Below are 127,682 nucleotides of genomic sequence, written 5' to 3' on the forward strand. Positions count from 1 at the left end.
ACTAGCGGTATTTTTTTGACAAAAGTATTTGGCATATTGAGGCCTACTTCCTGATATAAACAAGATCATTTCTTCGTCCTGACAGGACCTTTTTTTATTGGGTCTCCTGAGAAAAATGCCTATTCTGAAAATCAGAATTAATACCCAAGTAGCGTGTTTTGTCTGTGTGGGGAAGGGAGGTCATGAGAGAAAATTACCTGATGGAATGAACCACAAGGCAGGTAGGAAGTGAGTTTATTTTTTGTTACTGAGGTGTAACCCTGGGTTCATTGTTGCTTTCTCTGATCTGAAATGTATTTTCTTTTTATATTAAATAAAATAATGTTATCGTCTGTTTAAAGTTATTGTGACTTCCACAGATTAGACTCACTCAGGGCCTGGTTTTGATGCTTTCAAAGCAAATCACTGACAGGTTCTTTTGGCCATTTTTACATGCCACAGTAAATACATACAGCAATTATTTTCAGCCAGTAGTCTAATTTCCTAACATTTCTGCTTGTTAAAGCTACCATTGCTCCTTTCCTACATTGTATTATTTAGTTTTACCACAACCCGAATGAGTAGCAGAGTAGAGAAAACAGACTTTGGAGTCAGGCCTGAGTCAGGTAAGAGTTCAACCCCCTAACTGCTTTAAACTTGGGTGGGATACTTAACCCTGGCAGAGCCTCAGTTTCCTCATTAGTAAAATGTAGGAAACTACCTACTTATTAAGGTTAGGAGTGTTAAATTAGATCGCTTAGAAGCGCCTCACATCACACCAGGCGGATAATAGACCTCCACTATATAAGAGCTGTTACTGGCTGGCTGTACACAGCCGGTGAGGCGCCAGGTGTTTGCGCGCTGTAGGTACTGTTTAAAAACTAGCTGGAAAGGATCTCAGTATCTCCAAGGCGAGGACAACACTTAGAGTGGCTGCAGAGTCTTATTTACTTGCTCAAGTTGATGCGAAGTTTAATTTAGATGAGAAAACACATAACATGCTTATTATAATCACCACCACCCATTATGCCAAGCATTTTACATAGTCATTACAGACGCTATCTTACTTAATCTTTCTAACAACCCAATAAAGTGGTTACAATTATTACCTCCATTTTTTTTTTCTTTTAAGATTTTATTTATTTGACAGAGACCCAGCGAGAGAGGGAACACAGCAGGGGGAGTGGGAGAGGGAGAAGCAGGCTTCCCACCAAGCAGGAGCCCGATGTCGGGCTCAATCCCAGGACCCTGGGATCATGACCCGAGCTGAAGGCAGACGCTTAACGACTGAGCCACCCAGGCGCCCCTATTACCTCCATTTTGCAGGAGAGAAAACCAAGTTATGACTAGTCCACTCAATCACCCTTCCAGTTCACAGATGAAGCTGAGACCAAAAGTGCAACTGACTGGTGTGAGTTCCAGTTAAAGACAGGGACAGCCTAGAAAGGCTAGGAAGTACTCAGATGTCCACATATTAAATGCAGAATATTCAAACCTAAAATCCAAATTCATTTCCCCTTGTACATGAGCAAAACCTACTCATTTCCCTAAGGCTTAGAAGTAAAGAGATTGGGGGCACCTGGGTGGCTCAGCCAGTTAAACATCCGACTCTTGATCTCAGCTCAGGTCTTGATCTCAGGGTCGTCAGTTCAAGCCCTACATTGGGTTCCACACTGAGTGTGGAGCTGACTTAAAAAAAAAAAAAAGGTTGACTAGGGGGAAAATATCTAAAAAATAAAAGGTGTAAATCTGTATGAATAAAGGCAAGAAGCATAATATACAGTGCAAACCCTGTGGTCTCAGGGCTGACACTGGTCCTAAGTGTCCGAGGGTGCAACAGGAGAGTTGAGGCTTCAGCAAGGGAGTCCCACTGGGTCACAAGAACAATTGGCGTGGAGATGATTTACAGTAGGCCTTCAGGCCAGGCCTGTCCAGGGCTCGGCGGACTCTGGCTTGTAGCTCTCAAACATTACTCCTGGAACCAGGCTTACGGCTGACCGCCTGCAATCCCCAGGGTTCTCTGCAAATCCCTGCTCAATTCCTAACCCTGCCCTCCTTAAATCGTTGCTATTGTTACTCACTTCCAGCTATCATTTCTCTGTATGGCTCCTAATCCTCTTTAAAATGGTATATTTATACCTCAACAGCTCAGCAGTATTTAAGGGCAGGTCATGGACGACTGACCCAAACGAAAGAAGCCAATTGAATTTTAGATTCCTTGACCAGAGGCTAAATCAAGTTAATTTCATTCATAGTTTTTTGGTTTTTTTTAAGATTTTATTTATTTGTTTGAGAAAGAGAGCACAAGCAGGGAGGAGAGGGAGAATCAGGCTCCCCGAGCAGGGAGCCCCATGTGGAGCTCGATCCCAGGACCCTGAGATCATGACCTGAGCCGAAGGCAGATGCTTAACCGACTGAGCCACCCAGGCGACCCTCGCTCATATAGTTTCTTAACTTGAGCATGGCTGCTGTGCTTTAGTCACTCCTCAATGTTGCTTGAATATCGATAAACACAAAGAGACGGGGTGACACCCCTTCACACCCAGCCAGTTCAGGTGCTGTTGGTGCAGAGCCTCAGCAGCTGCTGGGCACATGTCTTCAGGTGTGAGGAGATGGGGAAAAGGTTAGAAATCACTGGGCCATATGATCTTCAAGGCCTCTTCCAGTTCCAAAATACCACTGCCTTTTCACATCAGCAGCTACCTGCGAACCCAGCCACTCTCAAAGGAATCAAGGGAGTTCTATCAAATTAAGGAGTAAGAGCTCACATTCATTCAGCACCGGCTGTGTGCTGAGCACTTTGCTCAGTGACTAAATAAGTATTTGAGTTTCTTTTATGTGCCAAGCACTGTTCTGGACACCGGGAATTCCGTGTATAGAATGAAGTCCTCTCCTCAAGGATCTTGGACTTGGTGGAGAAGACATAATAAGGGGGGGAAAAGAATAAGATTCAGTTAAGCATGATGAAGCAAATAAAATAGGATAGTGTCAGAGTGACTTGAGTGGCTACGTGAGGTGGGCTTGGGAAATCTCTCTCTGAGGAGGGAAGAGTGTCAAGAAGACAGCCATGGGAAGCCAGAGGGGAAGAGCAGTCTGGGCAGCAGGAGCAATCAATGGTAAGGCCCCATGAGTTTAGTGTGTCTGGGGACAAGGGCCGAGGAACATGAAGACCAAGTAGGCAAGGGCTAGATTGTGTCAGGCGTCATGGCTGTAGGAAGGAGCGTGGATTTAGTTCTGAGTGTGAATGGGAAGCCATTGGAAGGTTGGCAGCAGGAGAATGACAGATGAGGTTGATGCTGTAGAACACATTATTCTGGCTGCTGGGTAGGGACTGTGAAAGGGGGCAGAAACACCAGTTAGGACCTACTGTAGGGGACCAGGTGTGAGGACATGGCCTGGACGAGAGATGCAGTAATGGAGGTGATGAGAAGTGGTTGGATTCAGAATATGGTTTGGAGGCAGAGCGGACGGAACGGCCTACTGGTAGATTGAGATCTAAGAGAAAGAAAAGATTGAAGAAGGACTCAGCCTACCAGTAGTATGTGGGGGTGAATGAGCTCACCTGGGGGGCGCTGTGGGGAGGTGAGAAGGGTACCGACCAGGAGCGTGGGAGCCCCAAGCAGGAAGAGATTTGTTAAACAGGAGGAAGTGCAAGCAAAGGAGATGAGTGGTCAGTGAGGTTGGAGTGAAATCAGAGGAGTGTGGGTTCTTGAAACCTGGAGTGTTTGAGGAAAGAATTCATTGGTTGAACCGGGATGAATCTGTTGGCAGATTGAGTAAGAAAAGTAGGTCATTGGTGACCACTTCTCCATGGAGCAACAAGGATGAGAGCATCCAACTGGAGTAAGCTGAATTAATAAGAAAGAAGAGGATGCAAAACAGTTTTGAGAATGTTCGGTTATCTATTGCTACCTGAAAAACACCCAACCCCTAGTAGCTTCAGTGACACTTACTTCGCGCATGAATTACAGCTTGGTCACGGCTCTGTGGGGACAATGCCCCATTTGGTATCAGCTGCAGTGGCTGGAAGACAGGGGCTGGAGTCATCTGCAGAGTCACTCACCCGACACTCCTGGTGGTTGAGGCAGGCTGCCAGCCGGAACCCCCGCAGGTGCTCTGGGCTTCCCACAATACGGGGCTGAGCTCCAAGGGTGAGTCCCGAGGGAGAGCCAGGCAGAAGGCTTATCGCCTTTGATGGAAGTCACCCAGTGTCCCTTTTGCCTCTTCTCTCCAATGAGTAGCCACAAAGTCCCATCCAGGTTGAAGAGAAGGAGAAATAGACTCTTCCCTTGATGGGAGGAATGAGTGAGACCAGATCTGTTGCTGTGCAATTTTTGGAAAATAGCATCTTCCACAAGGGGTTTTGTTAGAAGAGGAGCTAAAATTAAGACAGTAGCTGGAGGGCCAAGGGGATGCAGTAGGCACAGTGCCTGGGGCCCCCAGGATTTTTAATTTCTTTTAAATGTTTCATTTCTTTCAAAATCAGAAGAAAGAATGAGAAAGAAGTATAGTCTGGACTGGATTGTGTTCATCTTTATACCAATGAGTGATAAAATATTTTCAACATTTATTTAATATTTATTTACCCAATATTTATCTTATGACCCATGAAGGCAAAAGCGTATGGACCCATTGCAAGTCCCATAATGGGACCCTGAATGTGGAGTCAAAGAAGGATTTTTGTTTGGTTTTGTTTTAATAAAGGTGATATTACGGCAGTTCGCAGACAGGAATGATCCATTAGAGAAGGATAAGCTGAGGATGCAGCAGAGAAAGAGAATAATTTTGGGAGTGAAGTGCTTGGGTAGCCGGAGAGATGAGACCTAGCAGAGGAGCCGACAGGTGGAGAAGGGAAGGATCACCACCTCCAGGGACCCAGGAAGAGGGCGAGAGCATGGGCACAGATGCAGAGAAGTCTCGTGGGAAGTTGTGCTCATGTGATGATGCATCTACTCCTCTCTGCAGTGAAGTTTGTGACAAGGTCATCAGAGGGACATGGGAGTGAGTGGAAGGTCTGAGGGCAGGCAGCTTGTGCAGAAGTCACCTCAGGAGGGGGAGAGTGACATCAGCAGGGACGAGCGTGTACTAGTGCCTCGTGGGCGCAGGTGAGGTGTTAGCCAACGGTTAGTGGCTTTAGCCGGGGTCAGGTTCTGCCAACTGAGTAGTTAGAGGGAGAGAGGGTCACGAAGGTCAAGGTCATGGCAAGGAAATGGCAAGAGTGTTGGGCTGTGGATAAGGATAAAGAGGAAAGCCAGGGTATGAACGAGGTGATGGGTGTTACAAAACGAGATCAGCAGGTTGCAGCAGGTCAGGCTGGTGCCTTATTGGGTGAAGGTGTTAGAGAGTGAGCTGGAAGTGAATGTCTCAGAGGGGTTCAGAAATGTGTGATTGCAAGGCCTACAGTAGTGGGGCCCGAACTTCAGTGTGCTTCGGAAGCATGCGGAGGGCTTGTTCAAACACGGATCACTGCGCCCATCCGCAGGGTTCTGGATTCAGTAGGAGAGGTGGGGCCTGAGAATCAGCATTTCTAATGAGCTCCCAGATGCTGCAGCTGCTGGTCCAAGGGACCACAGCAAATGGGAGGCCAAGGCGGGGTGGAAGAAAAGCTCTTTGGAACGAAGGAGATCAGGGACCTGTGAGGCCGGAGTGGGGGAGGGATCCGCTCTCCATCTGGACGTGGGAGTCACCAAGCTGGTGCCTTGAGACAAAGTGGTGAAGTCGCCAGTGAGTGATGGCAAGTGGGTTGAGTCGGACGTGGCTTCAAAGGGACTAGTGTTTTTGAGGCAGAAAAGAGAAAAAGTGGAGGCAACAAGTAGGAGCGGGGAAGCGAGCCCTACTCTCCTGACCCCAAGGGATGTGGGAGAAAAATCCATGAGCGCTTGCAAGGATGACAGGAAGTGGGGTTCCAACCTCAGGAAGGGCAAGAACTTAGAAGAACGTCAAGAGATTAGGGACATATGGAGGTGGGGCGTTATGTGAGAGAGGGGGTCAGGCCTGGAGGTGTACAGAACGATTCAGGAACGGACAGCCAGTGGGAGACAGGCAGTGTTACCCCTGAGATTAGAAGACTCACTGGAACAGCTGCTCCTAGAATCTAGAAAAGTGCATCAGATCTTCTGGTTTCTTGAAGGTATCATTTTAATATTACATTAAAATAAGCACAAATATATAATTGATTCAAAAACAAATTTGCAGGTCATTTAATATAAAAGCAAGAGGCTTAGAGGTATTTTAAGCCATGCTCCCAGATCCTTCTCATGTACTCACTCACACTTGGGAGAGAAAGTAGGAGAAGCCCTGTCCCTAGGTCTTGCGTGAAGGGTGTTGGAAGGAAGCATTTGTCCTTTAAATTGGAAAATGGAAAATTTCCAAGACTCAAGGATGTGACTTGCTGAGACTGAGCTTGGGGACCTTCGCGTCACCGATTCTGCTGCTTCTCACTGGGCCGTGGGGAGGAGTGAGCCCCAGCTCGCCAGTGGGTTCTATTTCGTGGGCTAGGAGTTGGTCTTGCGCCCCTCTCTGGACTTCAGAGTCTCCTGTGTCTCCAAGTCGGGCCTCTCTGGAGCAGTGCGGTGCCCAACTAAAGGAACGGGGAGCGTGTGTGAGATGGTGGGGTGTCAGTGTCCTGCCTTTCTCCCCCTTCCCAATCTGCCGGGGAGGCTGAGTTGCGTGGTTGGTGAGACTGAAGGGAGGGGTGAGGCTGGGGGAGCTCAGCTGCCTGGAGGTCAGACCTCCCAGAGGAATCTTCTAATGATCTTAGGGTGCTGAGCTGGGCTGGTGCCACCCCCCCCCCCCCGCCACCTGCTCCTACACGGCCCATCGTGTTCAGTCGCCAGGAGATGATGAAGAGGCTGGCTGAGCGGAAGAGAGGCAGGAAGAGGGCCCTCGCCTAAGGCACGGATCCGCAGGAGCCCCCGAGGCGGCACACACCCTGGCTCCCTGACATCCCCCCCAGGCCAGGATGGGGCAGCAGTTCAGCTGGGAGGAGGCGGAGGCGGCCGGCGAAATGGACTTGGCCGAGCTCCAGGAGTGGTACAAGAAGTTCGTAGTGGAGTGCCCCAGCGGCTCTCTCTTCCTGCACGAGTTTAAGCGCTTCTTCAAGGTCACAGGCAACGAGGAGGCCACCCAGTATGTAGAGGGCATGTTCCAGGCCTTCGACAAGAATGGGGTAAGTAGGCACCGAAGGGAGGACGGCGGCCAGCCCGCCTGGCTCACATCCGTTGAGCCAAGGGAGCATCCCTGGTGGGAGGGAGCTCCCCATCCCCAGTCCTCCTGCTTTCTTCTCTCCATTCCCTGCTCCCCTTTTCTGTCTCTCTCTTTCGCCCACACTCTTCTCTCTTCCCATCATCCTGTCCCTTCCCATCTTTCCTTCCCTCCTCTCTGTCTCACCTTCTCTCCCTCCGTCTCTCTGCTCTTCCTGACTCTGCCTCTCCTCCTGCTGAGAGCTGAAGGTAGGCTGGGCAGAAGGGCACACAGGTCAGTCCACAGTCTGTGTATTTTGGGCCAAGGCTCTACAACCTAAAGGCTTGGTTTTTCACACCCACCAGAGCCCCTGTCACTCTAAAGATAAGGAGCTAAAGAGCTGCCCCAAAGGGCTGAGCTCCCCCTCGTTGGGGTCCTTGGAGTTGAGACCAGTCTTCCCACCCACATGCTGGAGGGGCCTCCTGTGCTGATGGGGCAACTGGACAGACGATGCAAACGCCCCTTACAAGTCTCCTAGTCATGGAAGATTCCATGAAATCATTCAACCACAGGATTTCTTTAAGCCCTCCAATGGTACCTGCAGCTGAGAAGATGCTATATTTTGTTAAGTGCGAACCTGGAGGTTGAATTTAGAAATGGAAACCCCTTCATTCTTTAAGGTCATCCATCCAGTGCCTCCATGATCCTTCAGATCATTAGATTTGCCTCAAGTACTATTTCCGCCCCCCAAATTGAGGGGAGGGTGTTGGGCCTAGATAACTGATCTGGAGAAAGCCTCCATACCCCACTTCTCCATGCGTGGAGAGCTTCACTCTCTAGGCTGAATCACTGGGAATGCCCTTCAGGGCTGACCTTGGCCTGAGTACCAGTCAGTGCACATCTCCTCAGCACCTGTCAGGGGGGATGGGAGGGTGGGGTCAGCGCCCTCAGGGCAGCAGAAACCTCCCTGGAGATGAACCGTATGAACTCCCTCAAAGGGCACAGACTGAGCTTCAGACTTCTCCAAGCTCCTTCTCCAAGCCCACCGCAGCCCACTTCATTACCCAAATGAAATGACGAAACAACCAGGACAAGAGGAAGTGAACTGATTGGCCAAGATCATATACTGAAGGGTCCTGACTCCCAGTCAAGTGTGCCTGCTGAGAAGGCAGTTTGTTTCTGGTTTTGTTGTTTTATTTGGTTTTTGAGAAAGAGAAAATGATTTTTAACAAAACATGTCATACGTCACACAAGGCTTACTATCATAAATATGTCAGTCTTCCCCATATTCGTCTAAAAATTCAGTATGATAACAACTCAAGATCCCAAAGGGATTGTCAAGCTACTGGGCATAATATAGCTGAAGCCCTTATACCTCCCTCATCTCTTCTTACAAATTAGCATGTGATAGGCATCGACTGCTTTCTTCCTTTCTTCATAACTTTTTAAAAAGATTTTATTGATTTATCTTAGAGACAGAGAGAGAGCACAAGCAGGGGGAGGGGCAGGCAGAGGGAGAAGCAGACTCACAGCGGAGCTGGCAGCCCGACTTGGGGCTCCCTCCCAGGACCCTGAGATCATGACCTGAGCCGAAGGCAGACACTTAACTGACTGAGCCACGCAGGTGCCCCTATAACTTTTATTTTGATAGGATTTCAAACCTATACCAAGTTGAAAGAATAAGTGACTCCCATGTACACTTTATCCAGCTATTTACATTTTCCCTCATTTGCTCTGTGTGTGTGTGTGTGTGTGTGTCCCTCTCTTTTGGAGAAAGTTGGAGACGTCATGCCCTTTTACCACCATGTATTTCAGTGTGTTTTTCCTAAGAACAAGGAGGTTCTCTTAAATAACCTAATACAAAGATCAAAGTCAGGAAATTCAGGGGCACCTGGGTGGTGCAGTCAGTTAAGCACCCAACTCTTGGTTTCTGCTCAGGTTGTGATCTCAGGGTTATGAGATCGAGCCCTGTTTCAGGCTCCATGCTGGGAGCTGCTTCAGTTTCTCTCTCCCTCTCCCTCTGCTCATGCTCTCTCTCTCAAATAAATAAATAAACCTTTTTTTAAAAAATCAGGAAATTCAACACTGACCCAATTCCATTACCTAATCCATATTCAAGTTTTGTCAAATTGACATGTAATGTGTTCTTTATAGCTTGCTTGCTTGCTTTCCTTTCTTTCTTTTTTTGGTCTGATCACACATTGCATTTACTTGTCCTGTCTTTTTAGCCTTTAATTCGGAATCTTTAATCTCAGCTTTTCTTTGTCTTATTTGACCCTGACATTTTTGAAAATTGCAGGCCAATTAATTTTGTAGAACGTCTCACAGTTTGGGTTTGTTCAGTGTAGCTTTGTGATTAGTTTTCAGGTTTTCCGTTTCTGGCACAGATGCCCCAGAGGTGATGTCATGTCCTTCTCAGGGCCTCCTGTCGGGGGCACATCATGTTGGTCTGTCCCATTGCTGAGTGGTTAACTTCCATCACTTGGTTCCATGGTGTTTGCCGGTTTCCTCCACTTACTGTAAAGTCACCGTTTTTCCTTTGTAATTAACAAGCATCTTATGGGGAGATACTTTGAGACTAAGTAAATATCCTCTTGCTCCTCAGATTTTCATTTGCTAGGTTTGACATCCATTGATAATTTTCTAATTCTACCATCCCTTCTTTGTTTATTAATTGGAATTCTACTACGAAGGAAGAGCTTTCCTAGAGGTGTGTTAAGTTCCTCTTTTGGGGACTGAGCCCCTCCTCCTTTCCTTTGCCCACTTAGTTTCTCTCTCCAAACCCACGCCCATCTCCACTCCCCACGTCGGCACAATCCTTACATTAGTGAATCTCATTTCTGGGCAATTGGTCTGAACTTTCTGAGGCAAATAAGATCAAGAGGTCATAGATCTAGCTCACACGTCAATTCTGGGGGGATAGGAATGGGGGTTTGGAGGAGGCGAGGAGGTCGGAGTGCCCGTCTCTGCCACTCCTCTCCCTTCTAACACTCTGCTCTCCAGCGGTTGCCCTGTGATGCACTGGGATGGAAGAAAAGGGAGGGTGAAATCAAATGTTGTCTGGGATCCTTATGTAACCTGAGGTAGGGTCAGGGCTGGTGCAGAAACGCAGCCAATTCAGAGAGAAATGGGGCAGATAATCCAACAGAGCGGATCCCACGCCTGTCACTTCCACTCCTGCTCTTGAGTCGACAGAAGCATTTCCATCATCTTCCCGTTGCCCCCGTGGGTAATTGAAGCTGATGAGGGCCGGGCACAGAGGATGAGATTAGTCCCAGCTGGGAGCTTCCAGGACTCGTCCTGGGGTTGAACAACCTTACAGGTGAGGTCACTCCTCAGGAAGGGCTACTCTACAGTGTGCCTCTTGGGAGGCAAGGGCTCATTGTGGTGACCGTATCATGCTGAGGGAGGATGTTGTGAGAACAGAAGGTTCTAGACAAAGAATGTGGGAGAATCTATAGGTCTGGAGAGTAAGGATTTGTCAGTGGTTTTGTTTTTTTGTTTTTCTCTCTGTGGTGCTAGATACGAGGCTCATTTTTCAGACAGTGATAGACCTTGAGAGGAGAAGGAAAGTTCTCCAACTTGAACTAGAGAAGACATGTAGCTTGAAAGGCTCTGCCACTTCCTGGGTGGGTTTTCCTTGGGCAACTTATTTAACCTCTGAGCCTCAGCTTCCTCATCCATAAAGTGGGTATAACAAACCCGAGGGAGATGGCATATGTGACATAGATGGTTCCTACCAACCATTTAGCATACATTTTTCTACTCTTGTTAAAAAAGAAACATAAGATTGATTTTTAGTAAGCTTAATAAACAATTACTAATGAAAATAGCCTTTTAAAGAACAACCAACCAATCATCACATTGTACACCTTAAACTCACACAATGTTCTTTAAAAGGCTAGTCTGCAATTATACCTCAGTAAAGCTCGGGGAGGGTGGTTGGAAACAAGCCAGATAAACTTCAGTGAGTGAGGAGAACAGGGAGGGGCTATTCGTGCAGTGGAGGACCACTCAGCAATAGCAAGGAAGGAAGTGTTGATACACTCAGCAGCTTGGATGGGTCTCCAGGGCATCGTGCTGAGTGAAACCAGCCTATCTTAAAGCGACACACTGTGTGATCCCATGTGTATACCATTCTCCAAGTGGATATACTATAGTCCTGGAGAACAGATCAGTGGCTGCCGAGGGTTATGGTCAGAAGAGGGATGTGACTATTAACACAAGAGAATGTCCTTGCATTGAGATTTACTCCCATCTACACATGTAACAAAATTTCTCAGAACGGTAGACTTACACAGTGCATTAAAGACTAGGGAAAAAAGAGAGAAAAAAAACAACCATTGCAAAGAACCTACCCTAAAAAAATTACCAGAGATATAAGAAAACATATCTATACATAAAGATATTCCCTGTGTAACATAAAATATTAAAACCATGTTCAGCAAGAAGGACTGCAGAGTACCCCCTCAAAAAAATAAAATGATTTCAAATAATTTTAAAGACATGGGGCATTCTAAGATAAAAATCCAGGAGATAAAACCATAGCTACAGTCTGACCTCAATTAGATGAATTCACGGTGGGGGGTGTGGAGGACCAGAAGTAATCACATAAAAGGTGTTGAATAAGACACTTTGGGTGTTGAGGTGGGCTTGTTTTGTTTCCTTCTTGGTTTGTCCATAGGCTTTTTGCTATTTGCTTCATTGTCTGTCCTGTTCCGTGGCTCACACCTTGCTCACCAGCCCTTGATCTGGGGGTGGGACTCCCGAGCAGCATGACCCAGGGGGCCAGAGATGCTCTGGGCCTGCAATGTCATTTCCGGCTACAAAGCCCCATGCATGACAGCCACTCTGGGGAGAGTGATGACTCGGGTTCTGGCTTTGGAGAGCTGAGGTCCCCGCCCTCAGAAGCAGGAGCTCCTAGAAGTGGGAGCAGAGGAGCAGAAGTGGGAGCAGTTCTAGGAGCTCCTTGTGAGGCTCAGCCTGACCAGCCCACTGCAGACACCACCAGCAGCCTCTCACCTCCAACTCAACTGGTGTGGAAGGACAAGAAGCAAGGGCTCCCTCTGCCTCTCATGTACTGCTTTTGGATCATTGCCGTCACATTCTGGTTACTTGGTCAGAGTCACCACAGAGGCGGACTGCGCCTCCCTCCTCCCCCTGGGCGGTTAGCCCCTGAGTTCGGTCTCCCCAGCCCCTTCCTGGGTGGGGGTGGAGGAGGCCTGTCCTTCGGGGAAGGTGATGCCCACCTGAGCCTAGATGTGAGCCGTGAGCCGGGCTGGAGCCACGGCCTGTCTGCCTTCCCTCGGGCTCAGAGTGAATGAGAGGGCAAAGGACATTTTTAGTGTGAGTGCGGCTTTCCAATCTTCCAGAACTGCCTTAGTGCCAAATTCAAATGAAGTCAATCACGGATTCATGGATTCATACATATTTATGAGACCTGACACACAGCAGCAGCGCTGTGCGAAGCACAAAGGAGAGACAAAGGCAGTGGAAGCCCCTCGTTTCTCGGGGAGCATATGATACAGGTAGAGAATGAGACATAGGCACGGAACGGCTAAGCGAGGCCCCCAGAGTAAGACCCAAACTGCGCGGAACAGAGTATAGGGGCCCTGAATGCTAGGAGAGGGAGCGAGAGAGACCACTGTAAGCTGAAGTGGTTGGAGAAGGAAGGCTTCCTGGAGGAGGCGATCCTTGAGCTGGGCCTGGAAGGGCAGGTAGGATGGGGTGATCCCAGACTGGGTAAGGATGCTGGGCTGAAGCCCAGCCGTGAGAGAAGCTGTAGAGGCCACGAGGATGGCCGGAGGGGAAGCCCCGGGGCGTGCAGGGATGGATGGGCCAGAATCCGCTCACCTCTGCGCCCCGGGGAAGGCGGGGCGGGCCTCACAGCTCGCGTCCCCACCGCAGGACAACACCATCGACTTCCTGGAGTATGTGGCAGCTCTGAACCTCGTGCTGAGGGGCACCCTGGAGCACAAGCTCAAGTGGACCTTCAAGATCTACGACAAGGACCGCAACGGCTGCATCGACCGCGGGGAGCTGTTGGACATCGTGGGGGTGAGCGGCTGCCGGGGGCCCCTTGCGGCTGGGGGCGGCATTGGAATCATTCAGAGGGTGCTTTCCGACCCCAGTCAGAATTAGGCTAGAAAGTGATCACAAAAAGATACCTAAAAAATCCCCATCAGTTTGGAAATAAGGCAACACACTCCTAAATATTCCAGACATCATAGAAATTATACCACACACATAGGCGCACCAAGTATTTTGAACTGGATATTAATGCACGCGGAACATAACAAAACGGGGGAACGTAGCCAACGCTGGGCTGGCAGAGGCTTTTTAGCCCTAAAATGTATATGCTAGAAAATGAGAGACTGAAGACCAACGATCTTACAAGTCATCTCAAGAAATTAGAAAAAAACAGGGGCGCCTGGGGGCTGAGTCGTTAGGCGGTTAAGCGCCTGCCTTCCGCTCAGGTCATGATCGCGGGGTCCTGGGATCCAGCCCCGAGTCTGGCTCCCTGCTCAGTGGGGAGTCTGCTTCTCCCCCCTCCCCGCCCCTCCCCCTGCTTGTGCTCTCTCTCTCTCTGACAAATGAATAAATAAAATCTAAAAAAAAAAAGAAAAAAAAGAAGAGTAAATTAAACCCAGAGAGTAGAAGAAGGGAAATACTAAAGAGCAGAAATTAATGAAGTAGAAAACAAGCGCACAGAGAAGAAAAGTCAACAAAACCGAAAGCTGGTTCTTTGCAGGACTAACCACGCTGATAGACGATTAGCAAGAATGAGCAAGGAGGAAAACGTCCCTAGTATAGCTCGGACTGACACCTGCCCCGCATCAGCCTGTTCCTCCCCAGAACTGTACTTCCAAGTGGGGGTTGTCCACCAGGTCACAGATAAAGAAGTCGCCTCGGGGCAGTTCTGTGGTCTGCCCAAGTTGATCCATCCCAGGAGGTGCCAGGGCTGTAGCCCCAGGGCTCCCAGCCCCTGTCAGTGGGGCCCACCGTGTCCCAGGCCCCGCGCTAGGCCATCAGGCCCTGGGATTGACAAGAGAGGCCTCTGTCCGCAGAGCGCCTCGTCGAGAAACTAGGGAAAACCCTCACAGTTCTCTGCCTCTTCCCCACTGCCCTTCACCAACAGTGCCTCACAGGGAGGGGACACGGGGCAAAGGAGAAACCTGTTTTTTCCTCCAGTCCAAATCCCAGTGTCTCCCATCATCCAACGTTACACATACGCCCATAAGTACACTTCATGCTCTCCTCTCTGGATCTCCATCTCTCCCTGCGTAAAGTGGAGTTGAGACCACCACAGAGCCGGGTACCTCCCTCACTGAAGGCTTTGGGGCTCACTCTGAAGCTCACAGGGGAAAAGCCACTAGCTAGCATCAGGGTGGGGTGGCCTGTGAGGCCTGACATGCAGTTGGACCCTGAGAGAACAGCCTTAGGACGGGTCACTTTTTATTAGGGTCTGGGTCCTGTGGTCCTAAGACGCACCCTGGCAGTGCTGGGGATGCAGGGCTGAGGGCCTGGGGTCCTGGCAGCGGGAGGAGGGAGGGAGCGCGCAAGCTCTCCCTGAGGGCCCTCGCTCGGGGTTTTATCCCATAGGCGATCTACAAGCTGAAGAAAGCCTGCAGGATGGAGATGGAGTCTGAGCAGCACGGACAGCTGCTCACACCCGAGGAGGTGGTGGACAGGATCTTCCTTCTGGTGGATGAGAATGGAGATGGTAATGGGGGCCAGCGATGGGGGGTGGCCCACTCCACAGCAGCCCCAGGCCCTCCATCTCCCAGCCACTGTTCCCCTCAGCTGGGTGCTGGGGGCGGAGAGGAGGACATAACCTAACCAGGGTGTCGCTGGCACGTGATGTTGGCCAGAGCGAATTAAGCTCCCACTGGAGCTGCCGAGGGCAAGCGCAGTGAAAGAGTAGGAGCGTTAGAGTCAGGCAGACCGTTTCACCGCTCTGCCTGGACTCAGTTTCCTCATCTGGAAAAAGGGATAATAGTAATTCCGAGGAATCAGTGGGGTGAGGTATTGGAGAGACGGGCATAGGGTAGGCCCCCATTCAGGCTACTGAGGCCTTCTGCCCTGTAGCTTGGCGCAGCAGCCCCAAGGCTGCGGAGGGAGGGAGCTGGCTGGGAACACACCCAGAAGAGCCCTCAGGAACATTTTGAAGGTACCATGGGCCAAAGTAAACTTAAATCCATTTACAAGTCCCTTTAAGAAACTCTGGAAGCCTCCAGGAGACTCCTGGAGAACGGGGAGAATTGACCAGCCCCCAGGCTTGGGCCCCGGGACTGCAGATTCCTTTGTGTAAGAAGTGTAGGCTTGTCTAAGAGGATGTCCCCTGGGAGAGGAGGCCTCTCCTCTTGCCCCCAGCCCCATGTCTTCATGCTCCCGCGCGACCATCGCTCCTACCCCTTGCTCAGGCCAGCTGTCTCTGAATGAGCTCATCGAAGGGGCCCGCCGTGACAAGTGGGTGATGAAGATGCTGCAGATGGACGGGAATCCCGGCAGCTGGATCTCTCAGCAGAGGCGGAAAAGTGCCATGTTCTGAGGGGTCTGGGGTCCTGGGAGCCCAGTTCGAGTCCACAGGCCCCTCCAAGACTCCAGGCTCTCCAGGTTTCCAGAATAGTGAGAGGGTCCCTGGCTCAGCCTGCTTGTGCCCACTCTTCTCTGGCACCCCCTATGAAAGGGGTTGGGGCTGAGGGGGGTGGATCGGGGCTGTCGGTCTCGAGTGGCCAACAGGACACAGTCCACTGGGAGGATTTACTGGGGTGGTGAAGGGAACTGGCTTCCTCTCTCCTTTCAGCTGCTTCTGAGAAAAGTATGCTTCGGCTGGGTGGGTGTGGGGCACCCACAGTTTCCTACCTGGTTCTTAGCTGGAAGCAGGGGAATACTGAGGGATTGGGGGGGTCCCATAGACCACAATAGCAATGAGACTGCCCACACACTGTGAAGGCCAGGGGCTGGAAGGTGTCGAGACTGAAGAAAAAATAGAAGTTGGGGGGTGAATGTGATCATAATTTCATCCTCCCAGGATCCTGAAGAGTTCATGGGGAGGAGTCTTGCCTCCCCCTCCCCAACTTGTCTTCACCAGGGGTGTCCACAAGGGAAAATTGCAGCCAGTAAAGCTCTGGTCTTCTGGCCCTCGGCTGTGCTTAAAGGAGCTGTTTCAGCTCTGCCCTGGTGCTGCTCCCCCAGCCCCTGCTGCCAACCCACATCCCCACACAACCCTCCTCTCCCCCTCCCTACCCCTCATCCCACACCGGCCTCTCCACCCCCCCCCCCCCCGCCCCCCATGGACCTGCCCGATTCCCAACCACAAGCCGGAGGAGTCTCCTTGAAGGATGGGGAAACCTCTGTCTCCGGGGAGAATTGGTTCGAGGCCCGGCTTTGCCTCCAGCTGCCAAGTGACCCAAGGTGGCCATTTCTCTCTTCCTAACCTCAGGTATCTTCCCTGCGCACTGAGCAAGTTGGAGAAAGCAGGGGGTTTTCTGATTATTATTTTTTTAGATGTGGAATTATTTTGTCATACAAACTCTATGTGCAGCCCCAGCGTACAAACTAGATTTAAATAAAGGGAGTCGTTCGAAGAGATGTCTTTACGTTGATGGATGAAAAATAAAACTCACCTACTGAACTGCAATTTCACAGGCATGATATTCATATAAAGTTTCCTTTAGAAATAAATTTTAGGTAAAAAACGGTCGATTTAAAAAGACTAGTAATCCAGGTGAGACACAGATCCGCCCCCGAGTCAGGAAGGTGGTGTGTGCTTGACCATGGGGAAATGTCCTAACTCCGTTCAAATACCCTCCCACCTCCCACCTTCAGGATTTCCCAAGAGGCAGTCACCAAGAGAAGGTGCAGAAATGTCAATTCCCTTTTGTCCCAGGCTACCCCTGGCACTGATCTCCACCTTCCTGCCAGGTCTGTGCAGAGGCCCTGGCTGACTTCCCAGGCTGGGGTGGTCCTGGTGATCTGTAGGGCCCTCTCTTCCCCGCCCCCCCCCCCGGGGTGGGGGCTTCATTCCTCTTGCCCCTTGTTTTCTCTCTCCTCCCCTTATATTTTTATTCACTCCTTGTCCTTTCCCCACACCCAGCTGAAGTGAAGACTCAAAGCCCAGAAGAAGAAGCATCTTTGCAAAAATGATCACAACTGCTCCAGCCTGTGTCTCTCCCCAGGTTCTCAGACAGGTCTTCCTAAAGCTGGCGTGTGCAAAGAATGGGAATGGGGCCCACCTGTAACAGCCTGGCCCACTTCCCAACTGGTGTCAGGTGTCACTGCAGCAAGAGGGATTTAGGTTAGACCAGGGATGGATAGTCAGGACACTTGCCACAGGCAATGAGTCGCAGAGCTGTGGGAAACCCCAGGGCACCACAGGCCACTGCAGGGCCAGCAGGGAAAGTCAGGGTGCTTTGCCGTCACTTCTAACTGAAGACGGATTTCCTCGGGATAAATGAGGACTTTCTACAGTACCATAGCTTCTCTTCCCATATTTTATTATAATGATGCTTAGCCGGTTAGTTCCTTAGGGATGAGCTCTATCCTCTTCTTGGCGTGTCCAATTTCCTGCGTTCATACGAAGGAGGTGTGCAATAAATGCTTCTGGGAGGGAGGAACAAACCAACGCACCACACAAGTAGGCTCGTCATGCTGGGGTGCAGGTTGGGTGTGTGATGGCAGCACCTGAGCTGTAGGATTCCATCGGCGTCCGGGAAAGCCCAGCCCTGCGGCGGAGCTCCCTGGACTGGGAAAGAGGGGGACTGGAGCAGTTCAGTGGGAAAAGCTCGGGGAGGGCCCTGAGGGCCCCCCAGCAGGAGGCAGTCACCACGTGCTGAGTCATGCACAGGGTTCAGGAACCATCCTCTGTACTCCCACCCCTGCCCTTCTGACCCGGCCCTGCACCCCAAAGAGGCGAGCTGAGCCTTTGAGTTCAGTAGACTGCATCTAGTATTACAATGAAGACCCCAGGCACCAACACACATCCCCTCCCCAGTGCAGAAGCAGCCCGGGTGGGCTCAGCTGGCTGCCTCAGTCTCCCTGCCGCTGGCCCCCTCCCCGCCCTCCTCCTCTTGCTCGCTGCTCTGGAGCCTGCGCACAATGCGGGTGAGGTCCAGGCTCCGTGTCAGTGTGTCCAGGAGCATCTGGTCCTTCTGGACGCCCTCGATGAACTCCTCCAGGGAGAGTTCCCCTGGGACAGAGAGAAAGGGAGTCAGGGGGAGGAGGGTGCCCCGTCTCCCCGGGAGCATCGTACTGGGGCCCAGAGCCAGAGTCTTGCAAAGGGGACAGAGCCAGCGCTGGGGAAAGTGAGGCTGTGGGGGGAGCAGGCAAAGGAGCCAGAGCCCAAAGTCTGGTCCAGGGGTCCCTAAAATCCAACTCTTGTGGCTGGGGCAGGGGCAGATGGAGAATGTGGCCAGCAGAGGCCCCTCTTTACCTGCCCCCCCCTCCCCTGGCGGCCCCCATCCCGCCCTCCTTACCGTCCCCATTGACATCAATCTTGGAGAACACTGTATTGGTGAACTCTTCGGCACTCATGGTCGAGTCGCTGCAGGGGTTAATGGCCCGAATGGCCTGGGGAGAAGAAGGGAAGGACCCATCCTAGCTCGGCCTCAGTGGTGCCCAAACAACATACTGGGCACTAGAGGCCGCGCTGAGGTTTAAGAGCTTGTCTCGGTACAGATGGAAAAACAGAGGCCCAGAGAGTGGACGGCCCGTGGCCTGGGTCACGTAGCTGCCCCCCACCCCCACCCCGCGCCGGACCCTCAGTCCCAATCGTGTCCCCTTCTGACACTGCAATTCTGCCGGCTGAAGAGCCACCCCGCCCGGCCGCCCTCGGGCTGTCAGCTCCGGGTCCGCCTGGGCCGCTGCCCCCGCCCCGGCCCGGCCCTCGGCACCTGGAGTTACCCGGATGATGGTGAGCAGCTCGTCGCGGTCGATACATCCATTGCCATCGACGTCGTAGAGCTTGAAATACCAGCGCAGTTTCTGTTCCACCTTCCCTTTGAGGACCAGGCTGAGCGCAGCCACGTACTCCATGAAATCGATGTAGCCGTCCTGGGCGAGAGGCACAGCCGCCTTGAGCCCGCTCCCCAGAGGCCCCAGGAGAGGCTGAGCCGCGCCCCGCGCTCTTCCTGCAGGGGTCCCTCCGCTTCTGTCCCCGCCTCCAGGCAGCCCGCCTGGCCTGCCCCAGAGGCTGCCAGCATCTCTGGTAAACCACCCCCCCCGCCCCCAGGGTGTGCTCTCTCTTCACTGGCATTTTGGTGCTAACGGTCACTGGCTTCTCCCATGTGAGTCTCCAGCTGGAGCCCTTCCAGTTGCAAGAAGGTGTGTGTAGGTGGAGGAAGAGGAACGGAACCCCTGGGGAAAGGCGTGGTTTTTCGAGCTGGGGAGAGGGCAGGGGGTAGAAAGGGAGGAAGGAACACCAGTCTTATTCTTCCCGTTATTCTTCGAACTTTACTGAGCACCTTGTTCGGTCGGGGATAGACAGAGGCTTCAGAACTCAGTAAGATATGAGCCCCGTCCTGATGCACCCTGCTGGGATGCAGGGTTGAATCCTGCCTTCACCCTCTCAAAGCTGTGGGATCTGGGACAAAGGACTCAATGTCTCTGGCCCTCGATTTCCTCATCTATAACTGTCATAGTAGTACCTACCTCTGTGGGATTGTGGTGGGATTAAGCGAGTTTATGTATCTAAAGTACTCAACACTGCCTGACATCTAGTAAACACTGAGGAAATGTTAACTCTTACTGTTACTACACTTACTATGATCGTTTCTATAAAGAGATCACTAGGGCGCCTGGGTGGCTCAGTCGTTAAGCGTCTGCCTTCAGCTCAGATCATGATCCCGGAGTCCTGGGATTGAGCCCCGCATCGGACTCCCTGCTCAGCGGGGAGCCTGCTTTTCCCTCTCCCTCTGCCTGCAGCTCTGCCTACTTGGGCTCTCTCTCTGTCAAATAAATAAAATAAAAATCTTAAAAAAGAGAGAGAGAGAGATCAGTATGCCATCACGATGTAATGCAGTGACAGCACGTCTGGACAGGACATTATGGAATCACAGAACAAGATCGCACAACTCTGCCAGGACAGAGGCCAGAGGAGAGGCTCAGGGAGGCTCCCTGGGAAAGGTGATGGCCTCTTGAGTCTGGGAGGGATTGACCATGCGAGGGGGTGGCACAAGACATGCTTAGGGGGTATTTCTCCAGGGTCCCCCAAATTTCACAGGCTGACCCGCTGTCCGCCCCTGCCAGCCCCACCAGTGGGGTCAGGGAAGTGGGGAACATAGGCCTGCCTCTGCCCATCTCGCCCCCAAGCTGAGTGAGGCTGGAGGAGGGAAGCCTGTGTTTTGCAGAAAAGCTGAGCACTCTAAAGGAGCCCTGCGCTCAGAGCGTGTGAACTTGGGAGTCCAGCCCCTGTTCCTCCACTTACTCACAACCCCGGCTCCGGAACTGGGAAGTTACCCAGAGGCACATTTGGGGTCAGAAGGAAGACCTCTAACGGGCAGATTTGCCGCTGGTGGATGGGCCAGCCTCGTGCAGTAATGAGCTGCCTGTCACTGAAAGCATACAAGCAGAGGCTGGAGAACTGTCATTAAAGATGTGGCAGAGGCTGGGCAGGATAGCCTCTGAGATCTGGCTCTGTGCCCGCCCTAGGCCTCAGGTGAGGCCTCGATGAGCTGGAACCCCACACTGGGTGTCGTATCATACTGAACATTTGTGTGGTGCTTCCCTGTGCTCATAGGCTTTCACATACACCTTAGCTCATTCGATCCTTGCCCGACCCCTGCCCGAGGTTGTCCTCAGAACAGAGCAAAGCCCCCCGTGCCACAATGCTCAGAGAAGCAAGAAAAACAGCAAGGAGGTTTCTCCTGGGCAAGAGGACACAGAGCGAGGACACTTTTGTTTTTCATTTTTTCTCTCTATTGTGGGAAATGTTTACAGTGAGCTGTACAAAATTACTTTCATGATTTTTTTTTTTAAATGGCTAAAAGGGGGCAATGGAAAAGTACGGGCTTTTGTGCCAGAAAGAGCTAATTGACATCTTAGGAGAATGTGGCCTTGAACAAGTCAGCCTCTCTGAGCCTCGCTCCCTCAGCTGGACACTGGGAATGATAGTGCCCGCTTTTCAAGACTGTGGTTTGGGTGAAATTCAGTAAGGATACACAGCGATACTCACTTCTTTCTAGTGCCTCCTGCTGAGTGTGTTATTTGCTTTCCTCATTTAATCTCACGACCCCCCAGGAGGGGGGATTTTTCGTCCTCATTTTCAGATGAAAGCTGAAGCTGAGAGGAGTTAGACGCCGTAACCAATGAATGAGCAAGCCTTGGCTGGAAACTAGGTGGCCCAAATCCTACCCGGCGCTCAGAGGCAGGGCTGAAGATTTACATCGATTTGTGTGCACTTGTGTGAGTGCCGGGCACGGCCAAGCCCAGGCAAAACCTTGAAGTAAGCAAAGTACGTGCTTATCCCCTGGGGCACACTCCCCGATCACGCTGCTGCACCCCCCAACCTTGCCCTCCCGGCACAGTCCACCAGGATGCAACTGTCCGCTAACTCAGGGGCGGGCTGGCCAACGTCTTCTGAAAAGGGCCAGATAGCAAATATTTCCGTTTGGGTGATGTGCAAACAAGTGCGCGTGGTGTGTTCTAATAAAGCTTCATTCATAAAAATGGGCCCACGGGCCATCGTTTGCACAGCCCCGCTTAACTTCCCGCTCCGGTGTCCCATCTCTCTGCCGATCTGCTGCGCTGCTCTCTGCTCGGGACAATGGGTAGAAGGCAATATTGCCCAAAGGGGACTGACACCGTTGGTGTATGTGAGGCCTTTTAGAGTTACAAAGACACTCTTCATTTTAATAATTATGTATTTAAATTAATGTGCATTATAAAACACAGAACTCGCCCATAGAACTCATGATTTCTCATATAACAAATACTTGTTAAGCACCTGCCGTGGTCCAGGCATCGTTCTAGGTCCTGGGGATACAGCACTGAACCAGACAGACAAAAATCTCTGTCCTCGTGGAGCTCACATTCCAGCAGGGGAGACAGACAACAAACATAGTGGCTAAGTGTAATTCAGCACGTCTTGGAAGATGAGACGTGCTCTGGTTGGGGGAAGGTAGGACAGGAAATGCAGGGGCAGGGGCTAGCCCCAGTTAAACAAGGTTTCAACCAGGAAATCAGGACAGGTGTCAGCGGGAAGGAGAATTTGGGGCAGAGACTTGTAGGGGGGGAAGGTGTGAGCCAAGCAGAATTCTGGAGGAAGAGGGTCCCAAGCATCACAAAGGCCATAAGGTGAAGGTGTGCATGGTGTAATCAAGGAACTTTGGGGCAGTGGAGGTGATGCTTGCAAATACAGGGTTTTTGGGTTGTCCCTCCCTGCTGTCATACATGTGATTTTAGGGGGTCCTTCTGGAGTTGTGTCTTGATCCCAAGGGTTTCCTTAGCAGGTGAGAAGCTGCGTGTTTGGGTATAAAGGCATTGAGGCTCAACCATTACTTTCCTCCCTGCTGTTCAGGAATTATTCCTTCTTGTGGAGCACTTGGAGGGCCCAGCATGCTGATGCCAACCCTTCTGGTCTCCAAGCCGTGGGCACCAGTACTCTCCTCCCCAGCAACCCCCCCCCCCCAAGGAAAGCCACTGGGCACCAGAATGCTGCCCTTGAGGTTGGGACTCAAAGCCCATAATCTGTCTTGGCCCCTTGACCCTAAATATTAGTGAGTTTTAAATAGCCTCTGAGCCCCAGCTGTCCTTAGAAGCCCTGCCCACAGTGGTGTTTGGACCCTCTGGGCAGTGAAGGGGGCCGAGAAAGCTCTGGGCAGCCTGTCCCCAGCTTGAAGTGGATGCATGGTAGAGCATCATCACATCCTGAGTGGGGCCCAGTGGGGTGGGGAGACAGGTTTGTAGATTTGGGTCCTTCTGCCACTGCATCTTGACTGAATTGCTCCAAATAAATGGAAGATTTGCTCCTGAAACCAACAAACATCTTGACTCATGCTCTCAACATCCATGGCAGATGCGGGTACTGAGCTGAGGATGGTGGGGTGGGAAATGCTGGGTGAACGGCCACCCAGCTGATGAAAACTAAAGGCCCTAACTCACTGTGCCCAGCCCCTGCCCCAGTACCCCTCTAGCTGATCAGGAAGTCCTCAACCCGTGTCCCAGTGATGACTCAGGGAGAGTACCATTTGACCACCGTGCAGACCTTCATTCAGACCCACTTGAGAGAAGGTGAGCTGAGGTCATTGGGCACTTTGGAGTCGGGAGTAGCCCGGAGGTCCCAGCAACCAGGCAGCCTAGCCTGTCCCCAGAGCATCACGGGTGACCACAGAGCATCAGGGACGACCCACGTAACATGGGCCTGCCTGAGCCAGGCCAGCCGGGGCCAGAGGCTTATCACCCTGCTCTTATCAACACTGTCCTCTCCACTCCCTCTCCTCCTGTACCCTGTGAGCCTCTAAGGGCCTGGGCAAAAGCTCCAGGCATAGCACCCAGCACTTAGTAGGTGCTCAACGACTGTCTTCTAAGTGTTCACACTTGTTCTTGGAGTGAACCGAGACGTGTGTGTGGACGAGGCAGAGGAAGCCATTAGATTGGGTCTGTGGGCTGTGTACACTAACCTATGGACCCCTCTGTCTTCCCCTGGAAGGTGAGGGCACAGATGGGGCCTGGTTTGTTTCTGAACCCCCAGTGCCTGACTCACAGTAGGTGCTCAATGAACATGAGATCAGTTGACTCCCTAACGTCGCCCCGGACACACAGAGAAGCACACCCCCTCCTGTGGCAGACGCCATGTTCCGGCACCTGGCGCCCCCCAGCCCTGCACTGCCCAGGCCTCCAGCGCCCCCCACCCAGGCCTCCGCTCACTTTGTTGAAGTCAAAAGTCTCAAACATCTGCTCCACATACTGGCTGGCGGACGGGCTCAGGTTCTTGAGGCCGAAGAACTGACGGAACTCGTAGAGGGTGAGCTGGCCAGAGGGGCACTCGGTCATGAACTTCTTATACCACTGGTGGCACTCGGTGCTGCTCAGCTCCTCCACCGACTTCCCGTCCATCACATTGCCCATCTCCCAGGCCTGTGCGGGGCCGGCGCCCGAGGTGGATGGATCCTGCCCCCCGCGGCCCCTGCCTCAGGGCGGCTTGGCTTTCTAACCCTGGGCCCTCCTCGCTCACAGGCCTGAGTCCTCCCAAGCTGAGCAAAGAGGGTCTGATGAATCAGACAGCGCAGGGAAGTGTCAGGAGGTGGTGAGCAGAGGGACGAAGGTAATGGGGGGCTGCGCAAGCCCACGGCCAAATCCAGGAGATGCCGGAGAACCGGCGTTAAGTCCCCACTAAACCCTTGCAGCCAATGGGGACTGCTCCCAGGAAAGAGGAGTGAAAATAGAACAAAGCTTAGGGAAGCAGAGGCCCAGGATTATGGCCTTGAGCTGATAGGTGAGAGGATTTTCTTACCCATTTTGCAATCTCCTTATCCCTTCTTACCAGGACAGAATGGGTGGCCAGCCAGTCAGCCAGTGACTGTTCTGATCCCGTTACCTCCATTCCCCTCTCCTGCTTTGAGTGGGTTCTCAATGTTTTTGGTTCCTGCCCTCAGACATGGAATTGAGGTACATATGAGATAGAGCTGGTTCCTTTTCCACAGCTGGGCCAAGTGTGGGCTCCTGACAGGGCTGCTGTGTCCAGTTATCCAGGCTGTGCACTGCACCTGGCCAGCACAAGTAAGGGGTTCTGGTCACACCACAGATAGTTAATATATGAGAGCACCTGACTGATGCAGAGTTTGTGGACTTCCAAGACGAGTCCCGAGCAGCTAGGGGGAATCTCCTACATAACACTATACAGGTACTCACAGCCATGGACACGCACACTCACCGGTCCTCTTCTGACCACACTCTTACATTCCCCGAGACTCATCCCAGGAGGCCTGAATTCAACCTTCCATTTGATCCACACTTGATACCATCCCCGCCCAGGGCCATGGGGATGGGGGACATTGAGTGTGTGCCTAGTGGCCTGGGGAACGTGTGTGTGTGTGTGTGTGTGTGTGTGTGTGTGAATGAGGGCACCAGCACACAGGTGCATGGTGAGCTGCTACTGCTCGTCCTGGAATGTTCCCAGGCTAAGCCTAGGGGCCCGCCTAGGATGAGGGTTGTCCCTCCCACACAACACTGTTGTGTTCATGAGACCTGTAACTAGAAGGAAGCAGCCAAAACGTTAACAAGGCTCAAATCTGGGTCATGACATCATCAGTGAAATTTTAATCTTGGCTTTTGAAAAATTACCTGTATTTTTTAAGTGGTTTATAATGAACACATATTGCTCACAAGAACAGAGGACAGCTGTTTTTGAAAAAGATACCCAATAAGACTGCTTTGCTTCTCCTCTGCCTAAAGTGATGAACACGGGGCATGCTGGGCCAGGGTGGGAGGGGGCTGGGGACTGCCTGCTTCCATCGAGCTGTCTGGTGAGTGTCTTGGGTCTGGGGCCGGGGCGGGGCAGCACAACTCCAGTGAAGCCGGGCGGGGGGGCTCTCCTCCAGGCTAACATCCTTGTCCTTGGAGTCTTCTCGGCTTTGGGGTTTGGGCTGAAGGGCTCGAGGATGAGGTAACAGCTCATCTTTCCATTGCTCCCAGTTTACATCCTCCCCCCACCCTTCCTGTGTGAACACAGACACACCCTCCCCTGTGAGCCCTTCCGAATCTTGGCAGAATTCATTTTTCTTGCCTCAGCACACTGTTTGCTTACGTGTTATATTAGCTTCCTACACTGCTTAACCATTACCACAAAGTCAGTAGCTGCCAACTCTACACCTTCATTATCCCGCGGTTGCTGTGGGCCAGGAGTCTGGGCATAGCTTCCCTGGGTCCTCTGCCCCGCGTCTCAAAGGGCTGTGATCAAGGTGTCATCTGGGCCGTGTGTGCATCTGGAGGCTTGACTGGGGAAGAATCCACATCCACCTCCTTTAGGTGGTTGGGAGAATTCATTTCCTGGCTATCGGATTGAGGGCCCTGGCTTCTTGCTAGATACTGTCTGGAGGCCACTCTCGGGTCCTAGAGGCTGCCCACAGTTTCTAGAAGCTGTCCAAAGTTCTTTGTTACAGGGGCTCCTCAATGTGGTTACTTATTTCATCAAGCCAGCAAGGAGAATCTCTCTCCAATCTGCTACAATGGAAGTTTATAGGGTCACTAACCAAGGCAATATGCCATCCCGTTATCTTTGCCACGTTCTGTGAGTGAGGTGCAAGTCATGGGTCTCCCTGAGCCTCAGAGGAAGAGGATTGTACCAAGGCAGGAACAGCAGGAGATGGAAGTCCCGGGGATCACCTTCACATCTATGACAATGTCCACACTTCTATGATAACATACATAATGTTCATTTTTTTCTTGCATTATAAGCAGCTGTGTATTGTCAGCCTGTCCTCAGGAACTCAGGGTAGAGGCCACTGTGTTATTCACCTCTTGTACCCAAACTGTACCCAGTACCAGGAATTCCACACGGTCGTGTTGCTGGTTATCCTGTTGGCCCCCTCCCTACTCATTCTCCAGCTTTCTCTGTGTGCTCTGAGCTCCAGGAGGCTGACCCCTGCGGACTGGATCACTCGGGCTCCCCTGCCCTCTGGCTCCCAGTGGTTCATCCACTGGGAAGCAGTGGAAGGAGACTGGCTGGGAGTAGGACAGAGAAGGCTGGGTACCTGTTCCCTGCCCTCCCTACTGGGTCCCAGTTGGGGCCCTCATTGGTTTCTTCTACCTTCAACCATAGCTCCTAGGAAAACTCTCCCTGGCCTCCTGTGGCAAAGCCACCTCCCTTTACTGCTCAGGCTTGGAAGCAAGACGGGCTGCCCTCCGTGGCCTGGGCATGTCACCAGTCCCTCAGCGATACCCCCTTCTCTGCAAACACTCCCCTCATTAAACACTCTTCAATTAACTTTCTGAGGGTAACACCTGGCTGACAGAGGCTTGAGCGCAGTAAAATGGTGAGTGAGTGCATGCGCGTGGGCTTGATTGCAGGAAGAATTAAAGAAGGCTAGAGTAGGATGGATCTACCATCCAACATCTCCTGTGTTCAGGGCACCATGCTAAGCTTGCAGAAGAGGCTTACAATGGCCCCGTGGGGTGGGATTATTTCCACGTGACACAGAGGAACTGGGAACAGAAAAATCATTCTGAGGTTCAAAGAAATTCAAAGTGGCGGAACCAAAGTTTTCCACCTCAATACCATGCTTTTAGGCTAAGCCTTTAAATCTCTGAGGAAGGCCCCGGGTGGAGGTGGAGGGGGGCCCTCCAGCCCCGACTCCAGCATCTTCCCCGGGGCCCTTCTGCATGGACAATTCTAGTGACAGGGGTCTCAGTACGTTTGGGTGTGGGGCCCCCATCCTTTTTCTCGGACCCAGGGTGGGAATGAAATCCGCCAGCTTCCCCATTCCAGAGCCCAGTGTCTCCCCCTTCTGGGGCTTCTCTCAGTCCCATTGTCCATTCTTCTCCCAGACATGGATGCCAAGTCAGGAGGGCTGGGGTCCACACCGGGGCCTCCAAGAAAAGGTGACCACACAAGAGAGGTATGGCGGGGCAGAGGGCAGCTGATGTGGTGTCACGTCAGAGGGAGGCCCTGTGGCTTCCCCGGGCTGGTTTGTAACTGCAGGAACCCCTCCTGGAGCAGGTTCCAGAGCAGCGTGAGAGGATCCACCTGGCTGAACGGTGCCAAGGAGAAGGAGCAAGTGGGGCAGGTGTGCGGAGGCAGAAGCTGGGCTGGGAAGAGATGGGAGGGGCAGCCATCCCAGGCCTGACTGATCCCCCTGCAAGGCTGCCCGTCCCCCACTCTCCACCTCCACAGAAACAGATCAGAGCTCTGAGCACCCGGTCTTTGCCTTCTGGAACTATCCCGCCCACACCCATGTGCGACCTGGGCCAGCTTCTTTTAAAAAGTTCCTTGGAGGGCGCCTGGGTGGCTCAGTCGTCAAACATCTGCCTTCAGCTCCGGTCATGATCCCAGGGTCCTGGGATCGAGCCCCGCATCGGGCTCCCTGCTCAGCGGGGAGCCTGCTTCTCCCTCTCCCACTCCCCCTGCTTGTGTTCCCTCTTCCGCTGTGTCTCTCTCTGTCAAATAAACAAAATCTTTTTAAAAAATAAATAAATAAAATAAATAAATAAAAATAAAAATAAAAAGTCCCTTGGAAGCTTCCATCAAGGCTGCTCTACCAAGGTGAACCTCAAGGGGGAGACCATTCTCCAGGGGAGAGGAAAAGGCGTCAGTTGAGGGAGTGAAAATGCTGGGCCCCTACCTCCCCCCCCACAACGCCGTCCCCTACTACACCCCACCTGGTTCTCAGGTTTTGGGGGGCAGAGATGGTTCTCAGACATTTTTGCAGCCTACGGACCCAGCCTTCGGGTGTTCAGCAAGGGTCCGTTGGATGATTGGGTGGATGTATAACTTTTATTTACACCTAGACTGAAAATTTTATCTCTGCTTTTCAAAATCCAACGAAAATGGCAATAACGTTTTTAAACCTACCAACCTACAGAGACAAAGAGAAAGAAGACAGCAGGTGAGAGGTTCTAATAAAACTCTGGACAACAGAAGGCAGATGGACAAGGGGTAACTGTCTCAGTGCAGAAAGTTGAAACCCAAACACTTTGAAAGAGCAGGGTGGGAATGCAGAGGATGGTACAGACATGGGGCCTATACCTGCCACCGAACTCGGCAGGCTCAGAGGTGGGTGTAGAAAGTGCCCTAGAAGCTGGGGTGCAGGACGGGGCGGGGGCCGAAATAGGAGGACAGGTGGAAAGCTCCCCAGATGCCCTCCACAAGGCAGCAGGATGGACATCTCTGGGCATCCATCCCCTGCCCCTGGCTGGAGGTTATTCTGGAACCTTGGACCCGAGAGGCTGGAGAAGAGAAAAGGGCCGCTCTAGAAACTGGGAGTTAAGGAAGAATCTGCATACGAAGAGACCCCCAGCTCTTTCTCATGCTGACTCCTCAAATACCGACAGACAATCAGGCAGGAGCGACCTGGCACAGAGGCCAAATGGCCGGCTTCCAGCCAAGGATCACCAGGCGCTTGAGGAAAGCCTCTGGCTTTTGAGAGAGAGCGTACCACAAACAAACAAAAACTCTATACTGTGAGGTACCTTCAGGAGGGCTCACGTCCTTCTTCCCTACCCACCAACTTCTTTTCAGAGAAGGGCCTCCAGAGAGGCCTGGCCAATGCCTCAGTGGCGTGCTGGGTCTCCAGAATCCTGTCCCTCCATCCCACACCCACCCCACACTCTTATGCTCCAAAGGGATGTTCCATGGGCTGCACTGCCCCACCTGGAAGGAGCGGTGACTCCTAGAAATGAAGCCAACTGGATTCACCCAGTGGGGTGCTGCCAGATACTTGACAACTGGCTCTCTGGAAAGAAGAAACCCCAGTTTGCAGGCGTTTGCTGGTTTCCAACGTGGTTGCCAACGTGAAGTCACCGGCGTGGAGTCGGGAGGGGAGGCCCACAGCCGGCCCCCTCAGGCCCATCTGAGCTGGTTCCAGCACACCGCTGGGGCCCGCAGCGGCCAGGGACTCCCTCAGGTCACTGCACGGGGTCAAGCGCCCTCTGCCTTCATTGCTCTTCCTCATGAAACACGGCCTGTGAGCCTGACTAACCTCAGGGTCAGCTCCTCCGGAGCAGAGGAGAGACAAGATGGCAAATCCATCTGTCCATCAACAAACTACCAGTCAGGAGGGGCGCTTTGTTATAAAACTAGGGCTGCAGAGGAGGCCCCCCCAGAGACTGGGTTTCCCCCTGAATTGCTCCCCCATTTTCCAGTGGCTGCTCCAATCTGGGGGCGCAGTCAGCTGACTTTTCTCTTTGTTGACTTTGGAGGGGTTGCCAAGCTTGGACTACGGGGACGGTGTGACCAGCACCAGCTTTGCTTGGCACTCAGGCTCTGCCGGGGGTGTTGAGGCCACTCTTGGGGAGAGGGGGCCGAGAATCAGGTCCTTCCAAGTCTTCAGGCACCTCGGGACTTGCCCTGTTATACAGCACCCCTATGGCCTCAGTTTACCCACCCACAGCCCCCCCGTTCAGATGCCAGGGAAAGGAAGGACGAACTTTAATTGCTGCCAAGAACAGAGACCTCCCTTTGTCATCACTGACACCGGGCATGGCACAGCTGTCTCAGCCCAGGCTCGGTCCGCCCGTCCTGGAGCAAGCAGCCCTCCCCGCCGCCTGGGACCCGGGATTGCGGGGGGCAGGGTGCAGGCGGGGGCTTCTGCCTGGCAGGGCCTAGGAGCGCCACAAGGCCAGGTTGGCAGGAGGCACGTCGACGCGCTTGCGGGTGTGATCAGTGTCCCTTTGGTATAGGTAGCCACAGGTCAGCTTCTGCAAGGTGGAGAAGGGGCTCAGGGAGTTGGAGTACTGGGAGGTGTAGAAGTTGAACCTGAGCTTGTCCAGGTTCTGCCCCCTCGGGTCTACCACCACCGGCACGTAGGCTGCCACCAGCGTCTGCTCGCGGGCCTGCTTCCACGACCGGGACAGGGCAGGGTGTGGAGACTTCACTTTTTTGCCCGATGGTGTCTTTGGCTCCTGGTTGGGTACGGAAGGTTTCTTTGAGTCCTGGGGGGAAGGAGAGAAGGGGAGAGCTAAGGCATCAGACACTGGGGCTTCCACTGCTAAGGCCAAGGGTGGGAGGGGGGAAGGTGCCACCAATCAGAAGCTTCCAGAGCCACCCCGGAGACAGCTCTGCTGGCCATAGAGCCAGACAGCTCCAGGTAAGGGGATGTCCTTCAGGGCCCCCTGACCTGCCCCCAGCTTGTGCAGACCCCAGCTTGCTTCTCAGAGGCCTCTGCCAGCTCAGAGGCTAGGAGCAGCGTTACCCCTCACCCCTCTCCCGCACGTCCGGCCGTCTGTCAGTGTCCTCCACCTGGCTCCCATCTGGGTCCTCTGCCACTGTTCCCACCAGGCCTCCATCCTGTCTCCTGCAGGGTTACTCCAGCTTGCCACCAAGTTCTCCTGCCTGCCCGCCTCGGGCCTCTCGGCCTGGGCTTCACACTCACACCAAATGAATCTTTCCATATCAATGGCCAGATCATAGAGCTCCCCTCCTCATAGCATCTTTCGCTCTCTACTGCCCAGAACAGACATCTCAAGGCCCCCAGCCTGGAAGGCAAGGACGTTAAGGACGGGGCTCCCGTAACCTTGTGCTCTAGCCAGACCGCCTGTGCATCACCCCTGGTGGCACCTGGTCCTTCCAGGCCTCCGGGCCTTTGCTCGGGTGGTTCCCCCAGCCCAGCATGCCCTCCTCCGCATCCATAAGGGAGAGTCTCTTTCCTGTCTGGCTGTGAGCTCCTCAAGGGCAATGCTCTCTCACCCTTACCCTTGACATAACAGCCTCCCAAATCCTATTCCTTGTTTCACTGCAGAACAAGGCATTTGGTGAGCACTCAATAAATGTTGGTTCGGTTGAACTGGATTCTAGCAAGAGGTAGTCCCCCTTCCGACCAGCCAGCGCATTCTATTTTAGAACGCCTCTCATCGTTATGAGGGGACAATGCCGGGTCTTGATAATCACCACTCTTGGTTGATGGGGCATGGAGGTCTACTCCTCAAGGAGGCCCCCACTGCCACACCGATCACGTCTAGTGACATTTATTTCCTCCTCCGTTGCTACTCTCATGACCCAAGTGTTTGGTTCATCTTTGACCCCCACACCATCTCCTAGGCACCGGATGCCCATTTCACTAGGGACCTTCACAGACACGACAGCACAACCCAGAGGACGAGAGGCGTGTGTGTCGGGTTGGCTCTCCCCTACTCTTCCAGGTACAGCGGTGAGGGGGACCCACTTCCGCTCTGCCCGGGCTCACAGCCCTCTTGCCCACAAGGACCTGGGAGGGAACCGCTAGCTACAGAGCTTCTGGAACTTGAAGCCCTGCCATCTTACAGAGGAAATCCCTGGTACTCGAGAGATATTGCATGCTCTTTTGCATTTAGTCTACAAACTACTTGCCCAGCTCACACTTGCCCAAGGCTTTCCTCCCAAGCAGGCTTTGGTGCTAAAATTTCCTCCTCAGGAATGTGTGTGTTGTCAGCCTTGCCTTTCGAAATCCTTCCTCTCCTTCCAAGCCAGAAGCCCTCTTGACACCTCCTCCAGGAAGCCTCTGGTACTGCAGCCCCTGCCCCGATCTCACCCTCCTCTGTGCCTTCAGGCCCTCCTCTTGGGATGTAGTCCTTTGCTAGGCTGGGACAAGGGGGAGGCAAGTGCACATTTTGAGGAGGAGCTAAGTCTGAGTCTGCAAGGGCCCAGAATGTTTCTGTACCTCTCTCGCTGCCCTGATTGCTGTGCTGGCCTCATCCCAATCCCAAATCCCGGTGCTTCCAGGCTCCTGCCAATGTTCCAACAGCCTGTAAACCGCTCCCAGTGTTCAGGACCGCATCCTAGTTGCCTTTGTATCCCTGGGGCTTACCCCATAGACGGCACACGGCAGAGCTGGAGAGAAGGGCGGCCAAGTGTTCAGCAATCTTCCCACTTCCCAGAATCTTCTGGGTTCAGCGACTAGCGCCGGGGGCGGGGTGGGGGTGGGGCTGTTACCAGCAGAGGGGCAACACCGGAAATGGGCTCTGACGCCAGTAATCAACAATCGCTCTGTGAGCACAGTGCCAAACTCTTTACGTGGATCATCTCTTCTAGCCCTCACATTACCCTTTAAGGAAGATATTATTCTTAGGCCTATTTATAGTGGAGCAAACTGTAGTAAGGAGGGTAGTTCCCCATTTAGGGGCAGATAGCTGGTAAGGAACCAGGCTAGCACCGAACCCAGGCCTGGTTGACCCCACGGGCCACACGCCATACTCCACTACGCCTACTATGTCCACTCCACGGGGGGCCGTGGTCTGCCAAGTCATCTCTGCCCACATTTGGTCAAGGGCAGCGGGGGAGCAGGGAAGGGAAGGGCAGCCAGATCTCCCAGTTCGGCAGGAATGCTGTGGGGTTTTGAAGGCCGGATTTTGGCGTTACCCTCTCTTAGCAGAGCTGACCATACAGCATCATTGGCTTCATTCAGTCACTCCATTCATTCAAAATGATTCCTCTTATAGGCCAGGCTCTGAGTGTGCAAATAATGCACACAGAAACACACACATAAAGCCCTGTAGAGCCGGGCTTCCTGCCCTCAGCACCACAGACACTGGGTGCTGAGAATTCTTTGTTGTGGGGCAGTGCCGGACCCTGCAGGAAGTTTAGTGTATTAAGTGTCCTTCTGAGGATGTGGGGTTCTGGTCCTCTTGACATTGCAGAAGGGCTCAGCCCATGGCCGTGGAGAGGAGGACCCACAGAGCCCCCCACCTTCAGTCTTGGCCTCAGGCTCAGGAGGTTGGTGTCAGGAGTGACAGAGGCATGTGCTTTCAGAATGGCCGGGGGGGGGGGGTGCGGGAGGGGTTCTGACCAGAGACCCACAGAGGGAAGGGCGACAGTTTCTAATTGGGACTGAGCATCTACCGAGCGCCAGGCACTAGCCACTCGGCTCCGCAAAAGCTCCTAAGAGCCATTGGAGATGTTCCTCCCATTTCTCAAATGTGGAAAATAAGGCTCGGAGACATGGAGGCATTTGTCTGAGTTCACGTCGTTGGTGAGGTGGCAGAAGTCCCACAGCTGAGACTAGTTAGTGCGGGAACCAGGGCTGGAACGGTCCCCTCTCTCTCTGGTCCAGCCAGGCCCTGCCTCAGGGGCCCTCCTGCCCTGGGTCCACCTGTCATCTCTGCTCTAGTGGCTGCTACCACAACATTTGGGGCCCTGGGGTGGGGGGCACCCAGCGCCTTCAGCACATCCAGGGATGAGGCCCCCACAGAAACTGGGGCAGAGGGACAGTCCCCGGAAGGAGGAAGAAGAGGAAAGGGAGGAGCAAGAGAAGACACTGGGGAGGAGGGGGGAGAGGGAGGAGGCGGGACAGAAGGAGGGGGGAGGGGGGAGGGGAAGCCCAGGCAGCCCAGCCTTGCCCTGCCCCTTCCAAGGGCCCAGCCAGGCTCCAGGTGACTAACCTCAGAGGGCTGAGAACACCCCATCGCCGGCCCAGGGCCCAGCACTGGCCAGCTCTGGGGGGAGGGTGGGGCCAGAATGCATACTTCCCTGGTTAACATCTGGTTTCATTTAACCTTCTCCTCCCATCCCCTCGGGTTCTCCTGTCAGTGCACTGGGTGGGGGGCGGGGAGCAGGGGGCGTGGGGAGGATGCATATGTGTGTGACTTTAGAGAAGTGGTTCACAACCGGGACTGTTTTTCTCCCCGGGAAAACATTTGGCCATGGCCGGAGACATTTTTGCTTGTCACAGGGGGGATGCTCCTGGCACCCAGTGGGGAGAGGTCGGGGGTGCCACTCAATATTCTACAGTGCCAGCACAGCCCCCCAATACAGAATATCAGCACCAACGGCAGCAGTGCCAAGGCTGAGGAGCCTGCTTGAGAGCTTTGAGGGAGACCCCTAACTCCCCACCTGCTTCCCTCAGCCCGCACTTAAGCCTCCCATTCCAGCGCCTGGGTGGCTCAGTCGTTAAGCGTCTGCCTTCGGCTCAGGTCATGGTCCCAGGGTCCCGGGATCGAGCCCCACATCGGGCTCCCTGCTCAGCTGGGAGTCTGCTTCTCCCTCTCCCTCTCCCCCTGCTTGGCTTCCCTCTTTCGCTGTGTCTCTCTCTGTCAAAGAAATAAATAAAATCTCTAAAAAAAAAAAAAAAAAAGCCTCCCATTCCAGGGGGCAAGGAAGTCTAGAGGTCAAGTAGAGGGTCTCACCAGGCCCTCCCCTCCCACTACCCTATGTTTATTTGCATTTCCAGTTGGAGTCAAAAGAAGGAAGCTGAATAGACCTCTCCCTCGCTGAGCCCCATCCCCAGAGGCAGACCCTACCAAGGCCTTTTATATACCCACATCTCTGTGTGTGTCCCTTCTACCAGGATTTACAATGGGGAAGAGCGTGAGTCAAGAGTGGGGCTTTCTGAGTAAGACCTGAAGACCTCATATGGGGTATTTCTGCAGGTCTGGGAAGACCCTATCCTCTCAAATACTTCAGGCCCCTGGCACATCCGCTAGGCTAGCCTGAGCCTGATGTTTCCACCATTAGCACCTCACTCATGGGGGGAAGGCCTGGTGCCCTCTTGAAATGCAAATGGCACTGGGTGAGACAGCGGGTGAGGCCTCCCAGGGCACCTGGTCCTGTGGAATGTGCCTGGGCTCTGGAGTGCGAAGGTCTGAGCTCAGGGCCTCACTCTGCCCTTATAGGTCAGGCAACCTTGGGCGAGTCTCCAAACCTCCTTGAGCTTCGGTTGCCTTGTTGGCAACATGAGGTTAATAAGGCTCTCTCCTTCACCAGCATGCTGTGGGGGAGCAGTGAGTGTGGGAACTGTGGGAGCATAATGCAAAGAGTAATTATGATCAGTCTCCTCCCGCAGTTAACCTGGAGGTTTCGAACATGCTCATCTTTGCGAGAGCAGGTTGGTCTGCTGTGGGGCAGAGGGGCTGGGAAGGGAGCCTATGAGGAGGCCCAGCCTGGGCCTTAGCATCCTCGTGAGGCTGTCTAGCACGGTGGCTTGGGGTTCAAATTCCAACTTCACCACTCACACTGGGTAGCCGATCCTTTGGGACTTTATAATACTCTGTGCCTCAGTTTTCCCACCTATAAAGTGGGAACAACTAAAGTATCTGCCTCATAGGGTTACCATGAAGATTTCATGAGACATTCAACATAAAGTGCCTAGACCTCTTGAGCGCTCAGTAAACTTTGGCTATCACTGCTACTTGTTACAAAGGAGGCTCCCAGCTCTCAGCCACACGGGTGGGCCAGGCTGGGGTCTTCATACGCTCTCCTGTCAGTCAAACTTCTTAATGCCCTTGGGCAGCCCTGTGATGTCATCCCACCTGGCACATCCTTGACCAGGGCCTTTCTTGTCGGTGAGATGGATTTCTGGTGGTCGGGGGCTCCAGAGTCACCCAGGGACCCTTGGGAAATACTAGGAGTGCCCAGGGGTGGGGGGGGCAAATTTGCATAGGCAGGGGCATTGTGACACCTCTTTGACAGCACAATTCCTTTTGTCTTCCTAAGGAGACACAGGGGCAGGGCTGGGGGCTGAAGTTTCGAGGCCTGGAAGGGTCTTTTCACCTTGCACTGACCCACTGTGCAATGCTCTCTTCCCACAATCTCTCAGGACCTGTGAATTGTGGGTACTGAGGTGAACAGAGAGAGGAGGAAATTCTCCCAGTTATTCAGGTACCTCTAGAAAACCTAATGTTTCCCCCAGGCCCCCAACAGGTCATAAGAAATTACTGGCAGGGAGGAAATGCACCCAGCCAACTCTCCCTTCTCTTTCTGTCTCCCTCTCTCTCTCTGCCTTCCAAATTACCGAGATGATGGCTGGAGGGAGGCGGGGAGGGGTGGATGGAGGCCTGGACAGACAGAGGAGTGAGAGAGTGGATGGGCAGGAGGATGAGTGTTGATAGGTAGATAGGCGGTGGATGGGCAGACGCCCCTGATTTGAGCCCTGCTCACCTCTTGAGCCTCATCTCTTGCTATGTTGCCCCTCACTCTATGCAGTAGCTAATTTCTTAAACATGCCCTGCTCTTCCCACCCCAAGCCTTTGCGTGTGCTGTTCCATAGACAGGTGGCTGAGCAGGGTGGCCGCAGATAAAAGGATAGACAGGTGGTCAGTAAATGGCTACATGGGTGGATGCTTGTGCTGTAGAGGATGGGATAGCAGAGGCCCAAGAGTCAGGCTCCTTGAGCTTGAATCTGGCTCTACCATTTTCCTGTTGTTGACCTTGGGCAAGTAGTTGACTTTCTCTGTAGTTCTATTCGTTCATCTGGAAAACGGAAGGACTACAGGTCTCTACCTACTAGGGATGGGCAGAGCACTCAGGATGGTGCCTGGCACAGAGTAAGCACTCAGTAACTCTGAGCTATTATTATGTGCGGGCAGGTAACTGGATTGATGAGTAGGCGGCTGAATGGGCCATTCTGTCCCCGTCTTCGAACACCAGACCCTCCCAACACCAGACTCGGGAGGCACCTTCCAGGAACGTGTCTGAAATCCCACATGAAGGAAGGGGCCTGGGCTTCTCCCTGGGGCCAGAGGGGAGGGAGATAGAACAAGCCAGCAACTTCCTGCCTTTTGCCACACTGGCTTGGGCTGGGCCCGGGACTGGTTTCCTTCCTGGTACTGTGTCAGCACTGACTGCTAGTTACAGGGTGGACTTTGGGGCCCTATGGCAGATCAGGAGCTGGGGTGTTGATGACATGTGCACTGCTCAGATCTCACACCCTGATGGTAATGACCCCTAATTTCTGAGAGGCTGGGAGGGCCCAGGAGGGGAGGCGGGTGGGGAAGAGGGAGCAGGAGGAGTGGCAACAGGGCTTACCCTCTCGGAGCCTCTGATCAGGGATTTCCAAGGCTCTGGGGCAATGATAGCTTGCTTGAGAGAGGGCGGGAAGGTGGGAACATGGCGTTCTGGATGGTGTGGCTGGCTCGGTGGCTCTGGGGAAAGTGGCCTGGCTCCCAGCCCAGGGCCGGAGGCAGCCGTCAGGAAGGAGCCCAGGAGGCAGGCAGGGTTTCGGGGGAGCAGGGCACCACAGCGTAGCACACTCTACACCTTGTCTCAGCCCAAGGGGGGGTGCTGGGCTGGATGCTGGGTGGCCTGAAATGAGTCCCATGGCCTCTCTGGGCCTCAGTTTCTGTATGTGCACAATGAGAATGTCCGGTCTCTCCATCTTGGACATTTGAAGGAAGGTGAATTGAATCTCATCCTGAGGACTTCAGATAGGGGCCTCTCCCCCACGACTGAACATAGGCCTGGACCCTGCCAGGAGTGTCCCCGGCCCAGGCTGGTTTCCGCTCACTTCACGATCTCAGGGTGGTGAGATCGAGCCCCGAATCGGGCTCCATGCTTAGGGGGGAGTCTGCTTCTCCTTCTCCCTCTGCCCGTCCTCTCTCAAATAAATAAATAAATCTTAAAAAAAAAAAAATCATGGCCTCTGGACCCACTGCCTGGGTTCAAATCCCAGCACGTGCTATTGCTCAGCTATGTGACTTGCCTGAATCACTTAGCCTGTCTCTGCCTGATCTGCAAAGTGAAGCTGATAATAGAATCCACCTAGAAGGCTTGTTGTGCACCCCCCAACCACCTCCACGTGAGCTTAGAGCAGTGCCTGCTGCAAGGTAGGTGCGGGGAATTATTATTATTTCTAAACCCCAGACCACACCGATTCACTCTTGCCTCCTGGAAAACCACCTTTCTCTGACTTCTCTGCCACACTCCAAGCATCATCTCATTTTATTCATCATCAAATTTCCTGGAGGGTAAAGACTGACCTGTACTCCTCAGTGGGCACTTGAGAAGATGGGGAGCGCTGGTGAAGTCCATGGCTGACCTGGAGCACAGGAAACTCACCCAGCACCCACACACCTTGCCACACACAGCCACCCCCTGCCCCGCCCTGCCTCCCTGCTGCCTCAGTGTCCTCCCACTGCCTTCCTCTACGTAGGCCTGGTTATTTGGACATTCTTTTTTTTTTTTTTTGGACATTCTTTCCACCCCCCCTTGCCTGCTGTGTGATTTGGACAAATTACTTAACCTCTCTGATCCTTCCTTGTTTTTCCTTTGTTGGACTTCAAGTACAGAGGGCTGAGTTATTCATACGCCTTGTTCATGGTGCGTTATCATCCCTGGTCTCCAGAGGCCTCCTCTCTCACATTAATTTTCCCCCTTCATCTCTAGGTTCTAACCACATTCCCCACCCGCCCCGGCCAGAGGCAACCATCCTAATGTACTTAATGAGCATCTTCTTGTTCATATATTCTTACAAAATATATGTATTATTGTTTTGAGTGCAGGTTATTTTCATTTACATAAATGGCATGGTGTGTTTTAGATCTCATTCTGTTTACCTTGGATGGCTCCCTACTGTTTTTAAGATCCAGCATCTGGTTGCTCACTTCCCACCGAGATGTAGCCCACGCAATGCATGTTTTATGTCTCTGCTCTCCCCCAGGACCCCCAGGGGCCTCCCACTCCCCATCCCCGCAGACAACACCACAATGCGATCACATCCTTGGCCCTCTGTGGACCTGGGTGGCTACTCTGGGGCATATTCCTAAGAGCAGAATTGATTGGTCATAGACTAGGGGTAAACATCACTTAAAGTCTTTTCTCCATCAACAAAGTGAGTGTATTGTCCCACCCCCTGTGGCGCTGATGATAGTAGTGGGTTAACAGTGCAATCCACTCGGCCCCATGCCTGACACAGAAGAGATGCTCAGTGGCTTCCAGACCTCAGGGAGAGCTGGAGGTAAGCGGGACCCAGGTGAGCTCCCAGAGAAAAGCACCCAGGGCTCCAAGTCCCAGCTCAAGGGTTGGTCTGCAGAGCCCGTGAGAAGTATGTGGGGCTGTGCTGACTCCTGGAGGTATGAACTGATCTGGAATGTTTTTGAAGCTCCTGCAGCCCAGGCGCAGGTCCTGGTGTGCCCGGGAAATGCTTACTAAATGCCCTTTCTCACTCTCTCCTCGGAGCCAGAGTAACCTTGTCACACTGGAGGTGCCAGACAGCCTTATTTGTTGTTCTGCCCCGACTCTGCCAGCCAACGAGCATTTTAACTGGATGTGAAACCACCCCTGAGTACCGGATCCCATCCTCCCATTGTACAGACAGAGAGACTGAGGCTCAGGATAGCTCCATGGTCTCACAAAAGGTTAGTGGCGGAAGTGGCTCTAAAATAGGAATCTCCAGGTTCTCCCCTCTAGGACTCTTTAAAAGAAAATGCTTTCCATATTAAATTGTGTTCTTTATTATCTATGGAATTTTCAGTTAAAACAAATGACCTACCAGCAGAGCACAGTACCAAAAAGTAAAAAAACAAAACAAAACAAAAACCCACATGTAGTCCTGGCATTCCAGCTGAATCTTCTCCATGGTTCTGCTCCCTTCTAATCCCTGGACATTTGCAAATTCACTTTCTATATCTATGGTCATAATCTACATGGATTGCTTTTTGTACTTAGCAACTTTTTTTTTTTTTAAGATTTTATTTATTTTTTGACAGAGAGAGACACAGCGAGAGAGGGAACACAAGCAGGGGGAGTGGGAGAGGGGGAAGCAGACTTTCTGATGAGCAGGGAGCCCGATGCGGGGCTCGATCCCAGGACCCTGGGATCATGACCTGAGCTGAAGGCAGACGCTTAACGACTGAGCCACCCAGGTGCCCCAGCAACTTTTTTTTTTAACACGTGCGTGTGCACGCACACACACGTTATTTCAGATCGTGGGGTTGTGTTTTACAATGGGATGTTTTTGCCTGGCCTTCAAGGTGATCTTGCAGACACCTGACCCACCCCGTCTCCTGTGCTCCAGTGGAATTTTCCTTCTTGAGGTTCTTTTGTTGAATTGTCACTGTCCTCTTCCAGCCTGGCAGGGCCTCTGTTCTGCCTTTGCTGTTCTCTGGTTAGCCCCTCTGTGCCCAGAGTCAGGGTAGGGAGCATGCGGCTGCTAAGTACCTACGGTAAGTCAGCCTCCCAGATACCTGAACCCACTATCTTGTTGAATCTCATAATAACCTGACATTAATAGCCCCTGTTTGACAGATGAACAAACTGACACTCAGAGAGATGGGAGCTCAGCCGTGGCCACACCCTGGCTAAACAGCAGAGTCAGGATTCAAACCTATTCCCCAGCACGGATCCTTCCCACTCTGGCACGGTCCTCTCTTCAGGGCCCATGGTTACCAAGGGAAATGAGTATCTCCCCAGCACCCCGCAACATACCACCCCCTAGGGCTGAACTTGGATCTCCACACTCTCGGGGAAACAGGTAACGACTTTCTCTGAGCCCCCTCTCAGGATGTGGGAGTCCATCCCCACTCCCCCTGACTTCATCTTAGCCTGATCTCATCTCCTGGCTTGTGCCCAGTCCAGAGGAATGCCAAGGTCAGGGGATTGGAGCCCACCCTCCCCTGCAGGCAGAAGGAAACAGTTTCAGGAGCTGGTCCAGCATAAGGTGTCTCCAGCCTGGAACAAGAGGATCTGTAGCTCAGTAGCATGCGGGAGTTGGGAGCGGTGACCTTTGCCCCTGCAGACACCTGGCTGGGGGTGCAGGGGACCTCAGCACGCACCTCCCCGGCTCCGAGTGCACTCTCCCAGCCTGGAGTGCGTGGCTTTGTTGGATGTAGGGAAAGCCACAAACCAGACAGAGTCCTGGCTGGGTCTCTGGGAAGAGCACAGCTTCTGGGCCCCAATCTCATCCCACAGTCCGGAAGTGGCCGGGAGAGTCGGCTTTTGGAGGTTCCTAAGTCATTGTGGAGCCAAGATTTAATTATAGGATCGGGCTTTGGCTGTTTCGAGGAGAGCCTGTTTTTCTTTTACTGGGGGAGCAGGCTGAGGTGTTGTTATGAACAGGAGGGGGGGACTCTGTCGCAGCAGTACCGGGCACAGAGTGGGACCCTGTCCCCGGGGACTCGGCCCCCAAAGCTGCCTGGGCCGCCAGGCAGGACTGATGGAGAGGGAGTACCCACCGTTGAACCCAGGCCTTCCACAGACTGCCCCCCCCGACCAGCCCCCGCCAACGTGGGACTGCAATCCGGGTGAAATGGGTGGGGAAAGGGCAAAAAGAACCCTGACGGTCAGACTCGGCAGCCTGCCAGGCTTCTGGTGTTCAAGATCACACCAGTTCTCTCTCTCCCTCCATTTGTGGCCCAAACGCACGCAGAAAGCAGGGGGCCAGCTGGGCACAGAAACGAACAAACACTTCAGGAGCGCCCCTGGGCACCAGGCCCTGTGCTGTATTGCACATCCACGATCTTACTGAATCTTCCTGACAGTCCTAGGAGGGGCACTATTACTCCCATGCTACAGATGAGGAAACCAGGGGCGTCTGGGTGGCTCAGTCGGTTAAGCGTCTGCCTTCGGCTCAGGTCATGATCTTAGGGTCCTGGGATCGAGCCCTGTGTTGGGCAACCTGCTCAGTGGAGACCCTGCTTCTCCTTCTCCTTCTCCCCTTCACCCTGCTTGTGCTCGCGCTCTCCTTCTCTATCTCAAATAAATAAAATCTTTTTTTTTTAAAGATTTTATTTATTTATTTGACAGAGAGACACAGCAAGAAAGGGAACACAAGCAGGGGGAGTGGGAGAGGGAGAAGCAGGCTTCCCGCCGAGCAGGGAGCCCGATGTGGGACTCGATCCCAGGACCCTGGGATCATGACCTGAGCCAAAGGCAGCCGCTTAACGACTGAGCCACCCAGGCGCCCCTAAATAAAATCTTTTAAAAAAAGATGAGGAAACCAGCTCAGAGCATTTTTTACTTCCCCTATATGCAAACTGTCCATCAAGACCTCCCTTGCTTCCTAAGAAATGTCCCATAGACTAAAAACTTTGCTGTGTTTCTACCACCGGCATACAAGTCCTGCCCCCACTTCCCTCCTGCTTGTATTAACTCACTCATTAGCCAATTAACTGACCAACTGAGCAGCTCCCCTTAGCCTCCACTTTCTTCTTCCCATCGTCCTTCATCCTGCTGCTAGATGAGCATCCTCAAAACATAGCTGTTGACGGGCGCCTGGGTGGCTCAGTTGGTTAAGCGACTGCCTTCGGCTCAGGTCATGATCCTGGAGTCCTGGGATCGAGTCCCGCATCGGGCTCCCTGCTCGGCAGAGAGCCTGCTTCTCCCTCCGACCCTCCCCCCTCTCATGTGCTCTCTCTCTCTCTCTCTCTCTCTCTCTCTCTCTCTCTCTCTCATTCTCTCTGGCTCAAATAAATAAATAAAATCTTTAAAAAAAAACAAAACAAAAAAAAAACATAGCTGTTGGGGAGCCTGGCTGGCTCAGTCAGTGGAGCGGGCGACTCTTGATCTCTGGGTCATGAGTTCGAGCCCCATGTTGGGTGTTGAGATTACTTAAAAAACAAACAAATAAACAAAACCCCACAGCTGTTACCAGTCACCAGCGCCTGCTCCTGGTAACCACTGATTCTAGGCCAGAGCTCCTCAAACCTTAACATGTTCCTGAGTCACCTGGGGACCTTGTTAAAACATAGATCCTCTGCTGGGTACCTTAATCCATCAGCTCACTGCATCTCATAACAACCTTAAATTAATAGCCTGTTTAACAGACAAACTGAGGCCCAGAGAGGTTGCCCAATGTCTGGGATGGGGTTTCTCCAGTTCTAGTAGATTTCTACAGTTCTAGTAAGATCCCAGGTGATACAGATGCTGCTTGCTCATGGACCATACTTCTAGACTCTCCTGCCTACTTATTTTTCTTTAATTTTTTTATTCTTCTTTGTTTTTATTTTTTTAAGATTTTATTTATTTCTTTGAGAAAGAGAGTGAGTGATCAAGAGCACAAGCCGGGGGAGGGGCAGAGGGAGAGGGAGAAGCAGACTCCCTGCTGAGCAGGGAGCCCGATGCGGGGCTCGATCTCAGGACCCGGGGATCATGACCTGAGCCGAAGGCAGACTCTTCACGACTGAGCTACCCAGGCGCCCCTCACACTTTCTATTTTTGAACAGCAAATACATTTACATGGTTAGAAAATGAAAAAGTATAAAAAGGCAGTCAAAATTCTCCCTCCCACTTCTATCCCCCAACTGCCCAGTTCCCCCCCATCTCCACCCCCAGTAACCACTTCTATTAGTTTCTTATGTATCCAAAGTTTTTCTGTGCCAATATAAACAATAAGATCATACTTATCTTGCCCCAAATAGTAGCAAACTATACACACCATTTTGTCAACAGTTTATCAGTTTATCTCAGAGATAACTGGACACAGTCGGCTGACTCATTCTTCTTTAGAGTTGCATTATTCCATTGTGTTGATGTGCCATAATTTACTTAACTAGTCATCTCCAAATGGACAATTTAGGTGGCTTCCAATCTTACCAACTGGTCTTTTTAAGCCAATGATACCCTGGCCAACCTTGCCGTGACCTGCCTCTCACCCCCCACTTCCCAGCTTCCACCACGCTGAGCTCCTGCTGAGTCCCTCACGCCTCCTGCATGCCCTCCCCAGATGCTTCAGCCACCCCCCCCCACTGCTGCTGATCTGAACCTCTGCCCCCTTAGTCTCCTCCTCCTCCTCTACTTCCCCTCTTCCTCTCTCCACGTGTCTCTCTCCGTCTCCCCAGATAGACTACAGCAACTTGAACTTTGATGCCGGGTCTTGACTTCTCAGGACCCTTGACAGCCCACAGCTGCCACAGAGCAGTTCTCTAGAATACCCGGTCTGTCGGTCTGTCATGGAGGGCTGCATATGAATGCAGCCACTCCCTGGTAGCTCTGCTGCGGCTGGTTCAGGGTAGAAGAGCCCAGGAGCTACCCTAGGTGGGAGAACTTCATGGCTCCAAGGTCTCCAAGAAAGAAGCCTCTACTCATGCCTGAGTGTCTGGAGCACTTGGGCAGTGTATGATGATGTCCAGGGCAGGCTGGGGCATCTGGGTTTCCCTTGTGCTCTCCCTGTGTGGACGGTGGGAGGAACCATGATGCGGAGATAGGAGGATGGATGGATGGATGGTATGGGTATGTGTGCATATGGGTATGTGTGTCCTTCCCTTCCCTATTAACATCCTTGTCATCTTTCACGGGCCAGCTCAAGTCTCAATTCTTCCAAGAAGTCTTCCTGGACTTCTCCAGCCCGTGCTGACTTCTCGTCCTCTGAATTCCTGCTATGTGTATGAGTGACACCAATCATTGTTCTGAACTTAAGTCATCATGGTCTACTACCTTGGATCATGTAAGCCTCATCTCCCTGATGAGGCCTCAAGATCCTCCATGGTAGAAATAAGGCTTCTCTAATTCTCTTATATTCCCATGTACCCCCAAACCCTCAGCCAGAACCAGACAGTTGGGAGAGCCCCCATAACTGCTCCTTGAATGAACAGCAGTGGGTCTCAGGACTGCCACGGTAGTGGGTGGGGTGAGACAGGGTTGACCACAGGCGTGTCTCCAACCAAAAACATTTGGGGAACACAAGTGTTTCTAAAGATGCTCCTGTCCCTCCCTCCCCCCACCCCAAGCCCATCTGTTCCTCAGTCTCTTCCCTCCTGCTGGGAAAACAATGACCTCATAGCCACAAGCCCTAAAAGCCCAACTCATCCTGTCCCTTAACCTGGAGCAAGTAAAGGGGACTTTAAAAAAATGTCACAGTCATGAAAAACAAAACCAGGGGATGGTACTAAATCAGAGTTTAAAGGCACATGACAAGCAAATGCAATGTGTGACTCTTGACTGGACTGTGGATTGGGAAAAAAATAAACAAAACTGGCATTTAGGGGATAACGGGGAAATGTTTAATACTTCAGTGTGATAACTATTGCAGTCACTTCGAAGAATGTCCTGATTCTTAGGCAAGGGATATTGAAGTATGGGTATGCGTGGGGAGATGGGCCCAGATATCTACACGTTTCCACCTTCAGCAAAATGAAAATGAAAACATAAAGTATGTGTGTTTGTGTGTGTAGAGAGAGGGCATGTGTGCAAATGCGGTGACATGTTGACAATCCAGGAGAAATGTGCACAGGTGGTCATTTTACGAGTCTGCCAAATTTTTCAGAATGAAAAGTTAAGGGGGAACCACCTTTGACACAAATTGCTGGACAATTGCAACTGTCTGGGGGCGCTGGCGGGGGGGTACAGGCTCTGTGACTGGTCATCCCCACCCAGCCGTCCACACCCGCTGCCAGGAAGCACCGGAATCCAACCCCTGGGCCTGGCTCATCCCCTACTCTCAGCACCTTGCACGCAGTCTCCCAGTCATCAACTTCCAGGACCCCCCTAGGGCTGTGGCCATGGCACAGCCTAGCTCCGACTGTCCTCCCCAGCTCCCCAGGTCTGACTGTCCTCCCTAGCTCCCCAGGTCTGACTGTCCTCCCCAGCTCCCCAGCTCCGACTGTCCTCCCCAGCTCCCCAGGTCTGACTGTCCTCCCCAGCTATGGCTGTCCTCCCCCTCCCTAGCTATGACTGTCCTCCCCAGCTACCACTGTCCTCCAGAGCACCGTAAAGGGCCACAGCTCCTCTCTCTGGGGGAGGAAACCGAACCCTAAGTGGGCTCGACCCACCCTGAGTTTTTAAAAAATTACATTTACTTAACCCACCTTGAGTTTCTAAAAATTATATCCACTTCACTTCCCAGAAAAGGGAATTTGATGTACAAAAAATTGCCAAGATTTAGTCGTCCTGCATTCTCTTTGGAGCTCGGTCACTGTGGCGATTTTCCACCTTTGTCATCAGATAGGGATCCTCCTTTATTGCTTTTCTTCCTTTATTTTATTTTATTTTTTCTGATGGGCACTTCCTTATAATCCACTGAAGGCTCGTGGGCCTCATTTTTGAGGGCCCGCAGAACCCTGCAACGTGCCCGCTTTGGCCAGCCACTGCCCCCAGCGTCGGGCCCCAGAGTCGTTTCCGAAGCGCCCATACTGACCTGGTCATGAACCTCCTTAGACGTAGGGGACTAGCCCGCCTCCTCCCTCGCCCAGGGAGGAAAGGGCTGGAGGAGGAGGGCCAGGAGGGGACCTCGGGGAGGCCGGCCGCTCGTCTTCCAGGCTGGGCGTGGGCTGGGCGAGGTCCCCAGCCCACCGGGCCGTGCCAACAATGGCCTGTTGTCGAGGGAGGCGGGCAGGAATGCGGCCGGGGGAGTCGGGCGGCGGGGCGGGGCGGGGCCGGGCGGCAGCCTCCTACCTGGCCAGGTGGCTCGCATTTCCAGGCGAGCGGCGGCGCCCGCAGCACCTGTCGCCGGTGCGCGCGGGCGGGGAGCCGGGCGGCGAGGGGGGCATGGCCTGTTAGGGGCCTCTGGGGAGCCGGTGCCGAGTTGGGTCCGGGGCAGGGCAAGGCCGAGGGAGGGAAGGTCCTTCCCCGGGTGCCGCGCGGCCGGCGGCAGCATGAAAAAGAACCAGACGGTGCAGGGCACGTTCAGCAAACTCTTCGGCAAGAAGCACGCCAACCCCCCCAGCACCTCCCTCTACGCCACCAACCCCCCCTGGATCTTCACCCAGGAGGCCCCGGAAGAGGGGAGCCGGGACTTCGGTAAGCGCGCGCGCGGGGTGGCGGGCCCGGGGGGCGGCGGGGAGCGCGGGAGGCGCGGGAGGCGCGGCCGGGAAGGAACACGTTGCAACCTGCGCGCCGGGGCGCGGAGGCGCTGCCGGGAAGGGGAGGCGGCCCGGCTCGGCTGTCCCGGGAAAGGGCCGACCGGGCAGAGGTGCGGGGAAGGAGGGAGGCCCCTGCCGCTCGCCGCTGACCCCGGCCGCTCGTCCGAGGTGATTATTTTCCCTCCCCGGTGAAACTTATGTCTGAGTTATTGTTGTCAGAAAGGCTTCCTGGGGCATGTTCCCCCCTGCCGAGGACCAGGGCACCCCCTTCTGCCCCCCTCTCTTCCTGTCTGGGTGCTGACACGCTTGGCTCTCTGCACAGGGGAGGCCCAGGAAAAATCGACAGAAGCCACTGCTGGCGAGATTACCAGTCGCTGCAAGACACCAGGGTCGCTTCCTGGGGTCACAGGCTCTCACAAGCTGAGCCTGGGGCCCGGGTCGTCTATGGGCTCAGCCCCAGGAGACCAAGATGGGACAGTGGAGACCAGGGAAGCCCCTCCCGACGGGCAGCTGCCCCTGGCCCCTTGAGTCAGGGTGGTATGCCTCTGCACGTGTCTGGAATCACCAAGCCAGCCCGGCCCTGGAGCTCTGGCTGTGGGTCATCTGGTCACTGCATCTTTGTGCAATTTGTACCCTCTATAACAGGGGAAACCAGTGCGATGGGGACAGGAGTTCCCTTCTTGTGTATGAGTTGAGGATCTGGGCCCAAAGACAATCACCCTGCACAGCTTTCGCTCACCTGCCTTCATTGTCACCCCACTGTCTTCCCTGACCTTTATGGCCACTGTACCACGGCCCACAAGAGGGTGGTAAAGCCTCAGCCCCTGCTGTTGGATTCAGTTCAGCACCCGGGTTGTCATAGTGGGGACACGAGGCACCTGGACAGGAGCAGGACAAACAAGGTATCACCTCTTCCTGGCCCAAAGATCTCAGACCAGTGGGTGAACAGAGCTAACCATATGCCGATTAGACCATTCTGAGCCTTTGTGATAAAAAATGAAGTGCATAAGGGGCCCCTGGGTGGCTCAGTCGGTTAAGCGTCTGCCTTCGGCTCAGGTCATGATCTCTGGGTCCTGAGATGGAGCCCGGCATGGGGAATTCCTGCTCAGCAGGGAGTCTGCCTCTCTCTCTCTCTCTCTCCCCCTCTGCCCCTCCCCACCGCTCTCTCTCTCTCTCTCTCATAAATAAATAAAAATCTTTAAAAAATGAAGTGCATAAGGAGCAGAGAAGAGAGATGACCTCAGCTTGGAACTAGGGTTTGAGCTGAGAGGGAAGGCCATCCAGCATTATGTAGAGCAAACAGCAGGAGCAAAGCCTAGGAGGGGCAGAACAGTTTGGAGGCACAGTTTAGGAACTTACTAATACCTGTGTTCTGCCAAGCATAACAACTCTGTGAGACCCGAACACCTTTCCTCGCCTGTGTAGCAAACACTTACTGACCCCTTGTCAGGTGCAAGGTACCATTCTAAAGTCCATATGTTGTTGACTCATTGGACCCTCATCTAGCAATCACCATGTAGTCAGTGATGCAGGTACTATAATTCCTGTTTGTCAGATGGGGAGACTGAGGCACAAGGAGGTTAAGTAACACGCCCAAGATCACAGCTTTACATGGCCGCGCCAGGGTTTTCTTAAGTATACGATTCAATGATTATTAGGAGACTTACTGAGTTGTGCAACCATCACCACAATTTGGTTTGAGAACCCTTCCGTTACCCCAAAACTTCCCTCATGAGGCAGAGCCGATATTTGAACCCCGAAGCCGGGCTCCAGAGACCACACTCTTAGCCAGCTTGCTGAATTAACTTAGTGGGAGGTGATTCAAGGGTGAATATGACTTGAGGGGCACCTGCTGGAGGACACGTTTCCTGCCACCCCTCCCCCAACACACACACATGCACACACTCCTTTCCTAAGGGGAGACCTCAGAAATGCCTTAGACCCTTCTCTGTATTTTTGCCTGAACTAATCGGTCCCTCTGGTGAGGGAAGCGGAGGCATCATGCCCTGTCACCTCCGGCCAGCGGCAGCCTTCACCAGCCTGGGCAGGGCTGAAGCCCAGGGGGCAGTTCCTCGCATTCCCAGGGCAGGGCTGGGCCTCCAGCTGACTCAGCCTGGTTGCACCCTGCACATGGAGGGGTGGAAAACAATATGCACCCAGCAGGATGGCTCCCAGTATTTCCGGGGTGTTCCCTAGGGTGCCAGTGGGTGTGACCCAGCGCCTCTTCCCTGCTGAACAGGACATGTGCTTGGAGTTGGGACAGGAGGGACCAGAGTTGGAGATTCTGTGATGGGATGGAGATACCAGACCTGCCTCTGTCTATAAAGTGAAGGCTAGCCACTCCCTGGGCCTTGTTTTTTTCTTCTGTGAAATGGGGATGGTGTCTAGATGGTCTACAGAATGGCTGCTTGAGGTTTGTACATGGCAGTGGTTTGAAGACTCTTAAAAAGAAAAGCCCTAAAAGCAAGAATTGGCAAATTATGGCCCTGGCTCAAATCTGGCCCCTGGCCTGTTTTCACAAAGAAAGTTTTATTAAAACAGCCAGTCATGCCCATCATTTACATACTGTCTGTGGCTGCCTGCACGCTACAGTGGCATTGTTGCAAGCCGCGACAGAGACCGTATGGTTCACAAAGCCCCAAATATTTACTAGCTGGGCCTTTACAGAAAAAAAAAAAAAAAGGATGACTATGATTTATTATGTTCAGGTCATTTTGACTCTGAGCATTTCCTGCCCTTGCCTGCTTCAGCATCTCTTCCTAACACTTCTGTAGACCAGAGGAAGCTGAGGCCATCTTAAGGTCTCAAAAAGGTTGAGATTAGTATTCCATAGGGTCCCTGAGTCCGTAACCTTCTCTGAGATGCTGGTGGTATTAGGCCCTAGAGAACAGGCGGAGGAACGGGGCGGGGAAAATCAATGCGGAGGTGTGTACGGGAATTAAGGGGTAACTGGTGGCTCTGTGCTACAGCCATGTAAAAATCTGTTTGCATAAGGGTAGGCTGGGTGCAGTGGGTAAAATGCAAACAGTCATGTGAAGGTGGTGACGGCTATGTTTTCCTTTAAACAAGTTCCTTGACATATATTCTAATGACTATTAGGAGAGCTTCACTTAATGCAAATGCAATCCTAATGCAGCCTCGTGCCTCCCCCCACCAGCCCATGGAGGGGTCTTAAAAGGCCACACGATTGTTTTCGAAATGCTTGAGAAAGCAGAGATGTGGATCTTCGCAAATTCCTTGATCAGGGACAGGGTGCTGCAGCCAGAAACAAGGCTGTCTGTCCTTCTGGACTCCTCCCTTACTTCTTGGATGAATCAGCCCACCTTCTTTATCCCCCGTGCCACCCCACCCCACCCCACCCCAGCAATGGGTCGTCCTCTATTTCTTGCCTTGTTCCTCCAAATGTAAATTGCTTTTGTCACAACCACATAGGACATTTATTACAAACACAGATTCCTGGGGTCCCACTCAGAATCACTGGGCTAGGACTTCCTGCAGGTCTGTATAAATGTGCAGGAACTGTAGCCAGCTCCTGGCCAGGGAACCCCCATGCTCCCTAGGGTTGGCTGTTGGTTCTGGCCTCCCCGCTCCCGGGGGCCCCTGACCTTGTGTTTCAGGCCAGACTGAAAGGTAGGAAGCCGTGAACCCCTGGAGCTGAGCGTACATTCCCTGCCTGGGGCAGGCTGGCACCAGCCTCCCGAAAGCTGACCTGGGCCTTGCAGGGGTGTGAAGGAGACTGTTGTTTACTCCTGTCCCCTGGAGGTGCCCTGCAGTTTGCCAGCAGGTCAGTGCACACATACACACCCATTATCCAAGCTCCTCTCGTCCCTGTGGTTCAACTCCAGAGGGCCAGGCTCTTCCTTGACCACAGCAGACCAGCTCCGGGGTGCCCCTTCTCTCCCAGCCAATACATTAGAAACAGTAACAATAATATTATCATTATTATTATCAGTTATTTACTGACCCAGGCACCATCCTAAAAACTACATATGTTAACAGAGTCAAAAGGCTCAGGTAGGTGAAAAGACTCAGGGCAGCTCAAATGTTGACGGGCATCCAGTCGCCTGGGGCCTTGTTAAGATCAGATTCTGACGCGGCAGGTTCTGGACAGGGGGACCTGAGAGTCCCCAGGCTCCCCAGGCGAAGTCCTCGGGCGGGTCTGCAGACCAAACTCTGAGCAGCGCACCGTAACTAGGAAGCTGAGGGCCGGTCTGAGGAGCAGCCTCCTCCAGGCCCCGCCCCCAAGGCCCCGCCCCTCCATCCCTCCCCACTCCTCTACCTGTGGCTTCCTGCTCAGGCCCAGCCCAAACTTCAGCGTCCCCTCTGCCCTTGGACAAAGGCCTCTCTCTGGTACCTGGGTCAGGCCTGCTGGGGCTTGCTGGGACAGACTGGCCTTTTCAGGTTCCTGTCATGTGGACCTGTTAATTAGCAAGGAAGGGCCTCATTAACGTCATTTGTGGGTTACATTTGTGGGGCCCACCTGCTGCTTCCCTGAAAGGCTGGGGCTCCTTAGTGACCAAGGATTGGATGTTTCATCTCCATGGGGTGGAGGTGGGGGGTCAATTTGGGGGTTCTGGGTTATTCTGTGTCAAGGCAACAAACTCCCTCGGCTACAGCCTCACCCCTTCTAAGCCCCTGGGATTAGACCCTGGGGTCAGTGCTCTTGCGGCCATTTGGGGGCTTCTGGAAATTTGGGGCTCCACACCATCACCCCAGCCCTCCTCTTGTCCCTGCCAGCTGCTCTCCTACCTCTGATTTTGGGAGGCTTCCTGCAACATAGGAGTAATGATCCCCATTGGACAGGTGGAGAAACAAAGCCTGAGAAAGTGCTCAGAAATCCTCAGGCAACACATTGAAGAGCCACCGTGTGACCCCCAGAGCTGATTCCTAGGTCCATTTGTTTCCTCTAGGCAGCATCCCGTTTTGAGTTTCTGGAAAAACAGGAGACGGCGGGTCTAGATGCCAGACCCCTGCATTATTCTCCTGCTGTGCTGGGTGTGGCCAGAGCGTTCTAGAGTCAGGTTGCCTGGGCTTGAATCCTGGCCCCTTTCCTTCACCGGCTGTGGGACCTCGGGCAGGGGACCTAACCTCTCTGAACCTCAGTTTCTTCATCTGCAAAATGGGGATAATAAGAGTGCCTCCCCCAAGGTTTGTGAATGGGAATATACAGAGCACTTCGAATCGCGCCAAGCTCATAATACATGCTTTTAATAGATGTTAGACGTTTGCATTTTTATTATTGATTTTCTCTCTAGCTCAGACCTGTCTAGGATTTGGAGAAAGAGCTAAAGGACGGTCCCAAGCCTCAGCCTCCATGGAGATCTGTGGCCGCTTTGGGGCTGGGCAAGGAAGAGCATTTTACCAGGCTTTCAACCCTGAACTTTGGGAGAAAAGAAATGCCAAAGACCAAGTGAGACGCTATTCCTTTTGGCAAGAAGGGGAGAAAGGGAGGGCTGGGAGGGAGGCAGCAACTGTGTCCAGGCTTCAGCTTCCCCAAAGCAGGCCGCCGCACCCATTCCACTGCACTCACACTCACACACACACACACACACACAGGAACGAGTAGGGGGAGAGGCGGCGGGCCATGTGCCGTAGGTAAGGCACTGCGTCATTTGTGCCTGCAGCCCAGCACTACAAGTCAGGCACCCTGTTTGGGTCCCAGCACGCGGCTGCTCTGCGACCTTGAAGCAGCCCCGCCCACACTGTGCTTCTGTCTTCCCATCTGCCAAGAGCAGCCCCAAATGTCCGCATTCAGAGTTCTCCCTGACAAGAGAACAAAGGGCCACTCGCCTCCCCGTGGCTCACACCCAGGGGTACAGCTATTTACCCTTAATTTGCTGTGATTCAAGCTCACAGCCAAACCCTTGCTGCAGCAAGCTAAGGTGGGGCAGAGGGAACGCAATGACGAGAATGGTGATGATGATGATAAGCAGCCCTCCTGATTACTGAGCAGAAATTATCTGCTGGGCGCTGTGCTCACCTGTTATACACTGTGTCTCTCACTCAGCCTCACCCAGCGCCCCCAGTCAGGATCACCACCCACAGTTACAAAGATGAGGAACAGCCTCCAAGAGACCTAGAAACATGCCCAGGACCCCACAGTGAATAAGTGATGGAGCCGGGACTGGAACCAGGCTCAGCAGGGCGCTGAACCCGCAGCCTGGCCCCCGCACCATCCTGCCTCCCCTCCCGGCTGGGGGGCTGTGGCCTGCCTGGGTGTCTCCTGGCCTTGCTTTGGCCTCCTCAGAGCCCACACAGCCTCAGCCTCAACGTAAATACCCCTCAAGCCAACGGCAGGGTGGGGTTCTCCCCCAAAAGGAGGCCGTGGAGGAGGGAGCTGCCATCCCCAGGTTGAGGTCTGAGGGGATGCCTTCCTGCTGAAACACATGTGGCCACCAAGAGTTATTTTTGAACCAGGTTTCTGGATATTAGATGGCATTTATGTGAGCTCAGATCCTTGAGGAAGCGTGAATGAGAAGCTGCCTTTGTTTCCTGTCAATCTATGAGAGACAAATGTAACCAAACGCAAAGGGATCCTGCACAGAATCCTGTCAGAAAGAGGATTTCATTTGGGGGGAAGCTGGGATTGTTTTAATGATCAGGTTTGGGTACGTGGAGGCAGATCCGAATTTCCTCCTCCATTATCACTGCGCTTGTTTGAGATGAGTTTGCCAGGCAGAGAGGCTTGTTTGTATCTTGACAGGGCTGTGGCCCACCTGGGGCTGGGGCTGTGCTCAGACCCCGCTCCCAGGGCCTCCCAAGGCTTCCTGGCTGCTGGAATTGCCCCCCGAAGACACCCCCTTTCTCTGAAGCTTCTGGGTCCATGGTGGCTCTCTCCACTTCCCTGCCTTCTGAATCCCGCTGGGATGTTCCTCAGGTGTCCCTCTGGGCCGTGTGGCAAGCTCAAGACCTCCGAGATCCCCAAGGACTCTTCGGGTGGGCAAGGGGCCGAGTAAAAAGACAGGCACAGAGGGAGTTTCTAGGTTTCAGGGTGGATAAGACACTAGGACAGCATCTTTTCTTACTGAGCATTCTCATCGTATCCTCAGAGGGCAAACTGTGCAGGCTCCTCTTTGTCACTCCCTCCACCTCCTCACTTCCCCTTCCATCCTCAAGAGGTGGCCTGGCCCTCCTTTACCTCATCAATTGAGGAGGGGGCTGCTTCTCAGGAAGGCCCATTCTAGCATCCCTGAGACTGTGATCGGAGCCGAGTTCATTTACTTCCATGGGAAAATCCACAAGTTGGACTCTATTGTCTTTCTGTTTAGTTTGGACCTTGATCTTGAGGCTTAGAAAGCCCCAGCCCTGACCTTGAACCTGTGGAGGACCCAGCTCATGGTGGTGGCCCCTCTTGCGTCGCCTGCTGGTGTGCCTTTACCAGTCAGGAACTGAGCCCAGGGACGTCTGGGTGGCTTAGTTGGTTAAGCGTCTGCCTTCAGCTCAGGTCATGATCCCAGGGTCCTGGGATCGAGCCCCGCATCGGGCTCCTTGCTCAGCGGGGAGCCTGCTTCTCCCTCTCCCTCTACCACTCCCCCTGTTCGTGCTCTCTCTGTCAAATAAATAAATAAAATATTTAAAAAAAAAAGGAACTGAGCCCAGGCATGAGGGGCCCAGGGAAAGTCTGGCAGGTTCTAGCCACATGTCTTTTGTGTTTTGGTTTTTCCTTTTTTTTCTTTCCTTTTTTTTTTTTTAAGATATTACTTATTTATTTGATAGAGAGAGACACAGCGAGAGAGGAAACACAGGCAGGAGGAGTGGGAGAGGGAGAAGCAGGCTTCCCGCCGAGCAGGGAGCCCCACACGGGCTCTATCCCAGGACCCCGGGATCATGACCTGAGCCGAAGGCAGATGCTTAACGACTAAGCGACCCAGGCGCCCCTGTTTTGGTTTCTTCTTAAAGCAACATACATTTATTATCTGAAGTTCTGTCGGTCAGGAGTCTGACACCGGTCTTATAGGGCTAACATTAACGCGTCTGTAAGACTCTGTTCCCTCCTGGAGGTTGTAGAGGAGAGTCTGTTTTCTTAGCTTCTGCAGCTTCTAAAGGCCACCTGCATTCCTTGGCTCGTGGCCCCTGCCGTCTTCAGAGCCAGCAGTGGCCAGTGGAGCCTTTCTGACATCACACTCCAACTCTGTCACCACACTTCCTGCCCTGACCCCTAGGCACACCTCTTAGAACTGGGGAACCAAACTGGATTTCCAAGAAGCACCCGAGTGGGGAGGAACCACTGGGGCCTTCCACCCCTGCCTCAGGCACAGCCTCTCGCCTCCGATGGGTTTCCCAGAGATTGCCTGTATTTTTAGAAAGGGTTCCCCTGCTGGGGCACCTGGGTGGCTCAGTCGTTAAGCGTGGGCCTTCAGCTCAGGTCATGATCCCAGGGTCCTGGGATTGAGCCTCGCATCGGGCTCCCTGCTTCTCCCTCTCCCACTCCCCTTGCTTGTGTTCCTGCTCTCGCTAACTCTCTCTGTCAAATAAATAAATAAAATCTTAAAAAAAAAAAGGGGGGGGGGGAGTTATCCCCTGCTGAAAACAACCACAAACCAAGACAACAGTGCCTCCCAGTCAGGGCTGAGTCATGGAATCTGTGAGGTGGTTAGAACCCTTGCACCTGCGTGGGGGTCAGATTCGGCTCGGCCCCAGCCTGAGCGTGCCCCCGGGCAAGCTTCACCTCCCGCCCCTCCCCAGAGCTGCTCCAGGGTCACAGCCAAGACTCTCTTACCCCCAAATAGCCACCCCCACCCCTCGCACCCCGTCCTCCCATCCACACCATGTATGTGGCGGGATTAGAATTCCCTACTCTGGAAGCAGGGCAGGTAATGGTTCAGATATCAACCCTGCAGCAGAAACCCCAGCTTCACCACTTACTCTGAGGCTTTGGGCAAGTTCTTAGACCTCTCTGTGCCCCAATTTCCTCATCTGTAAAATGGGGATAAGGACTGTCCCAATTGCATGGAACTGTTTTAAAAATTAAGTGAATGAATAATGTGCAAGTTGCCTAGAACAGTGCCTGGTCCATTAAAATTGCTCAATAAGTTTTACCTATTATTATATTATTACTACTATTACAGTGATCTCCTTGCCAGGGTGCTCCCTTCCAGAGCTTCTAGGCACACATCAATGTCATGACAATTCAGCTGTAGAAAGGAGTCTTCATAGACCCCAACACTAGTGCAAAGATGAGATGATTAGAGAAAAGGTCAGCCTTTCTCTGGGAGCCTGCCTTTCTTGCTATCTCTGTGTTAATCCCACCCCACCCCCAGTCCTAGGAAGGGCCCAGCAGCCATATCACGCACGTCGGATTTAGACCTTTGGTGTCCACACAGCACTATCTAGGCAATGTCCCGGGGGATCCTGGTGTCAACAGGCAAACTCTTAGAAGCCAGAGAGAATCAGGTGGGCCTTAGGGGTAGCCGTCGTCGGGTTTTCCCGTTATCTCTACTTTAGTGGTTTCTGATGGGGCCAGATCTGCTCTCTTATGTTTCCCCTCTCCTCCCCCACCTGCCCCCTGGCATCTTGATCTCCAGGCTCAGGTGCGGAGCCTGGTAGGGACTGGGCAACCATGTCTTCCTGGAGGGCACTGGGCAGGCCACTGCTGGGAACTGGAGTTACTGGAGACTGTGGCGCACACAGAAAACTTGTCATTTTGGCCCCTTTTCAGAGGTGGAGAATCGGGAATGTTCCAGCTGCTCTCTGCCTGGTGGGGCAGCACACAAAGGGCTCTGCATCCCGTTGCTGGGACGTTCTCAAGAGCCTTTGTGGCACATTCAAAACCCAGATTCTCACACAGAGAGGGGGCTGTGGCTGCAGGTGTGGGCATTTGGGGTGAATGTATTCGGATCTCAGGACTTCCCTGACAAGCCCAGTCTCTCTTGAATAAATCTTTTGGCTTTCTTTTTTTTTTAAAGATTTTATTTATTTATTTTGAGAGAGAGAGAATGAGAGACAGAGAGCATGAGAGGGAGGAGGGTCAGAGGGAGAAGCAGACTCCCTGCCGAGCAGGGAGCCCGATGCGGGACTCGATCCCGGGACTCCAGGATCATGACCTGAGCCCTAGGCAGTCGCTTAACCGACTGAGCCACCCAGGCGCCCAATCTTTTGGCTTTCTTGCAATTTGCTCCTGGAGTCAGGTGCAAAGGGAAAAGTAATCATGATTTGTTCAGTGTTCCAGTTACAGGATTCTGGTTCATTGAGATTTTGACCTTTCTTCTCTTTCCCCTTTGGCTATAGAGGAACCAAAGGTCCCTCATGCCCTGTTAAATGGGTGAAAGCCCTTGCTCATGACCAACATAGGAGGTCCACAGTGACCCTTGCTTCTAGGAGGTGACAGTATGAACCTGGGACAGACTATGAAACCCTATCAATGAGCATTAAGGGTCATGAGGAAGATTGGTTGAGGAAGTGTGAATGGCTTCTCACACCCTCCCCACTACTGTAGAAACAGCCTAGAACACAGACCCAGTAACTAGAGAAAGAGAAAGGTCTTTGTATCATCTTCCTACAGGGGAAGGGACCACATTTGTTGAGCACTTACTAAGTGTAGGCCACACTAACTCCTCATAACAGTCCTATAAGGTCAGCACTAACATCACTCCCATTGTACAGATAGGAAAACTGAGGCCCAGAGAAGTTACACAACACTGCCAGTAAGTAGCCGAGCTGGGATTTGTACTAGGTACAGGGACCCTACTGTCCCACTCCTTCTGCTCTGCCCCCACGGGTGAAATGCATGGAGCCATGCTCGCAACCATTGATGGTTTGGGGGATTAAGGAAGTCTTGAGTTAGAAGAGTCCAGAAGGTGGGTGCTGGGCCACTGGGAGCAGCAGGTGACCTCATCTGCTCTGCTTGTTCCAGATTAGAAATTCAAACACTTGAGAAAAAAAGCCACCTTGCGTTCCGCCCTCGCTCAGAGATAAGCTGTAGTTGGGGCATTGGCCACACTCTCAGGGCTCCTAAAGGAGGGACGACTTGTCGAAGTGTAGACCCAGGAGCTGTACAGGGGGTCAGGAGGAACATGCTTCTGGGGCAAGCTGAGGCCCCAAGAAACAGCCCCCTGGAGTCCCTCCCAACCCCACTGCAGTGGGCCCTGTGAGCACCCACGCCATTGACAGGATCTTGTTGTGTAAGAGGCGCTGAGCTGAGTCAGATGGGCCAACCACGGGGCCTGGCTCTCCTCCCTCGGAACTGCAGGGCAGATTAACTCAGTCGTCCCACATGCCTTTGATCTCCAGCTCATGGTCTCCTGCACTTGTCTCCTCCAGGTGGCATCTATTATGGAGACCATCGGTTTAACTCTGTGAGTGAGTCAGGAACAGCCACGCTGAAAGCTCGGCCAAGAGTCCGGCCCCTACTGACCTTCCTTCCGCTGGTGAGTGTGGTTCTGGGCTGGGGTCTGAGGGTCTGCTCTGGATGGGCCACCTCGGCTGCCGGAGGAGGCAGCCCCTCCTGCCCTAGCCCAAGTGGACATCAGCCTCACCCCCTGTTCATTCCCTTCCTTCCTGATGCCAACCCAGGGTGGCTCCTGGGAGGAGACGTGGCTGAGACTCATGGCAGGAAGGCTGAGACTAGGGGTGTCAGCTCCTCCGCGTTGAAACCCGAGGAGAGGTTATGGGGAACTTGTGTGCAGTGTCAGCACAGCGATGGGTACCTCTAGCTAAGCAGGATTCACATCCATGTTCCGCAAGCATGGACCACAGCCTGCTCTGTGCCAGGCCTTGCGTTGGATGCGGGCACGCAGAGATGACTGAGCCAGCATTGCTGCTCTCAAGGAAGGACAGGAGTGAGTAAACAGACTGTTGGAACATAGCTCAGAGCACCGGCAGCCAATCCAGGGTGGCCAGGAGGGCTTCCTGGAAGAGGGTAACACCTGAGCTGTCTGAAAGGACAAATAACAGTGACCCCTGGGAGAAGGGCATTTGGGACAGCATTGTTCATGGGTCTGAAGCTGCAGGAAACCAAAAACTCCCTTCTGGAGCCGTGGTTGGGCTTTTGTTTTTTGGGGAGGGAGAAAGACTCAAAATACCTGCTCTCTGACAGGTTCTATTGACTGAGACGAGTTCCTGGGTTTTCTGGGACAGTGTAGACTAGGCATGTCCAATAGAAATACAATGCAAGCCTCGTATGTCATTTTAAATTTTCTAGTAGCTACACTGAAAGTAAATAGAAATAGGCAGGATTAATTTTAATAATATATGTTACTTAATTCAATATATTCGAAAGATTATCATTTCAACATTAAATCGATGTTAAAAAATACTACTGAGATGTTTTACATTCAGATTAGAAATTCAGATTAGAAAGTCCGGAAATGGAATTTTTCATGCTAAGTCTTTGAAATCTGATGGACTGTACTTACACATACATCCCTGATGAGTGACATTTCACCATGGCCTGTGGCTACTGGACTGCACAGCTCGAGTCTAGAGCCTAAATTCTAGGTTCAGTCCTGCCTGTCAGGCCTGGCTCCTGGTTGGAACAATATTATGACCAGTGTCCATGAGGATTTGTGCCACCCAGACTGAGGAGGGATCTGGTCTCTAGCGCTGTCTGGCACAACCACCTCCGTCTCCGTCACCTGAGTTTTTGTGGTTTATCCAGCCTCACCAACCAGACCCTGAGATTCTAGATGGGAGACACTGAGTCTTATATTCTCCTGGCTGCATCCCCAAGGCCCGTAGGTGGAGGGCGGAGCACACAGACCTCTGGGAATGCAACTTTAACTTGTTTTCTACTTATAAAAGCAACTTGTGGTGGCTCAGTCAGTTAAGCGTCCGACTCTTGATTTTGGCTCAGGTCATGATCTCAGGGTCATGGGATCAAGCCCCACGTCAGGCTCCGTGCTGGGCGTGAAGCCTGCTTAAGATTCTCTCTTTCCCTCTGCCCCTCCCCTCCCCCTTTACACACAGTCTCTCTCTCAAAAACAAATAAAAATAAATAAATAAAAGCAACTTGTGGAAATTATAGGTAAATACAGAAAGTACAACACCACCAACAAAAAGGTATAAAGCAAAAGAGTCAGCCCCTGACTCTGTTTCTAGAGATGCATAAAAGTGTTACAGGGGTCATTGCCCCCATAAATGCAGGTGAAATAATTCTGAGATTTTTCTATTGCTGAAGGTGAATTAGATTCTCTCCCCTCACCTGGACCCAGGGCTGACCCACCCGCACCTGTTCTGGTTGCTAAAATATTGAAATAAAGGGATGTTGCCCCTGGAGTGGCTCCAGCCCCTAAAGGGGTAGTTAATGGCGGTGCGGCTGAGTTTGTTCTGATTGGCCGAAATCCTCTACCTAACCCCCCCACTTGGGGCCCTGCAGTAATTAGGGCCTGTCCCAGCCTTTCTGCCCTATCCCTTCTGGTTTGGGCAGAGCACAGGCAGGCAAGGCAGAAGGCTGTGGGGTGGGGTGGGGGTGGGGGTCGGCGGAGGGTGGGGGGAAGATAGTGGAGTGGGCTTGGCTGGCTGATCCGGCCTAGAGATCCAAGACTGCCTTCTGGGGGCCAGTCCTCCAGGCAAGCCTCTGAGCCAGTCAGGAGATGGGGGCTTTGCCCCAACAAATCCACCTTGCAGCTTGCAAGGTCCCATAAGGTGGCCTGGCCTTGGGATCGTGGCTTACACATACGGAGCCCTTATTGTGTGTCGGGCACCCTTCCAAGTGCCTTCAATGTGTTAACAGAGTCAACAGAGACACCGTATCAGGAAGGTGCTGTTATTAATTCCCATTTTGCAGATGGAGAAATTGGAGCACAAAATGGGAAAATAACTTGCTTAAGGTCACACAGCTCCTAAGTGGCAGAGCTGGGACTTGGAGCCCCACAGCCAGGCTCCAAGGTCCAAGTCCTATTCAGGCCATCCTATGCTCCCTTCCACCCACAATCTAGAAGCTTTTTTTTCTCTTCCGGCACCAGTTTGCAGAACCACCTGCATCTCTCTTGTCTGCCTCTATGAACCCCTGTCCAATAGCTGAGGCCTGCTGGACACCAGGGTCTCTTGCCTCTTTGGGGTCATAGACCCCTTTGAGATCTTGATGAGGCTATGGGCCACATCTATGCAATTTTGCTTACAATTTCAGCGGAGGCCCCTCTTACACCCCCAGAAGTCCACCTGTGATGCACCTCTAGATCAGGAACCCTTGGCCTGATGGCTCGTATCCTGGGGACATCCCTGGGCTCCCGATTCAGGTCACAAGATACACAGCAGCCCCAATATCCTTCATCACCTGCTCCTGGGTTGAGGGGAATCCAACTCCTCTCTAGGCTCTGGGCCAGGTCTTTTGCTTTCTTCCAGCTGGGGCAGGAGGCTGGGAGAATAAGCAGGAGGACAGAAGCTCCGTGTGGGTGTGGGTCCACACACAGATACACACTCGTGCACAGCCCGCCCCCACAGCCCCGCCAAGTTAAGGTGGGTGGGGAGCTGGGCCAGCGCCCAAGCCCTGCCTGACATTGTCCTGGCCGGGCCGGCCTCGCCCCTCCCTGTCCTCCCTTCCCATACTCAGAGTGCATTTCCCAGGCCAGGCTTCCCTGGGGCAGGGGAGGCGCAAGGCAGCAGTGCCCAAGAAACCAGGTGACAGGCCCGCTCTTCCTTGAGCTTTGCATGCACCTGAGCCACCTTCTGAACGCACCCTCAGCCCTTCACACGGGCCTGCGAAGGGATGGGTACAGGAGGGGAGGGCGAGGAGGAGGGCAAGGCAAGGGCAAATGCTTCTGACTGCTTCCTGGAGCCTCCTCACTTGATTTGACGTAGAAGGGCAGAGAACTAAGAAATACTTTCTCAGGCAGCCGGGGCCAGGAATGAAAAGTACCTCCGGATCCCTCCGTGACTGGGATGGGACCCAAGTGATCCTCAAGGAGCTGGCACCAGTCTGGGCGCTGTGGGTGGCTGAGGGCCAAGCCCTTCCTCTCCCCGGGCCCCTGGCTCCTCACCCATCCATGGGGGTTACACCAGATGGTCCTTCAGGGTCTCCCCAGCTGTGACTTTCTTTCTTTCTTTCTTTCTTTAAAGATTTTATTTATTTATTTGAGAGAGAGACTGAGAGAGAGAGAGCATGAGAGGGGGAGGGTCGGGAGGGTCAGAGGGAGAAGCAGACTCCCCGCCGAGCAGGGAGCCCGATGCGGGACTCCATCCAGGGACTCCAGGATCATGACCTGAGCCGAAGGCAGTCGCTCAACCGACTGAGCCACCCAGGCGCCCAGCTGTGACTTTCTATGTTAAGTAACTCCTAATGGAGAGGCAGGAGGCCCCCACAAGAAGCCAAGCCCCTCACAACACCCGGATCACTGCTTGAGCTGTTTCCTGCTGAAACAAAGGGCAACGTTCCAGCCACCCTCCTTCCTGCTCCGAGAGCTCAGAGGAACTGGATCAGAATCACCGTACTTCAGAACTGGGGAGGACCCTGGCGCTCATTAGGATGAGAAAACCCGGGCCTGGGGAGGGTCGGGTCCAGGTTACCCTGCTCAGTAGAGGCAGAGATGGGACCAGAGCCCGGGTTTCCTCCCAATCCAGTCCAGTCCACACCACTGGGGGCCTGGGCTGAGCGGAGGAAGGATCCTTTCTCTCCACTTACTGCTACCCCTGAGGGGAGGCCGGGCCCAGGGCTTGTACTTCTCTCTGGGGCTCCCTCTTGCCCTCCTCTGGTCTGAATCAAACCACATCCAGGGTGACGCATGTGAGGAATTAACAATTAAATGCCAATGTGGCAAATATATGGAAACTGGCTGGACAGGTCCCTAGGGGTGCCCCAAGCGGTGAGAGCTCCCTGGGTCACCCCACCCTATGAGTCAGGCAGGCCTGGCTGTGCCTGGGGAGGTGTCAGGCTGGGCCGGGGGCAGGAAGCTCCATCTGCTCTGGATCCCTCCCCCTATTCCTCTGCACCTGGAAGCTCGAAGTCAGCTGAATTTCTGCTTTCCACTCAACCCCCTTTCAGCTCATCTCTGAACTCAAGGTCCACACTTCCTTTGGGGTTGGGGTTTGAGCTCCTTAGGATGAACCAAGCAGGGCAATCATTGTTGGTTCTTGACTGATTCATGTGGCTGACATTAGCTGGAAGGGTTGCAGGGTGAGGGAGCACTGTGTGTTTGTGTGGGGGGGGTGGCAGAGGCCTGTAACAAGATGGCATACACGTGGAGCCTCCAATCCCCGTGGTAGCCCACCGCCTCCTCTAGCCACCTGGCTCCTTCCCTCACAGTGAGGGCCTCACCCTGAACGTCTACACCCTCATGCTACCCACAAACAGCACCCCCTCGGCCACACTATGGGCTCAGAGATATGCATACCCCCAGCTTGGGCTGCACTCAGGAAGACTAACTGGGGAAGAAGCTCTATAAGTGGACTCGGGGCCATTGAAGAAGGGGATTCTAGGGACCTTGGTGCCTGGAGCAAGGTCAAGAAGGGGGTGGTATGGGCTCTAAGGGCATGGCCCCTTGATCCCATAGACTCTTCACCCCGTAGGGAACCGGAGCAAGGCCCTCATGGCACAGAGCCAGGGGCAGGGCCCTGCGTTCAAGAGCGGTTTGGGATAGCAGGTAGGTTCAGAGGAAGATGGCCTCATTAGTGGAGATTCTTCTCTGACCCCCAGGAGGGAGTTAGAGCTGTGACAAAGGGTAGAGGCCAGGGTGGAGAAAGAAATCAAGGTCTTTTATAAAATGCTCACTGACTCTCCACTTCAGAGAAGCTGCTCTGTGGAGAACACACAGTTGCTTTTCTGGACCCTGTACCTCCTGCCCCTGGACAGCACCCCCTACCTCACACTGCTCTTCAAAGCCAAGCAACACCTAGCTGGGCGTCACGCAGCTTGGGACTTTGGAAGGGTTTCCTTGTGGCTCTCACTCTGGGGTTCCATCGCTCTGCTCCCCCAGCCTACAGTGGTTTCCCCCAATCATGGCCAACTCTAAATCTGACTCAGGGTCATTTCCTTTACCCCATGCAGCTCCATGCCCATCCTGTGGTGCCCCAGGAGCAATCTGGTGAGGAGGCTTGCATTCCACAATGTATGGCTAAGACTCAGAGTTGGCACACACCCAAGGTCAACCATGTGTTGCCCGTTGGCCCAGCCCCTGGTGACCCAGCCTTGGGGTTTGGCTGGAATCCCAGGCATGAGGATGTGTGTGTCGAAGGCAAGAGGAGGCCAAGAGGGTAGGGCTGGAGCCATCCGTGGAGTGAGTCCTGTCCCCCTGAGCGCTTGGTGGGACTCTGACCCTCTAAAACTTTAAGGGGAAGATAACCTACCCTCAAATAGTGAGCGTTTTCCACCTTTCCTCCTCAACTCTGAAATGTTTGTAGTCAAAGGGCAGGGATTTCCGGTGACCTAACTATGACCATAGGGAAGCATCTGTCTCTTCAGCTTCAACCAGAGGCAACAAGCTAGAGGCTGTACATGGAGCAGGTCTTGGAGACTTGGAGACACTGCTGACCACTGCGCTGTGTTAGGGCCTGAGGAAGGAAAGCCCGGGGGAAGGTGACGTTTCTGGAGTGCTAACTCTGCAGGATCTCTTTAGGTATGTGGTGGCCTCCGGCGTCCTAACAAACCTAAGGGAAGTGAAGTGAGATCATCCCCATTTTACAAATGAGAAAACTGAGCCTCAGAAGGCAAGACAAGGGCACACTTCTTGAGCACTGACCATGTGTCAGATATGGTCTTTGATTCCTTTGAGACAATGGAGTTAAATAAAGACCACCAGTCTGGTTTGTCTGACTCCAAAGTCATGAAAGAAAATGACAGAGCCCCGTTCCAGTTTTGACCCTGCACTTACCCCGTTTCTTTCATGTTATATTGTTTGTTTTGTTTTGTTAAGTAGGCCCAACGTGGGGCTTCAACTCATGACCCTGAGATCAAGAGTCTCACACTCTACCAAGTGAGCCAGCCAAGTGCCCCAAGTTCATTTTTTTAAAAAATAACTATTGTATTGGGTTTTTTGTTTTTTTTTTTTCCAATTATGAAAGACACAGACGTTCGTTGTTAAGAACTGAGAACTAGAGACACGTATAAGGAAGAAAATAAATATGAATAGTCTTGGAATTGCTTCCACCCCCATCCTCCCCAGCAACTAATCATTGCTGGATAACTTTCCAATATACCAGGCTGGGATGGTTTGTAAAAAGCTGCTTAGACTGAGCCAGGGAGCTGGGAGTGAGGTGGGATCAGCGATCTTAGGCTTCTAGGCGTTGTCCCGGTTTGGGGACAGGGAGGGCCTGAGGCCCAGTTTCAGGTGGAGGGCCCCACCCGACAGGGCTGGGGCTGGACTCTGCCCCAGGGGTCCACGCTCGGAGGCTCGGAGGCGGCGGAGCAGGGAGGGGCGTGGTCGTGGCCGGCCGCCCGCGGGCGGGGTGGGGGCGGTGCTCAGAGGCTCGTTGGCCTGTTCTCGGTTGGTTTCTCCGCGCACGGGGCGGTGTGGCCCTCTGTGGACGTGGGCTGCCATCCTCGAAGGGCCACACACCCCTCTCCCCTGAGTCTGTTTGAGGCTCATGCCAGCCCCTGTGGGCAGCGCACTGGGACACGGGGCTCTGTCATTTTCTCAGCGCGACGAGGGTCCAGCTCCTGGACTGACTGCGGCAGTCAGAGCCCCTTGTCTGAGGTCAGCAGTGACCTCAAGCCCAGCCCCGCCTTCTTGGCCTCACCCTGTGGCTGCTGGGAAAGCAGCTTCAGGAGCTCCTCCTTCATTCCACTTGCCTCTTCCCCTCCCCGGAGACACAGAATGATCCCGAGATCTGGAGGCAAGGGCGGACTTCTGTCCTAATCCCCTGTCATGGAGGCCTGGCCCCGAGTGCCCAGGCCACCGCATAAGGCACAGGGTGAGCGGAGTCACTGGCAGGACACCTTATGGGCCTGGACTCACAGAGCACCATGGTTGAAGTGATCCTTGGCAAGCGGTTACAGACGAGGCAGGGAGGCCCAGAGAGACAAGCGACTTTGCTCCGAGTTCGTTGGTGGTAGGGCTGGCTCCAGAACACAGACAGGCTTTCCACCTCTCCTGTATTCTTTCTTCCCCTCATTCACTCATCCAGGAGTTCATGCACTTAACAAACTTGTTGCGTTGTCCCTTCTGTGCCAAGCATGAACAAAGAATTAGCTGACACCTGACCCAGAAGGAGGCTGGGCTAGGGCAGCAGAGACGACACTCACCTATGATAGGTTCCATCTGTGCTCGAGGAGAAGCATGAGGGCAGGCTCCGAAGTTCCAGTTTTGACCCTGCACTTACTAGCTGTGTGACCTTGAGCAATGTTCCTCGCCTCTCCATACCTCAGAGTCCTCTTCTATAAAATACAAACAACCTACCTCTAAGGCTTACCTGAGGACTTACTAGGTTGCTACATGTCAAGTACTCACAATGGTGCCCAGAGGCACATAGTAGGGACCTACTAAGTGCCAGCTGTGGTAACGTGCACACAGGGTGCGGAACACACAGGGTAGAGAGATTAACTCAGGCTGGAGTTGCCAAGGAGGGCTTCATGGACCAGGGGCATTTACTCTGGGGTTTAAAGGATAACTAGGAGTTTCCCAGGCAAAGAAGAGCATCCCAGGCAGAGTCAGAGCAAGAGCAAGGCTGTGGAGACCTGAGAAGAATCAGGAATGAATCCCAAGCCCCCGCAGTGGTTCTTAACAGGTGGAGGAGGGAGGTGTGGCCGATCACCTAGGGGCTTTTTCAAGCTACTCACCCACCCACAGAGCCTCCAAATAGCCTCTTCAGAGTGTGGTCTCTGGTTTGCTGAGGATCCCTGCTGCAGGGAGCCCACTTGCTCATGACTGAGTCAGGTCCCCATGGACACTGGAGTGGGAAAAAGATGAGAACCCCTAGTTGGAGCCCTGGGTTTGTGGAGAGGGTAGGGAGAAGATGGCAGGAGCTGCAGAGGGGACAGCTTGTGAAAGTTCTCGAATGCCATGTGAAGGTGCTTCAGTTTTATCCTCTAGACCAGTGGCAGGTTTCTGAGCAGGGAAGTGACCTGCTTTGAGATGCATTTCAGAAAGACCATCCTGGCATGTGGTTTAAAGAATGCAGTGAGGCAGATGCCAGGCAAGTATCTGGAGACAATGATGGTAGTCTATCTATCTGTCTGTCTGGGTAAGAGACAGTGAAGACTGAAGAAGGGGCGAACTGGAGGGGTGGCAAGAAGAGAGGGACCTAGGAAATGCCTGGCAGAATCGGGTGACAAGTTGGGTGTGTGCATGATGACCGGGTGCCTGGAAAGACAGGGATATATAACTAGTTGTAGATCCTTGGGCAAGTCACCTAACCTCTCGGTGCCTGGGTGTCCTTTTCTGTAAAAGTCAGGTGGCAACAACAGCACCAATCTCATCAGGTTGTTGTGGAAAGTAAATGAGTTAAGAGATAGAAAACACAGAAAGAGCGCCTGATAAAGAGCAAGTGCCAGGGAATCAGCAACTGCCATTATTACTGCTGAGACTGGGAGTACTGGAGACGGTGGGAGAAAGATGGTGTGAGGTGCTGACATCGAACAGATGGGAAGCTCTGAGGCTCTCTCAGCACCTTCTCTTTCCATGGCCTTATCTTTTGTTTTAACCTTTTTTTTTTTAATTGTAAGATACATATAACATAAAAGTAACCATTGCAACCATTTAAAAATGTATAGTTCAGTGGCATTAAGTAACTTTTTCTTTCAACCAATCCTAATGGGCAGAAAAGTTACAGGAATAGTACAAAGAACTCTCTAGAGCCTTCACTCACATTCAGCACATTTGCTTTATTTGCTCCCTCCATCCTTGATATATATATACAATATTTCTTCCTGAACCATTGAGACATTGTATCCCTATACTCCTAAATACCTCACTGTGTGTAACCTAAGAACAGAGACATTTTCTGCACAATTACCAAATTCAGGAATTTAATATTGATATGATACTTCTATCTAATGCATGTTTATATTTTTATTGCCAATTGCCCCTTTAATGTTCTTCATGGCACACATCCCAGGATTGAGTTCAGGATCACACATTGCATTTAGGGGTCATGTGCAAGCCCTCTTCTTAAGGAGGCTTTCCCTCCGTTCTTTGAGGCTCAAGGAGGCAGGTCAGGGAATTCAGCACTCATGGAGGTAGCTGCTGTCTACACCAGTGCATTTGCCCACCGAAACATGGCACTGTCCCAGCCAGCTCCCTGGATCTCCCTGATGAGTGAAGGGAGTTCACCTTCTGGGTCTGTTTTTCTAGGACTAAGGTGAAAATCAGTATGTCTTTGCCTTGCCTGGAGACACAGCAGTGGAAGGGATGGCTAAGTGAGCTGCTGGGACTGTGTGGGAGTGAACAGAGGAGAACCACAGCAGCTCAAGCAGAGCAGTGAGGTGATGGGCATGTGCTGGGCCCCCCATGTCTGTGGGGAGAACCTGAGAAGCCTGACCTCTGCCTGCATTGTTGCTCCAAGGCTGCTCATGAGAGACTTCCATCCTGTGGTCTGGGGAGTCTACTGTGTTTCCAGAGTTCTTGAAGTTCCAAGGGTGGGATGGGCAGTAGGACCTGCGGCCCATAAAATCTGTCCATCTCCCTCTTCCACGCATAATTATACTGGAGCACCACGGGTGACCCAGAAGATGCTTCTAGGATTCCAGGCAGCTTAGCTTTGATTATTCACAATTTTTTCCCCTTTGTAGGAGAGAGGATTGGAAGAAATAAGCCTTCAGCTAACACTGGTTTCCTGGGTTAGGGATATTATCTCATTTTATCCTCATAACGCAAAGTAGGAAATATTATCTCCATTTTGTAAGTGAAGAAAATGGGTGATTTGTAGAAAAGGTGAGTCGCAGGGTCTAGGTTTGCACCCCGGCTCTGTGAAGGGACTTGAGATAATGTAGGTAAAGCTCTTAGTGTTGGCACACAGTAGGTATGTAAGCGATGGTTTATTTTTTTTATTTTTTATTTTAAAGATTTTATTTATTTGAGAGAGAATGAGAGAGAGAGAGAGAGAGCACATGAGAAGGGGAAGGGTCAGAGGGCGAAGCAGACTCCCCGCCGAGCAGGGAGCCTGACGCGGGACTCGATCCCGGGACTCCAGGATCATGACCTGAGCCGAAGGCAGTCGCTTAACCAACTGAGCCACCCCGGTGCCCTAAGTGATGGTTTAATATCACTGCCACCACTGCTCATCCAAGGTCACACTCCTGGCAAAATTCAGAGCACGAATGGAATCCAAGACTTTCTACGCTGAGTCCTCATGTCTTTTTATTTTCCAATTATGTTCAAAAGAGTAAACAGAAGTCTCAGCCGTGAGTGGCTTTTGAAAATCTGGTTTCCACCTCATCAAAATCTACCTCATCAAAAGAGGGTACATACTTGATGAAGGTTTATTAGACAGTGGTGTGTGTGTGTGTGTGTGTGTGTGTGTGTGTGTGTGTGTGTATGGCATCTCAGAATGTCTTGGGAGACACTCCTCCGATTGCCTGGCCCCTGGCCCTCCCCCTGGCCCAGATCGCTGGGTTTGAGAGCTGTGAAGAACGGGTATGTGTTGGCCGTGTGAATTAAGTAGGCGCAGGAAAAAATTACTGAGAGGCAGGAGAAAGATGATGCCTCATGGCTATTCCAGCGTCAGAATTTTTTGAGAATGAGAAGATGAGTGGTTTGTTGCCCCCAAATGGCCAAAGAGTAATTCCGAGATTGCCCTTGGAAACGCAGAGCCTCATGGATATTTTTGAAACGCCTGTCTTGAATCCCCCATCTTATATATGAACCCATGAGGCCATTAAGCCCAGAGAGTTAGCACCATCAGCCTATCAGTGAATAACAACACAGCTTACTGTGTGTCCAGCTTTGGGGGACTCACATAGGACCTAGTCCCTGGGCTCCAAGGTCAACCACATCTCATTGGAGGAACTAGGGGAATATCGAGCGAGCAAACAAAAATCTTCCTTTGAGGGGCTTTGCTATGGGTTCCTCTGAAGAGCATCAGGTCAGGGGCGCCTGGGTGGCTCACTCAGTCAAGCGTCTGCCTTCAGCTCAGGTCATGATCCCAGGGTCCTGGGATTGCGCCCCGCATCGGGCTCCCTGCGGGGAGTCTACTTCTCCCTCTCCCTCTGTCTGCCGCTCTGCCTACTTGTGCTCTTTCCCCCTCTGTCAAATAAATAAATAAAATCTTAAAAAAAAAAAAAAGCATCAGGTCAGTAAGGGCTCCTGCTAATAATGTTTATTGGGCTCACACTCAACGGGTATTCACCACACACTAGGAGTAAAGTGCTTTTTGTGTACTGTGTCATTTATCCTCATGACTGCCCTAGAATAGGTAAATTCTGTTTTTATTACCACCTCACAGGCAGGGAAGCTGAGACACAGAGAGCTTAAGCAACCAGCACAGTCCTACAGCTAGGAGGTGGCAGATCTGGAATTCAAATCCAGGCAGTCTGGCTCCAAAGACAGTGCCCTTAGCCCCTTCACCTCTACCGTCCTCCTGGAGGGGCTCAGCTAATCCTTGAAGGATGAGAGATTTCAGAGAGGCAAAATACTGAGAAACGTGAGCACCACAGACCCGGGGGGTGGTAATACTGGTTGTGTGGCTAGAGACAACTTACCAAATATTTCTGAGCCTCAGCGTCCTCATCTGGTAAATGGGGATAACATCTTCATAGAGTGGTGTGACGGAGATCTTGTGTTTAGAGCATAGAGCAAGGGGTATTATTGTTAGAGGGTGGGAAGAGGGGCACAGCCTGACCAACACGCAGCCTCAGGGATGAACATGAACTCCATGTATGGGTTGGAAGGATAGTGGAGAGGGGGATGGTCAAGCTAGAATGCGGGATGGGTCTATCAGGTTGAGTAGGAAATAAAAGCTGGCTGGGACGTATGAGGCCAGAGTGTTGAGGACCTTGAAAGCTACCATAAAATGCACCACAGCGCTTCAAAACACAGGTGTGTGGACTTTGTTGATGTATGGAAATGTGTGTTTGGGAAAAAAAAAAATAGAATGCAAAATAATATGTACAAACCGACAGCTGTATAAACACATTATGGTTTGTGAGGCTTAAGATCAGAAGGGCACCTGCAGTGCCCCAAATCTATTCCAGTTCACCACTTCTAATTTATTTATTTCTCTGTAAATACTTAATGAAAACCAGGAGCGAACAGGAGGTCAGGCTGAAGGAATTTGGCTTTTAACTTGTGGACATGCACGGGGGAGCAAGCCGCTTTTGTTGTTTTATTTTAATTGAGATATAATTCATAGGCAGTCGACTCTCATTATTTGCGGATTTTGTATTTGCAGATTCACCTACTCGCTAAAATTTATTTGTAACCCCCCAAAGCAATACTCCAGACACTTTGGACATATGCAGAGCTGTGAAAAATTTGAGTCCCCTGATGCACACGGTCCCAGCTGAGATCAAACAAGACACTTTGCCTTCTTGCTTCAGTTCTCAGACTGTAAATAAGTGTTCTTTGCTCTTTAGTGCCATGTTTGTTTTTTTTTTAATTTCTTTGCTTTTTGTTGGTGATTTCACTGTTTAAAATGGCCCCCAAGCATAGTGCTGATGTGCTAACATCCCTAAGTGCGAGAAGGCTGTGATGTGCCTTACAGAAAAAAATATGTATGTTAGATAAGCTTCGTTCAGGCTTGAGATATAGTGCTGTTGGCCATGAGTTCAATGTCAGCATGTCAAGAATATGTTAAATAAGGTGTCTTTAAACAGAAACATGCATAAAATAAAGTTCTGTATTGACCAGTTGATGAAAATGCTTTGACTGAAGTTTGCAGGAACCTAATCCTGTACTTCCCTTGGTGCATTGATTGCACATTTTCTAATTCAGTGTTCGAAGCAACTTTACAGACCATAACTACTGCAAATAACAAGACTCACCTGTACATAAAATTCACCCTTTGAAGGATTTATTTATTTATTTGTGGGGGGAGGGGCAGAGGGACAGGGAGAAAGAGAACCCCAGGCAGGCTCCATGCCCAGCCTGGAGCCCAACACAGGGCTTGATCCCAAGACCCTGAGATCATGACCTGAGCCGAAATCAAGAGTCGGACACTCAACCTACTAAGCCACCCAGGCGCCCCAAAATTCACCCTTTTAAATTAGCCCTTTTGTATTTTAGTATATTCATAAGGTTATACAAACCCTCACCATCACTGCTGATTTTTGAGCAGTAAACTGACCTCCTAGAGCAGCAATCTAAGAATTGTCTGTCTTTCCCTGTTCCCTGCTCTCTCTGCCCTCTTTCAGAATGCCCAGGAGAACCATGGACTGGCTGTGCCCACCCCCTCTGTGCCAGGAGACTTTGTGGACAAAGAAGTGACAGGTAAGAGGGCCCTGGGCTTGGGGCTTGTCCATCTTTCTTTCCTCCTCCTTTCTTTCCTTCCTCCTCTTTCCTCACAAGCATCCAGCCCACTGCCGCAGCTGGTGATAAAGCGGGAGTCCCCGGGCCTTTTGGCTACTGGCTGCAGTGGGTGGGAGTTGAAGAGAGTCAAGGCTGGCTAAGGCCCACTTCCAGTGGGGGAAGGATGGTGAGGGCCAAGGCCAGAGCAGGGACAAGGGCAGCATGAAGCAGTGGAAAGAACCCTGGAGTCAGACAGACCTGGCTTTCAGTCCCAGCTCCCCTACAGATTAGCTTTGCTCCCTTGGGCAAATCACTTAACCCCTGGCACCTCCGTATCTGCAAATGAGCTGGGGCCAACACAGTTCCAGTTCTGGGGGAGTAAATGAAATACGGGATGGGACGTTAGTCACTTCTTGTCATACCTCTCAAAAGGTGCCAGTGACTTCCTGTGTCACTCATAGCAAAGGCTCTTGCCAGGACTGCCAGAATCTGGCCTCACCTGGGCTCACGTCCTGCTTTCTCTCCCTGTCTCACACTGCCCCGGCCATCCTGGTAACCTTGTTGCCCTTCAATACCAGGCACACTTCCACCCCAGGGTCTTTGCATTGCTGTTCGCCCTGCCTCAGCTGCTCTTGCCCTATACGTAGGTACAGCTCTCTCCCTCCCTCACTCCCTCTTTGCTCAGCTGTCACCTTCTCAGTGATGTCTTCTCTAACCACCCTGTTCAGATCGTACCCCCAGCACTCCTCCTGGCTGTATTCCACATATTACTCATCAGCTAATGTGGTACTAGTTTACGGATGTACTATGTTCATTGTTTGTCTCATTGTCCCTTTAAAACATAAGCTCCAGGAGGGCCAGCATTTTGACTATTTTTGTTTCGTTTTCACTGCTGTATTACAGCTCCTAACACTTGGGTGCTTTTTTCTTTTTAAAGATATTTTATTTGTTTGAGAGAGAGAGAGAGAGAGAAAGCATGAGAGTGAACACAAGCAGGGGGAGTGGGAGAGGGAGAGGGAGAAGCAGGCTCTCCGCTGAGCAAGGAGCCCGATGTGGGACTCGATGCCAGGACCCCGGGATCATGACCTGAGCCAAAGGCAGACGCTTAACGACTGAGCCACCCAGATGCCCCAACATTTGGGTGCTTAATGAATGTTAGTTTTTTCTCCTCCCCACCCCCCGTATGTTTTTTGTCTTGAAGTCAGACAGCTGGGAGGAGCCTTCAGAGCTCGCATTCCCCGGGTTTGTTATGCTCTGTGCTAGAAACTGAGAGGCAGGGAAGCAGAGGATGGGTGCCCCTAAGAGAGAAATAACAGGGCATCCTGGCAGTCTGCAGACTCTGCGGAGTGGGGGGACTGGGGTCCAGGTCCAAGAAGGGAGGGGTGTGAGCTGCTGGGGCCAGAGGTGCTCAGCATCTCTTAGCGCCTGGGTCTTCAGGTCACCTTCTTTCTACACACCCCGCCCCCATTCCATCCCACAGTCCAGCATCTGTTCCAGAAGCTCTGTGAGGTGGGAGCCTGGGTTCTTGGTAGATTGGGGGGCTTTGGAAAGCAGGAGCTGCTCGTGCATCCTGCTCCCTCCTACGGGTCTTTCACCTGAACTTCCTACTGAGAAGGTCTCCAGGCCCCTGGCCCTGATCCCTGACTTCCCGTTCTTCTCCCACTTTCTCTGTCTCACAATCTGAAAGGTTAAGTGCAGTTGGTAACAATCAAAGGGGTCACCGGTCCTTAAGTGCCTACTATGGGCCTAGCACCATGATCAGCCCTTTACGTGTCTTTACGTGAATTCTCTCACGAATCCTCACAACAGCTTTATGTGGTAAGCACTGGCGTTATGCCCACTTTATAGATGATGAAACAGAGGCTCAGCAAGGTTAACTAGTGTGTCTGAGGTCACACATCTGAGTAAGTGGTAGAGCTGGGATTTGAACCCTGGCCTTCCTGGCTTTGTATCAGCCAAGGCCCCCATGAGAAACAGATGGCAACTCAAAGGGGATAACCAAAGCATTTAATAAAGGGATGACATGACATACAGGTGTGTGAGCAGGGTTCGGGGACTGAAGTGGATGGTGATGCCCCAGAGGCCAAAGGAGCAGTGGGGAGCTACTCCTATCTCTGAGCTGTCAGACAGGGGTTAACCTGACAGAAAAGCAGCCCTTGCTGACTGTGGCCCATCAAGAAGGGAGAGGGGGGTTCAATGCCCTGGCCTCTCTGTCCCCACCCTCTGATCTGCCAGCAGCGTCCATCAGCTCAACCCACCTGTAGGCAGAGGATAAGGGAGTCCCCGCACACAGCAGGGCAGAGAAGAGTGAGGCAGACAGAGAATATTCAGTCCGGGCTCCAGGGGCTGTGCCCAGGATAAGCAGGGGCCCCTCCCTAAAAAGGAGAGGCTCCCTCCCAGGACAGCTCAGGAGACTGGAGACATTGCTGCTCCCTCACCTGGTGTTCAGGAGGAAAGGCATGAAACTGGCCAGTTACTCTCTTGGGTGCCGCCCCGAAGAGATGGGCAAGGCTGGTTGGCTTCATTGCCCCCCTTTTCTTTGCTTCTCCCTTCTTTTCAGGTACCAGCTCACTAGTCAACGGCAACCTCCGACTGTACAGCTCTGTGGGTGACCTGAGGCCTAGGCACTATGGGCAGGACCTACTCATCCCTCCACCACCCCCAGGCCCAGCCCCGGGGCCACCCCTGGACACTTCACAACCTCGAGAGGAGTCCCCACCGCCTCCACCTTCCATGGCACCCCCACCGCCTCCCCTGCTGCTGGAACCCCCATCCCCACCCAGCACGGCCCCACCTCCGCCCCCAGTACTGGGGGCTCCAGCCCCTGTCTCCACCCGTTCCTCCCCATCGACGCCCACCCCTCCTGACTTCATTCCTCCTGCCCCACCCTTGGCCTCTCTAGCCCCACCCCCACCCCCTCTGCCAGCCCCAGCACTCCCAGCATCTCCTCAGACAACAGGGACTCGCCTCTTTCCCCCTGGGGGTGTCACCAAGTGGAAATCGGAAGTAGCACTGAATAGCAGGCAGCCAGAGACCCCCAGAGCCAGCCCCCCCCAGAGCCCAGCTGAGCCAAAGGGGAGTCTTCTGGGACCTAAGCCAGACCCCCACCTCACTTTCCCGCGCTCATTCAAGGTGCCTCCCCCGACCCCAGTCAGGACTTCATCCATCCCAGCTCAGGAAGCACAGGGGACTCCTCTAGAGGAAGAAGGGGCCACCAAGAAAGCTCCCAATCTACTCCCACTGCCTCCCAGCTTCCACATCCGCCCTGCGTCCCAGGTCTACCCGGACAGGGCCCCTGAGCCAGACCACCCAGGGGAGCTCAGGGCTGCAGCACCAGCCAGGCCCACGCTGGGCAAGTCCCAGTCCTGGACTAAGGAACATGCTGAGACGCCACCGCCAGCCCCTCCCCTGGCCCCTCCCGCACCCCCGCAACCCCCCCCCGCACCGCCCCTCCCCCCAGCTGCCCCTCCTTTACCTTCTGCTGAGAAGGTAGCTCCTCCACCTTCTGGGTTTGCAAAACGCCGCAAATCCAGCTCCCCTGCTCCCAAACCCAAACCGACCCCCCCCAGCCCAGAGGACACAGCCTCTTCAGCGCCTGTGGACTGGAGGGATCCCAGCCAGATGGAAAAGCTGCGGAGTGAGCTGGCAGCCTATCTCTGTGGCTCCAGGAGGGAGGACCGATTCCTCAGTCACAGGGCAGGCTCAACGGCGGCCTCTGAGGAAAAGGAGGGCAAGAAGGACCCCAGCCTGCCAGAGGAAGAGGCTCCTCCAAGCCTGCCAGAGCAGGAGACCCTTCCAAGCATTCCTGAGAAGAGTTCCTGCAGCCTGCCCGACAAGGGGGCTGCCACCAGCCTGACCCTCCCTCCTGTGGACTACCTCCCCCAAGATGCCCCAACTCCCAGTGTCCAGCAGATCCGCAGTGAGCTGGAGGCCCGGTTCTCCTCGTCAGCAGAGAAGGAAGCCAAGCCCAGCGTAGGGTTTCTGCCTCCCAAACCTCGGCTAGAAGGGGGAAGAATCTTTGAAAACAGGGGGGATAATGGCAACTTCTCTAAGCCTGTGGCCAAGAATCTGCCCCCTCTATCCACCACCCCTCTGCCAACCACACCACTTCAGTCCAAGGCCGTGCCTGGGCCAGCCACACCACCCAAGGCCACTCCTGGGCCAGCCCTACCACCCAAGGCCACACCGGGGCCAGCCCTACCACCCAAGCCCACGCCTGGGCCAGCCACACCACCTAATGCTGTGCCCGGGCCCGCCATACCATCTGCAGCCATAACTGCGCCCACCACATCATCCCCGCTGATAGAGAAGAACCCAGTCCCAGCTGGGCAGTGGGAGAAGCCCAAACCTCAAGAACTTACAGTGCCCCGCCAGATAGAGGCAGAAGGGCGCCCCACAGAGCCCAGTAAGCCGCCTACCCTGGGATCCGTCTCAGCTCCAGCCCTCCCACCAAAGAGATCTCCTGGCGGAGAAGAGGTGACATTTCTCTACACGCTCTGTCGCAGCCAGAAAAGCCCCAGCCAAGAGGTTGCTGCTGGGACGGCACCGCGGGCCACAGGTTCAGCCGCAGGGTCAAGGGAACCTGCGGAGGTGAAGGAGCCCCAGGCGCAGCCAGCCAAGCCCCCCACCTCAGCCCAGCCTGCCGATGAACTCCTCAGGCATCCGGTGACTGGGGAGGTGGTGCAGCCAGGCTCTCCGATGGCCCTGCTCCTTGCAGCCAGGCAGAGGGCCCAGAAGGGAAGGCCAGGAGGGCTGGCCCTGGGCGGGTCCTCCCTGCCAGGGAGCCTCTGTGGCCACAGCAGCCAGCCCCAAGCAGGCTCTGACAGCATCTTCCACAATGAGGGCCGGCCCAACTCCTTCACTGTGGTCCCCAAGTTACCCAAGGAGGCTGAGAAGGACGCCCAGCTGGCCTCGTCGGCACAGCCCACCATACCCAGTCAGTGGAAGCCCCAGCCCCTCGGAGACCGGGAGGGCACAGAGCCAAGCCTCAGGCACAACGGGACAAAGGCGGAGCCTCAGGCCCCTGTGGCCTGGGAAAGGCCGGCATCCTCCAACCTCCCCCGGGGCCGCCTGTTGCCCAAATCCTTCTCGTCCCCTCCTTCTCCTTCCTGCAAGAGGGACGACGACGACGACGACGACGACGACGAGGGGGGGTTCCACTTTGAGGTCATCCCGCCGCCGCCAGAGTTCAGCAACGACCCTGAGCCCCCCGCCCCGACGCTCCAGTATCTGGGGCGCCGGGGATCCCCTCCCCGGAACAACTTCCCAGACTTGGGGCAGCCCTCAGCGCCTCGTGGCTTCTCGCGCTTTCCGGCCGGCGCGCTCCACGCCAGGGCCGGGGGCCTGGAGCACTTCTCGGGCGGGGGCCGCTCGCTCATCAAGAAGCGCCTGTACGTCGGGGAGCCCCACCGCAGCCCCGGGCAGGCCCGCGGCGGCACCGGCCACAGCCTGAGTTCCCCCAACTGCTTTGGGCCGCCGCCGGGAGGCCCGGAAATGCGGCGCGTCAACTCGGCGGGCCGCGCGCTCCCCGGAGGCCTGCACGCGCGGAGGCTGCCCATGGAGGGCGCCGCCCGCGGGGAGGCCAAGTTCAAGGCGCCCGGCGGCGACTATGGCTTCGCCCCCGCGGCCGGCAGGTGAGCTGGGGGCGGGGCGAGGAACGCAGCCCGGGGTGGGAAGCCAGGTGAGTGGAGGCCCTGCCCTCGGGGCCCCAGAGGAGCCCACCAGGCCTTGGCCACCAGTCCGGGGACATTGGGTTTTCGCTCCTCTGGCTCTCTGGGCAGAGAAAGGGACGCGGGAGGCGCACTTAACCTGGAAAGAGCGCTGTTGGCGGTTGCCTGACCTGCTTATTTCCCACCATCTCCCTTGTTCTCTCTTTCCCTGCCCTCCTGCTTTCCCCCACCAGCTTCCCCTCTTCTACCTCCTCTTTCCCACTCTCTAGAGACTCAGGGCTTCAGGCTAAGAGTGGTGTGGAGGGGAGACCTGAGTGGCCCTTGTGTGCCTATGGTGATTTCCCAGCGACACAGAGAAGGATCCAGACCCAGGCTAGGAGTGAAGAGTTCCAAACAGAAGGGTATTAGGCACTATTCTGTGGCCAGCCAAGCCTAGCTGGGAGGAGGAGCCCTGTGTCTTGAATCAGTACTGGTCCACCCAGGTCCCACCCTGTCCACCGGGGCTTCTGTGGGCAGATACCACAGCACTGAGCTACACATCTTTTCCTCTTGTGCCCTGAGGGAGATGGGAGGGCTGTTGGTTAACTAGCTGCAAATATTAACCACCCTCTCTCCTGCTCCCCCATCCCAGGTCTCCCCACAGCACCCCCCACTATGGAAGCCCCATCAACACATTCACCGTGAGGCCTGGGACCCGCCATCCCATCTCCTATGCCTACTCGGGGAACCACCGGAAAGCCCCGTCCTGAACCCCGGGTGCTCTCAGTTCTACTCCAAGGGGTCAGATCTGGACACTTGTTTTTGTGGGGGTGGGAGGGATGCGGCAGGTGTTAGGCGTCCTGACTTAAACATGGAAGAGTCTTTGTTACCCAAACACAGACAGATGACGAGTGAGAAGTGGTGGAAAGATTAAGAGTGGGCTTCTGTTTCCCAAAGCACTGGGGTGGCTGTGGACAAGGGGAGGGGGAAATAGGGAGGAGAGGAGGAGCCTTTAAGGGCCTGGAGCCTGAGTTTCCCCTAGCTGGTACTGTTTGCTTTAGCAAGACTTACTTAAAGCAGTTTTACAAGCATGGCCTGAGCAGGTTCTAAAAGCAAGGGGCGGGGTGCTACCTCTGAGTCCATCTCCATGGCTATGATCGGCTGTCTGGTGCTCCCAAAGGCCTGAGGCCCAGCTCCATCTGGGTAGGGGTGCAGGGAACTAGAGGTTGATCTCTTTAGCCTCCACCAATCCACCATTTGCCAACCTAAGAGCTGATTCCTGGGGTACCTAGCATAGAAGGCACATTGAGGTGGGACCAGGACATAGGCATGGACAACGTGTGGAGAAGGTGCTGGAACAGAGTTCTTTGCATCGGCCAAAGGTGGGGATAGGGAGGGTCGATGGTTCAGTTGCCCTGGCCCTGGCCCTTAGCTACCTCAGCTGCCGGGAAGCCTAGGGAGAGAAGACTTGGCAAGTACGGGATGGGAGACAGAGGATAAAGTCATGTTTTCCTACTCAGACCCAGGCAGCCATGATTTGGGAGATTGGGCCCAAGGAGCCAGAAGGCCTGGGGGTTTGACACCAAAGGCCTAATACAGCCAGAACCCATTTGGGATTTGGTGGGGGCATCCGACCCAACCACCCTTCCCAATCCCAACACTATAGGTCCCCAGTATTATGGAGGCTTTAAAATGCATAGTGAAGATGCTAGAAGACGCAGAGTGGGAGGTAGCAGAGATGGGCACTGGGATCTGAGAGGTGTTTGCTGCGTTTTGGAAGGTCTAGAGTGGTAGGACTGGGCCAGTTCCGAGCAGGGGAGACCTATCAGTAGGGCCCTTTGCCTGCGCAATGTGGGTTTATGCCTGTTGGCCAGTGAATTAGACCCCCATCCACTTCCAAAAGAAGTTCTGATTTGGATGACATATGTTCCCCACACATATCAGGAAACAGTATTCCTCGGTCTGTCTTCCCCGTCCCCTCCCCAGGCCGGATTCCTGGGACCAGGCCAAGGCAGGCTGCCTCGGTAGGAGGAAGGGCAGGGGGTGGCCCACCGCAGGAGCAGGCCTGCAGGGGCAGCCAGAAAGCAGGGCCCTTTGGGGGCAAGATGTTGGACCTTTATGACTTGAGGTAACCAGCCAGGTGCCAGGTTGTGGGGCCGGCAGGTGAGCCCCTTCAGGGAAGGAGAGTGCCGGCACCCTGATGGGGCAGGATCTGGTTACCTGTGTTCAAGAAGCAAACCCCACCCAACACCAGCACTGGCCCTATATATATGTATGTATTTTCCCTGTACAATGTTTTATAAAAGACTTCACTAATTTATCTGCTGTGTCAGGTTTGAAGAGTGGGGCATGGGCTCCCAGCTGTATATTGCTCTGGAGGGAGGGGAAGGGCTGGCTGTCACTTGGCTTGGGAAATAAACAGGCCAGTTTGGGCTGGCCTCAGCTCTGTGGCTGTGGGTTGATGACTCGAAGCTACTTCAGTGTGATGAGAGGTTGGAAGAACTCAGCTGGGGAAGGCTGAGCACGGGGTGGCGGCTGAACCGGGGAGCCATTTTGCTGGGCCCACACTTTCTCTTCTGACCCTCTTGTTCTTGAAATCCTTCAAGGGGAAGAAGCAGAGCTAAAGTCTGGTGAAAAACAAACTTCATCCTTAAGCGAGTCTCTTTGACTCGCTGAACCTCAGTTTCTTCTTCTGTATAATGGGCATGATAATAATGCCTCCCTGGGGCTGCCGTGAAGATCAGAGACAGTCACGTGCTCATTAACAAGTATTTGAGGGACTACTGGCGGCGGGCACTGTGCTTAGCGTGGATATCCGTGGCTCCTGCTCATGGCAAGTCTAGTGGAGGAGAGAGGCGAAAACATCACACATTATAATAAGTGGTGGGAAGGAAAGGCACAGGAAGCATGAGAATAACTGGCGGGTGGGGGAGAGGAGTGGATTTACCTTAACCAGGCGGTCAGGGCGGGCCTCTTGAAGTGTTGACATTCATGCCAATTTCGTCAAAGCATCCAGCAAGTGTCTGGCAGTCAGTAGTTGCTCAATAAATTTTGCATTTTTGGCTGGTGACTACCTTACATTTGTGTGGGGCCTTTCACAGTTTTCCGTAAAGCTTTGATGTGGTATCTTCAACTTTTCCAGAAGAGGAAACTGAGAACCAGAGTGTTTATCTCAAGACAGTGTCAGAGAGAGAGTTGTGTTTCCTCCTCTGAGTCTTCTGAGTGGGGGTGGGGGTGGGGGTGGGGGTGGGGGTAGGAAGGGAGACCAGGATGACTCATTTATTCAGCAGCTCGTGCTTCCAGGAGGGACTTCCCAGGCCTCCCTTAGCCTGGGGCTTCATCCTTCTCCTGTCCTTCCACCGTGAGGCCCTCATCCTGGTAACACAGAGGACAGGGGCCCCAATTCCCTGTAGGACTTGGGGCTCTGCCTCCTCACCCCTCCCTGATCTTCCTAACTTTTGTCCCCCCTCACCTGACATGAGAGGGGCAGAGGGGAGTAGTGGAGGATGGGGGACCAGGGCCTCACCCATGGTGCTGCCATCAGACAAGCTGTGCCACCATGGGTCTCCGCTGACTCCTCTGAAACACAACAGGGACAGACTTGCGCCGTGAGTGGGTCTTACACTTTGTAGGGTCCCAGACCGCTTTAAAAAGCTGCTGATGGGGGAGAGAAAAAAAAATTAAAAAGCTGCTGAGAACTATGGATCCTCACCTACAGAGATGCCCCGGCACATGCATTTTTACCCATTATTTCAGGCAGTTCATAGATTCCCTCCAACTAGGGCTCCATGCACTTCACACTGAAAATTCCCAATGCGACGTTGGTTGGTCATGGAAACCAGCAACATCTGACCTTGACGGTTTGGAAAGTTCACTGGTTCTCTGTTTATTCGTGACAATCCTCTGAAACGTGTTGACCTTGTAATACTCCCAATTCCATTTTGTCGGTGAGAAAATCCAGGCTCTAAGAAGAAAAGTGAGTTGCTCAGAATAACCCACCTGCCTCCAAACTGCGAACTTCGTTACAGCTGCCTCCCTTCCCGCTGTATCCCCTCACCCATTCAGCCCTCGCCCCATCACGCCACCTCCCAAACTTCCTTTCTAGCTGAGCAGGGGTCGGGAGGGCTTAAGGAGGGTACAGGTGTTCTGGTGCCAGAAAACGCTAATTGGCATGGGTGGCACAGATGTTCCTGGATCAGGTTGGCTGCACCTTGGTTTCTGGAACCTCCCAGCGGCTCCCTGGGCATGGCCCAAGCCCCAGTGGCCAGAATCCTGCTTCTGGTGTGAGGCGGCCGCTGAGGCAGGTCCCAGGGCAGGCTGTGCTAGAAGCCCTTGCCTCCCCGATGGAGCCCAGCTTTTCCCAGGGCCCCCTTACTTAAGGGGGTAAGCTTTTCTTGCTCCAAGTGAGCCTCGCCCTCCCTTCTGTGGGAAGCTGGAGGATAGAAGTAACTTGGGACCGGCAGGTGTGGGAGAGAGGTGACCTCAGTGCCGAGCTGTCAGGCAGGTCTGCCCCTGCCTGCTCACCTCACCTGCCTACCCACAGCAGCCCATGGCCACTTTCATGTCCTCCGCTCAGAGGCAATGCTGGTGTCCCATCATTAGCTGTCCAGGATGGGTGGCCACTGATACCAGGCAGAGGACCTGGGCCTCCTTGCTCTGAAGCCCCAGGGATGGCCAACTGCTGTAGACCTGGGGTTGGGGCCTCCGGGGATATTTTTAGCAGGAAGGTGAGAGAAGGGGCAGTACTGGGAGAGGGGTAGAGACGACAATGCATTAGGAATGCTCACTCATTTATGTGAATAATCCTGTGCCCCCCTGCCAATTCCTGGAGCTATAGAAGCTTCGCTAACATTTGGCCGGGAGGAGCCGCTCCTTTCCCTCCTGGAGAACCGTTTGCTGAGCTTCTACAGAATGTGTTCTTATGGGTTTCTCTGTCTTCAGGCTGGCTCCCTTCCCCCGCCCAGGTGTCTCAGCACCCTGACCTTGGCCTCCAGTCTTCCTTCGCTATAATTTCTTCAGAAGACTGAGCCCCTCCACACCAGAGGTCCACGTTTCTTTCTTCCTTCCTTTCCTTTCTTTCTTCTTTTTTCTTTCTTTTTCTTTCTCTTTCTTTCTTTCTTTCTTCTTTCTTTTTCTTTCTTTTTTTCTTCTTTCTTTCTTTTCTTTCTTCTCTTTCTTCTTTCTTTCTTTCTTTCTTTCTTCTTTCTTCTTTCCTTTTCTTTCTTTCTTGATTTTATTTATCCATTTGAGAGAGAGAGAGTGCACAAGCAGGGGTAGTTGCAGAGGGAGGGGGAGAAGCAGGCTCCCCGAGGAGCAGGGACCCCAACATGGGGCTTGACATGGGTCTTGATCCCAGGACCCCGAGATCACGACCTGAGCCAAAGGCAGATGCTTAACAGACTGAGCCACCCAGGCGCCCCAGAGTCCACGTTTCTAATGATAAAGCACCCCCTGCACATTTCCAGGTGGATATCTGGCCAGCCACTCAAATTCGGCCTCTCCAAAAGGGATTCTTTTTCCCGTCCTTCCTTTGCACACAATCCTGAGACCAGAGCAGCCAGGCCCATGGTCCCGCCATCCCCATATGCTGATTCCTGCCTCACTGCTTCTGTCCCCTCCGCTTCCTTGGGCTGACCTGCTCTTCAAGGCCCAGCTGAAATCAGCCCCTTCAGGAAGCCCTCCACAGCCCCGTGCTGCTCAGAAATGCCTCCCTCCACACTTCGGCACCCAGTTCCCTTGCCTGGCTCTTCCTCACCCTGCAGGCTCTGCTCAGACACCCCTCACCCCCTGGGCCGCATCAGCTGCTGCTAAAGGCTCCCAGGGCCCCCTGGTCCCCTCACATTGGCGTTACTTGCTTCACATCTCCTTCCCCCCGCAGCTGGTGAGCTCCAGAACGCAAGGACTGCCGGTCTTATTCATCATGGTATCCCCAGCATCTGGTGCTGCTCCTGGCACTCGTAGGAGCACTAAACGTACATTTGTTGAATGAATTCATGTTAGTATTTAATCAAATACTGTCAAGCACTATTTAAGTTCCTGGAGGGCAAAGATCATGTCTCCCACAGACTAGTGACCACGTAACTGTCTTGTTTCTAGAGGTGCGTCACCTGAACTAATGCTGAGGTTTCTCGGGTGGCACAAAATTATGGTTTTAGAGATGGGCGGTCTTCGGTTTCATCACAAAGTGTCAGGGTGCCTTGGAGTGGCTCCTGCCAGGAAGGCTGAGACACGCTACCCTCTAAGTGGAGACAGGAAGGGCTAGGAGGTGATGCTACCAGGTGAGGCTGTTACCGGCCTTAAAAAAGGGCCAGGGCAAGGGGTGGCAGGCAGCCCTCATATCAGGTCAGGGCCTCTGTGCCCTGCGAGTGAGCCAGTCTCCCGGAGATGCCAGCCCCAACCAGTCAGAGGACTCTGGCTCTGTTTAACTCCTCTTTGGATGTCCTTTAGTCTCAAGTAATGTTATTTGGGGCCGTGGCCTCTCGCACCTGTGCAACAGGGACTAACAGGAAAGGCTCTGCCAAATGTGGGCCAGATGATGAGAAGGAACAGCTCCTGTTCTCCGGCCCTCCCCACCTTGGAGAGCCCTCCCTCAAGAGGAAAGTCTTGTTTCCCTTCAACAGCTAGCTACCTGCATGGGGTTCTCGGGGTTTAGCAGAGATCTAAGCACCAAGCTCGGACTCACCAGACTTGCCGCTTTCCATTTCATCCACTTCAGCGTTAGGATCATGACCCCTAGCGCTGCTCTTGGAAGCCGGGCACAGCCAACTTTCTCTGCCACAGCTCCCTGCGCATCCTTCAAGATTGAATTTCTCCAGTCCGTGTCTTCCACAGACGGAGCCTCCTGATTGCTTTTACCTTTCCTCACTGCAGAGGTGTATCTCCTGCCATTTCCTGTCATTGTTACCTAGCTTATTTTCTGAGCCACTCAAAGAGGGCTTGGTGGGCTCCTGGCCTTGGGCTCTCTCTCTCTCTCTCCTCTATCGTGTCTGGGATCTTTCCGTGTTGTGGCTCAAAACTTTTCAGCACTTGTTCCAAATTCTTAAGGTTAGCACAAAGCCCCATCAATTCCATTCAACACCGCTAGGGGGTGCCACTCAGTACAAGCCAAAGAGCCAGGCAAAAGGCTCGCAGTCCAGTTCAGGAGACATGTGAGTGTGTGTGTGTGTGTGTGTGCGTGCACACACACACACACACACACCCCTGGAATAAAAAGCAGAAGAATACAAAGTTCTCCCACCCAGGAGAGCTGGGTAGCCCAATAGAGCAGGCGATCACATGGGGCACTGTTGGCGAAGCACTGTGGATGGCCCCTCCTACTGGCCTGTGACCAGTCGTCAAGGCTGTCCTCAGCTCCGTGACCCCAGTGGGAGCCCGTGCATAAGCGGGGCAGAGCTGCTGTTTGCTTTTCCTTCAGTGTGTCCGACACTTAAACCCTTGGTCAGGAGTGCCCATTATCACTGACTCAAACACACTGCTGCTATCTTTTGGTGACCTCTCTTGGCCATTGAAAGCTGCCCTTGACATTCACTTTTTAAATTTTTCTTTATTTGACAGAGAGACACAGCCAGAGAGGGAACACAAGCAGGGGGAGTGGGAGAGAGAGAAGCAGGCTCCCTGCTGAGCAAGGAGCCCAGTGCGGGGCTTGATCCCAGGACCCTGGGATCATGACCTGAGCAGAAGGCAGACTGAGCCACCCAGGCGCCCCTTGACATTCACTTTAACCTGATTTCTCCAGGGAGAGTGGAGGGGAGTGAGGAGAGGACCTCCGGGCAACTTGCCGTGATACCCAGCACTGCTTTCCTTGCTCATGGGTGTAGCCCTGAATCCGTGTGTGTGTGTGTGTGTGTGTGTGTGTGTGTGTGTGTGTGTGATCCTTATATGCGCACACGGTCGGCTGTCACCAGCAGGTGACGCTCTGCTCACAGGCACCTGACCTAAGGCTGGCGGGCGGAGGGAGTCCAGATTCAGATTCAACTCAGGTTGACTCGGCTCCTTCCAGGATCCAGATTCAGAGCTAAGTGCTGTCCCGTACACTAGTCATTCTCAAACTAGAGCGTGCATCAGTAGTCCTGGAGGACTTGTCAAAACACAGATTCCTAGAACTTTTCCCCAGAGTTCCTGATTCAGTGGATTTGGGATGGGGCCTGAGAATTCACATTTCCAACAAGTTTGCAGTTTGGGAGGCCAGTCCTGATGGCCCAGGGACCACACTTTGAGAACTGCTGCCATGTGGTCTCCCATTTAATCCTCTCTCCTCACTGGGGGTAGGCGGTACCACTCCCATCTTTAGAAGAATCTAAAGTACTGACGGGCCAAGTGACCTTGCCTTGGTCTCCGGGCTGGGGCAGCGCAGGCGGGTGAGTGTGGCCATGCCTCTCTGGATTCGCCTGCTCCCTCTTGTTCCAGGAGGGCAATAAATGACAGCAGGCTTGGGACAAGCAGGATACTGGGAGGTGGGCATGGCACAGTGTTAGACTGGGAGTAATTTCTCCACTGGCCAGGGTGTTTTAAAAACATTTTAGCTTCTATTGAAATCTAATCCCACAATACTAGCCAATAAGCACTCTCGGCCCTGCCTCCCACCCCCCCCCTCCCTTTTTAGGACTGAAGTTCCGCTCAGCTGAGTCCCTCCCTGGGAACTGTCCTTTCCACCAAAGAGCCACCTTTGTCCAAGGTCACACCTGCTCCCTGGGGGCAGCCCCCATGCATTGATCGAGGCATCCCACCCCCAACTCAGGACAACTCTGAAGGGTCATCTTAGCTCCAGGGCTTCTGATGGCCCCAGTGCCCCCAAGCTCAGGAAGCCCAGCTTCTCCCTCTGCCCCACCCCTTCCCCCACTGAGTGTGCATCCTGAAGGCACACCCCCAAGAAACTCCCCGCACACAAAATCTCCGTCTCCCAGGGAACCTGTCCTGCAAGGACTTGTTAGGTACTGTCCTAAGCATTTACACGTATTATGTCATGGGATCCTCCCAACAGCCCCAGGAGCCAGGTATTTTTGTTATCCTCAGTGTATGGATGAGAAACAGGAACAGAAAGGCTCAGTAACTTGCCCAAGGTCACAGAGCTAGCAAGCAGCAGAGCCAGGATTCCCATGCAAGTGGTCAGACTCCGAAGTATGACACAACACTGTCTTCCAGAACATTCTAGCCTCAGGGAAATTAAACAAAGAGAACAGCTGAAGACACATTCTGATTTGAGAGGGGAAAAAAAAAAAATCCCTGTTGCCCCCAATCCTTTTCCACCAGCCTCTTGCTGGTGCCTGAACATGCACAGCCTTGGTGCTTACTTTTAGCTCAGTCGTTCTCATCTGGGGGCAATTTTGCTCCCCAGGGGACATTTGGCAATGTCTGGACACTTTTGGTCATCAGACCTGGGGGAAATCTGTGAGCATTCAGTAGATGGGAGTCAGGGATGCTACTCATGTCTTACAACACACAGGGCAGCCTGCCGCCCCCCACAACCCAGCCCAAAACGTCAGCTTGAGAAACCCTGCAATCTAGGTTGAAGCCTGGTCTCCCTGAAGTCCCAAAGTGATGGCCACTTGAGAGCAGGCTCTGGTGAAGGTGGCCAGAGGTCCTTGAGCCTGCGGTTTGGAGAGGGTTTGGAGGGCAAACCTCCTACTTCGAAACCCTTGAAGAGCAAGCATTATCCCCAGTTGACAGGTGAGGAAACTGGAGCATCAAGAGGGTTTGTGAGTAGTGAGAAGAGAGGAACCTGAGGGCCCTGGGGACTCACCGTTCCCCTCCTTCCTCTTGCCACTTTGCCCCTTATCTCTCCATGCTGGCCACACTGTACCCCTTAATATGCTAGGGCCACTCCTGCCCCAGGGCCTTTGCACTTGCTGGTCCTTCGTCACTGAATAGTCTCTTCTAGTTATCTGGTCTCATTCCAGATGATACCCTCTTGGAGGGGCCAGGCCTCCCTTAACTACTCCATAAAAGGGCAGGCAGTCCCCTTCCCCCTCCCTATTCTCATCACCTTGCTATATTTCTTCCTCGGCGCAGATGTACACCATCTGATGTATATATTTGTTTATCTCTGGGCCTCTTCTCCCTCATCTCTACACTGATTTACTTAATGTCCTTTTCCCACTGGCGCTGATTTTTTAATTTTAATGTTTTCATCATTTATTGTTTCTGTTACAAACTCTCTCTAATCCATTGTGGAATAAAAAGAAATACAAAAAGGAACTAGCTCATGATTACACAGTTAATGGCAGAACCATTCGTTAGAGTAGTTCTTCTAATATTTTTCTACCAAGATTTCCAAACAGCAAAGTGGAAGAAATGAACATGCCATCCCACCTCCTCAAGCTTGAGGGGAGAAGCCCGAAGCTGCCGCTAAAAAAAAAAAAAAAAGGCAACATTTCCTTGAGGCTTTGCTTTTTATGAACATTTTTCACTTTATTTCCCAATATATCCATACTTACTCAACTAGAAAATATTTTTCTAGAAGTTTTTCGGTACCAATTACTCCACCAGCAAGAAACCCAATGTGGAAAGCGAGGGCTGAACGCGTTGCTGATTCGGGGGCCCAGGCCCCCTGTACCCCGCCCCCCGCCTTGCCCCTGCCCCTGAGGAGACTCTCAGTGGACGCTACCCAGCAGCTCTGTGTGTAGTTGGCCTCAGTTTCCCGAAGGGCCAGTGTTTGTTAACTCTTACTTCCCGCCAAGCTGAAGGCACCAATAGGCTTTCTTTCTGAATATGCTTGTACCGAAGAAGCCCGGCTGTGGAGGAGATAAGATGGTGGAGAGCGGGGAGACTGTGGGGCTGGGCAGCTGGACAGATGCTCCAACAGGCCGTGGGCTCCTGAGGTCCTGTCAGGGCTCACGGCGGTTGAGGGAGGGAGGCCTCAAGGAAACTGATGGCTTCTACAGTACCCAGAGCTGAGACCTGCTCACGCTTAGCTGTCTCCTGCACAGTAGAAATCTCTGCAGGAAAGGGACCCAGGCTGCATCTGGAGCTGTACTGTCCAGGGGGTGGGGAGGGCGCCCATGCCAACTTTTAAAAGAGGACAGAGCTACAAGGTCAGCAGTGCTGACATCTGAAACAAAGGCCACCAACACAGCCCTCCTACATCCCCCCTTCTCGCTCCCTCCCTGCTCAGGCATCCGGGAAACAGTGAAGGGGCAGGCCCTGATCCTGTTCCTGTGTGTCACCTCCCCTCGGGATGTGTACTTGGTCCATAACCCAGGCCCTGGCCACCATCACCACAACCTGGCCGGGGGGGGGGGGCGGGAAGGAAACTGGGAATAATGTCAGTACCAGCACGAGGGTCACACGTATCGTCTCTAGTATCACACCTCTCTCTCTCTCTCACTCTCTCTCCCTCTCAGTAACCCTTTGAGGTATTAGCCCACTTTGCAGATGAGGAAAAGTGAGATGCAGGCAATTCAGTCACTTGCCACTAGTCGAGCAGAGGGACCCAGGACTGACCACAGACCTGTCAGGCCCCGAAGCCAGTCACCATTCTGCCCCATCACAGCGCTCTGCATTCAGAGGTGGGAAGGGGGATAAGACTGTCAGGGCAGCACAAAGCAAATCTGGAAAAATTAACCAAAAAAGCCAAAGATACAAAAGGTGGCGTTTTATATGCCACTGCCTGTGTGACAGCGACGAAAGAACAGATACCCGCGTGCTTATGCATCCATAGAAGAGCTCCAAACGGACACACAGGAGCCCCGTACTGGTGGCGGTTTCTGGGGTGGGGGATGGGGTGGCGGAAGAAGGAGCATGAGGAGGAAGGCTTAGCTTTTACTCTGCATCTTTTTCTACCTTTTGAATTTTGTACTGTGTCCATTTATCATTTAATATAAATATTTAAATAGTAGCTGACACATGGAAGTATTATAGAAGTATATGCTGGAGAGCCTGGGTGGCGCAGTCGGTTAAGTGTCTGACTCTCGGTTTCGGCTCAGGTCGTGATCTTAGGGTCATGAGATCAAGCCCCGCGTGGAGCCCCAAATTGGGCTCCGTGCTCAGGGTGGAGTCTGCTTAAGATTCTCTCTCACTGGGATGCCTGGGTGGCTCAGTCAGTTCAGCAACTGCCCTTGGCTCAGGTCATGACCTCAGGGTCCTGGGATCCAGCCCTGCATTGGGCTCCCGCTTAATGAGGAGCCTGCTTCTTCCTCTCCCTCTGCCTGCCATTCCCCCTGCTTGTGCTCTCTTTCTCTCTGACAAATAAATAAATCAAATCTTAAAAAAAAAAAAAAAAAGACTCTCTCTCCCTTTGCCCCTCCCCCTGCGCTCTCTCTCTCCCTCTTTCAAATAAATAAACTTTTTACTTTTTAAAAAAAAAAGAAGTATATGCTGTTGTCATTATTATTTAAAAATCATAGAAAATTTTTTCGAGGGAGAGAGAACTTGGGAAGGAAGGGAGAGCAGAGCTGGGGCCGATGGGGTAGGAGTGGGTCTGCCTCAGTCCAGGTGGATGAGTTGGAGATGGCCCCAAAAGGAGGGGACAGTGTTTCTGGGTGCTTCTGAGAGCTCAGGAAGGATGCAGGCCTCTCTCATACAAGCTGGGGACACACTCCCTGACAAGATCCCAGAGTTTCCAGAACATTCCATGAAGCCAGAAGAAGACTTCAGGGGAGACCATGAGACCTGGTACATTCGGGCCTCTGAGAAAAGAAACAGTACTTCAGAGGACATGGCAGGACTAGCCTTGGGCTCCTTGAGGACAGGGTCCACATCTGAATGACCTTCCAGAGGGCTGCAGCTGGCCCTGTCCCCTGGGTGATCAAGAGAGGGCCCAGGCCCAGGTACCACTGTCTCTGACAAGCTTGTGGGGACAGTGTCCCAAGCCAGGAAGGGTTGGAAGGAGTATAAAACTTGGGCTTGCTTACATGTGTGTCTTCTTTGAACTTTTTGTTCTCCTGGAGACTGGCCAACTTGGGAGCATTTGGTAGCCTAGGACAATGTCTAATTCTCCAGAATGTACCTGGCCCAGGAAACATGGGGAAAGGGGGAAGGAGCACTGCTTGGCTAATCCTGTTTGAATTTTCAGGGGATGATGGTCAAGGAAGGGGGCAGCTTCTGGCATTGGAGAGGGATAATGCAATGGGGGCAACTACTAGGATGATCCATATGGAGTATACCCGCCACTCTGAGAATGCCGAGTTTCAGAAGGAATTCTCACTCTGCTCCTGTGCACGCCCACCAGGACAATTTGTGAACTGAAAAGACCGGTGGGTGCCCAGAGCAGAGCGGCTCAGGGACAGTGGAGAAAGCTGGGTTCCAGAGAACATCTTGGGTCCCTCCTCAGCAGGGACGTCGCACCAGGAACACTGTATTTTAAAATCCACCATGGAAAAGTTTACGTCAGTCGTAACAGAAATGCAAACGAAAGCTATTCTAAAATAGCATTTTTCACTTAGGTTGGCAAAAGATTAAAACCTTGATCACACATTGTCTTGACAAGGATGTAGGGAAACAGGCTCTTCTTCCCTAGAGGGAGGCTAAAATGGTACCACCCCGACGGAAGGCATTTGGCAATAGCTACCAAAATGTGAAATATATATTGTGGGCAAGGAGTTCCACTCCTAGGAAGTTGGGCTCCAGATAGCCCAGCAAAATGACATCATGTCATCACAGCATTTCTCTAAATAAACGGTAATAAATTAGAGTAAGACACACAATGGAACACTCTGCAGACATAAAAACAAATAAGGACGCTCTTTATGAACCAGTATGGGACGGAATATCCAAAAGATATTAATGGGGGAAAAAACGCAGGAAAGTGGATGCAGTATGCTAACACCTTTGTTAAAAAAAGGGGGGAGGGAATGGGAATGCTGTCTCTGTTTGATTGCTGCGCACAGAACTTGCTGGAGGACACCCCAGATGCTGGTATCACAGGAGGCATGTTGGGAGGGGGCCTGGCGTCCTTCAGCTGCGTCTACTCCCAGTGAGGGCTTTTGTCCCCTTCAGGCACCCCCCCCCCCCCAAGAAATGGCCCAACTGGTGGCTCCCAGAGGTGGCAGGCGATGGTCAGGAGGAAGCAGGGCTTGAAGCCCATTCAGCCATTCAGTAGTCTGGGGACCTCACCCATGTTCTCTAACCTCTAAGCCCCTGTGTCCTCTTCTGTTACACAGCGAGAAGCGGCGAGAATGAGAGCGTTATTACGAAGTGAGATGAATGCGCGTAAGTGGGGATGATGATCGCACCCCTTCCCAGGCTGATGGCAGCACGCACCATCTATATGACGTGCTTTAGTGCAGCGCCTGGCGTGGAGCAGGTACTCTGTCCGTGGATCTGTGCCAAAATGCATCTTGGGTCTCTCATGGGCACCCTGACCCTTATAGGATCAAAACAGAACTCCCCGGCGAGGCCAACAAGACCCTTAGGGTCCGCCTTTAACCTCTGTTTCCACACTCAGCCTTGTGTCCCCCTCATCTGCTGTGTTCTCTGTCCTCTCTGCCTGGAATGTCCCTTCCTTCCTTTGCTTGACTTGCTCAGCTTTAAGGGCCAGCTCATGAGTCACCATCCCTGAGATGCTCTTTCTCAAGTCTTGGCCCAGAAGGAGGCTGTGATGGCACCTGGGGGGCCCCTCTGAGGGGCATCATCACAGCACGTGGTGCTGAAGTCCCCGATTCTGGCCGACACCCCCCCCCACACACGCACTTCCTTGCTATGATAAAATGAACGGGAAAAGACTCTCAACTCCACTCCAACAGAACCACGGCAAGGGCCCATTTTCTACCTCTGGCTGGCGGGCTCCGACAGGTTTTGAGACACAGGAGGTGGAAGTGTAAGAGGCAGGCACTGAGGTGAGAGTGTAAGTTGCCCTGACTCGTGAGCCATCCAAGGACACCTGTCCACGTGTAGCGGGCGGGCATCCGCGCGCAATAATAGAAGCCTGGAAACTACCAGCGCGTCCATCCCCCGGGCACCAGTTGAATAATGGTAGAGCCACACTATGGAACATCACTGCAGCCAAGGAACAGAACGAAGCAACTTTTTATTACTGACGTGGGACCACTCCCAAACGGTACACTGAGAAGTGGGGGAGAAAGCATGGATGGTTTATATAGTATCTACCACTGTGTAAAAAGAGGAGAGAGTATATACAAGCATTTGCATTCAAAACACAGCCTATTTCTGGAAGAATACATAAGACAAAATATTGATGCTAACATACTGGTAGCCTCCAGGAAAGAGACCTGGGAGTCTGGGAAACAGGGCAAGAAGGAGATGCTTAGTCATCACTTTATCTTTTTCTGTCTTTGAAATTTTCTACTGTGTACATATATTATCTATTCAAAATTAAATAAAAAACTTTTTAGTAAAGAAGGAAAAGCAGGTAATAAAATGGAGATGGGGGTAAGCCGCTCGCTCCAAGAGGAGGAGAAATACCTCGAATGTGTTTCCAGAAGCGAGAATGTCCATGGGAAATCTCTACCCTCGGGCCGGCTGCCCCCCACTTGAACCTGGGCACTGTGGGCTGACTGAAGTGCAGAGAATTAAAAACTTGTTTCAGTATGAGCCTGAGTAAAACAGAAGAATGATAGACCCATCATCAGTGGTTGAAGAAAATTCATAAATGAATGCTTAACAAAGTCCTAAAGAAATCAAATTAGAATTTGGGGCCCCAGGGCTCTTTCATGATGACAAATAACTGGCAAGGCTCAGGCCATTCCTCTTACACCCAGGGCACTACTCCTAAAGACCTCTGAGCCTCCTGACCCTTCTATTTAAAAGCCTCGCAGCTTATCAGGAACTCACCTGGGTAAATGAGCTGGAGCAGGGCCCCTTCTAACCCCAGACCCCATCAATTCAAATGACCACTTTCGGGGTGCCTGGGTAGCTCAGTTGGTTAAGCCTCTGCCTTCGGCTCAGGTCATGATCTCAGGGTCCTGGGATCGAGCCCCATGTCAGGCTCCCTGCTCAGTGGGGAGTCTGCTTCTCCCTCTCCCTCTGCCCCTCCCCTCTGCTTATGATCTCTCTCTCTCAGATAAATAAATAAAATCTTAAAAAAAAAAAAAAAAGGCCCCTTTCCTGGGGCAATGCCACAGAAGGGACCTCTGCCAGATTCACGAGGTAGAAGGCTGGTTCCACCTGACACCAAACTAGCCTCTGCAGATGTTACAGGAGGGGCAAAGGAGACTCAGGGGCTGTGCAGGGGAAGCAGGGCCTTGAGGGTGGAGGGTACCTGAGCACCTGAGTCCTCTCAGGCTGGGTCACCTGCCCTCCCATCTTCCCTCAGGCCGTCTCAGATCTCCCCTGTCCCTTACCTCTTCCAGAAGCTTTGCTTGCTAACCCCACCCCATTCAGGCCAGTCTTCAGCCCTTGAGTCCAACCCTTTCCCGACACTTGTTCCTCGGTCTAGATGTGTGGTGTTAAACAGGTTCTTGTGTTTATTGTCTCCCTGACTACAAGTGAGCGCCTGGGGGAAAGGAGTTACTATGTGTTTGTTTCTTCCCTCTCCCTTGGTACAGGACTCAGACTGCAGGGAGAGGCCCAAAGGCCTGGTTGGCTCTCCTGGGGCCTCCAGTTTGGGGGTTGCTGGCTGTCCCCCTAGTTGAATCACGTTTGCTAAATGCCAAACTTTGTGGAACTAACTGAAGACAAGTAGTCTCATCATGGCCCTACAGCCAGACCACCACCCAGCGGCCAGAATGATCCTGACACGCCCTTGCTACCCATCTGTGAATAACCCCCAAAGCCCTTACTCAGGCCCAGGAGGCTTTGCATGGTGTGGCCCCTGCTCCTCCCTGACCCCCCTCTCCCACCTTCTCCAGGCACACAGCGCTTGCTTCTCCCTCTCCCTGGAATGCTTTTCCACTCGGCTGGCCTCATCGATGCATTCAGAGCCCTGCTCAAAGACAGCTTTCCTTCCCTACCCTTTCTAATGTAGTAACCCCGTTGGGGCACCTGGGTGGCTCAGTGAGTTAAGCATCTGACTTCAGCCCAGGTCATTATCTTGGAGTCCGGGGATCAAGCCTCTGTCAGGTTCCCTGCTCAGCGGGGGAGTCTGCTTCTCCCTCTCCCTCTGCCCCTCCCCTGTCCCTTCTCCACCCTGCCCTCTCTCAAATAAATAAATAAAATCTTAAAAAATAAAATAAAATAAAATAAAATAAAATAGCAACCCCTTTGGCACCTAGCTCCTCTCATCGGCTCCTCCAGATCCACTCCCTCCCACCTTCCCCCTGCGCTGTGCCCTCCAACGCTGGTCCTCTGGTTTCCAGCTTCCATTCAGCAGAGGACAGGCAGAACACTGGAAGTTTGGAGGGAGGAGCCTGAGGTCAGGGTATTAATTTCCCAGCTGGCTCCTTCCCTGCAAGGTTGCTGTGTGTGACTGGGCACCTCAATGACCTAAGGCCTCAGCTCTTGGCAGAAGGCGCCCACAGAGGCCTCTCTCCAGGTTCTGGTAACTATCCCCTACACCACCATTGGAGGTAATCCCTTTATTAAATTTTCCTTAAATTATCTAAAGTAGGGGTGCCTGGGTGGCTCAGTCGGTTAAGCCTCCAACTCTTGATCTTGGCTCAGGTCATCATCTCATGGGTGGTGAGATCGAGCCCCACGGTGGGCTCAACATGGAGTCTGCCTGAGATTCTTTCCCTCTACCTCTGCCCCTACCCCCAACGGACGTGTGTAGGTGTGCACGTGCACGCGCTCCCTCTCTCTAAAATAAATAAATAAATCTTTAAATTACACAAAGCACACTACCGTTTTCCTTTCGGGACCCCACTTCACCACCCAACGGTACATGTCTGTTGTTTGTGAGCTGTCTGTGCAACAACTGGACCGTAAGGTCAGAGAAGGTAATGATTGGGGCGCCTGGGTGGCTCAGTCATTAAGCGTCTGCCTTCGGCTCGGGTCATGATCCCAGGATCCTGGGATCAAGCCCCACATCAGGCTCCCTGCTCAGCGGGAAGCCTGCTTCTCCCTCTCCCACTCCCCCTGCTTGTGTTCCCTCTCTCGCTGTCTCTCTCTCTCAAATAATAAAATCTTTAAAATAAAAAAAAAGAGAGAGAGAGAAGGTAATGACTTTACTACACTCTGCTTTATCCCAACTGCCTGGCTCAGTTAATGTTTGTTGAATGAGTGAATGAGGAAAGAAAGGATCAATATAATCTGGAGAGGACATGCAGGCTGGAAGGACAGGCCAGATTTTAGGAGGTGGTGGCCAGGAAGATTACAAAAGAAGGCACGGGTGCAACAGTGACGAGAATGGCCTTCTCCCCTCAAGGCATAAAGACCCCCGTTGATGTCCTTCTTCACATTTCTCCACAATCTCTAATGCTTCTGGTTTTGTTTTCTCCCCATCCCCGTCCCCCCACCCCCCACCGAATTGAATTCCCTGGGGGCAGGGGCCATGTCTGTCTTGTTCACCAAGGTACCCTTAGGGCCTGGCGTAGTGCCTGGCCTACACAGAAGGCGCTAGATCCACAGTTGTTGAATAAATGAAAGAGATAGGAGTTATCCAAAAGAAACAATGAATTGGCAGAGGCCCTGGGAAGCCAGTTGGGCAGTTCGACTTGGGGTAAGGAGCCATAGGGAAGAACTGCGAGTCGTCCTGCAGGGAGGGAAAGCACGGGTAGGAAGGTGGGTCTGCAGGGGACACAGGCTGGGGGACAGCAGGGAGGTGCAGCATCAGACTGGCACGGGGGGACGATGTGGCAGAATTTGGTGACTGACCGGAAGAAGGAAGATTCCAGAGTGTTTAGCCCCCCGGGGGTCGGGGGGAAGGGCTGGGAGGGTGAGGCAATGCTGTAAAGCCTGCCACCAAGGCCCAAGGCAAGTACTCAAGGGCCAGCAGCTATTGGTCTGTCTCTAACTTCCTTCTGAAGTGGGAGAGCTGGGCATCCGACATGGAATCAAAGCCAATCAGACTGTGTTGCATTCAGAGTATAGCCAGACAGCTCAGTGGCGAGCGAGCTACAGACAGAAATGGATGCTGAGGACTCCCGGGGAGGTACCAGATGGAGGTGGAGGAGCAGATGAGCCATCTCCTTGTATAAGCAGAAGAGTGTTTGGGACCATCCACAGCTGGGTGGGTCAGGGGAAGAGCCAGCAAAGAAAAGGGAAGCCAAGAGGTAGGATAACAAGGAAAGGAGAGCCATGTCATAGAAGCCAAAGGAACAACTCTGAAGGAAGGGGCAGCCAACAAGGTCACACATCAGAGGCAAAAGCTGGGTTGGACTTACACTGAGGGCCCCAGCCTAGAGGAGCACCCAGCTGTTGGCCTCTGGGCCCAGCTGGCGGAGCCAAGGGTGCCAAGTCTGGTGGCTTCTGTGTTCAGGAGGGGTTTGCTGCCTGTCCCACCAAGGCATTCCTGGGCACACGCCCTCAACCTCATTTGTGGCAGATTGCCGGCTGTCCTCCAGATCCATTCTTTTGTTCTTTCCATGGTGACAGGGCTCCCAAATTTTACCTAGACACTCAGCTAAAGCCCACATTTCCTCACTTCCCTTGCAGTTTGGTGGGGCCATTGACTACAAGGGGGCAGCTTCTGGGGCTTGAGCTCTCCTGTACAGACGCCTCCTCTCTCCTCCTTCCCCCAGGCTGGAACGCGGAGCCAGTGGATAGGGTGGCAGCCACCTTCCATCACATGGATGCGAACAGCACCTGAGGTGATGGAGGAGCCATGAAATAGAAGGACACTTGACACCATCGGGCCACCAAGCCAGCCTGGAGCGCCTACTCACTCAGACTTTCATAGAAGGTGTACATTTCTGTCTTAAACCACTAGATTTTGGGGACTTTTGGGGGCTCTACAGCCCAACTCATATTGGAACACACCATTTAATCCAGTAGAGATACCACCTTAGGTCAGACTAAAAGTTGTTCCAGCCTGTCTCTGCCAGGGCCCCCACAGGGCAGGGAAAGGGGCCACAGGCGTTTCCCCTGACAAGATCCTCACTCTCCTTGTACCAGAAAACCCATAGCCTCCTTTATAATCTGCTACAGATCCATTATTCATAAACTGACCAAAATCCTTCACAAATATTTTTGTCCCTTCATCTACTTCATCGAGGAATGGACAGAGCTGTGACTGGCAGCCTTAGCCTGCCTCCCCATCCTGCCTCCCCATCCCCCTCTCTGTGTCACTGGTTCCATTTCTAGCTCCTTCTCCTCCCACCTGCAGGCCACGGCAGCATGGGTGTATAGTGGGAATCACTTTGCACACAGAAGCACTCAGTGCATTTGAGATACAAGCATGTACGGCCGTGAAGCAATAGCCAAAGGTAAAAAGCATGAGCTCGGCAGCAGGATGCTGGGTGCAGACTATAGTTCTGGGACTCGGCAGCGGCAGGGGCTGTGGGAAGCTACCAGCCTCCCTGCGCCTCCCCATCCTCAGTTGGAAATGGAAGCAGTAAGAAAATCTACTATGAGATCATTGTGAGGAGTAAATGAGTCAATACCTGTAAAACAGTGATGGGCAAGAGTTAAGTTCTCAGTATTAGTTTTTATATGTAATTTTTAAAGCAACAGGAAATAGTCTGGCAATAGAATAATATTGTCACTTATAAGCCATGGTTACAAACATTTCTCATTAAATCCTCCTCACAAGGTATCATAATTATCCCGTTTTATGGAAACTGGTTTGGTAGTTTAGTGATTTGCTCAAGATTTCACAGCTGGTCAATTGTGGGGCCATAAATACACATGTCAGCAAGCTTTGTTCTACTGAACCACATGGCCTCTTAGAGCAACTTCAGGATTCTAGAAAAACAAAGCTCAAGGACGTCAGTTCCTTTTACGCTTGTTTCCCCAGAAGGCCAGGCCATTTTCTTACTGGTTTCTCAGTTTTCACTGGTCACCATTTAACTGGCCCTTGGTCAGAAACAAAGGAAGGGGGCTTGCTGAGTGTCCTCGCCAGAGGCCAGACTGGGGGCTGCAGGCCCAGGAGGGGGGCCAAGGAAGGGGCATGCTCATCAGTAAATAGCAGAGGGACTGCTGTACACTTAGGAGATGTGAAAACCAAGTGCAGTGTGTGGATCTTATTCTGATCTTGATTCAAGCAAGGCAACTATTAAAAACAAACATTTTTGAGACAACTGGAAAAAAACTGAATATGAACTGGATACTAAAGCTATCATGAAATCTCTGTTCATTTGTTAAGTATATTGACATGGTGATTATGTTAAAAAAAAAAAAAAGTCTAGCAACCCACACAAATCTGCCCCCCAACACACAAAAAACTAAGTCTTGACAAAGGTACAAATGTAATTCAATGAAGGAAGATAAAAGGTGCTGGATCAATTGGACATTTACAGACAAAATAATGAACTAAATCTCACACCTTCTATAAAAATATACTCAAAATAGATCAAGGACTAAAATGTAAAACATAAATTTATAAAAATGTTACCAAAAAAAAAAAAGAAAAAGATTTTCAGGAGCTAGGGCTTGGTGAACAGTTTTAGACCCAACACTAAAAATACCCATAAAAGAAAACACTGATAAGTTGGTCTTCAAAATTAAAAGCTTTTTGGTCTGCAGAAGATCCTGTGGGGAGGACACAAGGACAAGCTGTGGAGTGGGAAAGTGTCTGCAAACTGCACACCTGACAAGAGTTCTTGTATCTAGAATAAAGAAATTTCAAAACAAAGAAGCAACCCAATGAGAAAATGGGCAAAAGACTCAACTGGATTCCACCAGATAGCAAATAAACACATCTAGCCATTAGAAAAATACAAATTAAGGTCACAATGAGGTATTATTACACCCCTGTCAGAATGGCTAAAGCAACATAAAATAGTAACACCAAATATTGGTGAAGATGTGAAGAAACTGGATCACTCATATACTGCTAATAGGAATGCAGAATGGTACAGCTACGGGGCACCTGGGTGGCTCAGTCGTTAAGTGTCTGCCTTCAGCTCAGGTCATGGTCCTGGGGTCCTGGGATCGAGCCCCGCATCAGGCTCCCTGCTCAGTGGGAAGCCTGCTTCTCCCTCTCCCGCTCCCCCCCCTGCTTGTGTTCCCTCTCTCGCTGTCTCTCTGTCAAATAAATAAAATCTTAAAAAAAAAAAAAAAAAAAAGAATGGTACAGCTACTCTGGGAGAGTTTCAGTTCCTTTTAACATTAAACATGCAGTTACCACAGGACCCAGTAATCACATTCTTGGATATTAATTGTAGAGAAGTGAAACTTATGTTTACATAAAAACCTATACACAAATGTGTATAGCCACTTTATTCATAATAGGCTGAAACTGGAAACAACCTCGATGTTCCTCAAAATGTGAATAGTTACACACACTGTGTGGTACATCCATACCATGAAGTATGACTCAGCAAAAAAAACCCAAAGGAACTACCAATACACACAACCCAGAGGGCTCTTACTCATGCTGAGTGAAAAAAGCCAAACTTGAAAGGTTATAACTTTATGATTCCATTTATATTAACAATCTTTTTTTTTTTCATGTAAATTCTATGCCTAACGTGGGGCTCGAACTCAAACCCCCTAATCAAGAGTTGCATGCTCTCGGGGCGCCTGGGTGGCTCAGTTGGTTAAGCAACTGCCTTCGGCTCAGGTCATGATCCTGGAGTCCCGGGATCGAGTCCCGCATCGGGCTCCCTGCTCGGCAGGGAGTCTGCTTCTCCCTCTGACCCTCCCCCCTCTCATGTGCTCTCTCTCTGTCTCTCTCTCTCAAGTAAATAAATAAAAAATCTTAAAAAAAAAAAAAGAGTTGCAGGCTCTACCAACTGAGCTAGCCAGGCACCCCCATTTATATTAATAATCTTTATTTTTTAAAGATTTTATTTGAGAGAGAGAGAGAGAGAGAGAGAGAGAAAACATGAGCGGGGGGGGGAGGGGCAGAGGGAGAAGGAGAAGCAGACTCCCCCGCTGAGCCGGAAGCCTGACAGAGGCTTGATCCCAGGACTCTGAGATCATGACCTGAGCCAAAGGCAGCCACTTAACTGACTGAGCCAGGCAGGCACCCCAACAATCTTTGAATACAATTATAAAGATGGAGAACAGAAGAACAGAAGAGCGGCCGCCAGGGATTAGGGATGGGGAGAGGTGGATGTGGTTATGGAGAGACTGCATGAGGGAGGTGGTGGTGGTGATGGAAATGTTCTGTATCTTGATTGTGGCGGTCGTTACATGAATCCATGTGTAACCAAACCGCACAGAACTGCTCACACACAGAGGACAAGGTGAAATCCGAATAGGCTCTGTGGGTTGTACTGAGGCCAGTCTCCTGGGTCTGATACTGCACCTGTTACACAAGATGCTATCGATGGGGGAAACTGGGCCAAGGGTACATGGGACATTTTTTTCTTTCTAACAGCCTGTGAATCTATAATTTCAAAATTAGAAAAAAAAAGGTCTATCAGAGAGAGATGTATGATGACCTATTTACAGATTAAATGACACAGGTCTTGCATTTACTTTAAAACCCTAGGAAGAGGGGCACGTGGGTGGCTTAGTTGGTTAAGTGTCCTCCGACTCTCCATTTCAGATCAGGTTGTGATCTCAGGGTCATGATCTCAGTGAGATTGAGGCCCCGCATCCGCTCCTCGCTCAGCGGGGAGTCTGCTGGTCCCTTTGCCTCCCCCTCTGCCCCTCCCCCCGCTCTTGCTCTCTCGCTCAAATAAATAAATAAAATCTTAAAAAAAAAAAAAACCTCCAGGAAGAAAAAATAAAGGAAAAAAAAGGTGGGAGACATCAATGAAACAGAATTGAAAAGATACTGCTTAGTGTTGAAGCTGGGTGAAGGATATACAGGGAAAGCATATATACTTTCCTCATTCTGTGTTTGAAAATTTCCAAAGTAGAAAGTTTTATATAGTACCCAGGGGTAATTAGTCCAACAGAAGGACTAAACCTTATCTGTCTACAGTCTTACTCCTTGCTGTACTTCTGAATACAAATTAAGTTCAAAGTATATCATTCTGTTTCATTTGCAAAGCTTTTATTATGACCTTTGATTAAGAGCTCATAAATCACGTCCTTAATCTGGCTCTGTTTACTACGTTTTCCCTCCAAGAAGTCTCCCAAAGTTATAAAAAATAGAAATTTATAAATATACATTGAGAATTATACACAGTTTTTACACATCAACAGTCGGGTCAGTGTTTCAAGCTGTCTAATCATCTCCCAGGGCCTCGCATCCAGAATTCGGGCCTCCAATCTCAACAGCAGAAGTAGCAACTCTTTCCCAAACCCGCCTCCTCTTCCCTCAGATTTGTGGCATGGGGCAGGTGCTGGTTTTGGACAGTAATGGCGAAAGAGGAAGTGCAGAAATGCTGACAGGGGTGGCTGCCCCGAGAGCGAACAGCAAGCCGGCAAGGTCTCAGCCCTGCACCTGCCAGAGCTCAAACCTGGGCCTGTAAACTCAACCGGCCAAGAATCGCCACGAGCCGAATCACAAACTCAGCAAAGGCCCGCTCTGACTGCTGTCCAGTCGAAGAGTTTCAGGCCACTGCAAACCTGAATGCTTATTTGGTCCGGAGTGGGGGAACCCAAATATCTCCCTGGCATGCCATCTTCAGTGACTGACAAGCAGCTCCTTTGCCTCCAGGCAATGGGATGGAGGGCCCTAGGGCAAGAGTGAGGCCGGAGGAACGTGGAACCTGCCTTCAAGTTCTTCAAGTTTTCAAATTCACCTAGAGCATGGAAGATTAAGAGATGACTCTGGAAGTAGAGCATCGGGAAAGTTCGATACGGACCTTAGGACACTAACCCAAGGAACAACTTGTTTATCCTGTGTTAACTTCCAGGTGTTGCTGGCATTTTTCTTCTTTGGACTTGGGTTTTTAAATCTCTTCCTTTGGAGACCAGCCAAAGGGTATCAGCTTGCCCAGTATCTTCCTTAACACTTGCTTTTTTTGTTTTGGTTTGTAGGGTACATCAAGGACGAAGTCCTCTCTCCCCAGAAAGAAAAGAGGTTGATCAGATTCAGACCTGCTTCTGGAAGAATACCCTGGCTTGGCCTGCAGGCTCCTCTCAGCCCACTTCTGCCATAAGGTGGGACCACAGCCTTCGGTCCACGCTAGCCTTCCAGCAGACCGGTCAGGTCCATCCCTCAAATTCTAACCCCCCGCCCAACCCTGCCATCAAATCCTTTTCCTGTTGTTTACAATCGGTGATTCCTCTACAAGTCACAAAATAATATATCCACTGATTAGGGCTCTTATCAGAGAAAACCTCTTTTCCCAGGATGGAGCAGGACTTAGTGGGTAGTTCCCAAGCACACATCCCACAGAGGGACAGCCAGTGATCAATCTCCCAGGAGAGAGGGCTACCCTTATGCATCACTCTAACTCCTGTGTGTGTGACTTATCTGCACATGCCTGGTCTTCCAGGATTCAAAGGAATCAAGTTCTGTGACAATAACTGAAGTCACTCAGGTGGATTCAGAAAGTCTGATCATTACCATCATGTCTTCCTCCACCCAAATATCCAGTGAAAACAGGTGGTCTTAATATTTGAGTTTGCTATTAAAATCATGCCCAGTCACACCGGCTGCCTTGGCTTGACCTTGAGGAGGCCACCCTCTCTTCTTCCCTCCAGTGGCTTTAACTGCCCCAGGAGAGTGGTGTCCGCGTCTCTGTACAAGGCAGGCTTCCTTCTCAGCTCACGAGAGCGACCTAGAAAGAAGAGGAATCCATGGAGCCTGCCTGGTGGGGGCCCCACCTGCTCTCCTTCTAAGGGGGACAGCTCTAGGGCTGTGAGGGCTGGTCCCCGGGCTACAGGATGCTCAACCTCTTTGCAGCAAGAGGAACATATGGGGGATGAGTGAGGAGAGGAAAAGGGAAAAGATTTCCTTTCCCTAGGTTCAGACCCACTGGGGAGCCTCTCTTTTCTGCCAGGGAGCAGAGAAGACCACCTCAGTTGGCCAGAGAAGCCTCTCTGCACCCCAGCCTCCAACTCACTTCTTCCTGCGAATCTTGGGTTTCTTCACAGGCCGCAGATAGGGGTTATCGATGACGTTCTCCTCCCCATTCCGGCTGCCCGACAAGGAGGGGTTCTGCTGCAGGACAGAGGTGTTCTCCTTCTCGGCTCCAGAATCATCCTTTGAGCAAAAGCCGAAATAAAGCAAAATACCAATGGCATAAGGAAAGAGATCATGCCCATAATAAGAACTACTATTAGCATCCCTTTCGTCAAGAAATTAGAAGCCCAGGGACCACTTTCTTTCTAGTGTACCTATCTCTGCCCTGGAGAAATGAGGCCCAGGCAGGGGCCGGCTAGCAAAGGAAGAGGAGACCAACAGCTTGGACACAGGGCAGCACAGAAAACAAAACTCTGAACCTCTCAAGAAGGCAAGGACATGAGTTAGAACAGAGGCCTGGCAGGGGCAGGGAGTCAGAGGCAAACATCTGGATGCTCAAGGAGGAAACCCGGCCTGTGTGGAGATAAAGAAAGAGAAGTGACCCGAGATGCTTTGCAGGACATCTGCAGGGCCAGAACAAATCATGTGCACAGGGCATCTCCTGGACCAAACTGAATGCAAAACAAATCACTTTCCTCCAGATTCTCAAATATCTGGTACCTGCAACAGGTACCAACGATCACATTGCAGCAGAGGCCAAACATTTCTTGAGCCCTGAGGGTTCCTGCCAAGGCAAAGACAGCACGCAGGCGCCAACACGGGAACGTCAACGATAATCCCCATCTGTGACCTGTGGGTCAGCTCTTTCACTGTTTGCTTTGAGGAAAGTGATTTGGGAGAAAAGTTTATAGGTTTACAATATATTCAACATGATTTCAATTAAAACATTTTTTTAATCATAATATATGTAGACATATTGAAAGTAGGTTGAAACATTATAAACCGGTTCTGGGAATATGGGTGATTGAGTCTCCTTTCCTTATTTATGCTCTCTTCTATTTTCCAAGTTCTTTAAAATGAGCACAAGCTGCAGGGGAATGGGGAGAAAAATCACACTGAGGACTTGACCTAGAAGCTCAGGCCTGAGGGACTAGAAGTGACCAGAAGAAGCCGGTTGGGCTGCGCCCCCTGGTGACGGGCCAAGGCTCCTGTCACTGAGATTCCGGTTCTGTAATTGAGACAAAAGAGGACCTGACCTCAACCAGGAGATTGTTGTCAAAAGACAGCAGGGCAGAGGACGCTGTGACTGGATGACATGAACAGCAGGTTCCCTCACAAGGCACAGCAGGCTGAGGACAGGGACTCCAGTCTTAGGCTCAGTGAGCCTGAAGAAACTGGCTTACTTCTAGGTTCCGATGCCCACCCCTCCCTGCCCCACCAATTCTGCTCTCCCCCAAAACCCAGTTCCATCCAGGGTCCCTGTGCTTTCCCTCTCCCACACCCGATCCAGTGGGACTACAAAGTGACCTAGAGCCGTTGTAGACCTTCTGGAGGGTCTCTTGAAAGGGAGTGCCTGCCCCCAGGACAACCTAGCTCATGCCAGACCCAAAGTGTGACCATAACCAGACCTGCCTGGGATATTTGGCGCCCAATCTTTCTGAAGTTAATAGCTTGGTTCAGTAACTCACCCCCTACTTCCCTGCTGTCCTTTCTCTACCGGAAACGCCCTGTCTTAAAGTGGCTGCAAGTTCACTTCAACCATGACTTAAGTGTTTCCTGAGATAATAAGGATGGGAGGGACAGTCAGGGGCACAGAAAAGCCAGCCCTGGGACCTCTGCTGGAGGGCACTAGGCTCCCTCCGTTCGGCTCACTTGTCTCACAAGGCCAGGATGTGGGTCCCGAGTCATGGGACAACAGCTTCTCTTCTCCCAAGTAGAGCTGGAAATGCCACTTTCTTGCCTCCTTCAGGGACAGGCAGCCTTGAGACAGGAAGGGATAGGAGTAGATAAAGGTAAAGTACCAAACTCACTGAGATTTACTTGAAAAAGGTGGGAGCAGAAGAGTCTGTCAGGAGCTCCCCGAGCCTGCGAAGGCCACAGTGTGTAAGCTCTGGTGAGCCCCCCACACCCCCGGGTGACTGCAGTGCCTCACAGTTTCCAACGCCATTTTTCTACCCCGACCACTGCTGCATGCGCCTCTCTGCCCTCACCTCTCTGCTGACTCCCAGGCTCGCACAGCCACCTGCTCGCTCAACATCTCTACCTGGCCTCGAGGAGGCACCTCAGACTTCTGTGCCAGAAACGGGGCTCCAGCCCTTCCCGAGGTGACTCCGTCCTTCCAGTTGTTCAAGCCCAAACTCCACAGTCATCCTTGCTTTTCTTTCTCAGACTCCCACATTCAAATCTGTTGGGATCATTTCTTGGCCTTACCCTTCAAAATACGGGTAGAATCTGACCACTTCCACTGTCTCTACTGCAGCTGCCCTGTTGGACCCCCAGTAGCTCTCATCAAGACTACTGCAGCAACTTCCTAACTGACCTCCCCCACAGTCTGAGATCCTTGAGGAAGTTCCGGTATGTCCCTCTTCCGTTCCACACCCTCCCATGACTCCCATCTCACCCAATTAAAAGCCAGTTCTGAAAGCTGACTGCAGGGTCCTACCTGACCTGACCTCAGCCTCCCTCCCACTGCCTCCCTCAGCCACAACCCTACTCACCTCTGTGTTGTTCCTTAGGGCCTCTGCACTGGCAGCTCCCTTTCCAGAACGCTCTTCCCCAGATATCCACATGGCTCACTTGCTCACTTCCTGCAAGTCTCTTGTCAAATGTCTCCTCAGTGATGTCTACCCTGATCACCCTATTTAAAACTGAAACTTCCATCTTTCACCCTGGATCTTCCCCCTCCTTGGTCCCCTTGCCCCAACAATAGCATCCGCATCTTTAATATACTGTAAATGATTCATTTATATATTACATTCATTGTGTTTCCCCCCTGGCCAACACAAAGGCTTCCAAAAGGCAGATGTTTCGTTTGGTCTGTTCACTGAGGTATCCCAAGCACCCAGAATGTATCTGGCACATACAGGTACTAAATAAATACTTGTTGAGCAAATGAATGGTACATTGTTCATAAAAGAGCAAGAGTTGAGACACAGGTATTGTCTGTGGAAGGCAGCTAGTTCAAATATACAAGGAAAAAAAAATCTCTCTTACACACTAATTTAAAATGAATAGTCCCTTTATGTTCAAGTACATGGAGAAACCGGAACCGGTTAAACAAAGTAACCACCTAGCAACAGTCCTTAAAAGCATTGCTGCCCTTGATAGATAAAAGAATAATTTAAAATACCAGTCATTTAATTCACTGTAACGACGTCTGTAAACCACAGATAGAAAACACACCCATCTACAGGGAGCTGGTTACGTTCCATGGTTATGTCCACACAGTGGGACATGATGAAAGCATAAGGAGGGCTGGAGAAGCTCCTAACACACACGTATGGAATGATCACCAAAATATACCAATAAAGGAAAAAAGGAAGGGAAAACCGTTTGCGATTTGCTACTTCTGTTTAAAACAAGGAGGAAACTGTGTCTCTGGGAGGATACACAAGAGACTGGTGACACTGACTGCTTGAGAGGCGGGGAAGTGGATGACAGGGAACAAAGATGGGGGAAAGGATGGTTGCCGTGCGTTTCTTTCTACATTGTGAATTCTGAAACATAGAATTGTATTTGCCATTCAAGAGAATAACATGAACAAGTCCAATCAACTGTATATCAATTGTTGCTAGGATCCTTTTCTTGAGGCCTTTGTATTTATTTCTTCACTTTTAATAGAGGAGCAGGTGGTGGTACAGCCTAAAATGGTGGGCGGCTGGGGGAAGGAGCCGCCAGCCAGGCACCCGATGTACGTTGCTGAGATAGCTTTTCCTATTCCTGCTTGTACTTGTGAGGAAACAGACTCAGATGTTAGGGAATGTGACCCAGGTCACATTATCTGGAAAGCAGCGCCGTCTCGACTGGAGGCTGGGCCAGCGTGACTCTGAGGGTCAGCTCTTGCTATTCTCTGCCATCTGGCTTGGCCTCTCGGTATCCTGGAGTCCTACGGCAGCTCCCGCGTTCCTGGCGTTCCACAACCTCACCTAAGTCACCGCCTGCGGTGACCCATCACACATCTGCAGGCCTGTTAGCTACTTGGTGCTTAGAAGATGCCTCCTGCTCATCAGGTGAACCTCATCTGAGTCCAAGACCCAATCACCCTATCCCAGACTAAATTAACTGAGTCCCAAACAGAAGTGTAGAATAACAAGTTCTTCTGCTTTAGGTAAAGCCATGGGCTTCCAGCCCTAATTCGGAAAGGAATAATCCCACATTAACGAGACGTGTGTTCAAGCAAGGAGGCCCGTCAGCAAATAACAGAAGACAGCACAGGCTGCGCTCCACCTGCATACTGGGGCTGCTGGCTGCCACCTGCCGCATGGAACCTTGGAGAACACATGGAATGCTTGGTCCAATGACCACCACCAAGGCAACCTTTGCTTCAAAGCCAGGGCCGGCTTTAAAGGATAGATGAATATGGTAAGCGGACCACAGGGTCCTTAAAGGCACTCAAGTTTCTAGCAGTTCTGTGGCTGTACGTGGCACTTTCTCGCAAAGATACAGGGACACGAGTGGGGTCTTATCCTCGCATGTGCTGATTACAACACCTCAATACCCAGACGAGAACATCCACGAACTCTGATGAGCACGTCTCACCCGCCTTGGTCTCTGCCCACGCACTCGATCTCCTCCCCTGGGAGTGAAATGCCCCTATCAAGGCCAACCCCTCCACCATGCCCTGGCCCCTAGATCCCTTACCTCTCACCTACCAAAGAACATCAATCCAAAATGTTTCTGTCTCTCCTGCATCCACTTTTCCTCTCTACCAGATCATCCCATCGGCATACTGACATCCTGTTATTTCTTCTATCTTAAAGAAACAAACAAAAATAAAAACGCCTCTCTTAACCCCTTAACGTTCCCCCTTTGGCCACCGCTCCATTTTTCTCCTTCCCTTTACAAATTCCTTGAAACAACTGTCTATATAAGTGCTGTCCAACGGAACTTTCTGCAATGACAACAGTGTTTGTTCGCATCTGCACTGCCCCGTATGGTAGCCACTAGCCATGAGTGGCTATTTGAAAAGCGGCCAGTGTGACTAAGAAACTGAATTTTAACATCTCAATTACATTAGTTTCGATTTATTTTTTAGATTTTTAAAGATTTTGTTTTTAAGTAATCTCTATACCCAATGTGGGGCTCAAACTCACAACACCAAGATCAAGAGTCACATATTGCACCGACTGAGCCCACCAGGCACCTCTAATTTCAGTTTAAATAGACACACGTGGCTACTGTAACGGACAGCACATGTCTATACTTACGGAGTCCAGTTCCTCTTCTTTTTATCCTTACCCATTCCCAAGGAGCTCACTCAGTCTCATGGTTTTAAACACAATCTACATGTTGATGACTCTCAGATTCGCATCTCTACCCCTAACAGCTCCTCGAACTCCCAACTCATACAACCATCTCTCCGCCTGACATCACCACCAGATGTCTAATAAGCATCTCGGGCCACCCTGTTTCACCGGAATTCCTGCCTCTCCCCCCAGCCACCTGGCCCACCCAGGGCTTCCCTATCTTGGCTGAAGGCAACTCCATCTTTCCTGTTGTTCAGGCGAAATGCCTTGCATTCCTCTTCGGCGCGCTCTTTCTCTCACAACTCATACCCACTCCATCGCTTGGCTCTTCTCTGAAAGTAATCTAAAATCTGACCAAATAATCTATCTGACCACATCTCATTGTCTTTGCTTCTACTACCACCCCTCAGTTTACTGCAGAGCCTCCTAAGTGGTCTCTCTTGCTTCTACCCTTATCTTCTGCAGTCCACTCTCAACACAGCAACCTGAACGACCTTGTTAATAAACCTACATCAGCCCCTGACCCTCCTCTGCTCAGCATTCCCAGTGGCTCCTCCCTTACTGAGAAAAAGCCCAGTGTTTAATACAACCTTTAAGATGTAACTGTCCAGGAGCTCCCCCTTCTTCATGCTACCTTGATGGCCTTGAGGTGCCTCAACACAACAGCTCCCACCTCAGGGCCTTTGCATCTCCTGTGTCCTCTGCAAGGAATGCTCTACTCCCAGCTATGTACAAGCCTTATTCCCTTCATGTCACCTTCTCAATCACCCTATCCAGTACCACATCCCCTCATACCCATACTACTTCCTATCTTCTAATTTATCATTTTTCTTAGCTATGTGAGGGCAGGAAATTTTGTCTCCTTAGTCTCCTACTAATTCTCCAGTACCCAGAACTGTGCCTGGCTCTGGCAGACACCCGTTCAATATTTGGTGAATGAATGAGTGATCCCCAGGACATGGACTTGTCTCTCATGCAAGAGCTCATGTCACACTTGGATCATCATGAGCCCATCACGCAAGTCCCTAACACAAAAACAGAGGCCCGGGGTAGGTCATGTCTACTTCTCAGGGTGACAGGCTGAGGGCAGCATGGATGAGTTTTGTGGGTACTATGAAGCAGAGAGAAGGCAGGACCCACCGTGCTGATATGAAGAGGGAGGTTCTCTGTGTCTGTCTGCTCATCCTGCTCCGAGGAATCTGTCTCTTCCATCTGTTGCATCTCCAGCTCCGATGGAAGAAGGGCGGTCAGATAGGGGATGGTAAAAGGCCTGGCAGCGATCACTGGGAAATTGGAAGAGAGGCACCATTCCGGTCAGTGTCCTTGCAGTGGGCCAAGAGCCTTCCAACAGATCCATGAGTGGCAACGAACAGCAGTCATGGCTGACACACTCTGAGCACTCATCACGGGCCACACAACGTCCCATATGCTATCTTTAATCCTTGCCTCCACCCTATTAAGTACAATTGCCAGCCCTGTTTTACAGAGGAGGACCCTGAGGCATGGAGCGACCTCGTCAAGCACACAGGAAGTGGCGGAGTGGCATCTCAATTCGGGCAATATGGCCTCAGCGCCCACTTTTACCAAGTATAACTAAACGCAGACAGAACTGGGGCTGAATCCTAGCGAAGTATCAGCTGAGTGATCCTAGACCCAAGGTCAGTTAAGCCCTCTCAGCTTCATTTCTTGAGCAGGGATACTGATCTCTTCAGCCTAAAGGACTCAAGTCCAAATACTGGACCTGAGAACTCTCTGCATGTAAGTATACACCCCCTAAGCTAGAGGGCACTTCAGGTAAGTGAGCATTCCAGTTCTTCCAAAAAGCATTGATGAAAAGAAGAAATTATTAATTAAAAAAAAAAAATTAAAAAACATCATCTATGTATATATTTCTATGGCAGAACGTGATTAGCAGGAGACACTCTGAGATTATTTTTGCTGTGGCGTCCCGTAGTCAGGAAGAGCTAGGGTGAATCCTATCTACCAGCTGTGTGGCTTTGGGGAAATGACTTCATTTCTTTTCTCTAAAAGCCTCGGCTTCCTGTAATGGTGGTGGGAGAGGTTCCTGACTCACAGGTTCGAGAGAAGATTCAGTGAGGTAACATAAGGGAAAGGATTAGCATCGGGTCTGGCAATTGAACTGTTAGCGGCTCTTATCCAGGGCCAGGCCCGCAGCGAGCATTCTACAGGGCCTTGCTGACTGCATCAATCACCCAAACCAATGTCTCGTTCACCTCTGAAAAAACCAAGGCCTATGGAGATGAGGGAACGTGGCCACAGAGTGAAATGGTAGTGCTGAGATGAGAAATTTAGTGACGTGGAGCCTGTGAAAGGAACGGTGAAGGGCAGAGACGGGGGTGAGGGAGTGGGAAGGGTGGGGGTGAGGGGGGTGTTCGGTAAGTGCCCCACCCCCTGCCTTCGGTGTCCCTCCTTCTCCCAGGGCTGCTACTTCTGCTGGGTGAGTCTCTCTGATGCCTACAGTCAGTCATCCTTTTTTTTTTTTTTTAAAGATTTTATTTATTTATTTGAGACAGAATGAGAGAGGGAGAGAGAGCACATGAGAGCAGGGAGAGTGAGAGGGAGAAGCAGGCTCGATGCAGGACTCGATCCAGGGACTCCAGGATCATGACCTGAGCCGAAGGCAGTCGCTTAATCAACTGAGCCACCCAGGCGCCCCACAGTCAGTCATCCTTGAGGTAGCTCGAACTCATCCTCAAACAGCCGATCGCAACAGAGGCCATAACATTTTACAGTCACTGGTTAGGCACAGGCCTTTAAGACCTGGGGACAGGAGTCAGAAATGTGAAGAACAAGCTGCCCCCAAGACAAAGACAGAGCTTTCATTTCTTCCTATCATGCTGAGAGAAAGGGAAGATGGAATGACTATTTCAAATAACAAGACAGGATGCCCAGAGGGGAGAGACTCTCACATGGAAACGTGCTGACGTCATCTTTGAAAAGACTCTGGGTCTCGCCTGTCTTGGCCATAAATCGGGTGAGTGCCCGCTCCACGTCTCGTCTCTGGGATGCAGCCTTCTCCCGCAGGACCTGGTAGTCCGACACGGGCTCACGGTACGTCTGCAAAGAGAAGAGCAAAGACACTAGAGGAATACCAATGGATCATTCTTGCTGTTGCGATCTCCTTCTACCCTTTCAATGGCCCACTGACATTATTTGGAGCCGAGATCCCCAAGGGCAGTGGTGAGAAAATGATGTAACTACCACTAATATTTACTTTTAAGCTTAAAAATCAATCATCACGGGCCACACAACGTCCCGGGCCTTCATGTAGCTTCTGTGACAGCTGGTACTAGGCCTAAGAGACGCACCCTGAAGGGAGAGTGGGACTCCCCCCCCAGGGAAGCCGTGACAGGGAGCACCCAGCCCTACCAGTGTAATGGGACATCCCAAAGTATGTGAGTGGCCACTTAGGTATCGGCTTGTTTTCCTAAACCAACCTTTACAAAGTGGATATGTTGTCCCAAAAGAGCCCCTCTAAGAAACACAGACCGAGGCAATCAATGTAAGCGCAAGTGAACAAGAAAATGGTGGGCTGACACTCCTCTGGCTCCTAATTATGAGCTCTTTGGCCATCACATCATCGAGTAAAGAACAACCGAGATCTCATCAGGATGAGAAGTTAGCAAAAACATTTGAAGCTGTTAACGGTAAAACTGACATTTTAACCATGACCAAAAAAGCAACTACTCTTCGTGATATGGAGATAAGATTTTTAAAATAGGTATTGGAACCACTTGGCAGTATCTACTAAAGCTGAACACATGTATCCCCGATGACCCAGCCATCCCACCCCTGGGTATATATTCAGCAGAATGCAAACATACGTGCACTAAAAGACATGTCATGGGTTGAACCATATGTATAAAATTACGAGTATCTGACAGTTGTTGGTTTACAAAAATTACTAGAATGTTCACAGCAGTGCCGTTTGTGTAAGCCAAGACCTGGATTAGCTCAAATGCCAAAAGATTATGTATATGTTGAATAAACTTCAACTACACCCAGCAACACGGAAGAATCTCAGAAACAAAATGTTGAGTGAAGGAAGCCACGTAGTTTACATAAAGCACAACAAACAAAAGAATTTATGGTGATAAAAATTAGATTACCTTTGGGGGCTAGTCACTAAAGGGGAATGGGCGCCTTTAGGAATGCTGCTTTATGGTGTTTTGGGTTTTTTTTAAAGAATTTATTTTTAAGTAATCTCTGCACCCAATGTGGGGCTTGAACTTACAACCCCGAGATCAAAAGTCACCTGCTCCACCGACTGAGCCGGCCAGGTGCCCCACGGTGTTGTTTTTCATTTTGTTTTTGTTTTGTTTTTTAGTTCTGGGTACTAGTTCAACAGGTGTGTACACGTAGTATACATTTATTATTTGTGCTTTTCTGTATGTTTGTGATATTTTATTAAAAGTTTACTAAAAAGAAAAAAGAGGTTTTGGAAACATTCCCACTGTTGTCAATGTTAATTCAAGTGTGTCACCTGTATGTATGCTTCCCCTAGCTACACTGAAACACAGAAACAGCATTTTCAGACATATTTAAGATCTTCCCCAAATAAAAAATGAGTGGATTGTGAACATACTTGTTAAAAACATTAAAATGCAAGATCTTACAATTATTTTTAAAGATAACCATTTGACGTTCAAGAAGCTGGAAATTTAATAGAAAATTTTTAACAAGATTCTTCAAATAATTGGTAGATGAGAAAGAAAAAAATTAGGTTTATGATTTTTTAACGGCAGCTGGTGATGTTGCACAGCTTTGCAATATGCCTTTTCAACTGTGAGAGCTGTTCAAGTACCAAAATAAACTGATCGTAGGATCAGACCTCCAACTTACTATCCCGCCGAGTATTAAACCATGATTTCAAAAAATAAAAAGCAGAGGCAATCCCCTGGCTGCCACTATAAGGGAGCAAACACGTTTCCTGAATCTGTAATAAGGGTGAGATTATCCGTTAACGTATATAACTTTGGCATAGTGTCACATTACATTCGTGTCAATAAGCAAACACTGGAATATGTGCTGAATATTTTTACTGACAAAGATACACTGTACAAGAGTGAGACACTGTTGTAGACTGAACTGTGTCCCCCCAAAAAGAGATATGCTATTGAAGTCCTAACACCAGTACCTTAGAATATGATCTTATTTGGAAATGAGGTCAATGCAAGATGTAATCAGTTAACATGAGGTCGAACTGGAGTACAGTGGTATGAATCCCCTAAGACTGTGCCCTTAGAAGAAAATGGCGGCATGAGGAAAGACAGAGAGTGCCACGTGAAGACAGCTGGAAGGACGCACCCACAAGCCAAGGAATGCCACAGACTGCCTACAAACCACTCAAAGCTAGGAAGAGGCAAGGAAGGATTCTCCTACAGGCTTCAGAGGGAGCCTACTGACACCTTGATTTTGAACGTCTAGCCTCTCACACTATAAGACAATGCATTCCTGTTGTGCTAGGGCCACCTAGTTTGTGGCACTTCGTTACAGCATGCAGCCCTACGACACTCATACAGAGACTACTGGTCAAGGACAATGGTCGCGTTACAATGGCGGGTGATTAGATTATTCCTGAGGTGTGGAGAAATGTCCTGGAGGACCTGCCCCAACAGCCTGCCTGATGGCCATATTTGCACCAGGACATGGGATGGAGGTGAGGACAAAGGAAGTGTGTGGAAGACCTCTGGGCCCACCACACCTTCCCAAGGGGAGGCGAAACTGCGAGCCTGGCAAACAAGAGCACATTCTCCTCTGCCAAATCGTGTGTCAGTGAGGAAAGACATTCTGAGTCTGAACCACCCTTTCACCAACAAACTTATGGACTCCAGTCTGACAGTCAGTAGGAACGGACTACTTTTGCATCAGCCCCAGTCCCCAGCATGGCCACGTCACTCACCGGAGTTTTGATGTAGGTGTGGGGGTCAGGGAACTCAGGAAAATGGCTGGGGATGTGCGGCGGGTGGGGTCGGTTCTGCCCTGCAGTGAGGGCCTTGGGGGTCACCGGCTGATTGGTCACTGGAGCTGCAAGGGAGTCACAACCGGTTACTCCGCCATCTCAGGCTGTGGGTCTCTACCCCATCCCTCATCTTCTCAAAGTAAATGTTGGACCTCAGTGTTCTCACTGCACAACAGGCACTTTGTATTTCTATCGGTAAAGGGTCTTTAATGGCTTGAGGACCTGGGAAGATCACCCCCGCAACGCCCGGCCCTGCTGGATGACCTGGGGTCAACAGTCCCACGTATAACAATCTGCCTGCAATGCCACTTAGGTAGGTGAGTGGGTGGCTGTGACAAGTTAACTACATAAGGGAGCATGCTGAGGAACTAAGGAAATGGGGTGGGCTAGTAACTCTCTTTCCACAGAACCCAGATGACAAAGACAAACCCTGAGCCAGGCAGGGTTAAGTCAGTGCGGGCTAAGGAAAACAAGAAAGGATTAAAAATGGCCCTTTCCACTGCTACTCTGAGAGAATTTCTTAAAAAGGTGCCAGCATGAAGAGCGGAGAGAAAAAAATCTAGTATATTCACCCCAAGGTCCTACAAGCCCAAACTAGTTACTCCCAAGTCAGTTTATGGCACTCAGTTTATCTAAGGGAGAAGTCATCAAACTTTTGATGTAAAGGGACAGAGGAAATATTTTAGGTTTTGCCAGCCATATAGTCTATCACAACTACTTAACTCTGCCATTATAGCATGAAAGCCACCACAGATAATAAGTAAACATGGCTGTTTCGGGGTGCCTGGGTGACTCAGTCGTTAAGCATCTGCCTTCGGCTCAGGTCATGATCCCAGGGTCCTGGGATCGAGTCCCACATCGGGCTCCTTGCTTGGCGGGAAGCCTGCTTCTCCCTCTCCCACTCCCCCTGCTTGTGTTCCTGCTCTCACTAGCTCTCTCTCTGTCAAATAAATAAATAAGATCTTTAAAAAACAAACAAACAAACATGGCTGTGTTCCAATAAAACTTTACTGACATAAATAGGCAGTAGGCCACGTTAGGCCTCTAGGCCATAGTTTACTTGACTGAAGAAAGACTGAGACCTTTCACATTTTTCAAATAGCTCTCTTCTGGGGCTAAAGCACAAGAACCATAGCAACACCTCAGAAATGGTTTACCCTTCTGGTGACTGAACTTCGCACCGTAATCCTATTAACCTAAATAAAGATCCTATTGCAGGTAGCCCCAAATAATGGAAGGGAGCCCACAATGGGAAGTAGCTACAAACCGATCCTTGCCCTATTCAATGAAGTCATTCCACAACCATTAATTGAGCACTTACTGAGTACCTTGGTTCAAAGTCACTTACGGGCAGTGATGACCATCCTCTGAGACCGTTTTGCATAAGCAGGGAGGGTGTCCACATTGAAACCTAAGAAACAGAAGAGCAAAACTCACTGCCCAGACCACTGGCTATTGAACCCGGAAGGGGGAGTAATACTGTGGAGAAAGAGTGGAGACCCCCCGCTTGAGTGCTCTGCTGCCACTCAAAAGCAGCTCCAGCAGAATCCCCCAACAGGAAAGTAGGAGGTCTCTTAAATAGGTTCAGAGGAACCCTCTCTCAAGCTAAAAGCAAACCAGGAAACTCATGAGGGAACTCAAGAACACTCGGTGGACGAAGCTAACTCCTGGGGACTCTTCTTTCTCTCCTAACTTCCAACTCAGCTGCAGTGGAGAACTGGAAAACTGGAGGGGTACTCACCCATCTCAACAAGCGTGACCACGATGTCTGACAGTGTGGGCTGCGTCCTGGCTGTGTGCTCACAGTAGGACTTGGCACTCCTCCCGATTTCTGAAATGTCTAGCAAAGGATCAAAGGCATAAAGTCTTAGTCTCAGGCCCCAAAAAGTTAAGTACAGAATTATCATTAAGAGCCAGCAATTCCACTCCTAGGTATATACCCAAGCGAACTGAAAACAGATACTTGAGCACCAATGTTCATTGCAGCATTATTCGCAATAGCTTAAAGGTGGAAACAACCCAGTGCGCATCCACGGATGAATGGATAAACAAAATGTGGTCCCCACATACAATGGAGCATTATCTGGTCTTCAAAAGGAATGAAATTCTGATACAGGCTACAACATGGACAAACCTTAAGATGTTATGCAAAGTGAAATAAGTCAGACATGGAAAGTCAAATATTTTAAGATTCCACTTATCTGAGGTATCTAGAAAACAGAAAATTCATAGAGACAAAAGGTGGATTTGAGGTTACCAGGAGCTTGTGGGAGGGAGGGATGGGGAGTTAATGTTATGAATACAGTGTTTCTGTTTATTTTTTATTTTTTGAAAGATTTTATTTATTCATTTGTCAGAGAGAGAGAGAGCACAAGTAGGGGGAGTGGGAGAGGGAGAAGCAGGCTTCCTGCTGAGCAGGGAGCCCGATGTGGGGCTCGATACCAGGACCCTGGGATCATGACCTGAGCCCAAGGCAGATGCTTAACGCTGAGCCACCCAGGCGTCCCACAGTGTTTCTGCTCAGACGATGGGAAAGTTCTGGAAATGGATAGTGTTGACAGTTGTTCGATATTGTGAATGTATTTAATACCACTGAATTGTTCATTTACAAATGGTTATGTTGGTAATTTTATGTTATGTATATCTTGCCACCAAAAAAAGAGGAGAAGGAACAAGTTTTGTTTCTTCTGTCTGAAGCTGAACTTCTATTTAAGAGTTACTGGGGGCCTGGCTGGCTCAGTCGGTGGAGCATGTGACTCTTGCTTGATCTTGGGGCTGTAAGTTCAAGCCCCACGTTGGGAGTAGAGATTACTTAAAAATAAAATCTTTTTTTTTTTTTTTTTAAAGATTTCATTTATTTATTTGACAGAGAGAGAGGGAACACAAGCAGGGGGAGTGGGAGAGGGAGAAGCAGGCATCCCTCTGAGCAGGGAGCCCGATGCGGGGCTCGATCCCAGGATCCTGAGATCATGACCCGAGCCGAAGGCAGATGCCCAACAACTAAGCCACCCAGGCGCCCCAGAGATTACTTAAAAGTAAAATCTTAAAAAAAAAAAAAAAATGTTATGCCAAAGTCCTTCAGGGAAAAGGGGGGGGCATGAAACTGGGCTCCATAAATGGGCTTCAGAGGTGGATGGGCAATTCCATGAAAACTCTGAAATTGTGCTGAATTTTACATACAGAAAAGCCTTCTTCTGGGGATAGGTCCACAGATTTCATCAGATACAAAAGGAGACCCAAAAGGTAAGGATCCCCTGCTCTAGAAGCCCTGATGGTTCGGGAGTTAAAAGCAAGTGGTTGCCACTACCCTGGGCAAGTCACTAGTACTGGCTTCCATACCCGAAAATGGTGGGCGGCATCTGTTTACTGTGGGGAAGATCTAATTAGAATCCTGGTAGAATGTCTTAGAAACAAGCCAGGTAGCAGTTAAAATATTTTTACCCATTTGGCTTTTTCTTTTTTCTTTTTTTTTTTTTCCTCAGCAGGTCCTAGGACTTCAAAGGATATGTATAAGAAATGTAGAAAAGAGTATTCAGAGACTTTGCTCTGAACCCAGTCTAAGACTGGAGTTCCTAGAAACTAAGGGACCATAGACAACAAACACAAAAACTCTGCCTGATGCTTAAAACTAATGCAAATCCTGAAACGTTGATATCCAGAGCTCTTGACAACATGGACGTGCTCAAGTCTCAGTGAGACCCCAGCTTAAGCCATCTATCCTTGGTATTCCTTGGAACGAAGTGGCGGACTTTTATACTATTTTCAAGCCTTTCAGTTTCAATATTCACAGCTTTCCAACACAACTATTTCAGCTCCATCCCCCCTCAGTGGCAACTATTTCTTCTGAGAGAAAAAAGGCCTTCTTGTCCAGTGGTATTAGAAAGAACTGCCTCAACCACGAGGACCTCTAAACTCTGAATTCCAAGATCTTTTCAATAACTGAATTCTTCTCTGATGGGAACTATTACTCCATTCTTTTAGGACAAAAGTTCTCCAAGTGTGGTCTGGGAATCCCCAGGCAGCCCTGAAATCCTTCCCAAAGTCCAGAGGCCAAAACTATGTTTATAATGAAGTGAAGACATTAACTTTTTTACTCTCATTGTCTCATGTAGCTTTCCAGAGGCCATGTAGCCTATGATGATATCATGGCTCTGACGGATAATGGAATGTGGGCTTATGTATGTTTACCTTTAAAATTTTTCTCAATTTTCTTTCCTAATGTGGCAAAAATCGCTCTATAGAAAGCCCATGTAGACAAAACTCCTCAGGACCCTCAATATTTAAGAGTCTACAGAGGTTCTAAGACCAAAACATTTGAGATCACTGCTTTGGGAAAACATCTGGTATTTAAAAGTTCCGAACATCAGCTGCAGAGAGTCACCTCACCTCAGACCACGTCCTTCCTGGGGCAGCCCACATCTAGTGCCTGATCGAGAACTGAGTACAAAGGCAGAGCCTTTTCAGCCTGATGTGGCGTACTCTGAAGGGCAACAAATTGCTCCAGAGCTCCCCACTGAGTTAGCCAACTCTTTCTTTGGCCTACTTTGCAGTTAACTTCTCCCTCTGCCTAAACCTTTTTCTCACTTTGATTTGTAGGTGTTGATCCCTCAAGAGACAACGTAAGTAACCCCATCTCTCATCCCATCCTACCTTCCACCCTCCGCTCCAATAAAACCCAAGCAGGGAAATACATTGCACAAGCAGAAAAGCCTATGTGAGACCATTCCAGGCTCCTACACCTCAACCTGTTTCAAGTTTTTTTCCATTCTATAAAATTTATTTGCCCTCCCTCTTTGTATCACATGCTATAGCATTTGATTACCCAATGTGTAGCATCCATTCATGGGAATTAATTGTGACGCTGCATCAAAACTATACCTTCTTTGAGCTCAGACAACAAACAGCCACAACAGCAACTACAAGTCATCAAGAGCTTACAATGTTCCTAACATCAAATGTTTTCCATATGCACCTCACTTATCCTCACAACTCCATGAGATACAAATTATTATCCTACTTCACGAATAAGGAAATTGAGGTTCAGGAGGTTTAGTGACTTGCTCAAGCTATGAAGTGGCAGAGCGATGACTTACACCCACATCCATCTGATTCTAAAGCCTGTAAGTCACTTTACTATGTTCTTCTTTTTCCTAAATCTTAACACTATCAGATTGCAGAACACAGAAAAGATGTCTGGTTGACTCGAAGAAGGCCTATTGTTTCCTGGTACTTACAGCTCTGCAGCATCTCTGTCAATGTTTCCACGGATGCTTTCTCAGCACTCTCAAACCCTGCCTCTGTCAACAAGGAGCTCACAACCACTTGAAGGGTTCGCCTCCGGGCCAGATGGTAGTTGTCAGCAGGGTTAGTGGATTGTTTACTTCCTGATCTCTGCGAATCAACAACCCATTAAAAAAAAAAAAAAAGATTTTCACCCATAGGACAAGGGTGCAATCAAATAGTTCCCATATCATCAATGGCAAGCAAAGGTTCTTTCGCTAAATATTTATCAGTGCTTAATAAAATATGGTAGCCCCTGCTGTTCAGACTTATAAATCCTGGCCAGCTGAGTAATAATCGAGTACCCAAGGGGCTCTAAATACCAAGGAGCTACCTAAAACTTCAAATTCCAAAAACACAAAATGTCTGCTTTTTACTTTCTATTTTAGCAGATTATCAAAATATATACTGAAAAAACATGCATGATGGGATTGAATTCATGCCCATCTCCCAGAAAACAATGATCTCTCTCTTGTTCCTCCCACCTCCACACCATTTCTCTAACAAGAAAAATTAAAACACCACCACACGATGCTGAGCAGAGGAAGGCAAAGGACAACCGCTCAGAAAAGTAGGAAAGCTAAATATTTTGAAACGGGAATCCCTCCCAACTTCGGCTGGCCAGTAAGAACGCGAAACCAGCCTTTTCGGACCAATCAGGAGGTGTTCCGGGTTCCCAACCCCCAACAGGAAAGGAGCCAATCAGTACACAGGTCCACCAACTCAGGAGGCCGTAGCCAAGTCCCAAGGAGGGGGGCATGTACGGCCTGAAAGACGCTCCTCCACTCGGAGCTCATAGTGGGCCTGGATTTCTGGCTATGAGCTTGTTGCCCACACTAGGGTGAAGTTACAGAATGCCCAGACTTTCTCGCCTTCGGCCCCGCGCCTTCCGCCCTTACCGTTCCGGAGCCACCGGCCCCGGCAGTGGCCGCCGTGTCGGCCATCTTGCTCTGGCGTAATGTGCGTGAGCGCAGGGCAGTATGGGACTTGTAGTCGCCGAACGGGGAGGGGCGGGGAGGGGCGGGGCGGCGTGCGCCCCTCCGAGCTTTCCTAAGCCCGGGCGGTTGGGGGGCGGTTGGGGGGCGGTTGGGGGGCGGGGGGGTGTCTGAGGACCCCGGCTCACGTGACCTTCAGTGAGTGCTAGGTTCTTGGGCCCCCAGTGAGCCTCGGAATTGGCTTGGAAGATGCGCCCTCGGTCTCACACCTATTTCTAGATGAAATCGTTTCTCATAAAGAGCACATCCCTGGAACGCTCCAAACTTGCCTGTTGTTAGTTAGCAACACCTGGCTGGGTCCCGCTCGGTCCCGGTGACTCCCTCAATGGGGAAGGGGCCTGGGAATCCGTATTGTGAAGCTCTCCAGGTGATTCTCCTGACCTGGAAATTTGGGGAAACCTTATTTTGTGCTCACGGCCCCGCAGCCCGCCAGTGGTCCACTTGAACTAGAGCCTACCGACCAGCTAGCCCAGGTCTTCCGCTGCAACCCGCTGCCTTCTCGCCCTCTATCCGCAGGTATTTGCGGGGCGAGCAGGCGGCAGGAAGCTGTCCGGTGCCCGCCTCATCCCCAAGGGCGTTGCGTCCCCCGGGTGCTTGTGCCCCGGGTCCCCCATCTGCCGCTCTGGGACGGGGGTTCTCCGTGCCGGGACCGGGGACCGCACCGCGCCTCATTCGGTTCCGTTTGCGGGTGCCTGGGACGGCGCAGACGCTGGCTTTGAATCCTAACACTTGCAGGCTGTGGGACTTCGGGCACGTTACTTAACCACACTGTGCCTCAGTTTCCTTGTGTGTGTGTGTGGGGGGGGAGGTGAAACCGGGGTGGGATTGATAGGGAAGAAAATGAGCTAATACACACAAAGGGTCTGGCACAGTGCCAGACGTAGAGTAAGCGGTCAAGAGACAGCACCTAAAGTTGTAGTTTATTTCCTGCGCGACGCGTGAATGCCTGGCGAACGCCCAGAGGTCAGAGATCTGGAAACCCGCGCCTCACCGGCCCTGCAGGCGCACCTGAGCCTGGGGGCGTTCCCCGCCCCCTCACCTAGGGCACTTGGGTCGGGGTCTGCAAGGCGAGCCCCGGGCGGCCGGGGGAGGAGTCGGGGCCCAAACTTTCGTCGAGCCGAGCACCCAGCCCCTTTGTCTCCCCCGCCCCCTCTTCCCCACTTCCTGCCCAGCTTTAAACTCGGGATCCGCGGCGCAGCGCGGACTTTGTAAACACGCGGCGCCCGCGGGGGTGGAGACCGTTTCTGTTGGGGCGCCTGACGGAGGCGTGCACGCCCCTCCCCACGGCTGGAGGTTGCGACCCTCTACCTCCCCAAAGACAGAAGTCAGAGGCGACGGGAGAATGAGGCCACAGTCCGTGCTTCGGGGGGCTCACCTGCTATGGAGGTAGGCTTGATGGCTGAAGAAGCCTAGATAGGTGGGGTGTCAGCCTCTCCACCCTTCGCTGGGACCTCCAAGTTCAGGCTGGACGCCTGGGGTGGTGGTCAGAGTTGGGTCGGTTAAGGGGGTCACCGCGACCTCATCACCTAACCCGTTGTCCCTCAAAGCTTGGCTCACTTTCTCTCCCAGTGAGCTGTTCTGCACGTAGTTGAAGAGCAGAGACGCCCCCAAAGCCCTGAGCCCTGTCCCCACAGCCCCTCTCCAAGCTGACCTAGAAGCCCAGTGGCCTCACTGGGTTGTCGTCGTTCTTCATACCTCAGAGATAGGGATGGAAGGCGAGCAGGAAGGCAGAACCAATGTGGGCAGGGAGCATTGGAGTCCTCCTGCCAGCCAGGGCAAAGGGAGGAGGTCAGAAGACAGGACTGGAAGGAAGGACCCCTCAGTGTCTGTCCCTCTGGTGTCTGATGGGCACACAAGCCTCTTCTGTGTCTTTTAATGTATTTCCAAGAAGAGTAACTGAGGAAATTGGTTGCTGTTGCTAAGGGAGCATAATGGTTTCATCTGCAAACATTGAGCGCCTATTATGTGTCTGGAATTTGTGGGATGCTGAGGGTGCAATGAATAATGTTATTCATCTACAGCTAGTGTGGGTCATAGAACAACAGAGATAAAATGCCAGATTGGTCTGGCTATATCAAGACTCCAGAGAGAAGAGGACTTTGGAGTTGGATTCTGGGTGATGGAGAGTCACTAGGCAGAGAAGTGGTAGGAAGTCTTTGGGGGCCACTTGCTCATTCCACAGAGTTGTACTGAACCCTGACTCGTGTTGGACCTTGGGATACAATGAGGACCCTGAAGGCATTCCTGCTCTCTTTAACCTGCTGTCTAGGCATGAAGAAGAGGTGGGAATGAACAGGATAAAGTCAGGGAAAGGCAAGTTTCTGGGCTGGTCCCTAAGAGTCCAGAAATTCCCAGCTGCATGCAGCTGGGAGTCCACTTGAGGGTTATGTGACCATCCACACAATGTTGGGGTACCCATTCCTCACCCTTGGACTTTGGGATTGTTTCCGCTGTTTCCTCTATGCCCCCCACCTCGGTTCTCTTGGGGACCAGACATGCATGGGTGAAGAGAACTAGATCTCCCGTCGTGTTCCTGCAGATTCTTCTCTTTCAATTCCTGGGCTCCTTGAAGAGATGACTGATACAACACTTGATGAATTCATTCACCACCTGTTAGCTATGGCCATACTCTGCACAGGCTAGATGTCGGGGACACAATGGTAAACAAGTCAAAGCTTCTACTCTGCTTGGAACTTCCAATCAAAAGCATCTCTGAGAATTCCTGCAGGATCCTAGTCCTTGAGACCATGACCACCTTGGTCCTTAGTGCCTCCTCTTTTTTGTTGCCTTCCCTCAAGTGTTCAGAATACCAGCTAATGCTTATTTAGTACTGTCAGGCACCCTTCTAAATGTTTGGGGTATAATGTCTCATTTAATTTCCCTAAGTCCTATGAGGTCAGCACTAGGATCATCTCATTGTATAGACAGGAAAGCCTAGGCACAGAAGAGGTAAGTCATTTTTTTAAAGAGTACAGCAGAAATAAATGGCAGAGCTGAGATTGAAACCCAGGTCACTTGACCCGGGAGACCCTGTTCTTAAGCACTAGGCTAGCTTGCCTCCCTGACTGACCACACAGAATGTCCACTTAAGCCAAGGACTTAGGAGTTTTCCGAAAGGACCTGTGTCTTGAGTGGTAAAGGGGAGAGAAACTTTTTAGCTGAGTGTGGGTGCTGGTAATGGTTTACATGGAGCCCCAGTAGGTCTGGAGTAGGCTTGTAGGACTGCACTGAGCTGGTATCCTTTCCTTAAGGCCGTGTGTGTGTGTGTGTGTGTGTGTGTGTGTGTGTGTGTGTTTTCTTGAATAAGCCTCACTCACCAAGAGGAACAAACTGCAGTTTGATGCAAGAAAGAAGGCAACATGGATGTGATGTACCAGACTCTGGGGATGTGGGAGATCAAGACACCTCATTTGGTGGGAATCTTAGCAAAGATCTTCCTATTTTAGATTCCAAAAGGAACAGTCCAACCTGGTAGCTGAGTAAGGAAGATGGTCAAGTAGTGGAAGCAGTCTTAAGATGTTCGCTTCTCTTGCATCCCAAAGCTGCATCTGTGTATCTGACCCCCTCCCTCCAGGCAGGCTGGGACTTTGCCCTGGATGTGAGCCAGGCCACAGGGCGGACCGGAGGCTGCGGGGATTCCAAGCCGCTCTTCCATTACCTTTCTGAAACTCTAGGTTTTCTCAAGAGTTCTCTGCACAGATCTGGGGAGGCCTGAAGTGGTCCCCCTCTGCCTGCAGTCAAACCACCTTGTGCATCTGTCTTTGAGAGAGAGGCCTGTGCTGGGGGTGGGGATGGGTGTTGAGGCTGGCAGTTGAGGTAAAGCGTGGCCACACCAAGATAACAGGTAAGCAGGTTGTAAAATTCAGAACTATAGAGACCTCCAGGCCACTCTTCTGCCATGCATACTTTCCTCCCTTGTCATCGGGTGGGGTGCAGTGGAACCCTTGGCATGCCCCAGCCCCCTGCCTCAGGCGCTTTCTTGGCTGGGGAAAACAGGTTGTACTCTTGAGAAACCACAAGAGGAAGTTTAGGGAGGGCTGGGGGTGGGGAAAGTTCTGGGGTGCCTGCCAAGTTTCCCTTTCTCTGTTCAGCAGGAGGTATGTTTATTTTGGTGTGTTTCTCTTACCCTCAAAGACATTTAAATTTTAAACCCTCTGAGTTTCAAAGAGCTGTCAAGACCTGCCCCATTACAGTGGTGGTGGTGGCCGGAGGCACGGTGGGGATGGGGGTGGAGGGGGTCTGGCCAGAGATTGGAAATGGGACCAGAGCAAGGTACCCTTTTGTTGGATTTCACCTGGCGCTCACACTCCTTGGGAAAGGCTGCATAACTCCAGAAGGTCTTCTTTTCTCCTTTTCTTCTCTCTCTTCCCCAAAGCACCCCCTCCAGCCTTAAACTCAGAGAAATGCGCTTATAATGGTCACTTAGGAGCTGAATGATGCAGCCAGGAGCTGTCTCAAGTGTTTTACTGGCCTTACCTCATTTGATGCTCATCACAACACCAGGTAGTAAATATCCCTATCCCTGATTTACAGAGGAGGAAACTGAAACCCAGAAAGGCTAAGAAACTTCCCCAAGGTCACACAGCTAGTAAGAGGCAGAGCCCAGATTTGAACACTGGTATATTTGACTTCAGAGCCTGTGCTCTTGACATTTAAATTAACCCCCAAATCAGAGCATCAATATATATCAGACCTGAACAGTATTATATCATATCAGACCCTGAAGAGTAGGAGGTTTGAGATCCAAAGACGTTTTTATTTTTATTTATTTTATTTTTTATTTTTTTAAAGATTTATTTATTTATTTGAGAGAGCGAGAATGAGAGAGAGAGCACATGAGAGGGGGGAGGGTCAGAGGGAGAAGCAGACTCCCTGCCAAGCAGGGAGCCCGATGCGGGACTCGATCCCGGGACTCCAGGATCATGACCCGAGCCGAAGGCAGTCGCTCAACCAACTGAGCCACCCAGGCGCCCTCCAAAGACGTTTTTAAAATGATGTTGTTAGGGGAAGGGTGGCTTACACAGAATCAGAAGGGATTCTTTGGAAGTTAATATATTAAAAAAGGATCACCAAGTGAAGAAACGATGCAGTGGGTAAACGATTGGCGTCAAATTCTGGACGGCTGAAGCAAATGGAGAGACTTAGGAGGGATATTATAGCTGTGTTCAAATATTTGAAAGGTTGCCTTTGGAAGCCCCTAGGTAGGGGGTGGTGGTGGGGAGACTGGGGGGGCAGATTTCCAAAAAGCATAAGAACTTTCTAACAGATAGTTGAAGAAGTGAGTTCCTCGTCTGAGGGAGTCTAGAGCACATGCTTAGGAGGGGCTTCTGCTAATGGGAGGACCTCAAAGGCGCTTCTACCTCTAAACCTCCCATGTGATTATTCACCTGCTTCCCCCTTCCGGGTCCTCCCTTTGCTCCCTCCGCTCCCCAGCCCTTGGCGATCCCCGTGTGTCCACCAGGTGGGGCTGTTGCCCAGTGTGTTGTCCATGGGCCGCTAGACTAGGTGAAGAGCACCATCTGGTCCTTTAGTTGCCAGCTGGTTTCATGGGGCCTCTGCCCCACCCCATCCCCAGTTATCTACACGAGGACCCAGGGATCCACTTTTGACCCAGTGCAACCCCCACAAAATGCTCTCTTAGGTCTCAGACCCTGGGGCCCCTCCTTCCCGTAGGGGCCCCTCCCTCCCACACCTTCTTCTCCCCTTCCCTGACCTTCCTTTGCCCTTGAGATAGAAGGACCTGTGTGTTGGGAGCAGAGGGCCAGGCCAGCAGCCCTTGTGGGCATGGCCTTTCATAGCCTTCAAAGACATGACACCATGTTGTCTCCTTTAAGAGGCCTCAAAACTGCCCCTCATTTGCCCTCAGCGGCCAGTTCTCCCACCCTGGTTCAAAGTCCATGTGTCTGTGTCCGTGTCGTGTCGTCCCCCCACCGCGCCTGGGTGGCTTAGTCGTGAGCGGCTGCCTTCGGCTCAGGTCATGATCCCGGGGTCCTGGGATCGAGCCCCGCATCGGGCTCCCTGCTCAGAGGGATGCCCGCTTCTCCCTCTCCCACTCCCCCTGCTTGTGTTCCCTCTTTTGCTCTCTCTCTCT

At 51.8% G+C, this 127,682-nt stretch overlaps 6 protein-coding genes across 8 annotated transcripts in view; 3 read left to right on the forward strand and 3 right to left on the reverse strand.

Annotated features, from left to right (window-relative positions):
- MRPS10 (mitochondrial ribosomal protein S10) overlaps window positions 1-328 on the forward strand; it is a 19,470-nt gene extending 19,142 nt beyond the window's left edge. The window contains exon 7 of the mRNA XM_021692006.1: window positions 1-328. This exon is cut by the window's left edge and continues 1,653 nt beyond it. The gene's annotated coding sequence lies outside the window, so the exon portion shown is untranslated.
- A 6,612-nt stretch (window positions 329-6,940) lies between these two features.
- Window positions 6,941-15,712, forward strand: GUCA1B (guanylate cyclase activator 1B). The gene is made up of 4 exons (XM_021692091.1): window positions 6,941-7,147; window positions 13,069-13,218; window positions 14,764-14,884; window positions 15,585-15,712. The coding sequence occupies exons 1-4, from the start codon at window positions 6,941-6,943 to the stop codon at window positions 15,710-15,712; spliced, it is 606 nt and encodes a 201-aa protein (XP_021547766.1).
- A 2,418-nt stretch (window positions 15,713-18,130) lies between these two features.
- On the reverse strand, window positions 18,131-24,483 carry LOC110582146 (guanylyl cyclase-activating protein 1). The gene is made up of 4 exons (XM_021692095.1): window positions 24,028-24,483; window positions 19,066-19,215; window positions 18,639-18,732; window positions 18,131-18,352 (listed from the first exon to the last, which is right to left on the reverse strand). The coding sequence occupies exons 1-4, from the start codon at window positions 24,226-24,228 to the stop codon at window positions 18,180-18,182; spliced, it is 618 nt and encodes a 205-aa protein (XP_021547770.1). The 5' UTR covers window positions 24,229-24,483; the 3' UTR covers window positions 18,131-18,179.
- A 5,934-nt stretch (window positions 24,484-30,417) lies between these two features.
- Window positions 30,418-36,042, reverse strand: GUCA1ANB (GUCA1A neighbor). The gene is made up of 2 exons (XM_044917438.1): window positions 36,034-36,042; window positions 30,418-30,747 (listed from the first exon to the last, which is right to left on the reverse strand). Exons 1-2 carry the CDS (start codon window positions 36,040-36,042, stop codon window positions 30,418-30,420), a joined length of 339 nt encoding a protein of 112 aa, XP_044773373.1.
- Window positions 36,043-46,861: 10,819 nt separating this feature from the next.
- Window positions 46,862-80,702, forward strand: C8H6orf132 (chromosome 8 C6orf132 homolog). The gene is made up of 5 exons (XM_021692012.2): window positions 46,862-47,170; window positions 58,492-58,598; window positions 72,386-72,461; window positions 75,040-78,112; window positions 78,780-80,702. The coding sequence occupies exons 1-5, from the start codon at window positions 47,026-47,028 to the stop codon at window positions 78,895-78,897; spliced, it is 3,519 nt and encodes a 1,172-aa protein (XP_021547687.2). The 5' UTR covers window positions 46,862-47,025; the 3' UTR covers window positions 78,898-80,702.
- Window positions 80,703-93,532: 12,830 nt separating this feature from the next.
- Window positions 93,533-121,552, reverse strand: TAF8 (TATA-box binding protein associated factor 8). 3 transcript variants are annotated; one of them, XM_021691904.2, is made up of 9 exons: window positions 121,496-121,552; window positions 120,551-120,707; window positions 117,058-117,156; window positions 116,665-116,727; window positions 115,257-115,381; window positions 112,264-112,411; window positions 110,474-110,616; window positions 103,969-104,108; window positions 101,992-103,683 (listed from the first exon to the last, which is right to left on the reverse strand). In XM_021691904.2, exons 1-9 carry the CDS (start codon window positions 121,538-121,540, stop codon window positions 103,671-103,673), a joined length of 933 nt encoding a protein of 310 aa, XP_021547579.1. In that variant the 5' UTR covers window positions 121,541-121,552; the 3' UTR covers window positions 101,992-103,670. The 3 variants fall into 3 exon arrangements, with proteins under 3 accessions (XP_021547581.1, XP_021547579.1, XP_021547580.1); XM_021691906.2 differs by lacking the exons at window positions 101,992-103,683; window positions 103,969-104,108 and adding an exon at window positions 93,533-93,615; XM_021691905.2 differs by lacking the exon at window positions 101,992-103,683 and having other exon boundaries at window positions 103,965-104,108.
- Window positions 121,553-127,682: the final 6,130 nt, after the last annotated feature.

This window comes from Neomonachus schauinslandi, chromosome 8 (assembly GCF_002201575.2).
Source record: "Neomonachus schauinslandi chromosome 8, ASM220157v2, whole genome shotgun sequence".
Lineage (NCBI taxonomy): Eukaryota > Metazoa > Chordata > Mammalia > Carnivora > Phocidae > Neomonachus > Neomonachus schauinslandi.

Bases quoted from the DNA above. Each gene is read 5' to 3' on its own strand.
- GUCA1B (XM_021692091.1), top strand. From the start codon at position 6,941: ATGGGGCAGCAGTTCAGCTGGGAGGAGGCGGAGGCGGCCGGCGAAATG. The intron at 7,148-13,068 runs GTAAGTAGGCAC...TCCCCACCGCAG, and splicing joins AGGCCTTCGACAAGAATGGG to GACAACACCATCGACTTCCT. The intron at 13,219-14,763 runs GTGAGCGGCTGC...TTTATCCCATAG, and splicing joins AGCTGTTGGACATCGTGGGG to GCGATCTACAAGCTGAAGAA.
- LOC110582146 (XM_021692095.1), bottom strand. From the start codon at position 24,228: ATGGGCAATGTGATGGACGGGAAGTCGGTGGAGGAGCTGAGCAGCACC. The intron at 19,216-24,027 runs GTGAGCGGAGGC...CCTCTCGCCCAG, and splicing joins AGACTTTTGACTTCAACAAA to GACGGCTACATCGATTTCAT. The intron at 18,353-18,638 runs GTAAGGAGGGCG...TCTCTGTCCCAG, and splicing joins GATTGATGTCAATGGGGACG to GGGAACTCTCCCTGGAGGAG.
- C8H6orf132 (XM_021692012.2), top strand. From the start codon at position 47,026: ATGAAAAAGAACCAGACGGTGCAGGGCACGTTCAGCAAACTCTTCGGC. The intron at 58,599-72,385 runs GTGAGTGTGGTT...GCCCTCTTTCAG, and splicing joins TACTGACCTTCCTTCCGCTG to AATGCCCAGGAGAACCATGG. The intron at 72,462-75,039 runs GTAAGAGGGCCC...CCTTCTTTTCAG, and splicing joins TGTGGACAAAGAAGTGACAG to GTACCAGCTCACTAGTCAAC.
- TAF8 (XM_021691904.2), bottom strand. From the start codon at position 121,540: ATGGCCGACACGGCGGCCACTGCCGGGGCCGGTGGCTCCGGAACG. The intron at 117,157-120,550 runs GTAAGTACCAGG...ATCCTTTGCTAG, and splicing joins GACAGAGATGCTGCAGAGCT to ACATTTCAGAAATCGGGAGG. The intron at 112,412-115,256 runs GTGAGTGACGTG...TTCTCTTTGCAG, and splicing joins ACACCTACATCAAAACTCCG to ACGTACCGTGAGCCCGTGTC.